Source organism: Haliotis asinina, chromosome 6, assembly GCF_037392515.1.
Source record: "Haliotis asinina isolate JCU_RB_2024 chromosome 6, JCU_Hal_asi_v2, whole genome shotgun sequence".
NCBI classification, from domain to species: domain Eukaryota; kingdom Metazoa; phylum Mollusca; class Gastropoda; order Lepetellida; family Haliotidae; genus Haliotis; species Haliotis asinina.
Genome location: NC_090285.1, coordinates 58,628,831 through 58,749,661, shown reverse-complemented (window position 1 = coordinate 58,749,661; position 120,831 = coordinate 58,628,831). Strand labels below are relative to the sequence as shown.

At 39.5% G+C, this 120,831-nt stretch overlaps 6 protein-coding genes across 8 annotated transcripts; 3 read left to right on the top strand and 3 right to left on the bottom strand.

Moving 5' to 3' along the window:
* The first annotated feature begins 260 nt into the window (after positions 1–260).
* Positions 261–7,668, top strand: LOC137288257 (baculoviral IAP repeat-containing protein 7-B-like). Its single transcript, XM_067820722.1, has 6 exons — positions 261–530; positions 4,028–4,921; positions 5,359–5,522; positions 5,965–6,013; positions 6,161–6,250; positions 6,452–7,668. Exons 2-6 carry the CDS (start codon positions 4,159–4,161, stop codon positions 6,682–6,684), a joined length of 1,299 nt encoding a protein of 432 aa, XP_067676823.1. The 5' UTR covers positions 261–530; positions 4,028–4,158; the 3' UTR covers positions 6,685–7,668.
* Positions 7,669–21,985: 14,317 nt separating this feature from the next.
* Positions 21,986–59,888, top strand: LOC137286677 (uncharacterized). The gene is made up of 13 exons (XM_067818653.1): positions 21,986–22,681; positions 42,639–44,767; positions 45,204–45,379; positions 45,548–45,593; positions 46,116–46,223; positions 46,442–47,011; positions 47,458–47,692; positions 51,920–54,138; positions 54,672–54,847; positions 55,162–55,222; positions 55,623–55,727; positions 55,995–56,339; positions 56,809–59,888. Exons 2-13 carry the CDS (start codon positions 42,706–42,708, stop codon positions 57,039–57,041), a joined length of 6,336 nt encoding a protein of 2,111 aa, XP_067674754.1. The 5' UTR covers positions 21,986–22,681; positions 42,639–42,705; the 3' UTR covers positions 57,042–59,888.
* LOC137288255 (uncharacterized) lies at positions 24,695–27,610 on the bottom strand. Its single transcript, XM_067820719.1, has 3 exons — positions 26,471–27,610; positions 26,169–26,287; positions 24,695–26,057 (listed from the first exon to the last, which is right to left on the bottom strand). Exons 1-3 carry the CDS (start codon positions 27,234–27,236, stop codon positions 25,848–25,850), a joined length of 1,095 nt encoding a protein of 364 aa, XP_067676820.1. The 5' UTR covers positions 27,237–27,610; the 3' UTR covers positions 24,695–25,847.
* LOC137286680 (baculoviral IAP repeat-containing protein 7-B-like) lies at positions 35,208–40,068 on the bottom strand. Its single transcript, XM_067818658.1, has 5 exons — positions 39,448–40,068; positions 36,983–37,128; positions 36,363–36,489; positions 35,605–35,735; positions 35,208–35,480 (listed from the first exon to the last, which is right to left on the bottom strand). The coding sequence occupies exons 1-5, from the start codon at positions 40,022–40,024 to the stop codon at positions 35,208–35,210; spliced, it is 1,254 nt and encodes a 417-aa protein (XP_067674759.1). The 5' UTR covers positions 40,025–40,068.
* A 1,308-nt stretch (positions 59,889–61,196) lies between the features above and the next one.
* LOC137288260 (inhibitor of apoptosis protein-like) lies at positions 61,197–70,178 on the top strand. Of its 3 annotated transcripts, XM_067820725.1 has the most exons (5): positions 61,197–61,315; positions 67,065–67,389; positions 67,749–67,894; positions 68,382–68,495; positions 70,101–70,178. In XM_067820725.1, the coding sequence occupies exons 1-4, from the start codon at positions 61,274–61,276 to the stop codon at positions 68,466–68,468; spliced, it is 600 nt and encodes a 199-aa protein (XP_067676826.1). In that variant the 5' UTR covers positions 61,197–61,273; the 3' UTR covers positions 68,469–68,495; positions 70,101–70,178. The 3 variants fall into 3 exon arrangements, with proteins under 3 accessions (XP_067676826.1, XP_067676825.1, XP_067676827.1); XM_067820724.1 differs by lacking the exon at positions 70,101–70,178 and having other exon boundaries at positions 68,382–68,725; XM_067820726.1 differs by lacking the exons at positions 61,197–61,315; positions 70,101–70,178 and adding an exon at positions 66,086–66,167 and having other exon boundaries at positions 68,382–69,947.
* A 14,394-nt stretch (positions 70,179–84,572) lies between these two features.
* LOC137287562 (uncharacterized) lies at positions 84,573–93,408 on the bottom strand. The gene is made up of 5 exons (XM_067819925.1): positions 92,998–93,408; positions 90,726–91,055; positions 89,632–89,748; positions 87,162–87,237; positions 84,573–86,611 (listed from the first exon to the last, which is right to left on the bottom strand). Exons 1-5 carry the CDS (start codon positions 93,077–93,079, stop codon positions 85,774–85,776), a joined length of 1,443 nt encoding a protein of 480 aa, XP_067676026.1. The 5' UTR covers positions 93,080–93,408; the 3' UTR covers positions 84,573–85,773.
* Between the last annotated feature and the right edge of the window lie 27,423 nt (positions 93,409–120,831).

Genomic DNA, 120,831 nt, shown 5'->3' with positions numbered 1-120,831 from the left:
CAATGTATAGATATTGCAGTTTGGCCCCCTATGAACACATAATGCTTTTTTCAGAGAGCATTGTCCATGTGGTAACGTTGCTAAACTATCAATAGCAGTCTGACCTCTGATCGCTGTATCTGAGATATGCACTTTGACCTATTTAAGTTGTCACGTGTAATGAGAAGTCCGCATGTGGGTATTCTCTCTGGGCCCAAATATTGCTGTGTATGTGTGTGTGATGCAATATCATGACCTCAATAGATATGTAGAGATGCTTGTCAGAGTCAAACTCGGCATCAAGCAGGAGCATCAGATTTACTGGGCGCAGTTGCCGTGCCAGTTATGAAGCCCTCCTGAAGAAAAATCTCCGTCATCTGCAATTTGGCACAAGGAGATCCAATAATAGTACAATATTTAACACAATGGCAACCCGTGAGCCTGACAAGAGATACTAAGGGTGCGTGTCACGGTCGAGTTGACCTGGGGCCAGTCGTCAGTTAAATATTGTTGATTACGTGGAAACAGCCACTAACACTGTCCTCAGTCAGGTATGTGTGTCATTGATCACTAAGCATTTATTTCATTAATTTTACTTTACCGATGCGCTTCAGCACTTCATGACCTCATAAACTCTGAATTGTGAGTAACGTTATGAAAACATTTTGGGCTACAACCAAGAGCTTCTTTGCTTCAACACGTTGAATTGCGCCGTCGTTTCTCTTAGGAGATATGGACATTCGATATGAGATGTATGGATATATCTGAAGGTGCAAAAATGTATGTTTGTACTTGCCAGATAGCTGAGGTCAGAAACCATGGATATTTGTATTGAAGGGGTCATATAGTGATAGAGAGAAAACAAAGTGTCTTTGAGGCAGCTAGGATGGATATCGGCGCTATACAAATGTGGTGGTGCAGGTGCAGGTGATGGTGGTGCAGGTGCAGGCATTGGTGTGCAGTGATACAGTGGTGCAGGTGCAGTTGTGGTGGTGCAGGTGCAGGTGATGGTGGTGCAGGTGCAGGCATTGGTGTGCAGTGGTGCAGTGGTGCAGGTGCAGTTGTGGTGGTGCAGGTGCAGGTGGTGGTGCAGGTGCAGATGGCGGGACAGGTGCAGGTGGTGGTGGTGGTGGTGGTGGTGCAGGTGCAGGCGTTGGTGTGCAGTGATACAGTGACGCAGGTGCAGTTGTGGTGGTGCAGGTGCAGGTGGTGGTGGTGCAGGTGCAGGCGTCGATGTGCAGTGATACAGTGATGCAGGTGGGGTTGTGGTGGTGCAGGTGCAGGTGGTGGTGCAGGTGCAGGTGGTGGTGCAGGTGCAGGTGATGGTGCAGGTGCAGGTGGTGGTGGTGCGGGTGCAGATGCTGGGGCAGGTGCAGGAGGTGGTGGTGCGGGTGCAGATACTGGGGCAGGTGCAGGTGGTGGTGGTGGTGGTGGTACATAGAGTTAAGAGTTTGGTAGAGACAATGGTGGTGCAGGTGCAGGTGGTAAAGGTACAGGTGTTAGTGCAGGTGCAGGTGGTGGTGGTGCAGGTGGTGCAGGTACAGGTAAACCTGGTCGTGGTGGTGGTCGTACGTACAGTTGAGAGTTTTTGAGAGACAGTGGTGGTGCAGGTGGTGGTGGTGCAGGTGGTGGTGGTGCAGGTTCAGGTACAGGTGGTGCAGGTTGTGATACAAGCGCAAGTGGTTGTAGTGCATGCACGTGTGGTGGTGGTGCAGTGATGCAGGTGAAGGCGGTGGTGGTGACGGTGCAAATGGTGGTGCAATGATGCAAGTGAAGGTGGTGGTGTGCAGGTGCAGATGGGCAGGTGCATGTGGTGGAGGTTGGGGTTCTAGATCAGGTGGTGGTGATACAGGTGCAAGTGGTTGTGGTGCAGGTGGTGCTGGTGAAGATGGTGGTATAGTGGTGCAGGTGCAGGTGGTGCGGTGATGCAGTTGAAGGTGGCGGTGGTGCAGATGGTGGTGTAGTCATGAAGGTGCAGGTGATGGTGGTGCAGGTGCAGGTGGTGATGGTACATACAGTCAAGAGTTATGGAGAGACAGTGGTAGTGCAGGTTGTGATGCAGGTGCAGGTGCAGGTGCAGGTGGTGCAGATACAGGTAAAAGGTGGTTATGGTGGTGGTACATACAGTTGAGAGTTTGTCAGAGGCAGTGGTAGCGCGGTGGTGGTGATAGTGCAGACGGTGGTGGTGGTGGTGCAGGTGGGGGTGAAGTTGTGTGGTTGTACAGGTGCAGGTGGTGGTGGTACATACAGTTGAGAGTTTCGGAGAGACGGTGTACATGGTGTCCTATAATTGTGGTGGGTAATGCAATGTGCAAGTCATCAGACCAGTGCCGAAGGCACGTCATAGAGCAGCCTTTGAGGGAAGCATTGTCACAAAGTGTTGTGAGAGTCAAATTTCAAAACATCCGATCAGTGAGCACTGTTTGTTTCATGTTCAACTCATACCTGAGAAAGTCTCTGGCAAGGTGCCAGGTATGTGTTAATCAATCATATAACCATCGAAGCACACATGAAGTTAAAAGCTTTAATGGGATGATCGGTGGATTTCAAAAAGACCCTACGTGAGTGAGTACACAGTTGTCTTTATTAGCATGTCTGACGTATTGCGCTGCATAGAAAACTTTATAGATCTAATACTACAGCTCCAAAATTGTATCAGATAACGACTTGACTCCAACTCGGCTACTGAATATAGCACAGACGGTTTCAAACCTGTAGACCTGTTCTACAAGTTGTTTATTAAGGGGAGTGGACCGTTCAATGTAAATGACTGTATCGGAATGATTAGGAAAAACAGTATTTATTGATTTGTATGTCGAATCAAAGATTTGTGAAGGATTTCCATCGTTCACATTAAGACGTTGGATCGCAAGGCCGACAAGAAATGAGATGGTTATTGCAACTAGTTATTGCAATTATCCATTTTATTGAGAACACATACACTGTGCAATATAAATGCCGATTATGAATAAATGCTGTCCTCGAATTGAAGTAATCACTGTTAATCAGTACATTTGCCTTTGTATCACTTGATTGTCTGTGGCTTTAGTATTTCTGAATATACTCCCCATCCACAGTTTAGACTCGCTTGTGTAAATGTAGCCACTTACTTCAGTCAACTGTTCCAAACCACATTTTGCACAAATACAACATACTTATACATCAAGTGATGTGTTGTAAAGCAAATTCGTTATTGTCACAAGTTCATAATAATGTTAGGTGACATAGGGCGAATTTTAATAAAACTTTATACAAAATGCAGCTGATCACAGGCACTTGATTTACACATGCTTTTCAGCAAGCTGATGCATGATTCTCGAGCTATTCATCTGCATATGATGCAAACTGATTCCCCCAAGTTACTGTAGATATTCATCTTCGATGTATCCATGCACAGAGATATAGCATATAGTGAGGGCTTTAAGTGAGTCTAATCTTTTGATGGGTTGTATATTTTCTGGCGTTACCTAAGGAAATATACAGTTAACTTTGCATGCTAAGTGTTCCACAAACTTTCTATCCCTGAGAAAAATCAAAGCTGGCTTAAAGAAAAATATAAATGTTTAATCAGTTCTTTCGCTTCCTGCTCTTTCCAATAAGCGTATATACAATATATATCCTAGTCGCCCTAGCCCATGATAGCTGTGTTCATAGCTGTGTCCATAATTCCATAACTGTGTCGACCTTTGACTAGACAATGTGTTTTAAATGAATATATTTGAGCAGCCGCACATACTTTTATCAAGAACACAATGGAATCCCAGTGATGCAAATATATTTCAAATATCAAACGTTTAATGTCTTTAAACATAAACAGATGCCCACTATTGATGAATCAGTACGCTCTTAATATAGTATGGTACGTATTGCGATTCAAGACGTTCGGTTCTGTGCGTGTCGGTTAGGTATATGCGTGTCATCATAATACAGAAAATTGACAGAGTCAAAGCTTACGTTGTTTAATTACATGGAAAAAATAACAAATAAATAAATTTTTACTGGCTTAAATGATCATGTATAAATATTTCACTTCGCTTTCTCATTTTAGGAGCTCATCAAATCCAGATTATGCAATCATCTCCTTGATGTGACTGGAATATTGTTGACTCCCTGGAACATACTCTATGTAATCGCATAAAGAAGAGAAAACACTGTGACGAACAGCAAAGACTTTCAATTATGAAGAAAACGAAGTGCACTAAGGACTTAGTCATACTATGGTATGGTACCATACTGGTGATTGAGTTTGACAGACGTACGGCAGTGAGGGCATTTTTCCTTCTGGCCATAAGAAAGCTCAAGATTCGCGCCCAAGCTGAAAGCAAACCTGCGAATGTATTTAAATATTGGAAATCTATGTTGTTTTATATCAACATATCTCTGTTTCCATCTGTACCTCTGCGTGGAGATTTTGATGCCCTTGTGCGAAGACATGGCACTCTTCTTCAAGACATCATGCGATTTGAAGCAATGCGTCTGAAGTCCTTTCATGGCATTACAATTGCAGTGTCAGCCCTGGTGTTGGCGAGACAGGGGTTCTACGCTACAGGAGATGGGGACGAGACGAGATGCTTCAGCTGCGGTATCAGACACAGACACTGGAGGCAAGGGGACAGACCTGCTGATGTTGGTCATAAGGAATGGTGTAGAGCTGCCTTTCATTGGAATATCCGATTTCAAGAAAACCCTTTGCCCACAGATTCTGAGATGCAGACTCGGAACCAGCTTGCCTTCCCTACTGATTATGATATACATCCCAGAAGACCGAACGCATCTGACACTTCACATCCATATCCAGCTTGTCAGAACAATCCTGTCGCAAGTGCTGTCGCAAATCCTATCAACTGTAACCAGGATCTCATTTCGACAAACCGACTCTTATATCATGGCAGTAATGTCACTCAACCTACAGAACGTGCAGGAGCAGGCGGTTTCTCTTCAGGTCAGTTTCAAACATAATATCATTATACTCAATATGACTTTTTTCTTGAGCTGATGTACATATACAGCCATCCCAGTTTGGAAACTTCCAGCCAGCAAACACGAACATGTACATTATCTAAACAAATATTGGTATTAACTTACTAAGGCGACCTTGAAACACAATGGGGTAAAAATAAATGCTATTTAAATATTAAAGAGAAAAACTTGAGAGCCTTCAGTTCTGTTTGTTACGGCGAATAATGAGGTCAGTGTGTATTCCTGTGTAATCCTGTTCCCAGAACGAAGAGCACATATATGTAACCTCAGGTTTTCGGTTTATAGGTAGCATCTCTCTTTCTCATTGACATTAACTCTTGATAAGCATTGAATTATATATTTGTATTAGCGGCACGAGTCGTAGGGTCGACAATAAATTTACTGATGCTTGCATCGAAGGTAACCGGGACATTGTCCAGAGTCCACCGTGTGGGACTGAATTGCGAAACCAGGATCTTGGAAATGACCAGTGGATGGAGACTCGCATCCCTAGTTGGGGTAATACAGAGTCTGTTAGAAGACGACAACTACACATACAGATCATGGTGACAATCGCCAGCCAGGTGTGTGTGCGTGCGTGCGTGCGTGGGTGGGTGCGTGGGTGGGTGCGTGGGTGGGTGCGTCCGTGTGTCCTAATCACAAAAGACATAAACTTTTGGCATTATGGAAATTCCTCTCATGTTTCATTTGCAGCATCTGTTATTTTTGTCGACATAATAGTCGACTAGAATATATGTGAAGTATGAATATTGTAGCAAAACATACCTTCCAATGTGAAGAACGACTGTTATATCTGGCAGTGGTTTCTGGCCTGACAGGGTATATAAGTGTGAACTTACGAAACTTTACTTAATTACCTTGGCGTAGGTACATAGACTACAGATGCATGTATGGATGGGTGGATGGATGTATCCATGTGTGGGGGTGTCTCTGTGTGCGTTTATGTTAGTCCAAATCAACATTTATTTGCATATGTATTAACAAAAGTTATTTCCGTTACTTTAGATAATCGTTGAAGGACAGAAAACTTTTCGCCCAAACAGCCGAGAGCACGGTGAGTCGTCATGAAACGAGCATGATTACAATCGCCTAAACATCCCCACTTGCCAACACCCTTCTACTAGTCATTCAGGGGCAAACCTCTCTATACTCTCATGTGGAAGGTTTGGGCTTAAAATAACGACTGGTTTACATTTTGCAGAAGTGGTAGAGATGTTCCACAGATGTCTAATATGTGGCTTCAAACAACGGGAAGTCGAACGTGCGGCGTTCCGAGTTTTGAATAAAACAGGTAGATTTTTTCATCTGCACATACATAGCTCTACCATTTGAAAGGGAAGCATATGGGTGGGAAAGCAAAACCCGAGGTGCACAGTCATGCAGATATTCTACACATTTCATTCATTTGAAAAGTTTTATAGTATCTTCAAATTCTTAACAGTAACCGGTTTGTAAGTGACTTCTAAATATGTATGTCAATTTATTCCTGCAGGAACACCATCGCTAACTTTAATACTTCTTCTTGACGGCTTGTTGAGGGAAAGAGGCTCTTCAGTTCAGTTTGGAGACAACGCGACATGTCAAGTGTGTCGGGAGGACGTAGTCAACACCATCTTTTTGCCTTGTGGACACAAACTAGCCTGCATCAAATGTGCCTCTGAATTGCGGAAGTGCCTGCAAACTGGCTGCGAAGAAAGGATTAGAGGTTTCGTATATTTCGACTAGGAGTAGGCATCCGCGGGCACCAGGTGTATTCCCGTCCCCACGGATCTGTTTCTTTAAGCATAAGCAAATTCAGCTTGGGATGCCAAAATCAAAATATGGTCATTTGGTTAAGACGTTATACATAAGTGAGTGAGACAGTGAGTTAATATTTAACGTGACATCGGCAATATTGCAGCCATATCGTGACGAGAACATTTTAAAATGACATTGCATACCAAAAATATCAGAAACTAAAACCCTGTTGACGAAGAACAGTAAAACCACGAGTATATGACAATTAGAATTAAAACTAGCCAGGAAAGTTAAAACTAATATTACCATTTGAACAATACAATATAAAAACAGGCTATAGATGCCCAATAACGGAATGTAGATCACCAGACTAAGGACCATAGGGAATGACAGTACCTTTGCTACCTACATGGACCCTAGTTGGATTTATACAATCCCCTCAGCCACTGGCGATTGTAGGAGATGTTAGTCACAATTAAAATACAAGAATATAACGTCTAAAAGTCCTTGTAAGTTTAAATTTACTTCAAAAGTTTTGGGACTAGCGGACCCTCTCAACCCCCGTCATGCCTAAGTTTGACGTATATCGATAATATTACATAGTTCAGTAAATATTAAGTAGTCAATTCCCTTCCACCCTTGTGCCCACCTGAACTGGAAAGGAGGCAAGTGAGACCACCTCAACTGCTTCATATTTAGATCGACCCGTGAAGGCCCGGGTTAGAACTGATTTCCAGTAATCCATATGCGTCGTAAGAGGCGACTAAAGGGATCGGCGCGCTAACTTGGGTAGGTCGAAACTCATGCTGTTGATCACTGGATTGTAGGTCCACACTCGATTATTTACATACCGTCGCCATAAAGCTGGAATATTCGCGGCGTAAAATTAAACTGACGCATTCATATTTAGACATATGCATTCACATTCAGAGTGACAAAAAAACAACAAATAAATAAAATAAAAAAAAAAAACGCTTCCACAGGACTGTGTGAAAAAAAATGCATGTTTCAGTTTCCCACTAATATTCCAACAGCACCAACCTGTCATGGTAGACATGTGGAGGATATTTCGAAATTTGATGTATCAGTGACAAAATATAGGATATATCCGATGTAATTCCCAAGTTTGACCCATACGCCCCGAACAGTTGACTAGACCGTGCATATGTCTATGACGGGTGTCATCTGTGGGGCAAGACTCGCTCACCTTTTCTCGAACACCTGGTGTCATGACTGTTCATAAACACATGCTGTGTCATCTTATGGTGTCAATCACTGGATTGCCTGGTCCAGACTGTGTTTATTTAATACAACATCGACAGTTGTAATATTTCTGAAACAAATATATGCTCTTGATATATATTTACTGAGTTCCCTGATTTCAATTCCGTGATTGTGAGTCGGAATGGGTGTATGTATCTAAAACCCTTGTGTCGTGCTGTTGGTAGTGGTGGGATGGGACGGGATAGGATGTGGAGCAGGTTAGGATCAATTTTCCTTGAGGGATCTCATGATACAGGTGTGTTTTTCGGGAGAGGGCTCTTTTCGCACTCTGCGAGTCCTCACGTAAAATGTATTATAATGCACTGTCATGCAAACCGTGTAATGCCTAGAATAAATAAACTAGTTGTAAAAAAGGTTCAAGTCAAATTGGGAAATTTCATCGGACCTACTTGTATTTTGTGTGTTCATTAGATTTACACTCTCCAAGGAATGCAGATCATTTCCATGTACAAATTGTTCCTTTCTGTACCAACATTATAGTTTACTGGATATTTCCACTCTTATTATAATCATTTATTTTCATCCATCATTGAATACATAAGGAAGCACACTATTTCCATAATCCGTGCATATAACGTCAGTGTTATGAATATGTACAAAACTCTTTCGTTGAGCTTGAATGACTGCAAGACAAATCTAAAAGATAATTATAACAACTGTTATTTGTTTACTACGACGTTTCGGGGCTAGGTATTGATCCATCCGAAGAAAGGACAAGAGCTAGATCTGGACCGTGGTGGTAAACAAATCGAAGTTGTTATCAGTGACATTTGTCTTGTATTAATACACGGATTTGCTTTTGAAGAATTTCATAAGCTGTAATTACGTTGTCACGACCTATTTAATAAACGGTTGTGTTTGGAAAATTTAAGAAACATTATTACTGGTATGGGTATTATACAATTAACTGTTAAATAATTGATTTTCTGTACCAAAGATTATATCTATGTGCCGTTGTGATGCACATGCAATGATCGAGGGAAAGAAGCGCCTTGAGCAGATGAACTAACTGAATATCGGCGCTATACAAATATCTAGGCTATATTTCAAAGCTAAGGTACTGTACAACACGTCTTGTGCCTCATCGTGATGTCACGGTAATGTCACGGTAATGTTTTCTTCCCTCATACGCAGTTAAAAAACGCGTATTGTTGTAGGGTCATAAAGAAACAGTTACTCATACATTTCCGTCTTTTCACTTGAAGACCGGGGGTGCGGTGGGCGAGCTGTCCAAGGTGCCAGTCTATTAATCTAGCGAGCTTGCAGGTGTCGGGATCGAGCCCACCTGTGACCGGGTGTAAAAACCCTTGGAGTAAACTTTGTGTGCAGACTCTTTCAGTGTTGTCACAACCCCTAGTGTGCAGTACACATCCCTGTGCACTTAAAAGAACCCACGAATTCGTTGGTAGTTGACCAGATGGTGCCACACGAATACGTGCAAACACCTAGTTGCGGGTACAGCAACGTGCAGTAAACATGGACAAATTGCTGTGACTATGTGTCCCAGTCCACCCAGCTGTGAATGGGTACCTCGTAAGGATGGGAAAGTCACATTATGTCGGTGCGCCTGGTAAGGGTGCAAGAGTTGTATGGTCCCTAGGGAGTTGAGAATGAAAATACTATGTGCCGTTGTGATGGACATGCAATGATCGAGGTAAACAAGCGCCCATAAACAGTTGAACAAATTGGATATGGACGCTAGACAAATATGTAGTTGCATTGTATTATTTTATTGAAGATGTCCAACACAGAAATTGATGTATTTCATACTAAATGATATTATCTACTGATGATACCGATACGGCAGAACATGTTTACTCTACTTGCGGACATGTACACGAGGGACAAGTAGACTGAATTTCAATGATCATCTCAAATACTGTCCAAAACTATTTCGCCTATTTTACCCAATGGACTATTTCGGGAGATAATCAATAATTGCAAAAGCTGAAGCAGTATGTATAAGCTGTATCAGACAGACATTTTATTCAGTAATAGGCCACTGCCCAAATGTTTATGTTGTATGAAATTACATGCGTTTTACAGAAGAAAACTCAGAATTTGAATTTTTTCCAACATTATGCTTGTTGAGGACTTACTGTTGACAAAACTGTGTTGTGACAGGGGATGTTTTCAATATTTATCCAGAAATTTATTCCTTATATCTAGTTAGGCTTTATAATAAAGTATAACATGCCTTTCATCTTCATTTAATTTTTTTTTGATACACGGTGTATCATATCATGTAACATAAATACCGCTCAGCTAGCACTATAGATGCTATTAAATCAGTTCTGTCAATTGGACGATCTTGCACTGAAGTAACATGGTTCATTATCCTGATTTAAACATCACTGGATTGAAAATGTTCAGTTTTCCCAATGTGACCACTTGCAGTCAACAAACTGATTTCTCTGCTACGTCAAGCAGAAGATGATTGTGTTGCAGATGTATATATGCGTATGTATATATGTGTAACTATATCTACTGTAATGTATCTGTATCCTAACATGTTCATCCGTGTGCCTATGTACCTACATACTGGTATGCAAATACGTGTGTGACTGTACAGCGGCGGTATGTTCACATTTTCACTTTCCTTTAGTACACAGAATATTTTGTAATCTAATCTTGTACAGTATTTTCCAGATACATTCATTCAGGGTTAGCCAATACACAGATTGCTTGACAGCCCATGCATATGAGGTTCACCAAATATTTTGCCCTTTGCACAAATGGAATCTGTTTCTGAAGATTTCAAAACTTCCTTTGAACTTTTTATTGGGTTAGTAATTGCAAAATACCTGAATAAAAATATTGATTATATAAAATAGCAACGCTATCTATTTTGCGTAGTTGGAACCAAATGTGAACGTCAAATTCCCATTCCATTATATCTAGTATCTTGGAAACGCTGGATATTTCATTTTATTTTTGTCAGCTCCATAGTTCTTTTAAGTAATAAAAATATGCACGATATGTCTGGTTCCCGCTTTAGTTGTTATTGCTTAGGCTGTAGTGTATCATTAGTACCACGATGCACATATGTATGTTATATGTTATAGAAATGTATTGGCAGAAATTTTATTATGTCTTTATAAAATTCGTTATATGCGTGGTTATTAGTTTTCGAACAAATTCATCTTACACCACCGTAACACAGGTACACACAGATGAAACACCGTCATGACCCAGCAACACACAGATGGACACCACCATGGCACCTACACACAGATGAACACCACAATGTCAGGTACACATGGACAATCACCACCACCATGTCACAGGTACACGCAGATGAACACTGTCATGACACAGCAACACACTGATGAACATCACCATGACACATGTACACACAAATGAACACCACAGTGTCAGGTACACATGGATGAACACCACCACCATGACACAGGTATACACAGATGAACGCCACCATGACAGGTACAAACAGATGAACACCACCATGTCACGGTTGTACAAAATTGAACGCCATTATGACACAGGCTCACACAAATGAACACCACCCAGTCATTGGTACACACAGGTGTACACCGCAATGTTTCCAGGTTGTACAGAGTTTTGCAGTAGTAGACTATGGATTCACGTCCTCCAACATAGTCCAGCATACCCGAACATTGTATTATATATAATCAATGTTGTGTAAAATTAGAATGATTTATTTCATGTAATCTTCTCACCAAGAAAACGTGTTAAGTTTATTACGGTTACTAAATAATCTGTATGTGAGATATTTGTATTAAAGCGGCCCTCGCAAGTATCAGACGAATAGCTGACACTAAGGAAAAGGATTGAAATCATAGCAGATCACAGCGAGGCGCAGCACAGCCAGCAGGTCACCGTGACTTTCTCCACAGCGTTCTAGCGGTCACACACAGGCAATACCAGTATCGTGACAGTTGACAACAGCTTGCGTCGTCTGTAAGAGAGGGAAGTTGGAAAACCCAGTCTAAATATAACGCTGACGTGGCCACTGAATATTATTCAATTCCACTCTGTAAAGGTAAATGCTCAGGAATTTCTTGCGCGTACGAACTAAGGCGTCAACATTGCAAGAACCGCAACTGCATACATCCTCCAGTGTCGATTATGAACAACAACTCAAGTACATAGATAGCAAATATATAGTTTACTCCAACGAACTATTAGTTTTTCGAAGATGAGAAACACTGAACAGGATGTTTTTCATTTAGTCTATTTTGATGGCAACAACACAACGACGATAAAACAATTACGATTACAAAACGATTTGTGGAAGGAAACTAAGAAGGAAGGTATTGATGTATGGACCGGTTTGCAGAGGTAAGCATAAATTGAGCCGATGAATGAACCACGCAAATAAACCATCATGTATCGCTGACACTCCTTGTCCATGTGGAAGTCTCGTCACAGGAGTATCTACAGGCACGAGCGAGCGAGTACGGTGTCACAGCGTTTCCAGCAATATTCCAGCAATACTGCACCGGACAACTCTGGAGATGAGCTTCACCCATAGTACCCATATGAGGATCGAACCCGTGTGTTTGTCGTGACGAGTAAAGGGTCTGACCACTGAACTATCCCACCGTCTCCCTTTGGAAGAGGACCTTGGCGACGTGTATTCGACGCCCCATACTAACTCTAGATTTCAGGACAGAAATCAGGTCCTCAATGATGCATCTGTTTTGACAGGCAAACATTTGAACTAACAGCATGTGTCTAATCAAACAGATATATAAAGATTTTAAAACAGAAACGGTACAGTGACGTTTAAGAGTGGACCACTAAAATTGTGAAGCGGCAACATTAAGAAATATCTATGCTTATAAAAGTGTTTGATGTTCACGCTCTACACTGTGAACAAAAGTCAAACTTCGAGGACGAAGGGTATGGCCACGTTTCAAACCCTGCGAAAAACAAAATGTAATCAATCGGAAAATAGAACCACAACTAAGGAAATGATGTCACCAACTAAAAATGAGAGAATGGATGTGATGTAGGATCGACTGAACAAGAATTGGGCAGAGATACTATTATATCAACAAGTTTAGAGGGCCAGTTCAGCGATCTGTTTACGCCCACTTAGAGGACATTTGACACCATCCGAGTGAAACTGACGACACAATACGTGGCCATATGGAACTGTAGAGACCCGTTAGTGGCTGATATAGTCAACACCCAACCCCCTCCTCACATACACAATAGCAAATATATCCAAACAAATGACGACACTAAAGCTTAAATGTGTCACGTACATTGACTATTTATAATGCCAGCGAAGTTGCTGTAGATTATCAACCTCCGTGGAAGCTTGTATTGCCACAATATATACTACAATGATAATGATACAATGATGACAGTTGTCGATACCTCGGGCTGGCGATCAGGACACTGAGCTACACACAGAAAGCCGCTGAGTTGGACTACCATGCTTGCCTTGACATAATTGGTAGATTTATTTAGCACTGATGTGTCATGGATAGTATATATATTTGGCGAGCTGTTAAGGAATGAATTAAGCGATGGAAGAGAGTACGCGAGCTCATATCAATTCAGGCGAATCAAAAGGGGAAGATGTAAGCTGGAAACAAATCGTTTTGTTGGAAGACCATGTCATATTTGCATTGACGTTTACTGATAAGCCTGTTCGCCTATTATAGCCTAACAATAACTGGTAGATATATTTGGCAGTGACATGTCGGTGGCGTGTATTTATATCTCCAGCTATTGATTGACAGAAAGGTGTACAAGAGAAGCGCTTATCGACAGGACACTTACTGACGCGGTTTGTGTGAACACGTGATTCCTTTTAAATCTGATCAAGTAGGTATTATCACGACAATTCTGGAACAAAGGTTTTATGTCCTATTTTTCCTGTGTGTGTTGGAGGTGCTTGTCGTTGATCTCCTTCAGATGTATGTCTAAAGTTCACGTGTGTCTAAGTATAAAGCATTTTGTTGCAAAGAATCGTTAACTTCAATATTGATTTTAAGATGGACAGTAGTAATAAGTATAGACACTTCCTAGACGACGAGTTGGTCTGCATACCTCGTGCGTTGGTCAAATGGCGAGTAAATATACATGCTCATCTAGCACGGGCTCCACGTGATCCACAACCTCTTACTCTAGAGGCGCTTACCAGAATCAGAACCACCAGACCTAGCAAGCACATGTGTCACATTCAGATGTGGAACTTCGAGAAACGTCTGAAGACCCTAAAGGATATAGCTTCATCACTGCTGCAGGGGGTCTCAGAGACCCATCTTAAGGATATAGCAAATGCCGGATTCTTTTACTCAGGTAAATGCTTTTGTGGAAAGCATTACTAGCACTTTTGAAGGCTAAAACGCTCATTGACTCTCATAAAAAAATCCGCTTGCGTTTCTTTAAAATGTTCGTATGTTTTATGGATATATTTGTATCTGCCATCTCTTTGTCAGTGTTTTTTGTTGGTTCGTTGTTTAACGCTCCACACTAAGCAATATTACAGATTTATGGAGTCAATCTGTAAATAACAGTGTATGAACCAGACAATCTAGTGATCAAGACCGTTCTACGTAATTGGGATATGATAACACGTGCCAGTGAGCCTCACAACCCGATCCTATTAGTCGTCTCTTACGGTCAGTATGGGTTGCTGAAGATCAGTTCTGACCTACACGGGTCTGGGCATAATATGAATGCCATCTCGTCTCTTTGTGTACAGGCCAGGGTAACACACTTATATGCGCCCATTGTGGTAACATTCTTCATGCCTGGGTTGTGGGTGACTGTCCCTGGAAGCGGCACGCTGAACTAAACTCCAAGTGTCCGTTACTGACAAGAGGTTGCACTTTGGACAAAGCAGGGGTCAGTCAATGCTCATATTCGTATGTTTTGTATCTGAATTAGATCTTCTTTATCTGAATTAGTGCATCGGTAACCAGAACTATCTAGTTTCGTAACGCTTCTATCGCTTAATTTAGTTGTCAACAGTATATTGACAGTTATTTATCAGTAGCCAGTTTCATTATATGCCTCTGATTTTTCAACACTATATGTTTATCTCCCAATTTGCTAGGCATTACTTGTAACGATTACATAAGATGAACACTTCACTCTAATTTCTGGGAAATGAATTTTATAAGCACAACTGCGTATTACAAGTCATACATGGAGATCATTCACAGTGCAATGAAGTCATTGTGTCCATCTTTCAGGAAGTGGCGTCTCTGCGAAAACGACACAGTTCTTGCAGTGCCTGCTGACCTAGTGACGTCAACCATTACAGCTGCCTTCATTATCTACCCATTTATGCTTCAGCTGCCTTTGGTTGTGGTATGTTAATATGTGCTAGCTAGTGTGCTTCCTAATATGTGTACAAAGCATAACGTTGAGGGAATGTAAAGATTACGTAAGTGACAAAATGAAATTCTTAGGAAAAGGTTTAGAAACGAGAAAACCATTTTCACAAAAGATCTCTGCTCAAAAGAGAGTAGCTTTCCCTTTCATCCTCTAAAATATCAACTTTTATTGTTTTGAAACTATGAAGACCGTAATTTTAAGGGAAGCTAAGAAAAACGTATGTCCTGTTGATATTTGTCAAATATAGAATATACTCTTTAGACAGATATGCCAGACATAGAAGATATGCTCTGATGATACAGATACAGAGAATGTGCCCTTGTTCTATGTCAGACATAGTGAGTATGCTCTGGTATACATGTCAGACACAGATGGTATGCTCAGACAGGGAAAGTATGCTCTGTTGAACTGAAGCTGAAAGGCCGGGCGGGACAACTTAGGAATGGCCAGCGAGTCCTAACTTGACACACAGAAGGGAGCAAGCTACAAAGACATATTTTATATCATTGGAAAGATCTCGAGGAGATGAACACGAAAACTTTATGTGCCAGTGTGTCCACGTGTTAATAAGCTCACAAATTGGCTCTGAAAATGCATTTCTGCAGAAATTTCTGGCAGAAATTTATATTTCTACAGAAAATTCTGTAGAAAATATTTTTCCTGCAGAAATTTCTGTAGAATTTTTTTTTTCCTGCAGAAATGTCTGGCAGAATTTTTTTTATTTCACTACCAGAATTATCTTAATTTTACAAAATTAGAGAGTATAAGTAATGATACTGCTGCGTGAGTGGTAGTTTCATGTTTATTCCAAGTAATAAGTGATCAACTAATCTGATATTTTGGTTTCGCTACCAGAATTATTTTAGTTGAATAAGATTAAACACCATCGTTATATAATTTAATATAGACTTTCTTTAAATGATGTCGTTTTCCCTGTTTAACGCCTATTAGTACCAGACAATTTTACAGTGTGAATTTGACCATATTTCATTCTAGCTTTTACAATTTAAAAGGCTTATACATTATTCCCATCCGCTTCATTATAACACAGTTGTAACTTCTTAGTGGATTCACGTCCTGAAAGATTAATTTAAAAGTACTGGGGTGTATTTTTCAATCCTAATAAGCCTACATTGATTTTGTATGCGATATGGGTTGAAGGCGAATAGAGGCGAAACCGGACATATACTACATACATACAATAATAACAATGTAAGACAAGTAAGCCATAATTTGAATTTATCAACATGCCCGAAAAGACCAGCGTACTAGATGAGATGATAAACAATACCTATGCGACAATGCATGAGCGTTCAAAGTGACAATACCCGCGAAAATGTAATTGCCTCGTTGAAACAATGATTTATGCCGAAGTGGCCACCGAGTATTCACACCTGTTAATTGGTGGTTTATCAGGTTGTATCTATAAGCAGTCATATAGACAATAGACGTTTTATAGAGTATATCCAGTACGTCTTGTCGGTTCAAGGTCACATGCAACACAAAACAGTTCTTTGCAGATTCTGATTCGGTTCGGTAACAAATTATCAAAAATGCAAATCAAAGTTATGAAGTTGAAAAATAACGCGATTAAAAAACGCTTCCCCGGCGCAGGGGGGAAAGTGGTTTCACCACCCATAGCACATGTGCAGTGATTGGCTTGAACCGGGAAGCCAACTCGTATAAACACAAGTGATGTGTGCAAGATTATCGTTGCGGTCGAAGCGGGAGAACAAGAGATGTTTGTTGTGGTTACAAGCATCCTGGTTCGGCAGTAATAACAATACACTGGTACAGTACCTGCATATTTGCGACCCATGTTTTAAAAAAAATGTGTAGTATTAGAAATGCTAATTTCACTGTTCAACCTGAAAACTGAAATGTTTTAAATCATGTATATGGAAACATAGAAAATATATTGATTGTGACAAGCAGTCTATATCAAAGACAAAGCGCAATGTCTGTTTATTGTCACCCGTCACTCTGCTTGTCTGCTAATGACAATATGCAATACTCAGCTTCAATCATCGACCAACTTAACACCTGTCAGGCTATACACCATAAACAAGCTACAATGATTTATGGCTCGTGCACCTGGGGTCTGTCTCTGCCACATTATGTAATTACACAGACAGGCGGGTGCGATTCCTGTACACATGACATGCTATTACGTCTGTGGGTTGCAAACAAACTACCTCCATTTTTCCCGGATGACTGGGTCGGACGGAACTGGGTGCAAACTCAGATTGTCAGTTTCAAGGTCTGTATGTACAAAACCCAACATGTCAGTATATAATAGTTATGGATAACAACTACTTCTATTGCGTATGCTTAGAAGTGGATGAATGAATCATAATGATTGGAATATTTTCAAACCGTTTAAAGCTGTATTTTGTACGAATCCACGAGTGACCAACATAATTCTTTCTATTCCTGTTTGAAAAACATGTAACTGAGAATATGCCGACGGTACATTAGAACAGTGATATAAACTGTCATCATCACAAACACATTTATGCAATTTAACATTTCAACCACTGGCCTTTGTTACGAAAACACGCCAATCAACTTTTCTCACTAGCTTCTGTCATGATGGGACGATAATTCACTCACTAGGGTCTTGGTGAAAAAAAGGTAGGAATAACAAATATAAAGGGGATATTGTACCACATTAGTCATTCTTGAATGGGATTAACAGGTGTGAAAACTCGGTGGCCACTTCGGCATAAATCATTGTTTCAACGAGGCAATTACAATTTTCGAGGGTATTGTCACTTTGAACACTCATGCATTGTCGCATAGGTATTGTTTATCATCTCATCTAGTACGCTGGTCTTGTTGATAAATTCAAATTATGGCTTACTTGTCTTACATTGTTATTATTGTATGTATGTAGTATATGTCCGGTTTCGCCTCTATTCGCCTTCAACCCATATCGCATACAAAATCAATGTAGGCTTATTAGGATTGAAAAATACACCCCAGTACTTTTAAATTAATCTTTCAGGACGTGAATCCACTAAGAAGTTACAACTGTGTTATAATGAAGCGGATGGGAATAATGTATAAGCCTTTTAAATTGTAAAAGCTAGAATGAAATATGGTCAAATTCACACTGTAAAATTGTCTGGTACTAATAGGCGTTAAACAGGGAAAACGACATCATTTAAAGAAAGTCTATATTAAATTATATAACGATGGTGTTTAATCTTATTCAACTAAAATAATTCTGGTAGCGAAACCAAAATATCAGATCAGTTGATCACGCTAAGTGCTTATTACTTGGATTAAGCATGAAACAACCACTCACGCAGCAGTATCATTACTTATACTCTCTAATTTTGTTAAATTAAGATAATTCTGGTAGTGAAATAAAAAATATAAAAAAATTCTCTGCCAGAAATTTCTGCAGGAAAAAAATTTCTACAGAAATTTCTGTAGTAAACATTTCTGCAGAAATGCATTTTCAGAGCCAATTTGTGAGCTTATTAACACGTGGACACACTGGCACATAAACTTTTCGTGTTCATATCCTCGAGATCTTTCCAATGATATAAAATATGTCTTTGTAGCTTGCTCCCGTCTGTGTGTCAAGTTAGGACTCGCTGGCCATTCCTAAGTTGTCCCGCCCGGCCTTAGCTGCATAAAGAGAATGAATGCACTGGTGATTCGCCAGACACTGAAGCTATGATTCGTCAGACACAGATAGTGTGCTCTGTTGGTTCGTCAGACACAGAAGCTGTGTTCTGTTCATTAGTCAGACACGGAACCTCTGCTCTGCTGGTATGTCAGACACGGGGAGTGTGCACTGTTGATATGTTAGACAAAAAGTGTGCTATGCTCATATCCCAGGCACAGGAAATATTGCTGTGTTCATATGTCAGGCAGCGAGAATACTGCTCTGTTCATATGTCAGACAGAAAGTATGATATGCTGATATGTCAGACACAAATAAGATGCTTTGTTGATATGTCAAACACAGGTAAATATGCTCTGCTGATATGTCAGACAGAAAGTATGCTTTGCTGACATGTCAGACACAGTGAATATTGCTCTTTTTATATGTCAGCCACAGGGAAGTATGTTCTGCTGATATGTCAGACACAGAGAATATGCTACGCTGATATGTCAGACACAGGGACTATTGCTCTGTTGATATGTCAGACAAAAAGTGTGCTATGCTGATATGTCAGGCAAAGGAAATATACCCTGTTGATATGTCAGACAAATATAATATGCTCCGTCGGTGTTTCAAACACAGGAAATGTGTTCTGCTGATATGTGAGCCACAGAGAGTAAGCTCTGTTGATATGCCAGATAAGTCAGTATGCTTTGATTATTAATGCGTTTACATACAGATATTTTAGAGAAGGAAAGTATGCTTTGTTGTTATATATGAATCTAATGCTATGCTTTGTTAATGGGATTTCTCTAGTATTATATGCCACACACAGAGTATGCTCTGTTGATATGTCAGTTTAGAAAATATGATCTCTAAGAGTTGACAGCCTATCCTTCGTAGTACTATCTTGGACATGTATCATAAAGCTCCTGCAAATAAACTCTGCGCGTTCTTCTTTTCTTGTGCTTATTTCTTTAAGAGAGGAAACCCCTAACCACCAGAAATTCATGTGACGATATGAGTTAGACTTGTTAGCCCACCGTACGTCTCAGGACGCCTCTAACGGCTCTGTGGGGCCATTCAGGCCCAGTGACTTGCCTGATGCATGTCGTGGCATACCAGCCGGGTATATCTACTTTGAAGCTCAAACGACTTCGCTACACTCTGTTTTGAGAATACCACCCCGTACAGTCAGGCAACCACAGGGTTACTAACATCCCCTCCACCCCTCACCCACCACCCAAAACAAAAAAAAATATATAACATAAAACACACCAAACAAAACATATACATAAATATACAAAAACATAAGCAAAAACAAAATTACTACTAATTTTTAAAAAATCCCACAACATGAAACAAAAACAACAAAACAAACAGAACATAACAATGACTGATCTGTTGGACACTTTATACAAGCAATGACGCAATGTGCTTCGTCAAGCGTAATGGAGTATTACAATGTGTGTGAGTTAAACGCAACCTACAAAGCAGGAAGTCAGGGCGAAATAAGAACACTGTGAGAATATAATGGATCGAGAGGTCAAGCCAGATCACTTTGTTCGTACGCTGACGGCGTAGAATGATCTCACTGCCAGTCCCTAGTATGGCTAATCCAGTCTCCATTATCAGCAGGCTGGACAACAAAATGTTTAACATATCTTTAATGAACCAACCATCTCCCTTGCATTCACTAACGAATTAGGTATAACCTGTGCCTGTAAATACAAAATCGACAGCTTGGAATAATCAAAATTATGAATCAATGAATCAATGAATCAGTGAATGTTGGTAAGTATTGCTTCTGTGCGAGCGACGAGTACCTGTAACGGGGATCGGTGACACTGTCTTAATCAGAGCAACACGACAGCCAAACTGACCCATTTTAGGTCACCATGACACAGAACAGTTTGATCTGTGAAAAGGAAAACGAAACATGTGAAAATAATCCTACAGATTATTTGAATTCTTACCTGACCCAAAGTATTCCTCTTGGATTCCATATATTCTTTGTGCCTCGGAAAGAAACGATCAAATGTTATATAAATTTAAAGTACAAACAAACAAGGAGTAAATATGTTTCATCCCGCCTGGAAATGATGTGGTTGGATGAACAGTGGCAGTTGGTAATTGTGACCGTGAAGATACAAAGACGCTTCATTTTGAAAGTCAAATTTATGTATTGTTATGTTTCAGGTGGTTGTACAAGTATAACGATTAGGTGTGTGGTATGAGATGGACAGGGTACTAATGATATGGAACAAATATGCGATGGTACAGTTTTCCACTGGCGCGTATTAATACATATAGGCCAGGTGTTTTAGCCCCGAGAAGATGTATCTTGACAGTGGTGGTATTTGTGTGGGTGTATGAGGCATGGTTTTTGTATTCTTCAATATTTTGAGTGAGTGATTGCGTCAAATATGCAGGTCTTTCAGACATAAAATGCAATGTTTTGGAATTCAATACCACTGTATACATTGACAATCTGCCCAAGAATCCATATATTTCCTGCAATACCAGCATTCTACTTTGTGCAGGACAATCATCTCAAACCAGTCAACCTTTTACTATGCAGTTTTCGTAAAGGGCATTTAATGAGGATTCATAAACGTGCCTATATCAAAGGAGGCTTATTTTCAAAGAAACTGATATATTTTGACTTCAGATCAGCTTCCATAAGGCAGCTGTGTTTGTATTAGTAACACATAGCATGCAGAATTAGCGAAAACATATTCTTTACACTGAATTGTTAACTTTTGATTTTATATATTTAAATGAAGTAGAAATGTCTTTTGATAATGCAAACAATAGACTTCGGCTTTAGATTTTTTAAATTCCGGTTTTATGGAGCGACAAGAGTTGACTATCTTAAAAAGATATTGTTTAACTCCCAAATGACCTGCTTTCAGGTGCAAACGAGATCAAGTTTCAGCCTGTCACAGTTTACAGGACACAATGATAACACACACCACCATATCTCGTCGGGTGAATAGGGAGATCTGCGACCTTTGATTATGTGCACACGGTGTAAGATGCAGCATAGTTTTGCGCAAGACGGAAGCCAGTAGAGGTTTAGAGAAGTCTGGTTTGCATATGATCGATCAACAGCTGTGGGAAAACGCAACTGAATGCAGGCTCGTTCTATCTTTACTGACAGCACAGTTATTAGAGCTGTTGAAGCATCGATTGGTGTACACAGCCATGGTTTCGGGAAGTTGAATTATAGGTTGTACCACCCACTGGTGGATCCGGTGACGCGTTCACAGTTATAGCCTCGTCCATACCTTGTCGTAGATAGCTTGGTGTTTTTGGCTGTGACTTGCCTCTGAAAGCTGTTTGATACCGAATTAGTCGCAGTGCACTCGTACTGACTGGCAGAACGATGTAACCTTCAGGCGACTCATTCCAAGGAAAAGCTTTCGTTGACAATGATCGGGGAAACCTGTACTGATTTCCAAGAAGTAGCCGTCGTGTTGGCCACAACAACCTTTGAACTACTTGTTACACATTAACAGTTAATGTCCTGAAAATAACTTAATTATTTTCGTTTTTAAAAGACACACGGACTCTATCAATACGGTCACTTACATGGATATTTTTATCCCGTGTTGGTTTTGTCATGTGATAAATAACAAGACTTAATTGGCCAGGGTGTCTAACCACAAGATCAGGTAGGATACCGCAGTCACGCCACATACGAGGATCTTGGCGGCCCTTCACGTTGGACTCGATAAGGTGAGTCATTATTGTGCATGCACTGTGATGTAGTGTATGACGTAATGGTATTTTTACCTAATGACATGGAGTTATTTATACCACAGTGAATTCAAAGGGAGCTTCAGGTAAACGTTCTTTGTGCGTCACATGGTTGCCTTATATGGAAGCAATACTGAGAGCAGGGGGATGCATGCATGCCAGTGACAGAGATACATATCCATGCATACACACCTAAAGAGCTTCAAATTCAACTTGTTTATTATATTTATACTCACGCGCGCCTGTATGTACTGTCTGTGGGTCTGTGTCTATATTCTTGCAAAAATATTTCATCATATGCTATTATATTTCTGCTTACTGTCATTACTTTGTAATGATCTAAATGGTTAAAACTGTGTGTATTATACAGGCGGACACCGGAGATTTGTCTAAACCTTTTGGCAATAATATCAGGTCTGAATTTAAAGCCATAGATCTCTGAAACGTTTAATAGCTTGTAAGGACTGTAACATATGCAATGTCTTAGAGCACTGAGCCAGTCTAAATAATCTTCCACATTCTCATTTTGTCTGAGGCCAGGCAAGGTAAGCCTTCTTGGATACTTGCTGTAGCAGACAAAAAACGACATAAATGGTAAATGTAAAAGGAATAATAAGTTTAATACCGTCACCAATACAGTCAAACAATATTAGAGAAAAACAATAATCATTGCTCATTATTAAGTATTATATAATTATAAGCAGACACAAATACCGAGCATATAACGCACCTGATTTTGAATACCAGATATATCAAGGGAAATTCGTGAGTAAATAGTCCTTTTACGTTTTTCTCAGGACAAAAAAAATGTTTAAAGGTGTTTGTTTCCTGGAACTAATACTACGCTTTTTTTAGATTAATTCAAATATATGCACATTGTCCAAAAGGAAATTTAACATTTATGACTTTCAATCAAAGGTTATCTGGGTCATCATTACCAAACAGAATAACGACAAGCTACGAATTACACGTATTTTACACAATAGAGCTAAAAAGGTACACGCAAAAAAACCCTGAAACGTCTTAACGATGTTCTAAATCTAAACATACATTATTTGAAAGTACTTATCAGAATGCTGAATTTAACATGAACAGATACACACATTTAATTACAGACACTAACATGAGTGCAAAATTTGGGATCTTGAGCAGTATCAAGGCAGAGGATTGCTTGAGTGTCATTACTAGTTTAACCCACTATTCTACGAAAATGAAAATAAAACAGATTGTACAAATTTCCGCCATATGACGGGGGTCTGTAAATATTTCAGTCTGGGTGAGATGAACTTGTGATTGAAATCATGCTGATGGAATCTTCACAACTTGAACACAATGGCAGTTTGATGTTAAATATTCAATCAAGGGTGAGACTGTACTAGACGGCTACATACGTAGAGTGAAAGGGGGAATGGAGTCATAATCTTGCATATATAATAACCTCCTTGTTAAATCATATAAATCGAATACGAAAGTTTCGAAAGACACAAGGAAATTGATGTATCTGATGTCATGTTGCAGGCACTGCTCATTACCCAGCTGGTTGTACCGGATATATACACACACACACACACACACACACACACACACACACACACACATATATATATATATATATATATATATCCGTATAAGTGATAACGGATGGTGAGCTTATTACTTAAGGAATATTGTCAACTTTTATTAATGAAATCGTTAAGTGTATGCCTTCTCAATAGATCTTTAAAAAGCAGTGGGGCTTTCATATAGGTATGGTTCAGCAGTCATGGCGCGATCTAGTAACCTCAGCACGTCAAAGAATAGGGTATTCTGCTTTAGATGAGCAGTATGATACACGTACATAAGTTGTAAAACATGTTAGTCTGTAGAAAGAATCGCTATGGAGAATATTAGGCACTAATTACGGAGCAAGTATACAACGGACTTGCGGAGTTCAGACTATTGTTCCCTGGAATCTTGATGTTACATTATTATCTCATCGTATCGATGCAACTATTTATTTTTGAAAAGGAAACTTTAATTGTCAATTAAATTTTATGGGAAATATATTTGTGAATAACAATATTCGATAAAACTGCTAAATGTATAAAAATGATGATTTTCTGAAATGTATTGAAATTTGATTTTTGAAAAATAAATTTGTATGGCCAATTAACCGAGAAAATGCATTTCATCCAAAGTATGCACGTGAATAGTAATATTCGCTAAAACCATTGTTTGGATCACAGTGATGGTTTTCTGAAGGGTATTGAAACTAGATTTTTCAAAGGTAAATTCTTATGGCCAATTAACCGAGAAAATACGTTTCATTGAACGTACGCATACATGCATATATGTGAATAGTAATATTCGATATAACTATTCACTGTATCACAATGATAATGTTATGAAGGATATTGAAATTTGATTTTTGAAAGGTACTTTTTTATGGCCATTTAACCGAGAAAATATATTTTCTTGTCAAGTATACTTGTGAATAACATTGTTCGAAAAAACAACTATTGTATCAACATGAGGATTTTCTGAGGTATGTTGTAATTGGATTTTTGGAAGATAAATTTGTATGGCCAGTTATTTAAGAAAATACATTTCACGGAAAGGTAAACTGTTAGGCTAAATAACCGAAAAATACACTTCATCGAACATACTTATATAGATGAATAACGATAATCGATAAAAAAATTCGACGTATTGTAATGATGATTTTCTGAACTTTAAACATGTTACAATAAGATTTTTGTAAAGTTTTTTTTTATCGCCAATAAATAAATAAATAAATAAATGAATGAATGAATGAATGAATGAATGAATGAATGAATAAATATCATCGATTGTATACATGTGAATAGTAATATTTGATAAAACTATTCACTGTATCATAATGATGACTTGCGTAACTTCAAGGATAATGAAATTGGACCTTAGAACCTTAACAGAGAGTTAACAGAGAAAATACATTTAATCGAACGTGCGTTTACATGTGAATAATAATGTTCGATAAACTATTAGCTATATCATAATGATGGTTTGCTGAAGGATATTGAAATGAGATTTGAAAAGTAAACTTCTTTCATTATCAATTAACTGATAAATATGACAATTTATTGAACATATACATATAAATGAAAATAGTTTTATTTAATCATCATTATGAGAAGTGTTGCCTGCAGAGTGGGCAACGTTCTGAAGGTGGACATAATGTACGTGCCACTACATGACCGCAGAGATGGAAGTGGATGCTGTCAGGATTATACCGACAGATCCTACACAAGCTGGATGCCATAAACCGATGGCGTTCCAGGCCATGTCCACTATAGATATTGCGGCCAGCCCCCATGATGCTTCTCTGCTGCTCCACCTGCAAAATAAATTTCGAAAAATATCATATAGTTAGCTCCATACCCAATTCTCTCGTGAGGATAAGTTGCAGTCAATGCGATTTCCTTCAGTTAAGTCCATGTTAATTTACCTGTAAAGGGGCGGAAGCGCCAGATCTGTCACCGACGGGAAAGTCATCTCCCTTAATATCCCTTAACAATCTGTCCTGATCTTCACCCAACTCTCGGGACCCAACTGAGCCGGGTGGCCCTGCAACAGATTCACGCATTATCATTAAACGTATCGCAATCAAAGCAGTTGCGTTTTGCCACAAAATTATTACCACTTGTCTTTCTGATGTTTTGTTCATCTTCGACTAGAAACGATGTTTATCGAAATCATTTACGAAAATATGTCTTACAGCGGATTATATCGATCACGTACAAATTGTACCTTCTCGTCTGGGAACCTCTCCAGGGGGTCTTTGCGGAGCCTGGTGTACATGACTCTCTCTCAACCTTACTCCGAGCGCTGTCGGATTAGCTTCTGTAGGGTGATCGGGCATGCGCACTGCATGGTTAGCTTGGTTGATCCGTGGTTGATGAAGATCGTTATCTGTGGTCGGGTATCTGGGTAGGTTTCGTATGATATTAAACTCTGATGCCAGGGGACAATCAGCAAAGGTTTGATTTCCACAAGGTAAACCATTTATGTGTCGACAATCAGTTTGGTGACGACGTGTGGCCTGTGGTCCTATCCTTTGTCGAACGCCACAGCTGAAGCACCTGATCTCTCCCGACTGTTCGGTTGCATAAAACCCTGCAGCCGCCAGACGTATAGTGGATACATTTGCCGTATCTACTCCATGGAAGGATTTCAATCTAAGAGCTTCATAAACCATGACTTCCTGCAGGGTGGCGCCACGTCTTGCAACTAGAGCTTCAAAATTCCCTTTTAGTGATATCGATGGGTTTGTATATACTATGATACTAATATGCACACGCGGCTTTTGCTCCGGCCTAGTAAAAATCGGAAGTGATTTTGTGAAATAACGTGAGCGATTATCCAAACAAGTGACATTAACAACTATGTCACTCAAGTGTCCACCGCTCACTTTCTTGGCGATAATATGCCCATACTTTAACTCAAAAACAAATTTTCTTTTTTGTAGCGTTACACATATGCATCGGATAAAAATATTCTGAAGTTTGATCCTCATCGTTTTTCCCTGTAAGAGAAAACTAATTCAGTAAATGTATGTATGTGAGGGTTTATGCAGACATTATAGTCTGTCCCTAAGAAGCTATAAAATAGAAATACTGTAAATACATAAGAGATGGAACATTGAAGAGCAACCGGTGTCGTACATTGTCAAACCATTATATCGTACTCAGACGCTAAGCTAGAGGTAAATAATTTCTCGTCGTAAATAAATAGTGCGAATAGAGCTATTAGTTCTGGCAGAAATGTTTCAACACCTGTTGCAGACCATACTATAAGCAGTTTGTTTTGCGTGTGTGTCAAGGCAGAACCCAGTAACTTTAGACTGACATTACGAATCAAACACACAGCCTTACCTTTGGCCGTCAGACACCGAATGAGTCACGTCTCCCGAAGCTCGTGGCCATACGAGCCAAGATCACCTGATTGGTTCAATATAATAGGTGTGCGGGAGTTCCCCACAATGTGATATTTTAAGAAGGGAAATCCCAGATACATCGAAATATAATCCCGAGTATTTAAATCATTTAGACCATTCTATCATCGTTTAAATACACACACGATGAGAGGTTCACATCTATGCACATGCGTTTGTTTAGAAAACGGCTCTCATGGTTCAAACTGAGTGTATTTCTGACCATCTTGCTGACTTCTTTTGGAGATAGTACGTGCGCCCTCGAACATTGTTTAGGAAATATAGTAATAAATCGCTTCGAGTTTCAAAACAATAATATCATATTTATATATAACCAACGAACATGAATCCTTGATATTGGACTTAACTTACATATCTTTTGGGGGATCATTAGTGCGTTTTCAGCAAAGTTATTTTGATATTCCAACAAGGGGTTGGCAACAAGGTCACATGAATGTCACCTTCTTTGATAATTCAGTGGCTACGTTTGGATATAACATTCCCATACGAATGTCAACGTTGTCACTCGCGCGGTATACCAATTCCAAATGTAATTGTCCCCTAACCATTACCAGGATTTAAGTAGGCATAAAAGGTTACATTAAAAGAAAGGGGGGAAATTATTGTCAAGTCCGTATGTGGTGACTGAGGGTTTAAGACGACCATTTCAAATATATAATTATTAATGCCTGTACCCTGGGTTTTGCTCGATTTCCCACTTCTCTCAGCTAATTTCGGATGGTACAGTCGTTTTTCACAGACCATTGCCTGTCCGCCAGTGTCCGTTGCTGTTGGAAATCGGTGACGTAGGTGAAACACTCGAATGAATCGGTCACTCCCAATCAATCTTCCATGTCAAAGGCAGTACTGAAAATGAGTGTACGTTTCTTGTCTTGAAGAGTATACAATGCGTCGATAATGCTAGTAACTGGAACAGTTAATTTAACTAAATGTATTTTGTCATTAGTAACTACTTGTAAATTGTTTTTTTGTATGAACACTTTTCCTTTCTTTCTTGGGATGGTTATAGATATGTCGAATGACGACGGTTTATCATTTAAGGAAATTAAAGCAACTCACCCCCCAACCCCAACCCCACCCCCACCCCACCCTAACTCCATTGTGGTCCCGCTACCTAAGAGACACTTACTCTGTGATTAACTCAGTCGCTTTCGGTGTAGAAAATGTTTTTATTACTCGCCCGTTGAAGATACTGCAGTGTAATATTTTTACGGCAATATTGCACTTGTGTAATACCGCTTGACGTATGACGTCAAAATGGTTCAAAGTTGTGACGTTACAATGCTAATGCCGATGTCGCAATTTTACTAGACCTTGCTTGACTCGCAGAAAGCTGAGAGGCCTCACACTGTAGGGAATTGCAGTTTCTGTCAATTTATGTTGGCGAGTAATAAAAAGAATACTAAATTCGCTTCCGTGAAATATTATTTTCATTAAACTCGTTAAAGATTTCGGATCCAACTCGCTTTCGCTCGTTCGATACCAAATCATTAACTCGTTTAATAAAAATGGTATTACATGGAAGGTCGTTTAGTATCCTCTATGCTCTAAGCCTAGGATCCACTTTCAGCCCATACTGAGATAAAAGATGTCACGACTTAGGCGACTTTGTGTGTGAGGAAACTTATAGCAACACGTTAAGCAACACTTGTTTTGTCTTCAAGTTTCTATTTTCAATGCCATCACATTATCATATCAATGTATCTCTACGAGGACGGTTGACATGGGAACCGTGAACCTAGTCGACAGTTTTGTGGGACGATCATGTTTCCAGGGCATTGATTCACGCCTTTGTCCTATGATAAACAACCACTACATTTAACCAGCATTGGGATATATGCTACTCATAACAGCCTAACCCCGCCTGGTCATATATTATTGACCAGATTAGAATTATAAACTATTCTGTTATTGAAAAAAACGATTCTCGGACACATGCCTTGGGAACGGGCCTGTCCACATCAGTGTTCTTAATAAGCAAATGAACTATGTTTCGAGGAAATAATTAATCAAATCAAATTAACTGAAGAATAAAATCAACAACAGCACTCATAAAAATTGTCAAATGAACATTATAACTTAATATTTTCGGTTAGTTGTATATAAAATATGTAACAAGCTCTATTTCTCAGCGTCAACAAAGACATGCCTAATCGTCATATGCTGCCAGGTGTCGGGAGATGGTGTCAGGATGCACAGATTTCCATGGGACCTCCCAGTTCGTGCTTAATATGCGAGCGAGCGTTGTGAGGGCCTGTACGTATCAAATCAGGTGGTTGGACACCTCACTTCCAAGATAGAAGATGATATTTAGATCTAGATCTCTTTCCATCGAGTTAAAAAAAAACCTCAAAACGTCTTACTAGTAATGATTAATAACCAAAAGGATTTTGCGTGACACAGCTTATAACATAAGGATTTCTTCCTCCAAAGCGATCGAGGTTCAGGTCGAAGTGACAGTAATATTGTAAGTAGTAATATATTGACACCCACCTCGCTCCCAAGAGTGAAATCGTTATGTTATAAGCAATGTCATGCAAAATCCTATTGTCTATCACTCAAATACATATTTTATTACCAGTAGAAAGTAGTTTATATTTTGTAACTCTGTGTAAACAATCCTGAAAAGTATTTATTCTCAGACTGGCGGATGTTCACGACAGGGCGCCGCTATTCCTTAAACTCGTGGCGTCACGGTCTAAAGTCAGTTTGAGAATCAATTACATGATGGTTCGTTTTCATCAAGTTAAAAGGCAAACTTCCAACTAGTAGTTAAATGTGTTTTTGAACCATAACCAGAAAGATTTTGCATGACACCGGTTGTAACAGAACGCTTTATATCCATTATAGCAACAAGCGATTTTGATAGAATCGGCTATGAAAATCTCGGAATATATGCGAGTAGGTGACAAAATTAAATGGCAGTAGATTGTGCAAACATAAAGCTTTCATTTTTCAAAACAATAGAGTCACAATTGCAGGCTTAGACAAACCTATAACAAAGATACCAACAGCAACCAACATAGGTATACCTCACATTACGTCACAGAGACGCAACCCTCTCGTTGAAATTTTGTTCGTGGGAGAGGATTGTGCACTGGAGACAATAAAAGGTCAATTTATGCTATTCAAATGTCGAAATTAGTAGTTTTAATGACGGGGTTTGATTTATAACGATGTCAATAAATGATTTATGCATTTGTACCCCTCCTTGAGTATATGTGATCTTTAATATTTCTGTGGTTCGTTCATAGTGCAATGATGCCATTGTCAGTAAGGAACTGCGTCATTTTTCAGAAAGTGTCCCCGAGAACACCAGTTCTTGCAGTCCTAGGTGTTGGCCAAGCCAACCATTCCGAATGACATCCGCTGTCATTTCCTTTCGTGGAAACTTGTTAGTTGCTATGTGACGTGTGAATAATTATTAATATTTGTCTCCGGCACAACACAACGAAATTCCTTTCTGTGTACGTGGTGTGTCTCACGACTTTCATTCAGAGTTCAGATTTTCATTTCATTTTTGTTTATTCGAAAGTGAATAAGGCCACCGGCTCATCTTACATGTGAGGGTATGAAAACAATCATGTTCCCTTTAGAGCGCCAGTTGAATTGAGCATGTATAGTTATAATGAATACATACATAAGTACAGTTTACTAACTCCACTTCAGTAAATAAGTGAAGTAATGTATGAGGAAAAACGTATTTCACAGGACAGTCAGTATTAGCTAATGAAATTAGAAAGTGGAACGGTTTCATGTACGGACATTAAGGCATGGTAATTCATGGATGAATGCACCATAAACCGATGCAACAATAACATTAACATGGAACACCACATGTAAAGGATATGCAAAGTAATGATAATAACATATGAGTAAATACATTATGTTAACTTTAACTTTAAAGACTTGCCCATCATTTAATGGAAAAGGAATACCATACAGGACAGTCTATGGTGTCCTTTTCAATTTTGCTCAACAAAAATATTTTATACTGAAGGTAATAGTACACAGATAGTGAGCACCTAGAGTCTAAGTATAAATAGCATTGAAACCAAAGGTATGTATATACTTCAGTCACTGTCAACTTATTATCAGATTTGTACAGCAGATAAATTATATAAGGGCAAAGCATTACCTTGCAGAGCACCAGTATAGTAAATACATGTAAGTATTTGATGCTTGGCATTGATATATAATATAATAATATAATATATGATACAATAAAAAATATAAGCTTTGTACCACATACCTTACCAGGCCAACAGTTATGTTCTTTTAATACCATATTTCTACAGCAGGTATATGTTCACAAAGGCAACAGAACACTATAGTATTGGAGTGGAGGGCTTCCAAAGTCTAAGGAAAAGTGACATTCCTACAAACAATAAACCACGGGTGTACCACAAGACCGTCTTACGTATATGAGCAACATAATAAATGTTTTTACTTCATGAAGCACCAATGTTGTAAATACATGTAGATATAGTAAATACATAAGAAAATAGGAAAATACATACTACTATGTTTTTCTATACTTTTCCAGACAGTAAAATACTTGTTATCAAATTAACAAAGCGAATGCATTATTACACAAGATAACAAGAGCACGGTAGTATGAGAAGGAAGTGGAATTTCTGACAAGGCAACATAAGCTGTAATATCAGCCGAATTTATATAGAGAGGCTATACGATAGCGTTAATTTATGAAGCGCCAAGTTTAGAGTACCAAGAGCTATAATGAATGTATATAGAGTACGCATTATCATTATATTAATTTCAAAAACGTTGCACGTTTTTTGTGATATGCCAGATTCAGAAGGTATGCCCTGTTGATATGCGAGATACAGCATGAACTGCTGGTACCCCAAACACAAAATGTATTATATGCCCTGACATATTTTGCAAGAGAGTTAACCAAGTATTTATTATCAGATTTACAAAGTTGATACATTTTTTGTGAGTTTCTTGAACAATGACAGTACAAAGGGAACATAATCTTTCTTCTGGTGGAATGTTGCATCTTCTGCCAACCTTAATCGTTAGACTGTGATTTGAACAGCGGAAGTTACAAAGTGCTATACGGTAGACACGTATGTGTACAAAAGATAGGTAGTCTTCTAACATGTGATTCACTTTGATTTGCCTGTAAAAGCTTAACTTGGAGTAATGGGCTAGATTACTAAATCATGATTGTTTATCAATGTCCACACATCTTAGTTTAAACACACTAAGAAAATTATTAGCATTTTCGACACCCTGTTCAATCCAAGAAAAACCAAGCCCTAAACAAAATATTTTTTTACCTTAAGTGCCAAACAATCACTTCCATTTTCTACCAGTTTATATTGGTAGAAGTAGATATGCTTTAATATTGCAATGTCTGGTTGGAATACTAGTTCTAGCCAATAACTAATTATCCTGACATATTGATTCACCTTCACACAATAGCGTCCTCCATTCCACAATATTTGGTACCGCCCTACCTAGGCGTAGAAGTCCTTTAAAACTTATCATGCATTCAAATTATACTGGGTGAGGGGTGAAAACCCCTGACTTCACTACCATACCATAAGATAGGCATAATATTAACATCAAAATATGTAACAAAACATTTGATGAAAGATTCATTAAATTTGGGATTCAAGACTTCAGTAACAACAGAAACTTAGTTGCCTGCTCTGACAATGTCTTTTGTGTGATATACCATGATCCAGAAGAAGAGAAGTGGACTCTGAGATACTTATAGGATGGGACTATATTCAGAGTGAATGAGTAAGTATGGTTTTACACAGGTTTTGAAACGTGTGACTGTTGACAGCATGACACTGTGAACGAAAACATGAAGTAATCCATGTCTATGACCCAAATAATATTTTGCAATATAGATGTACTGTTGTATCGAGAAACAATAAATACACTCTTAACTGCAGGTTTGCAAAACATCTGAGCAGAAAAAGATTAATTCTTTCATTAATGAACACCCCTTTACCATCTCTTTGATCACTGATTAGTATTGCAAAATGACCGTTATCATATGAAGTCATTTGCCTCTTATCATGGTCACACTGACTGAGAGCATCAGAACCTGACATGCTACCCGCAATAACAATGCTATGAAGATACCAGTTGGGATGATAGGTGTTGTGTCACATTGATGAGATACAGACAGTAGAGCTCTGTTTTTATGCCCCGACACAGAAAGTGTGCTCCTCTGATATGCCAGACGTATAAAGTATGCTCTGCTAATATGCCAGACACTGTAAAAATGCCCTGGTGGTAGCGTTTGAAATAAGCACTGGCCCGGTAACCCGATGCCAGATAAAACTTCCCCGGGATAGCGACAATAGAATGACAGTAGTCCGGTTTGCTAGTGTAAATTTCCAGTCTGTAAAAAGGCTCTTTATGGCCTTTTGCCATGGTTAAAAATTTGAATGCCCTGTTCATATGTCAGACCCTGAAAGAATGCCCCGTTTAGATGCCAGACACAGAAAGTATGCGCTGTTGATGTTCCAAATACTGAAAGTATGTCCTGTTGATATGCCAGATGCTGAAAGAATGCCCTGTTCATATGCCAGATACTGAAACTATGTCTTGCTGATATGCCAGATTTAGAAGGTACGCCCTGTTGATACGCCAGATACAGCTTGAACTGCTGGTACGCCAAACACAAAATGTACATATGCTCAGTTGATGTCAGACAAAAACAGTATGCCCTGTTGATATGCCATACATGGCATGCACAGTCGTTATTCCGCTGAAATTGATATGTGATCCTTTGGTGACAGTCATTTAGTCATTTTGTAGCTTTGGCAAATAAAACTTTCAGAAAATGCATCTGGAGTCCTTTCTTTTTCTGACGTCAATATTCTTAGACGGAAGGATGGATAAACCTGTTCTAACATAACATGATAGCACGTGACGAGACCAGTAAGAAATTCTCTTCAGTGAGAGACAGTATCGTCTGTTACATGTGTGTCTGTCTAGTTTTATGACGCTTTTAGGAACATTCCAGCAATGTCATGGCGAGAAACACTCGCCCTGTGGGAAATACAACCCGGTTTTTAGGCGTGACAAGCGAGCGCTTTAACTGTCATGCTACCCCGCCCCTAAAATAAATCTGGGTGATTCTGTTCATGAAACCAATATGATTTACTTCTGCGCCAACACTATTGGACATTTTAATTCATACATATGTATACATGCATTTTCTAGGTAGACTAGTATGGCAGTTGTAACAACAATGTAAATGAAAAAGCGTTGTCTAGAATCTCTTAACTTATTGTCCTCTATCACTTCAACATCGAATCCTAAAGTGTAACTTGTGACGTTACCGCCATTTCTAATACATGTACATATGTTACATTAACTATCGTGACATATTCTCCATCAGTGTATCTCCAATCTGGACCACATCTAACTTGATAACGATGTAAGAATCCACATCGAAACGTCGCTCAACGTAATCCATAAAGCTGTGTGTTTCATTTTTGACTCACCAACTCCTAGTATGCTCATTAAACAAGTACAGCATCATTTATTATCAGTACGTTTCTGTCGAGACCTCACATCGGTTTTATAGACACGGACAGTTCCCAAAATGTGTTTCAGGCAGACTGGACAACGTTCAAGGGCTGAGGCACACTCATCACAGACCACCACGTGTCCACAGGGGAGGATGATAATGCTTGCGGGGTCCTCCAGGCAGATCTTACACAATCTGGACTCTCTTTTGTCCTGAGATTCTGTGTTGCGTTTCGCAGTTGCTCTTTGAGGATACATCTCGTTAGAACTCGTTCCAGTAACCTAAAGATACATTTTTAGGTGTACATTTTGAGCTTTCAACAAACATTTACTGTTCAATAACGTATACAACTTCATTAAAAATAATTCTTTGGGTTGCATGAACATGAATGAATTATGGTATAACCTGTGGCGTAGTATCTGCCAAAAAACTGCAGTTTGGTCTAAAGCGAGCATGTTCCTGCCTCGGGTCGTCTTCTTCATCCACTTTCCTCAGAATAACTCCACAGGAGAAACATCTGACTATGTCCATGACACCTGCGGGTAGGTGCCAAGATATCGGTAACAAATATAAATCAACATTACTGCATTGTTGTGATGGTTAATTCATCATGAATGGGGGACAATGATGTTGCCGTTTAAGACAATACAAGTTGCTTCACAGAGTTTTATGGTAATTTGGTAATTACATGTAATGTCACATCTTGTTTCTGGATTATCCTATCTCTTCTACAATCCACAACTCTTCACCACAGGTGAACTCTTCACTACATCCTAACCCAAAAGATCAGGTAATATTGTAATGTAGAAAATCATTGGTGCCATTCTGTCAGTGACAGGAATAAACACTATGATGGCGTTTTGACGATAGATGTTATCACATTTTGATATTCAAAAGTTTCTGAAAATATCACACGAAAATGCCTAAGATCTGGAAAACGTTCAGCTCCCATAGTGATATGTTATCCCAATTCTTTCAAGGTGACGTTAATTCTGCTCCAGCAACTTTTTATACAGATGCTATAAAATCATAGTACTTGTAATATTGTTACACTTTATTACCGTAGCTCTTATAAATGAGCATTCTACAAAACACGTTTCCTATTGAAAAGTTAGACTTTTTGGCTTGGCATTTTGAACAGTGAAACACGTGTTTAACAGTACCTGTATAGTAAAACCCAGCTGTAGCAAGTTGCTGCGGTGTCGGTCTCCTCTTGCTCGGCCAGCCTTGAAACGACGTTAGTCTGTCACTTTCTCGGCAGTAATCAGGTGCGTGGTAATTTGTTCCAGTCTGGGGGTTAGAAGCTGACGACATTAGACATGTAGGACAGTGATTTGGAGGCATTATGGGTATCGTAGGGATCTCTGGGAATTGATCACGATGAGTGAAATCCGAGGACGGAAGTCTCGAACTTTGATGACTCATTTGATGGACGCGAACGCATCCCCGGATACTGATGCTGCAAACTGGGCAACGTTGTATAACGTGTTTGCACATGACGCAAACTACCAGGTGTCCACATGGGAGGAACACTATGCTGGCAGGGAGAACCACACATAGTTTGCACCGATTTGACTGTCCTCTGTCCTGGAATTCATTTTTGAGCTTCATGGCTGCTCTTCGGGGCTGATTCGCATTGGAACTTGATCCAGTAACCTAAAGATAGATTTGGATATTTTTGCCAAATAATTTATTTAAAACATTTGAAATTTATATAACATCTCTAGCTTTGTGAAAAGATGTTTGGGTTTCAGTATTTCCTTAACACGCGTCTCGGTATTACCTGTGGCGAAGTATCTGCAGGATATCTTTCTGCCAAAAATCGGCAGTTTGGTCTAAAGCGAACATGTTCCTGCCACGGCTCATCTTCTTTATCCCATTTCCACAGCCCAACTCCACAGCAGAAGCATCGAACCTTGTCCTGGAAACCTGCATGGAGTGATGATAATGTGGCAAGATCCTCGTAATAATAAATATGAATGAGCATTACTACGTTGTAGTGGGTTGTGATGGTTAATTCCTATCTTTGCTGTCATGACTTGGAAGAGGAAAGGAATAATCGAGCTATCCTAACCTTGTTACTTGTGAAATTACACTGTCGTGACTGCAAGTTTATTTAAATTTATTACGTTTTACAGATTAAGATAGATATGCAGCAGAGAGGGTTCAGGTGATCCTGGCACAGTCAGGCGGGTAAAGCTCATCAAGCGCGCAGGGCCCTCGCCCCCTCTACACGCAGCCCAGACAGCGATTAGGACTTCTCCCAGGAAACACTGCCCAGTCGAACCCACCAAGAACTTTCCGAAGAATATGGAGGCTCCCCAACACTGTAGCCTTCTTCATTACCCAGATTGTCAGAAGAGCTGTGATCCCTGTGGTGAACCCGGGTACTCTCCTGATCTGCGCCAAGAGATCAGGAGGTACCAAACCAAGGGCACCGAGAACAATGGGGAGCCTGACGACAGTGTACTTGGGATGCAAGCGAGGCGTTTCAAAGGCGAGGTCCGCATATTTATCATGCTTTTCCTGAATCTTGCCAATCACATTGCTGTCAAAAGGGACAGAAAATGCTATGATATAAATAATTTCATTGGCTTTATCCAAAGGAACAAGATCAGGTTTGTTGGCTGGAATTCGTCTCAGGCTGTATATTGGCCTATTCCAGGGGAGTTTATAGCTGTCATTTTCCAGGACGCCCTGGACATGTTCAGGGTCGTACCATGGATGGACCTCGGGGTCAAAGGCATAGGCTTGGCAAAGACGACAACAGAAGCAGCGAGCCATGCCATCATGTCTTGTAAGATATGCTGTTTGTGCCAAGGAAGGGCATTCACTGATAAGGTGTTGGGCAGTCTCTGTAAATTCATTGCAAAGATGACATTTCATATTGATATTTTCTTTAAGAATAACATTCTGGCGATTGCGAGTTATTATTATTATTAGGTGTTATTGATAAAACATTACATACTTTTCAGGTTGATGTTTAAAAAACGAAGATTAAATGCAATGTGATATGTGAAATTACAGATTCAGAAGATATAATTTTGTATCAGGTTTAACACAGGACAATCCAAATATATAGAATAGAGCAGATTATACAAAAAGCAGTTAGAGATATTCAAACGGTACACATAGTTTAATTGCTATGAGAAGGACTAAACAAAAGAAGTAAGCAATATACTAGTACGGAAAGGGACAAGAAATCAATGGTTTCAAAATAATCTTCTATTAAAAAAAGAAGTTATTTGAGAAGTTACATTCAGTAAGTGCATTGATGGGGAAAACTTGGAACTATTAATGGAACCACTTTACGAAAATAGAGGTAACTTCCAGCTAAATGAGTGTGTGAACATAGGCTTAAGCCGCTTTAACAGTATTTCAGGAAGATCACGGGAACGGGGTGAGCTGTATGGGACCAGAAATGGTCTTCACACGTTGTTCCTTTGTGGGGAATCAAACCCGGGTCTTCAGTGTGACGAGCGAACGCTTTTAACCACTAGGCTACCTCCCACCTCAGGTGGTCAGGCTCGCTGACTTGGTTGACACAATCATGTCATCCGTTCCCAATTGCGCAGATCAATGCTTATGTTGATCAATGGTTTATCTGTCCAGACTCCATTATTTACAGACCGCCGCCATACAGCTGGAATATTGCTGAGTGCGGCATAAAACTAAACTCGCTCACTCCATACATTAAACATTAATAACAAGACGACAAAGTTTAAGAAATGACCGAAATATGAACGATGCATATGAAGACACAGAGTTAAAAAAATGACACTATGAATCGTAAGTAAATTTGCTCACCTAGGAATGTACAATTCGGTACAAACAAATAGAGATACTGAAATGACTTAGACTGACTTTATAAGATTCAACACACAAAATATTACAGCAATGTTCACACTAGGTTAATTGATTTACTTTCTGTCGACAGAGAGAAGATATAACTCAGAAACAGAACAGTTCTTGCTACGATTTCATAACCCTTTCGTAATACGTACTGCGACAAACTATAAACCCTAAATTACATTGCACAGACAGGACTATGTTCAGTAAAGTTGTATTCATGTGGAAAGAAATACGACGTTTTGGAATGTTCCAAATTACAACTGATTCACAATTCGCAGACGTTTATAACACAACTGTTATTATTTATCACTGTAAATATCACACTATCAGCAAGCATTTTTCTATAGCTTGTCATTATAAATATTCTGAGACATGAGACACTTTTTGAAAAAATACCTGTATAGTAAAATCCAGCTGCAGCAAGTTGACGCGGAGTTGGACCACTCTCATTTGGCCATCCTCTGAACGATGCAAGTCTATCAGTCTCCTGGGTGTAATCAGGTGTATGGTAATCACTCCCGGACCATGATCCGAGAGCTGAGGAAGTTAGAGGTCTTGGACGACCATTTGAAGGAGCTGTGTATGGTGGATGGATTTCCGGTTGTGCATCGTGGATCTCTGGTTGTGGATCATGGAGATCGTAGTCCGATGTTGGATACCACAGGCGTGATGAAGTAATGTCAGTAGTTAAGGGTAGTGGATTTTCGGCAAAGGGCACGTTACCTCTATGTGAACTGTGACTATGTTGACAGTTATGCTTATGAGTCACATGGTCAGGTCTGTCCCCCTCTCTCCAGTTCTTGTACCTCACACCACAGCTGAAGCACCTCGTCTCGTCACCATCTCCTGTTGCATAGAACCCAGCCTTTGCAAGCTTGATCCGGGATACAGCTATGTCCAGTCCAAAGAATGATGTCAGTCTCAGAGCTTCAAATACCATCAAGTACTCCAGCGGTACTCCATTCCTTGTCATGAGGGCTTCAAAATTCCCCCTCAAAGAAATGGATGGGTACAAGCAAATATGGGTACAAGGAAACATGTGTAGCTTTCGCATAAAATCCTTTTGTTGGGCTAAATTTCCCAGCAATGCATCATAATCATATGATAGTAGATGACAGTAGATGCACAGCTTGTCGCTGTACACCAATACGAAAACAATTTGATGTTTTCTCATGGTCGTGAGGTCTAGTATAATGTGTGAATACGTTTGGAGGGTTTATTCCACGCCTTCTGGAACACAAACCACAAACAATTAATAACAAAATACATGGCAAGCACTTAATCACAAGCAGACAGCCACCACTGCTACTTACACACAAATGGAAGTCGAACAACCAGTGGTACAAATAACATACGTCGTAAACCCTCCGACGAGTGTTGAGGCAGGATCATAACTTAAGCAGGTCTGTGAGTCTCACACATCTGCTCAGCAATGGACATGCTGACACGGTGGACCTATAAATAGACAAGCACTTACCTTCCCCATCATGTCTAGAAATCAATGTTCAAGTTATTACCTCAATCAATATTTGTTCCACAAACATATCTTATCCCCCTCTAATGAATATCCACCAGTACATAAGTTATTATAAGATTATTAGAGTGTATGTACCTCACAGCATCGCCTCAACATTGCCTTCAGCAATGACACTTGGTTTCCTGACCTGTTTCTGTTTGTACGATGAGTTCAAACACACGTTTCGTGTACTATTTTTAGCTGGCTATTTCAAGATTAAATAAACACAACAGGTAATCATGGACCGCTAACGTCTCATTCGGTTGAATATCGCCATTGATATCTTGCTAATACAAACACACTGTGACATACATCAAGTGACAAAGATGGCTGCTTTTAACGCACATTGTACTGTATACAGTTGCTGCAAACTCACCCCCATTTGGCATGAACGCATCATAAAGAATTACCTGGATCGAAACCAAGCTGTCGTCTCTGTTTCAACCGATATGTGTAGGTATTGCAGAACTTCCTTTCTGACTTTTACGTCACTGGTATAGAACGTCAAGGCCACTCATAGGGCAATGGTGTTACACATAATAACTGTTTCTGGAGAATCCCAACGAAAATAGCCATGAGTTGGGAGTGATTATCATTCATGTACTCTTTACTCCCATCTAGAAACTATACTTTCTCTCGAGGAGAAACAACGGTTCTGGATATCTGCGTCATTCATACCTATCGGGTAAGTTGTGTTTTAGGCTATGGTCGTGGTGTATGTCATAGATTTGTCATTACGTTCACTGTTGGCAGCCTGGTTGGTAGTCGTATCGTCTAACACCTAGTCTCTGAGTTTATCATGATTTTAATAGCAAGAAATAAACTGAAAAAAAACACAGACACAGGGCAACGTATTGGTTAAATTACATTCTGTAGTGACTTGGCACAACATGCTTGAATGTACTAGGATTCCCTTTATGAAAACAACCCTTGCTACCCTCTGTCAAGGTTAAAGCCCATTCAACAATTTCGGGCGGTTTGCTGAAATCTGATATACCTATTCATATATTTAGGTTATAGCAGTATTTGGGTATCGATATTATACACAGTATAAATAATTATGTCGGCAATTCGTGGAAATGTCTCAGTAGAAGTGTGACAGGAGTCAAGTTTACAACTACCCACAGTCATGGTTCATGTTGCAAATATTATCTGATAATTATGTCAAATGTAATATAGCGCTAATGATAATAATTTCCAAAATAGCCTCGGCATGGCAAACTATTGCATCATAAACTTCTACGAATATTACTTTCTAGTACATTCTATTTCGTGGTTTGTCCTTTTCCGACCTGAAAAAGTCTTTGACCGAAGTAACTACAAGTATATTTCATTGTCAACAAACTACAATTAATAGAATTAATAGAACGTATAAGCTAAGTCGAACGTATATCAACAGCTTTCATATGGGGACCAAGGTACATTGTGAAGTTTTTATTGTTTTGCTGTCTCTTGCGTTGGACCCATGCTTGCCATAAAAGGCAATATGCTTGTCGTAACACGCGACAAACGGGATTGGGTGGTGAAGCTCGCTGACTTGGTTGACACATGTCATCGGTTCCCATTTGCGCAGATCGATGCTCATGTTGTTGATCACTTATATTATCTAATCCAGACTCGATTATATACAGGCCGCCGCCATATAGCCGGAATATTGCTGAGTGCGGCGTAAAACTTAACTCACTCACTCATGAGTTGGACCGTTGTATTCATAATGGGAGTATCCTGTGTTAAAGTCCACTTCGAACATTACTCAAGTTAAATCACACTGTGATGCTGACAAACCTAGAAATATAATGGGACATGTTGATCCTGTCTATCCTTTAAGAGAATGCGGCATTTACGCCCGCGAGTTTAGGTTAAGTGGTACTTATGTCATCCATGTTTACGGAAATTTCATGACTTGTCAGAGGAACGGTCACAGCCGTTATCGAGCGTAGCTAACTATTGTCCACAATAAAAGAACGACCGCTTCAAGTGATTAGATACTGAAATGTCAGTCGGGTACACAAAAGAGAGGCACTATATATACGAATTATAATGTATATGTGTTTTTTTTTCTAAATTACAGTATGAACCTTCAACAACAGCACTGAGGTGGATGTTTTCGAGCTGAATCGATCAAGTGACTAGCTAAAATGACCATCAGTTTTGATCAACGGCCTCATGGTCCGTGCACTGTCATGTCTGGGATAAAGTCGAATGGAACGTGTTCAGATTCTCAATTGCAACTGTTACAGCAGTTTCATAAAACAACAATAACTGACTTTGGAATTGTCCATAGCAGATCTTCTTTTATAAATACGATGAAGGGCACTGAATATGATATAAGTGATTCAAAACATCTAAAAATACCACCCAATCGGGAACGAGAGCAAAGTGGAACAGCAATCCACCAAGAAAGAACTGCTTGTCTTCAATATCAACCAAAGAAATTTACGTTGTTAAACAACCAGCGGTCAACCAAGAAATACATTAACAGCACTATCATATATTACAACACTCCGGATTCCAAATCAGGAAGTAAAATCAATGACGTAGAGACTACCAAATGCACGGTACTACTGTACTGTGGTGTTGGCGAATCATATACCACTGGCGATGAAAGTCCTGCTAAATGGGAATCTCCAGTATGTACTGGGAGCAGGACGGTGAAAGTACAGGAATGTTTACAACAAGGAAGATATCTGAAACAAGAAGACAGTGAATTTCACAACGGAATGTATTTTTCAAAACCAGAAATACTTAGTTTTAGTGATAATATGATATATTTTCACATATCTCTCTTTCTTACATTTCAAAACGGGACAGAATTTGAACATAATAATGACAGAGACGATGAGGATTATCAGTATGTGAATACTGGGAAAGACAAGACTAATATGACCATGGGGGCTGAAAGTGTATGTACATGTTGGAAGCGACACCCAAGAGGTACCATGTGCGAAAAGAAAATCAACTCAAACAAACCAACGTTGTCCAGTGACCTGGGGCATGGACAGACCCAGGGAATGACTGATTCGCACACCACTAACCCAAGGCTATCAATTCAAAAGGAACCAAGTTGTGAGTTAGACTTTGGGATCGTGTCTAGTGGACAGCTCCCTGTTACCCGACGGGCATCTGTTACAGAGGAACATAGGCCAGCCGCCCTTGTATGTGATATAAAAGTGACTTTACAAAGAGTCAATGAATTGTGTGCACTCTACGAAATGACTGGAATTCACCAAAAACATGAAGAATATGGGGGTGCAAAGACTATCTATTCTGATGGAAATACATACCTTTACCATCAAAGCAGCTCCTCTCCAACGAAAGGAACCGAAACAGTGGAGTCTAAATTGACTTCCAAAGACATGTTTCGTCATTTTGATATAGAAAGTTATATTCAGTCCTTACCAATACCAACTGTTGCACCTTTTGTTTCTTTACAAGGCTACTTTCTGAAGATTGCTAATCACGATCATGTTTCAAATGAGGAAAAAATGGTACATGAGGCTTTGAGACTTAGTTCCTTTTCGGATATTAATGTAAGCGCGTCTTGCATCCGTCTCGCATCAGCAGGGTTCTATGCTACAGGATGTGGTGATGAGACTAGATGCTTTAGCTGCGGTGTCAGACACACAGGCTGGCGAGAAGGGGACAACATCTCCTTCATCCACAAACACAAATCCCCAACCTGTCTTCATGCCCTAGGAACTGACCAAAGGAATATACCGATTCACCCTCCTACTGCGACACGACCATTTGTGTTAGATACTTCAGACGATGCTGCTGGTATGGCACCGGTCATGCACAAAGATCAAAACGTAATAACCAATTCCGATGACACACAAACGGCGTTGCAGGTAAATTCAGCAAATGGCGCCTGTTTCGAATCAAGAACCCGAAGTGTTTTGGGAGAGACACCATTTCAAACAGATCCTGAATCTGTCAATGAAGATGGCAATGATACAACGGATCTGGCTATGGCGAGTGGAGGAGCAGTAATCAGTTCATTCGTATCAGTGGAGCCTACTGTTCAATCTGATTCAGCAACAAGGTCACAAAATAACCTAGAAATGAATTCGCTACGATTTGAAAACGCAGCCTATCCAATCTACCTGGACACATCAAGGAGACTTGCATCCTTCCTACTGTGGCCCAGCGATCACTGTAAGAAACCTGCAGAACTTGTCGAAGCTGGTTTCTTCTATGCAGGTGAAACAAATTTAAAATATATCATTTTGTTAAATGGTCAGCTGAATTCAAATTAGTGCCAGTAAAAATTGAAAATAAAGTTAGAGAGTGAGTGACCAGATCAAGAGAATGAGCATCGATCTGCACAATTGGGAACCCATGACATGTGTCAACCAAGTCAGCGAGCCTGACCACCCAATCCCGTTAGTCGCCTCTTAAGTCAAGCGTGTGTTACTGAAGGTTATTTTATGACCGGAACCTTCACGGGTTCTAAAAATTATAGAGAAAAGAGATATAACTGATACTTCAAGGAATGACATGATATCATCAGATTATTAACCCTGCTGTTAGTTAGTTAGTTAGTTAGTTAGTTAGTTAGTTAGTTAGTTAGTTAGTTAGTTAGTTAGTTAGTTAGTTAGTTAGTTATAATACTTAAAACAAGGACTCCTCCCCTCAGGCTTCTCTGACTGTGTGCGATGTTTCGCGTGCGGTATTGGTCTGAAGACTTGGGAGAAGGACGACGATCCTTGGGTGGAACACGTACGTCGGAGGGCATCATGTGCCTATGTCAGAGTCACCAAAGGAGAGGCATTTATCACACACACTCTTGGAATGGAAGGACAGAGAGGGATGGTATGTCAGATTACACATCCTTCTTAACAGCAACTAATGTTTTGATATGCTCGACTCTTGGTGCTTCTTGAATTATTTCCTACATTTGCATCACTTTAGCTATTTCTCCAGCATTAAACTAGTGTTATCTATCTCATTCATTAACTCTTATTCTATATCTTCTTTCAGGAACATGAAATACCGGGAATTGTAGATCACGCTGGAAACATGGCTGGTAACGTAAAATGGTTCCATAATTACTATCTTAAAGTTTGAACGCAGCCCTGTGCTGTGAACTAGTGTAAAAGGATTTAACACACTGTATGAAATATAGACAACACAGAGAACACGTACATATAGTTGTATCGCAGTGACGTCACATGATATGATTTTACTGAACGTTATAATAATTGTGCTTAGCATCTCGTGGATTTCAAAATGGAAAAAAAGTATATTTCACAATATGGTAAATATAAACATAATACACATTGGTCATTCAATGGGTAGGTTTATTTACAATCACCAAGAATCAAAACAGTCAACAGTTTAGAAGACCTGATAGGTCGGTCATCTGTAACTGCCGTCATATAGCTGGGTTATTGATGAGTGGGGCGTCAACATTTATCTCGACATCTCCTTTTAACAGACTCGCTTTGGTTCATCGCCTCATCACATAATGCAATATGCTTTATGTACTAAATATTAATGCACATGTAATATAGGTAGTATTTTTATGCCAATTGTATCACTTCTTCAGGAGACGTTGGAGGTCTTCTGGAACGCGAGGCGTGTCAGCGGGCCCTTGAAATGGGATTTAACAGAAACTGTGTCAGCAAACATGCTCTGGACATACTCATGAACGAGAGTAAATATACTGATTTTTAGCTCTCTCTCTCTCTCTCTCTCTCTCTCTCTCTCTCTATATATATATATATATATATATATATATATATATATATATATATATATATATATATATATATATATATATATATATATATGGACAAGTATAAGTGTCAGTGTGTACAGATCGTGTCACTGGACATGTCTGGAAAATCCAACAATACCATTTATTCCTTCCAGATCATACCTTTACACTGGAGGTCCTGCTCGTGCACATATTGGCAGAAGGAAATCTGGAAATGCCTGGGTCTACTGAATTTAACTACAATGAGCCAACAGCAGATTCTGGATCGAGTGACACGATTACCTCAGTCTCAAGACCCACACTGCAGGGACATAATCAGTCAATGATCGGTGAAACTGTTGTGGGTAGACTTCTGACACAGTCTGATAGTGGGCATACACATACACATACAGATACACCTGCCACAGCTGCAGCCGTCGGATCGAAGATTCCGGTAATACCTGCCCTGGGAACAGAGCAGAAACATAAACAGAACAAAGAAGAAACTCAGACAGATCCTGAAACTGGAACAGCGATTGCAGAACAACCAAGAGGACATGCTGATGAACCTCTCACATACCCAAGGCAGAAACACAACAGACAAGCATATGAAAACACAGTGTCTGATGAGGATGAGGGGTACGGTGATTCGTCTGAAATGTCGGAAGAAATGATGTTCCAAAGTCTGCCTGTAATCTCATCTAGAAATAAATCCCCTCACAAGCCCAAAAAGCTGAAGAAGAGAAGTAAGTACGAAGGTGACATGGGTTACGATGTGCTTAAATGTCGAAGTAAAGGAAAGAGATGAATTTTCGGCTGCATGTGTTATCACTGTAAAAGATATCATGGGGCAAATCATGCATGACCTCATATATATGTGAGGAGAAGGAAAATGACGTGACGAGAAATAGGTTTAACCAATAGATTCCCCCCTGCTCCTCTTAAATATTCCTTCTTAAATAGAAAACAGTACTTATATAGCAGCATCTTGAATTTACAGAATGAATGTTTGCTCTGTGAGTACTTGTTTTAACCAGCTAGTATTAGACTGTCAGTTATTGTATATGAATGCGTTTCATAGCTGTATCTATAATAATGAATATTTCTTTATTGAATGTTTGTGTTTGTGTAAAATACCGAATTCATGTGTTGCCACGGGTCTCAAACTGATGGGTTACGTGTCTTTTGGCAGAAAGCACAAAGGAACAGCGAAAGGCTGCAGAGGAAGAGACACAGCAATTGAAAGAGTCCAGCGTATGCAAGATATGTCTGGAGGACCCGGCCAACATCGTCTTCCTCCCCTGTGGACATCTGGTAGCCTGTGCCATGTGTGCCCCAGCTCTTGAGCGTTGCCCGGTCTGCAGGAAACACAACAGGGGATCTGTCCGCGTCTATCTTGCGAATCACCTCAAGAACAATATTCCACAGTCTTAGACCCAGCAGTCTCAACACTACGGGGCTAGTATCGTAATCTACACACATGTTCTTGACGTATATTTTACTACAGTCATGTACAGAGATTACTGCATTAATGATATGTATAATCTTTTATAGACAACGCTTTATCATGGATATTCTTTAATTGTCCGACACAAAGAACTTCTGTTGATATGGTTTGTTTACAACACGGAGAACTTGTTATGAAATGAGATGTAATGAAAAGCTTAAGTGTGGCTTATTCAGGTTAGGACTGAACCATGAAATGTCTTATTTGTAAAACATATCATGATTAATAACCATGCACTAGTAACGAGATGAATGTACCTTTTAACACTCAAGGGTCTCTTAAAGGAAAACAGACTGCCTGTCTTAGTGTTAGGAATATGAAGAAAACTTTGTCATTGAATATTCGCATATGGCGTTATGATACTGACGTCTGGGTGAACTACGAATTCCAAATACAGCATAGTTCTAAAATGTGACTAGTATCCATGATATGCTATTGAATTAACGACGAGTGAGAGATTAACAGACTAAGGATATGCATAAATCATGCATTAATCAAGGGACAAGTGTTTGGATATAGAAAATGAATAAGGACAGTTTCGAGGTTGTACATAATGTCAATGCACCACTTTCCCACTAAGAAGAAACTAGATTGCCTAACAATTTCGAGTCATAGAAAGCAAAATTTGGGAATACCTCAGGTACACAAGTTCGTGGTATTAAAGATAAATGTAAAATTGCAATTGATGGTTATTCTCAAACTGACCACAGTATGTATAGTTATATGTACATATTTGTTTTTACAAAGGATGTGTTCGTAGTTCCTAGAGCTTATTCTGAAAACAAATGCACAAATTTTTGTTACATACAAACGATGTGTAAATAGTTTACGCTTGTTAGAATATTCTGAACAAATAGCATGCAGACATGTAGAATTTGATGTCATACGATAGATGTGTACGTAGTTGGTCATTGTAAATGAGATTGACAGCTATGGCTTTTATATATATGAACATCATTTTGGACAAGGGACTGAACTTATGTGCTCGATTTTGTGAGCAAACGTGAATGTAGATTATGTTTTTCATGACAAGAATATCACAATGACAATGCCTGGTGACGGAGTGAATTAGAAGCCTCATTTCCTGTTTTTCTCTCTGAACATATTCCTCAACTTTCTCTTGCTGCTTGGAATTATTACGGTGAGAGCCAATTATTATCTCAAATATGTTGAAGATGCACAAATCGATCTTAGTGTTGTCATTGTTGTGTGTGTGTGTGTGTGTGTGTGTGTGTGTGTGTGTGTGTGTGTGTGTGTGTGATTATTGGTAACTATTATATTAAGTATGTTATGTACATATAGAATAGTGTAGTCAGTATTTCAAAATGTACAGGTTTATTTTTATAACCAGATATGGATTTATTAGTATTTCAAATACAGAAAGTTCAGCTCTGATTTGTTTTAACGGGTCTCACTACTCGTGTATGGTCAGATATGGTGATATTGACGATGTTTTTTCAGCCACCTGTTGATGTTAAATTTACAGCTCATCTTTGCAATACATTAGGATTGGTTTTCTGGAGACATAGATCATCGGTCCACTGATATCCGCTGTGTTAACGCTTTGAAATCCACTAAAAACAGATCCACAAAATGATTAATGTTTCAAATATGATTGTCATTTATTGTTAGGGTGTGTTTTAATCAGGTATAATGTTACCGAAGTATTCTCTTGTCAGTTCTTGTCATCATATTTTATATATTTCTGGTGGGAACACTCTATATGATACTTGTTGAAGTGGTTGTGTTGTGTACACGTGGAGGTGTGTCAGTGTCTTGTTCCTGTCCAGATACTTCCTCAGCACTATGGTTGTGGTTGATACGGTTTCTTCTCTACCCGACTAATCTCTATTCATATACATTAGTAAAACAACACATCATGGTCTGTTGACAGATGAAACAATGATACACGAGCGTCACCCTATGATCTGAAAGTGGACTCTTCTTTTTGAAGGTACACAGAGGTGTAATATGACTCTTTTTCTTGATATTAAAGATATCTAAAGCCTTTAAAGTCTTATTTCTACCACATTGTACACTGAAAATCAACATGCATTAAACACAAGTCAATAATATCAGATATATAATTCAACTTGATGAGGTTGCCAGCCGTGTCGTTGAACTGAAGGGGTGATTTTCCTCCAGTGGCAACTTGCTCACGCAGTCTCTGTAGACGGTTATCGGTAACAATTTTATTACAAAGGAACCACCAAATGGTGGCACATGCGTTACACATAGTTATGTAGGAAGACCTGATCATCAAGTGACCAACAACATGAGCATCGATCTGCGCAAATGGGAACAGATTACATGTGTCAACCAAGTCAACGAGCTTGGCCACCCGATCCCGTTAGTCGCCTCTTACGACAAGCAGTTTGGAAAGTGCTCAACAGCATGAGCATCGATCTATACAACTGGGATAAGGAGATACGTGTCTGCCAGCTCAGCAAACCTTACCAATCCGTTAGTTTTTTCTTTCGACAAGGAAAGGTTGCTGAAGATTAATTCTAGCCCTGATTTTCACTGGTCTATGTGGTATTACAAACATGTCAGAGGAGCAGAATGACCAACAGAGGGTAACCGTCCGGTGGTTGGTCTCCAACGGGCACGAATATTCCGATGAACAACCTTGGGACACAAACAGGGGAATATTACTTACAATCTTGTGTGTCGGAAACACCGTAATGACGGTTAATGATCTCTTCAAAGTTTGCAAGAATATTATACATCCTTCACGGAGGAAAGCATGTCATTATACTGTGTATATTCTTAATATTTTTGCTATGTCTCATTAAGTGTGACAGACAATTTACATACAATAATGTCAATGTAGAAAATGTTGTCCTTGTTAGTAAAAGTTATGATAGTGAATAGAAAGTCTCAGGTTCTAACAATATTCACTTCAGGAAGATGCACATGTCATTGTTAATGCACATAATTTAAAGATGAAATATGTTTGTTACTCACGGCATGAAATACTTTTAAAACACAGGTATTGCCTGAGGTGACGAACGAACACTCGATATACCAGCCACGCTATCCATATACATGTACGCTTGCTCTCAATCTGTGGCTCGGTTTATGCGTGATGCAGGTCAATGTGTCCTGGTCGACGGCCTACAGTCGACTCGGTGTATATTTAGAAAATCGGGAATTCCAGTGATATCTATGAGTAGAACTGACGTGTAAAGCTTGTTCAGTCTGCAAGGTACTGTAAATGATGTGCTGGTTTGACTATCACACGAACTGAGGAGTGACTTCCTCTTATGGACCTTCTCCGCATCTTCCTGTGTTTGAAACAGCCTATATGTAAGTTTTTATGCTTTAATATCAATATCCATAACCATCGTGTTGGTACATACATACATTCCTGATCTGTGTAAACACTGTACAGAAAGTATTTTAGTGTTTGTTGTTCTGTAGGCAACTTAATATCTCTGTGTTGTGACTCAGGGTTAATGCAACAGCCTGGCATATTTCATATGACTGTTATCGTGAGTCACTCTATAGCACAGAGGTCAAAACTTCAAATTTGTTTAGTTAGGGTGGTAGCTCTTCACGCAGAAGACCCAGGTTCGAATCCCCACATGATTACAGTGTGTGAAGCCAATTTCTGGTGTGCCACGCCCTGATATTGTTGTATTATTGATAAAAGCGGCGTAAAATTAAATTTTCTCATCACTCAAATACACTGTTATCTCTCGTAAATTGTCATATACAACCATATCATCAGTAGATCTCTGTAAGTTCTGCTGTATATAGTACACGTGTAAGTATTTCTCAGTTTACGCCTTATTCACATTTTATTAGTTTAACATCCACTGGATGTATATTCATCTGTTAAAGTCATGAATGAGTTAAATTATCCGTCGTACTCAGCTATATGACGGTGGTCTGTTATTAATTGAGCCTGGACCAGACAAACCATGGATCAACAGCATGAACAGCGATCTACGCAAGCCTGACCGCCCGTTCCTGTTAGTCGCTTCTGAGGGAAAATATTATGGGTTACTGAAAATCAGTTCTAACCCGGATCTCCACAGGTCTGTTTCTATGTAAGATGAAAGATATTTAAGAAATGATTCACCTCTGCTTGAATGCATGCTAATCATACGGCCTACACATGTACAACTTCCTGTTTCCACAGACGATTATTGTGCGAAAAGACCAATGGGATTTTAACCGACTACAGGCTGATCAGGTCTAATCTACCAGTTTCAATGGCGGCGCAACCAAACAAAGAAGATATCTGTATTGTGGACGCAGGGAATGAAGATAGTTACACCACGTTCCTTTTGAAAACGGTATCTCATCTCATGATACGGTCTGATAACTACTCAAGGGAATTGTCAAGCCTAAACATATTTGTGTTAAGTGAAACAGATTGGCCGGACAGAGTGAATGAATTATGGGTTTCAAATGCATGTGAATATTTATCACAAATACCACTTGGTGGTGTGTGCCAACGCAAATTCAGTCATGTGGTCGTTGCACAACAATTACTTAACCTCCACATATCCCGTACTGGTATTCTAAGTAAGCTGCTGACTGACATGAACACGTCCTCACCATCTGTAAATGTGCCTGAAACAGTAAAATGTATTCACATTACAAGTGACCGTGAGGGTCTTGAACAGTTTGACCAGGCTGGTAAATCAAACTGTGTTATCAGTTTGAACAGTCCAGTGTCACAATGTAACGCTGAATTAAATGAAGTGAAGTGTGTCAACGTGACTCATATTTCCGTATATATGCATAAACTATGTATGTTGCGTGACTTGTGGAAGGACGTATTGCAAATGATCAGTTTGTCTGACATCACTCTTGTCCTTTGCTTGACACACACATACGGCAACATTAATAGAACTGACGGTACCATTACCAATTATGACCATCAAAAAGATAGAGCAATTCAGAAACCATGTGTTGACAGCAATACTATCCAGCTGCTATGGTCAGATACTCCCATTGCGTTTAGGTGTGTTGGCAATATGGACTGGACGTTCATGGTACGCCATGTATTCAGGTATTCGTGGCCCTTGACAGAACTGACTCTAAAACTATCTGCCACTGTAAACCTTGTAGAAGGCCATTGTGTTACCGGTGTTCTCAAGAGGATACTGGAGTATACTCAGAGCTCACAAATACTGATCAAACATGAATATGGACTGAAGGTACATGTTCCTGGAATTTCAAATGATTCTTCTGAAGGTCTACCTCGTGGGTCGTTGATACAGATACTTTTGCCCTTTACTGAAATATCATATATGACTGAACGTCTTGTAGGTAATATTTTGCGAAAAATGATGACAACTGACAGCATAGCATTCAATGGTGACAAAGGCGAAGGCGAAGGTGAAGGTGAAATTGTGCAACATGATCATTTGTCTACAGCAGATGTAAGTGAACAAAAAACAGCTGTACACACTATGGATCAACTACATGCCTTGTATATATATGATGATATCAGCCAATACCTGCCTGAAACTCATCAAGATGATATTCACTCGACGTTTGACAAAAGGGAGGCGTATAATCTTTTGACAAAAAGCCTTGAATATACCTTTCCCACATTTCAAAAGAACGCAGTTGAAGAGTTGAAATGCGTCGATAAAGATTCACTGTACGATGATGAATTCACAAGATATGTGAATTCCTGGAAAGAAGTAACAGTTGCACCATTCTATTCTTTGCGACACTACTTCAGGAAGGTAGAAACCGGAGAACACGATGAAAAGATGAGGTATGAAGCATTGCGACTGGGGTCATTCTGTGGTATAAACATAAATGTATTTTGCATCCGTCTGGCTGAAGCCGGTTTCTATGCTACAGGAGACAGGGATGAGACCAGATGCTTCAGCTGCGGTGTCAAGCACAGGGGCTGGCAAAGGAAGGATAATCCGTTCTTAATCCACAGACAGCTATCTCCTTCGTGTCCCCTTATCACCGGAGATGACATGAGGAATGTACCCATCAACCCAAACGCTGAGCCATCTCCGTTTTCAGTCTTATCGGCGGAAGTTAATCCTAGTGCTGCAGGTGATGCAGGATTTGCATCTGGCACCAACGATGTCCTTAGTAACCAGCCGCAGATATCAGTAACATACCCATCCATATCACCAATCAGCTATGTAAGCTGTGACGGTGGGGATAAGGGTGCATCGGCATCACCGGAACTCCAACATCCTTCTGACAGAGCAGCTGCAGATGCAGGACAGGATCCCACGAACTGCATCCAGACATTCGAAGATGCCGTGTATCCAAACTACAGCGACATCAAGGTCCGGATGGCATCGTTCAAGATGTGGCCACAACATCACTGTAAAAGACCAGAAGAACTTGTACCAGTTGGTTTCTTTTACGCAGGCAAGTAAACCTTAATTCGGAATCATAAATGGTGAAATGTGCAGCGCAAGAACAATGTGGTTATATTGCTCAGTATGGCAAGAAAGCAAAATATTAATTCAAATATTTGTCGTATTCTGTCAAATTATGCAGGATGCTAGCGAAGTAGATGAGAATAGTACTAGTTGGCTTGCAGACTAATGATACTGGTTAGGTTACAACAGTGTTGACTGTGTAGCATTAAACATTAATAACGGATGACACCTTTGAACATGTTATTCCAGCATTAAAGACTATTAACGTATACTTTTGAGAAGCTTACTGCAGTAAGCAAAAGTAACTTATGATAACTTTGAATAGGTTATTTCAACATTATAATGAACAACGAATGATACTTTGAATAGTTTTTTCCAGCATTAAACATTAATAAAATATGATAACTGTGAATAGGTTATTTCAGCATTAAACATTAAGAACATATGATAACTTTGAATAGGTTATTTCAGCTTTAAACACTAATAACAACGTTAAGAAAGTATGATGCCTTTGAACAGGTTATTCCGACTGTGTGCGCTGTTTTGTCTGCGGCGTTGGTCTGAAGACCTGGGAAGAGGGGGATGACCCCTGGGTGGAGCACGTGCGCTGGAGGTCATCTTGTAACTTCGTGAAGGCCATCAAAGGAGATTTGTTTATTACGCAGACACTAGCAGTTGTTGGAAAGAAGCTTCGGGTATGTTTCAATATTTATTAGGGGAAGTGGGGTAGTGGCTAAATCCGTCGCTCGTCACACCGAAGACCCGGATTCGATTCCCCATATGGGTACAATGTGTGAAGCCCATTTCTGATGTCGTGGCGTTGCTGGAATATTGCTAAAAGCAGTGTAAAACCATACTCACTCACTATCAGTAGTTATTTTGGACAAACATGAAAACGTGAAATGAATGGAAGTAACACTTGTTTGGCATATATTCCCTTGGTTTTACTTTTCACAAGATTTTGGCGCCCAAAGACCTGATGGATGACGATTTCACATAATTATTTCAGACTGAGCAGACGAACACCAATACTGAAAGCAGACGTCCCGAGACTGTTTCATCCTGGAAAAGTGAGCAATATCTACATTATCGTAATGCCACAGACACAGTGAGAGATTTAACACGATATGATTCAATAATTGTTTGCCTGAAGCAGAACTGCAGTTAACTTCCAGGCGAGTTATTTTAAGAGTGTCAGAGCACCAGCCCATTTCAACTATTTCTCTAAACTTGTAAATCACGAGTATTTTCTCGTCACCCTGTCCCTTCACTTTCTAAAGCTGTTAGACAGCTCAGATATTACATATATTATATATTTCATTGGAATTTCGAGAAAATAAATAATTGAACATACAAAAATCTAAAATGACACACTCCCTTGAAAGGTACTGGTAAGTAATACAAAGTGTAAGCTCTACAAATTTCCAAAATAATGTCAATATAATGATGTGTTCTAATCAATTTGTTTAGACCCAGATGATATCCTGGAACGTGAGACGTGTCAGCATGCCCTGGAGATGGGATACAGCAGAGACTGTGTCCGCAAACATGCTTTATATATACTCAGGAACTACGGTATTGTCTGCAAATCGATTATTTCAAGTGATAATATCTCATAGGAGTGTTGTCAACTTTATGACTAGCATATAAAAGTTAGACTTTAAGCTGATGAATTATAGGGGAATATCGGTATAATTTGTGAATAGTTTATTTTCAACATTCAAATTCATACATGTTCTCATTCGTTCTGCCCAGAGGGAGCAAATGTGATCGAAGTTCGAAGTTTGCCCTCTTCTGAGTTGGCTTTGTTGCTTTTACTGGTATTAACAAGTTGTGTTCCAGGCAGCGATTCCTTGAAGTTACATCTCCTGGTAGAGCGGATTCTGCAGGATGATGTCACGGAGATGCCAGAACCAGCAGCTGCCACCATACAAACCTCAGCAGCGAGTCTGCCACCGACAAAGGCACACGTCCTGCCAGCACCTGGAGGAGAGACTGACACACCACCTCCACAGTCACAGTCCCCACCTGAACAGCAGGAGGGTCAGGATGAGTCGGGTGGAGAGGGCCACGGACAGAGGAATATAGATGAACAACCGACCTTCTCGTTTGGAAACAAGTACCAGAGTATGCCGATACTGAGTTCAGACAGAAGCAGAAATCTCAAGGCAAAGGCTAAAGCCCAAAGTGAGTACATCTTATGTTATCTGCACTATAGTCTACATGCTGCTTACACGCTAAAAGTATGCATGAGATGTGGCTCAGTACTTTGTACCAGTTGTGTTATGGCATGCCGCGTCACCATCTGTCTCATGTTCATTCTCTGCTGTAGTCGTGTAGCCGTGATGTCTGACCCGTGAAGGTCCGGGTTAGAATAGGCCATCAGCAACCCATGCTTTCTATAAAAGGCGACTAGCCTTGGAATGGGATCGGCCGGTCAGCCTTGGTTGACACATTTCATCGGTTTCCAGTTGCTCACATCGATGCTCATGCTGTTGTTCACTGGATTGTCTGGTCCAGACTTGATTATTTACAGACCGCCGCCATATAGCTGGAATATTGCGAAATGCGGCGTAAATCTAAACTCACTCACTCTTGATGTCTTCGAAATTAAAGATATTTATATTTAATATATGGTTGCTTCGTATCTTTACAGGTAGAACCACGGAAGACCTGGAGGCCACAGTGGAAGAGACACAACAACTGAGACAGTCAAGTGCATGTAAGATCTGTCTGGAAGATCCTGCCAACATCGTCTTCCTCCCCTGTGGACACCTGGTGGCCTGTGCCGTGTGTGCCCCAGCTCTAGAACGTTGCCCAGTCTGCAGAAAACACATCCTGGGATCAGTTCGTATCCACCTTGCAGACATGACGTCTGTCACCTCGTAACATACCTCACAATGCAGTTTAATCGCTGTGCTTTGTTTGGTGTTAAACTGGTTCAATCTAGTCAGAGTAAGTATATTTGTATATAACTATCAGTGATGGAAGAATTTAGCTTTTGCGATATGGCATCTCAGGAACGGAAATCGTATTTAGATGTTTTCCAGTTGTCTTGAAGTAGAACTCAACTCAAAATAATATAGATTCCAATCACTCAAACCAACCTTATGCCCTCACTACATGAATGCATGAATGAATGCTGTATTATGATCTATCTTCAGTTACCTATGTAAATACTTATTTAGCATATAGATGGTTTCGGTGGGTTGTATGATGCATTTGCTCTATTTCTTAATATTGCGTATCTTATTGATATGGCCCTACAACAATCTAAGCGTTGTATAAACTGTACTTGTTTTGGATATATGTTTCCCAGAGTATAATGGTATCTGTACCATGCACATCGGCTTGACCAGATCGATGACAGGCAGTGACAACATATATAGTGATACTAGCTGTGGCGACAAATACCTCGACCAGTAGAGCTTACATATGGATGGCAGACTGATTTGCTTTAACGTAACGTCCTTTTAGTAATAAGATGGGGCTGTACAGTCAGCCTGTTTAAGCCAGCATTCTTCGTGTCCGGTGGGACAAATAGATAAAGGGTGATTTGTCAAGGGAGGCAACTTGAACGTCAACGGAAATCAGCGGTAGCATATGCCAGTCTGCTGCCAGTGTACATATACAATGTGTAATTTGACAAGGTGAAGGATGCATCTTTTAGTGACTATTTGTGTCCTACCTGCTATTATAAACAATGGACTCAGGACAAGGGAAATCAAACCTAGAGTTTCTAAGCTCTCTTAGCGTTAAGATAGTCACAAGTGCCACACACGAACATTAACTTTGGACTATCTAGAGAGCTTAAAACATATAGTCCCTGGACCTTAAATTCCTACTATTGTCACTCAACAGTTAGCAATACTGACATGTGAACTAATATGGTAACTTAATGTGGTGTATGGGTAGTGAAATAGGTTCCAATTCCTTACCGAACATTACCAATAAAACATCATTGGGATATATCGAACAGGTAAAACAAGAGCTATAATGAAGTTGATATATCTAAAAATACATTATGCTCACATGGTGACATACCTACATATGCATTATGATCTCACGGTAATATATCTAATTATACAATATACTCAAATGGGGGATAGCAGTTTTGTACACGTTCCAACTAACTATCACCAATAGTGAACATAATATTCTGGACAAATATTTTGATTTTTTTAAATGCCTCAGGAAAAACATCCCTATAAAATATTAATACCTACATACAATATATTAATATATAGTTTGTAGAAATACTTTTTTAGCAGGATAATATAATGACGTATGTTTTTCAAAGTTTCTGGGAACATATGTCGTGTTAAAGTCATAAATTACACCTGAAAGATAATTTGGTATATACCTAGGACTACAACGTAGAGCAATAACAAATTTCAGGTACAATGTACATGATGTTAATATTATAACATGCAGACAATCAAAAAGCTTATAATTAGAAATAGAGACTTGTAATTATTGCCATGGTGATTTTGAGGCTGAATACTATGCACTACTGATTTGCCCATGCTATGAAAAGGTATAAATATGTACCTGCCTACTGCCTGTATAGTACAAACCCTATTAATCAGACATTTATCAACCTTATATCAATGGCAATGATGATATTCTTTAATTCAGTCTGCGAAAATCGCTCTGACCTGCTGCCATTATCTGCGTACATATATCATGAGGTTGTGCTCAAACAACATGCATACATCTTGTACGATTATCCTTTTGGCCACCTATACGAATAAACGAATTATGTATGATATATATGTTATTGTCGACTCGTCTATAGTGTTATATCATGCATCACGAATGATCTTTCGCCACTGTCCATTTTGGGAAACTGATTTGATAATGCATTGTGTGATCAAAGTTCAAATTTCCGTTGATGCAGCATAAGTATATTTCAGACATAAAGGATTACACTCAGACATGCCATCTGTGTTGGTATTGTCTTGCCAACTGAGCGTGGTGCTAATTCCCACCGCTTACCATGTTTTTAAGTGTAGATGAATGAATTGGATAATAAAGAAATAGTTTTTCTCGAGCAAGAGTGCCATACGATATATACCGAACTCGTGCAAAATTATGTATTGCTCTCGCTCTCGCTTGAACGATACACAGTTTAGCAATCAGTGCTTATAGGCCGCGTGGCTCACTTGTTCGTGTAATAATTTCTGTAGACCAAACACTGTTATCTCGAACTTATGGTTGTCTCGAAATTAACACTTGGTCGTTCGCATGCTATAATTCATTAATTTTCGTTTGTGTCGAATGTTGGATGACACGAAGTATTTATTGATCCCTTCAACTTGGACACAACAGTGTTTGAGTACAGATGATAAACACAATATCTGAGATAGCTTTTGTGGCCAACGTTTGAAGAAACAGATAGTATCTCAGCAGAAATGTATATGGTGATTAGATACATTAGATTAGATCGAGTCTTGGATATACAGATATGGGCATTAGACTTTATCCTTAGACTTATCACTTTGAAGTAAGTGAGTTTAGTTTTACGACGCATACAGCAGTATTCAAGCTTCATAGAGGCGGTTTGCAAATAGTCGAGTCTGGATCAGACTATCCCGTGATCAGCAGCATGAGCGTCGATGTGCGCAACGGGGACACGAAGACATGTGTCAGCCAAATCAGAGAGTCTGACCACCAGATCTCGAATTTTAATAATGACTCATATATATGATACACAGAATACATTCATTAATTCTATCACTGAGTTTTGTCATTATTTTACTCCGACATGGTAAACCCCCTCTGATCACAATATATGGACTCTCCCATACCCACTTAACCTAGTCCATGGTAATCAACCAGGCATATCGGTGACGGGTAAAAAGTTGGTGAAGTGGGCGGACACCCCTCTTACAAGACGTTTTTAAGTATTAACCGTGTAGCTCATTAGTGTGGATCGGCTGGTCAGACATCGGCTGACTTTGTCGTTCGACCTTGACGTGGATCATAATCACTGGTTTGCTTGGTCTATACTCCAGCTACAACGCCACCATCTAGATGGGATCTTACTGACGGGATCTCAGTCTCTCACTTGAGCGAATGTTACTGACATGACCGTAAAATTCGGCGTTAGTCTTCCGTCGGAAATGCCAGCGACGTCATATACTTCCTGCATGATGTGGTTAATGTGACTTTGTGGTTATAATAAGAAACTCACCTTTGTATTCTCACAATGGACGTCTTGCTGGTATACACTCAACAAACATATATGCTTTGCTGCATTGTAATGTCAAATGTATTTCATGAATAAAACTATAGTTTAATTCCCAAATTATTGGACCAGTTTGTTTATTTTGAAAATATAGTATTATATCCCTTATGTGTATTTTATGCAATATTTTCTCAAGCAAAACTTTCACCAAAATTGGTATAGTTTATGTGTTCAGGGATTTCATAAGTGTGATAAACGCAAATGCATTTGCTCAAGATTCAAGAGTATTTCAATGGAAATGGACATCATTTACGTGCGTTGTATGTTTTAAATAGTATCGCCCCTTTAGCAAACCGTTCAGAAAGGGAACCGTTTACTTGGAACGGTGCGTTTATTCTCTTTCATTAAAAAAGACGGGAACAACCACAGCGATATTTTTTCCGATTGTAGGTACCTTTCGACGATAAAAGACATGAGACCGTAAACAGTGAAGCGGGATATCTACTGCTTCAGTTATCATGGTTTGACATGTCGTCATGTCCATGTAGATGACAGACGAAAGAGGAATAGCAAAGACACTACACATTGATTGTCAAACCAGAAGAATCTGTACACGGCATAGTGAATAGCATTGAATCTGGGCGTACGTGGTCGCTTGCTTTCTCTATGAAAACAGCGAAACAGTTTTATGAGGAAAATGATTTTACATGTGTCTATATGAAACTATAGAGGTCCATGGCGACTGTACCATGACCCAATAATATGATTTTACATGAAAAAGATAGATGATGATATTTGTTGTTTAATGCCACATTCAGCAGTTTTTCATTTATACAAACCAAAACCTCATTAACCTATTCAGACATTTATCTACTTTTCAGACGATCCGAATTTTCTCGCGTGAAAGTGAAAAGAGACACAACAAACAGCCATGTGTATACTAACTTCCAATTCCTTGTTTAGTGAGAAAAAGGTAATTACTTCATTATTTTTTTAAAAAAAAAAAAAGAAGAAAAAATGAAAAAAAGTCGTATTTCTATATTTTGTATCGAGGCATTTCGTTAACTAAGACGTCACAGACTGCCTCTGTTTGAAGACTATGTAAAATGATTCATAATTCACCCGGCTCACCGTTACACCTGTTATGTGTTCATTGCGCTTACGAGCAGAGAATCGTTTGAAATTTCCACAATTTCCAGGTCTCCGTTTGTCAGAACTCGTTGTACGACAGAGCACGCTGTACGACGTGTTTGCAAGGATTAGAAGGACCATAGTGTTGCAATATACACGTGATTAGATGTATCAAATAACACTGATTAATATTTATATATCCAGTTGAATGAGTCGGTCCCAAAATGCTGGACTGACGGAACCCAGTCAGCAGGAAACGAGACTGTAGTGTAATCAATGGTTTGACTTGCACAGTGGTCTGTAAATAATCGAGCCTGGACCAGACAATCAAGCGACTGACATTATACTATCTCGCAAGAAGTAATATTAGGGAAACCTAACGAAAAATAGTTGTGAGTGATTGTGATATACTTCCATTTAGCGTTCATATTCAAACTAAACTTTATGTTACCGATGTACGAGGAGACACAGCGATTCTGGATATCTGTTTAGCGGTAAGTTGTTTTGTAAACTAAACGCGGTGTCTGATACGGGTCTAGTGTAGATAGTCAGAACGTTCACTCATGTGATGTCAGCCTTGTTGGCAACTGTACAGCCTGTTTCTTCCCTATCTTCACAAACTGATTCGATTGAAACAGGGAAATGATTGTAACTGCTGGTATTAACCGCATGAGACAATCGCAGGAATATTTGCCGACTTTACGGTATGTATGAGGCTGATATCACATTGTTGCGACGTTATTTACAGTGCTGAAAATGAAAACGTTACACAATATAAATTTATAGACACGAAACATTACACTGGTTACATTAAAATTATATAGTAACTTGACACAATATGTTCGAATCTAGTAACGTACATTGTTTGAACACAACTACTGCTATCCCGTTTAGGTAACGTTAAAGTATGTTGTTCGGCGTCAAACGCCATTCGACTATTTCGGGGAGTTAAATAAAATAGTTTCATTGGTTATTTGTTGCTTACACTCATCACTACTCCAACAACTTGGTGGCGGTTTGTAAATGATCGAGTCTTGACCAGACAATCCAGTGATCAACAGCATAAGAATCGATCTATGAAAATGGGATACGATGACATGTGTCAACCAAATCAGTGAGTCTGACCACCCGATTCCATCAGTCACCTCTAACATGTATGGGTAACTGAAGATCAATTCTAACCCTGACTTTCCTGTGTAAAATGACAGACAGACAGACAGACATGTTTTATTCTGTATAAAGGCCACAGGCCCAAAATACAAACATAATTCAATTACAGTCGCTGAGCATATTTTAAATGGATCCTCTTTTCAGCATGAAAGAGGAAATGTCCAACATTATGGAGAGTATTTGTGTTGGGATCTTTAAAAATGTTAACAACAGACATGAGGTTGTGTGGTTTCTTTAGCGTATTACTAAGGTATTTCGTTCTAATATCTGCATATAGTGGGCATTCCAATAAAATATGGAATTCATCCTCAATGACATTTACATTATTATTTTTGCAGTGGCTACACAGTCTTAGATGTCTATCAGTATTAGTGTATCTTCCAGTTTCTATGGCAATTTTGAAGTTTGAACATCTAAATCTAGAAATAGCAGTTCTTACATAAAGAGGTAAATCACATCGTAGGTACTTTTCAACATCCAACAAAGATTTGTACGATTTGTAGAGGTAACATTTGGGTGAAGACTCTAGAGAGGAGTACCATGTCTGCTGTAAATTATCACATAACCGCTGTTTGAACATAGATATGAAAACCTTTTAATCTCCAACATTGTGACTTAACCAGGCATAACCAAAACCAAACTGGAATAGTAAATGTTTAACCTTACTAGCCCATGTAATTCTCCCACCCTCATCAAGTGCCTTAAGCATCATGTAGGACTGGTATGGTATTCTATCTTTGGGTAGCTGCAATAAGTGACACCAATACTTAATAACCTTTGTTGTGTACACACGCTGTAGTGGATACCTACCACATTCTCCTAAAACCATATTTGATGAAGTGGATTTGTTGACTTTAAGAAAATATTTGCAGAAAGCAAGATGAACAGACTCGACAGTTTTACAATAGGATAATCCCCAGACTTCTGAACCATAACATAAAATAGGGGTAATCATTGAATCGAATATCTTAAAGAGGTCTGGACAGGAAATATTACCAACTTTCCTCTGGAAACCATTAATTGCTAATATTGCCTTGTTTGCCTGGGATGCTAGTATTGTTTGCGCCTTACTCCATACAAGTTTCGGAGTAAATGTTAAACCTAAGTAACGGTAGGATGAAACTACTTCAATAGGATCTCCCTTGTAGTACCATTTCTCATAAGACCTAAGTGGACCCCCCCCAGTCTAAACACAACTACCTTAGTTTTCTTCAAATTTACACACATACCTGTATTATTACAAAATAGTTCTAGTGCATTTATCTTTAACTGCAACTGGTTACAACTATCTGCCAGAGCAGAAACATCATCTGCAAAGATTAGGGCATACAAGTCATCTACATTGTGTGAAATAAACACCCCTCTGCCACCTACATCCTCCAATAATGTATACAAATGGTTAATGAATATGATAAATATCTGAGGACTTAAGATACAACCCTGTCGAGTACCGATATTACATGCAAATGATTGAGACAAACCAGTGCTTGTTCTCACACAGGCAGACAGACTGTTGTACATGGATGATACAATGTTGAAAAATTTGCCTGACACACCAACATCTTTCAATGCATTTAAGAGAATATTGTGGTTTAAAGTGTCAAATGCTTTACTAAAGTCAATATACAAACAGTAAAATCTTCCATTTCTTTTGCATGAATATTTTGTTGCAATAGCATTAAGGGTAAATATATGGTCTACTGTAGAATAGCCAGGTCTAAAACCTGCTTGAAAGTCACCTAACACATTATTTTCATCACACCATGTCTGCAGCCTACTGTTCAGTAATGAAGTAAATACTTTACACAGTGAGTCAATGAGGGAAATGCCCCTGTAGTTGTTGGTATCTGATTTGTTACCTGACTTAAATAATGGACATATGATGCTGTGTCCACATGCACTTGGAAAGTGACCGGTATTGAGTATACGATTATATAATCTTGTAAGAATAGGTGTAATATAGTCTTTAGAGACTTTAAGAAATTCATTTCCAATACCGTCTGGTCCGGGTGACTTATTGTTTGCTAACAGTTTAATGTGAGACATAACTTCTTCCTGGGTTATAGGCTGGTTGAGTGTACCTGTAGAGGATTGAGTATCAGTAGACTGTTCAGTGTGTTGGAGCTGATTCGTGTTGTCTGCAGAGAGTAGTGTTTGGAAGTGAACGTACCATTGTTTACAGGTTATTTGTTGGGAAGTACAACTGGACATTCTGTTCATTTTAATAAGTTTCCAAAATTGTCTAGGATCAGATCTAGCTGAAATTAATTTATCTTTCTGTGTTTGTAAATATTTCCTTTTCTTCTTCTTAAATAGCTGCTTGAAAGTGTTACGGTATTGTTTGTAAATGTTAATGTCATGGTTATGGTCCCTGTGTGCACGTAGTGCTGCATATTTATCATGCTTAATTCTTTCTAATTCCTCATCCCACCATGGTGGCTGTGTAAGATATTTCTGTGTGGTAATACCTTTATAGACTTGCTTTGTATGATTTGCTGCATCTTGTATAACATTCACTAAAAAGGATAGCTGTGTTAGTGGTTATAAGATCACTTAGTGTATTGAGAGATGCATTGAGATTACTTAATAATTTATGTAGGAAATTATTGTCTGAATCTCTGTGCCATAAGTATTTGTACCATGTTACACTTTCATCATTTTGGGTGTCATTCTGTGGTGAAGATTGCTGCTTGACTGGTTCAGACAAAAAACCAATATCAAGATCCAGTGTACAGTAAAGAGGAAAATGGCATGATTTATCCTCAGTTCCAACTCCAAAATCAGTAATATGGGGAAAAAGGGTTGTTGATGCCAGCATGTAGTCAACAAGACTGGTACCATTATGGGTTACACAAGTAAATTCACCACTGGTGTCATTAAACAGGCGACCATTTAAAGCATGAATACTATATGTGCGGCATAATTCTGCTAGCTTAATACCATAATTATTATGAACATGAATATCTTTAGTTGATCTTGGGGTATCAAAAGTATCACATGGATAATCATCAGAGTCATATACAAGAGATAGATTGTCATCAGGAATGTAGTCAATAAAGTCCTTCATGCGAGCATTCAAGTCGCCAGCTAGGAATATCTCCTTGTCAGGATGATCACAAACAATAGTAAAAAGATAATCACTCAGTTCTGTCATACCATCATAGTCACCATGATTACTGTAGATGGGGGAGTTTTCTGGAGACAAATAAAATGAAAGACATTAAAGAAGTGAACACACGGAACACACAGGCGATCTTTGTATAGTGTCAGATTGATTCTAGTCACATTGCTCGCGACACGGAGCTACAGGAAAATTTTTATACGTTACAAGTTTCTGGTTAGTGTCGAGTCATCGGAAGGTTCTATACATATCGCCAGATCAGTATAGTGTTGGTGTTATATTTAACAAGCTATATTTTCCATGACATTCGTCAGATACAAAAATAGCGTAATGGCGAAGCTCCTTTGCGTGCAGTGCCTTGTAACGACAGTTAACCACATACTGGGATAGCCCTTACCTACAGGTGAGGATTCTTTCTTACATATATATTTGTGCATTAAATACGTGTTATTGTGCATTAGATACACGTTATTGTGCTCTAATAGTGCCATTGTGTATTAAATACGTGTTATTATGCATTAAATACGTGTTAAGTTAACATTAAGTAATGACGTCACGCTCATCATCTCATTTCAAGATCTCATTTGTTGATCACCCTTAACAAACTGACATTTAAGCTCATGAATTAATCAAGCACGTGATTCCCGCGTTTCAACATAAGTTCAATCATTTATCTATGCTGAGTCAGGCACAACAGAGATGTTTGATCCGAAACATTCAAATCGATACTCACTGTGTTGTTAAACTACTCTAAATCTGTTACCAAAACACATTTCTTCCCTCGATAACAGCGGAGTCCCTGAACTTCTACTCAACAGTCGTGACTGTAATTTCTGGTTAATCGATAACATGATTGTCTGGGCTGTAAATGGGTTCTTTACACTATAGGACGGTGGGGTAGTTTACTGGTTAAAGCGTTCGCTCGTCACACCAAAGACCTTTGGTTCGATTCCGCACATGAGTACATTGTGTGAAGCCTATTTCTTGTGACCCCCGACGTGATATTGCCGGAATATTGCTAAATGCGGCGCAAAATAACACCCATTCATTCATTCTTTACATTATGCCCGAGTAACTGCATTTTTCTTTTCAAAATAACGACCGCCGGGTCTTACAATATTTGAAACAAATGACGTTGAATACCAATTACGATGTGCACCAATGGAACAAAACCAATTCGAGAAGCTGTATTCTGATGTGAAGTGTCTCACAGCATGGAGGCCTTAGAGTCGGAGAACGCCGCAACGTGTTATCCCTATGCTGTAAAGAGAACTCGGCTTCGTGGTTTATCATCTTTCAGGTTCCGGTGATTCTCCATCTGAACATGAAGTTTTTCACTACCAGGCGTCAATGTTATGAATGTGAAGACGCCGGGGGGATTCTCGGGGACTTCGTGAACCAAACACTACGGAAGTCTCCCAGCCTTAGGAACGTGGCCTGTGTCGAACTGACGTTGAAACAGAAGATGAGACTGCTGCAGCAACTACCTCCCTCCACACCACAACATGGCCGAATGTGGAATTCCGATGACAGACTTCAAACTCTGCGGGCCGCTACAGACAAGATGGCGAACATACCTGATGCTGTTCGTGTTACCATCGCTCGGGCAGGGTTTTATCATTCAGGTAGTCTGTGAGATCTATCATAAAGTAGAGAGTACGTATCAATACGTAATACGTTTGCTATGAGGCATTAATACGTAATACGTTTGTTATGAGACATGGAGTCATTATGAGAGAGAGAGAGAATCTTTGAGCGGCGTGTCAAAGAATAGCCTTATTCTTCCATTAGATGAATGAATGAATGACAACATACTCCTCAAGCCCTCGTTTCTCATACTAAACACGTTATCCATACATTTTCACCTTATTATATGTGTATTGCAGGGGCGGAGCCATGATTTCGGAGAAGGGGGTGCACATAAAAACTAGATCTCTGTATGGACTCTTGGAAGACAAACCTATGCTGGTTTTCTATTTTATAGGCAGTGACAACACCTTGACGTGTTTTTTCTGTGGCTGCAACGCCCACAGTTGGAGCGCTGACGACGATCCTTGGAGGCGACATGCGGAATTGCAGATGACGTGCCCGGTGCTGCGCAGGAACGTCTACACGCGGATCAAGAACGGGGTAAATGACTAATAAAAAAGCATGGTATTAGCCAACTCTATACCGTGTAAATAAATAGAACACCCAGGGGTATTTTGTTTACATATTTCAAACATAATTATCATAATTATATAGTCATCAGTAAATTTACATGTAGACGAGGTACCTTCGGTCCAATCTAATATCATTTTTTACGGTCTGATCTTCACGAGGTTTTTCTTCTTTCATGGGTTCAATTTAAATTTCAGTTGGTATCTCGTATCGTCACAGCTTGACAGGTAGAAAAACCCAAAACAAAATGTGTTATTGAAGTGATAACAGAACTGATTTGGTCTTTCCACTTTTCCTACTGGCCAGCTAGTGTTCTAGATATCCACACAATCAGCCATGACGTTAGTGAAATGGATCGTAACAAGTGTCCAGAACCCTAATTGGTTGTTTCTGTCCTCAGCACTGAATCATTACAAATATTTCTGGTACGTCCTCATCATGTTAACCTGTCTTGTAGAACATCGCCTTCAGGCCAAGGAGACGCTATTTCTCGGAGTGTGATACCAGTCCTCAACCCACCAGCTATGCCTCAACAATTCATTAATCTACGGCTGGAACATAACCAACAACGGTCTGTGTAAAAGTCCTTCTACCATATTATTTTCCCTGCAGCCTATCCCTCCATGAAGTGATAAAGCCCTGAATAAAATAAGTCTCGATATACCCCAGGAATCTCAGGTCTCTCTTGGGCCCGTTTCAATGTAAATGACTTTATTGTTAGTACATTAGAATAAACCAACAATTGCGAATTACAGTCTATGTTATTAAACGTGTCCCAAAACCCGATCCAAAGAAAAAAAATGCAGACACAACAATTATATTTAGAACAAGACATTTTGGATTTCCACCCATAGTGATGAATAGTTTGGAGTTATCGGATTCTGTCAGAATACTGACAGGTATTTCTCAGTCCTCTAGGATTGTCTTATTCACTGTAGAATATGTTTCGGGAGTATCAGTGATGCACATGGTGACAGAGAAGGTCTGCAAAGCATCTGAATACTAAATGAAATACAAGAAGCAATAGGTTTAAATGATTAGTTTTGAGATGTTGCTGTCACTTCCCTGGTTCCAAGTGTATCTGTGTGATGACTGACGTAATGAACACGATACTCCCTCACATGTTCTCCGTGTAATGTCAGGGAATGACGACCAACACGAGCAGTCGAGAAGCCGGACCATTTCAAGATATATAGAGGATACTAAGAGAAATTCCGTGTAATACCATTTAACGAGTGAATGACTTGGTATCAAACGCCCTTTCACGAGTTTAATGAAAATGGTATTTCACGGAAGTGGGTTTAGTATTCTGTTTATTACTTCCAACACAAATTGATAAAAACTGCGGCTACATTGTGAGGACTCCCAGTTTTCCTAGAGTCAAACAAGGTCCAGTACCACTGCGACGGCGACCTTAGCACTGTGACGTCATGACTCTGACCCCTTAAGACGTCATAAATCTAGCGGTAAAAACTAGTGTAATATTGCCGTAAAAATATTAGATTGCACTAATTAACATATTTTTCAGCCTTAATGAGATCTGAAGTTAAATTCGTGTCGCGTCAAGCGATAATCATTCATTCAGACAACTGTCAAAATACATTTTCGATGTATTACCAAAAAATATGTTTCACACAAGTTTTGGATTTTGTACTCTTTATGGAGCTAGAGTAATTATAATGCAACCTTTTATATGATATACACAAGATGGTAGGCAGGCGGTTGTTCATTTTGAACCAGGATTAGATTCGACATTGCCCGGTTGGTTCTGATCCATGTAATGACAGGGGCAGTTCATCAGGACATGTGAATATGCAATTTCTTAACATTCCCGTCATTACTTGCAAAACTGTCATTTTACTGCACTGTCAATACTGAACTAGTGTATGATTCAGTCTTACATTTATTGCAGATCATGTTTATATCTTCATAAATAGATTGCTTTTTTCGTCTGAATAACAATATCAAAATATGTTGGCAAATTCAAAAGTGTTTCTTACGTAATAAATGAATATTCATTTAATTGGTGTTCTTGTTTCCTTCTGACACATGCACAATAGTCACATAAAAGTCAGAGACGTCAGATTCTATAGTTATCACATACGTGGCAAGTAGAAAGTAGATTCCGTGTTGGTAAAAATGTGACGTGTCTCTATACATGCCTACACCATACTAGGAGTGCTGGGGAATATCACATCGGCCAACCACTCACGCCGTCAAGATGTTGTCCATGCTGCTGTTAGCTACCCTCGGGGTGTACACAGGTGAGGTTCGTCAATAGTGAGTGAGTTTAGTTTTATGCCGCTTTCATTGGTATTTCAGGAATACCACGACGGGGGGCGTCCTAACAGTCACATGCATATATTGTACAATTCTAGTCGGTTTTGTAAAGTCACTGAAACCTGAAGTGAAGCCTTCCTTCAAGCTTTAGTGTGGATACACGGGCAAGAAACGCATGTGAGCGATGTCACTGCTGCGTGATATCTTTGGGAACTAGCTACTTTCATTGAAGATATTTTGCAGATACTTGTCTTATATATCACTCAGATAATACTGAGATATACTCCTCGAACGTTTTGCTCTACGACCATAAGCACACGCACACGCACACGCACACGCACACGCATGTCCCAATCCAGCAAAGCATGTACAAACTTATTCGAAAAAGTAATCTTACCTCATAAGGTCTAATTTATTGAGCAAAATGCACTATGGCAGTTTTACAAAGCAAGTGATGTTTGTTGTGACATTTGAGTTCCAAATTAACTTCATATTTGGTAGATGACCAAACAATTGCTGGATTTTACAGCCGCTGTGTATGTGCTTATGCCAATAGAGAGTAACCAGAAAAAAATATTATACATAAATTAAAAAGAGAACACGTTTTCATAAAACATTCGTAATGTAACTGGAAAGTATGTGGCATAGGTTGTGCTTGTTAAAATGTAGATTACGAAGAAACGAATGCAAGGATGAGTTTTTCTGCAAGGAGATATTGGATAGCCTTGAGGGTAGGAAATAGCTTTGGCCCTGACCCAGGTTCGATTCCCCTTTTGGACCATACAATTCATGAACTGAATATCTGATCATGAGTGACTATGTTGTTGGGATTTTAAAAACACAAAGTCATCCATCGCACTTATTGCTTATAAGAATACTCTTTTTAATGAGCAATACACATATTTTGATTTGTGGATCTCACAATATGTGAAAGACTAAAATAATATATTATAACACTGGACCAAGGATCACGTGCAAAAATACAGAATATCAACTAAACTAAACCATGTATCACTCTCACGCATAGGGGACCAGTGATTTGGAAACTGACGTAACATTCGTCTCAGGCGCCACCATTAGATGTGCAAAACCATATATACTCGTGGGATAAAATCCCGGTTCACCTGGAAAATTATTCAAACTTTAAATTTGACATTTATTTATGACCAGCATTACATAAAACCTTTCTTTCCCCCTTTACGCTGTAGCAAAGACTTTTTGCCCATATAATCGGAAAGAAACTAAATCATGTTTTGAGTAAAGAGTTGGTTAGAGCATTTGTGTTTCGCTGTAATTTTGCATTACTGTCACAGGTTTGGTGGCAGGTCAGCAACCCTACACGGGACGACAGAGGTCACGCTCAAGGCGGAAGTGTACACGTTGCAAAGTCCGCACTGTCAACACTGTGTTCCTGCCGTGCGGTCACGTGGTGTGTTGTGCCGAGTGCGGCGTCGTCTCCCGGACGTGCGACTTATGCCACGCCCCCATCAGAGGCAGCCTCAGAACTGACGCATCTAAATGGGATTTACATAACATTTAAGACGAACATGTTGCTGCAGTATTCACTGTGACTGCTTCTCCAATATGTTATATATATTATATATTCATACAACCATGCCTAGAACGCACTTGTACGACGTACGTGAACAGTTTAAAGTTCAGTGTCTTCTATATATTTGGTGATATCATTTGAGTGGAAATATATGTTGTTACATATTGACAATAAAATTATGTGCAAGTTAATAAATAATTGTTTTTGTTGAAAGTAAACATACCACACCATGGATACAGCGCAGGTAACATACATGTAGGTCGATATTTTCATGAAGCTTTGTTGCTAATTACCTGAGAGAATAAAACATAACAAAATCGAATAGGAATGTCGAATTTGTAAGATAAACAGTTTTCGTTGATAATGGTGTTATTACCAAACAGACCTTTAACGGCATATAGATATACTCATTCATGTCACATGTAGAACAAAATGGTAAACACTGAGGGTTTATAATCGATTTTAGGTCTTCAACAGAAATTACTACAGAAATTACTACAGGATTACGTTAACTTCTTCATGTTATTTCAACTAGTCTCAACAACTATCTCACTTTTGGTGAATATATAGTTCTTTTGTATATAGAATGACAGTATCACATCATTCCTGGTGGTCTACTTCACCCCCAGTCCTGCTTCAAGTCTCCATTGCCCTTGTAGATGTGGATATGAAGTGATTACACAATGCCATTTCAGCCGCGGTGGCTGAGGGGGCTAGACGGCTGACTTTGTGTGCTGTCGATTAGGTGCCTGACTCTGAGGGTGCGAATCCCGGATAGGGCTCAAAAGTACTAGAATTTGTACTTTAATAAGAAAGTGAAATCTCAAATATGACATGTCGGATAAGAAGTATTGCGAATCCTCACCCAGGACTATCGTGGTATTTGCCTGGTTATTTTACACAGAATGTCGTCCACACAGCTTTAATGCGGATACTAGTAAGCGTATCTGTGTGTCGGGTATATCAGCTACTTGAATGTAATCCCAACACTATACTCATCTGGCGATAGATATGGAACATTCTTGTAGTTCGCCGTTAGGCAACAAAGTGTCAACAAACCTTGATCAACACCAGTGAATTCCGGGTTAGAATTGATCTTCAATGTATGAGTGAGTTTTTCTTACGCCGCACTCAGCAATATTCCACCTCTATGGCGGTGGTCTGTAAATAATCCAGTGAACAACATCATGAGCATAGATCTTTGCAAATGGGAGGCGATGTCATGTGTCAACCAAGTCAGTAAGCCTGACCATCCGATCCGGTCAGTCGCCTATTACGACAAGCATGTGTTATTGAAGATCAGGCCCTTGAAGATCCGGGGTAGCATAGGTCTTCAGCAACCCATGCTTGCCACAAATGTTGGTCATGCTCGCTGACTTGGTTGACACATGTTATTGCTGTTGATCAGTGGATTGTCTGGACCATCCTTGATTTGCAGACCACCGTCATTGAGATGGAATATTGCTCAGTGCGGCGTTAAACAACAAACATCTAACCCACTGCTAAGAGTGCACATTCGCATGGGTTTGCATAAAGTGATCATACTCCAGAATGTTTTGTATAAAAGTTGGATTCAAGGGTGGAAGGTAATATTCCTTACAGTTACTGGGTGGATTATGAAAGGGTATCATTTAGATGAATCGGATTCATGAATTACTTCTCTTTATTGCAAAACATTCTAATTATACTGATGACGTTGGGTTAAAAATAGCGCTTCGTTTCTGGTAATACTGCAGTGCGAGGTTCGTTAGTCACACATTTCAAGCAGATTGCACAGTTAACGACGAGTGATCTCCCTTAGGTAAGCATTCGTTTCGGTTCCAGGAAAACTCTTTAGTACAAACATTTCTTTTTAAGCTGAAAATGAGGCCCAGTGAAATGGGAGCTGAGGAAATCTAGACTCCTTCAGTAAGGGTTAAGACATTGTAGAAAGGTCAGGGTGGAAGAGGAAACAATGTGGCTGAGGGGCTGCGAAACAGACTACCTCAGTCGTCCATGTATGTAATTCTCAGCAGTGGATCTATGCGAAATGAGTACATCGAACACCTACTTAGAGTGAGTGAGTGAGTTTAGTTTTAAGCCGCATTCAGCAATATTCCAGCCATCGAGTCGGGACCAGACGCTTCCTTCATAGAATATGTCAAAATCCCACGTAGCGTTCTGTTGACTATATTATATGATGTATGAAATATGATATTATTGTGCAGAGAGGGCATGTTAATGCATGTATGTTTGCTGACGCTAGGTACACCTCGAGGAATGTCAGCTGATCCAGTCAAACATGGACACTGTAAAAGAACCCATCATGCATCTCCCCGGAAGTATGGGAAGTGTCGGTCATGTGGGCAGAGGGACATTTGTATGGTGTTTCTTCCCTGTGGTCACGTGGTGTGCTGTGATGACTGTGGGGCATCCGTGATCGCCTGTGTGGTGTGTGACCGGCCCATTAGAGGGAGTATCAGGGCCTACTGACATCACTGACCCCCAAACCCCGAACATGGACGCAACTACTACCATCTAAACTTGTGTGTTGTGTAGCTAGATCTCACTGACCACTCGTTATCACGTTCATTCTGATGTGCATCATACACAATTTGATGCTGTTGTTTTAGTTCTTTTCTGAAATGAACTTTGACTAACGTGTAATTTGCGGAAACAATTGCGTTTCAATGAGGACACTGTAGATAATACTATAGAAATATGTACTAAATGTCATTTACAGGTCATAGAAGACGAATTCCACTTTCTATTAGTATGTCCATACTACCATCCAAGTAGGGTGCAGTTAACACCTGGGTATTATCATACAAATCCATCTGTTCTTTAGTTTAAGCATCTGTTATGCGCAAATGACATGAATGTTATTGAAAGCCTAGCAATCTATTTGAAGAGAAGCCTACATGTTTGACTGCTGTATGTTGGTGTACTTTAGATATTCATATGTATTGAATATATGTATATGTAAGCAACTGTGTATTTTTTTTACTGTGGGCCATAAGGTTTTGCCCTCAAAACGGTTTCGAACAGCCTTGTCATGTTCTGCAATCTTTCTTTCTGGTAGAAAACCATCTTCCTACCTCGGCATTAAATATAATTTTGTTCGTACGTTACGTCTTATTTTACTATTTATTAATATTACTCATGTTGTCCGATATGAGAGGTATATATTCTTGTTTGATGATACATGTACAAAGCAAGAACAAAGCTGTACCCTCCAGTAATGACTCTGAATAAACCACCATGTGTCACTGCAACATTGTTCGCTTTATAAGTGTTTGAGTAAGGTGATTGGCAAGATTCAGGAAACCCATACTAAATATGCTGTCCTCGCCCTCGAAGTGTCTCGCTTGTATCGCAAGTACACAGTCACCAGGCTCCCCATTGTTCTGTCTGCCCTTGGTCTGGTACCTCCTGATCTCTTGGCGCACAGTCCTTCTGATACTTTAGGTAATGCAAAAGACTGCATTTTTCGGGAAGTCTTGGTGGGTACAATGAGGCAACTGTCATATTTTGTCTAAATCTGACCACCTTTACTACTGTTGTGACTGTATCAACTGTACTGAATCACTGCTCATATCCCGTTTGAATGAACCTGTTCAGATGTCATATGTGAAGAGATTCCGTCAAAAGTAGACACTATCTGGATTCTTATGAACCATCACTGAACTGTTACTAATATTTATCTGCAGTCAAGAAACTAGATACATTACACCATCCATATATTTAAACATATCCATTTGGAGATCCACGTCAAGTGTGCACTTTTGACTTGTGCTGATGTTAGAACTGTATATAGCACATAGAGTTCAATGGGGATTCAGTACACTACACACACGCAGAACAGTGCACATAACCCTCTGCTGGAGACTACCTGGGGAGATGTTGACTGCATTTATCACTGGTTACGAGGGGACATTGGGTGATGAACCCTCAGTGCGTGTTCATGTTCCCTGAGGGCGACAGGAACATAAACATCGAGGGCACATAAGCCATCAGCCCATGGACCCCGAGGGACCAATGAACAACATATTTGTCTTACCGAACACTTCAATGTTAATTTTGAACTGCTTGAAGCATGGGTATCGGATCGTACACTTCAGCCAACCTGTGTGAATCAAATGAATCGAGTCTTGCATCTTGCTGTCTTTTCCCGAATGCATTGTCTTAGTAAAATAGCCGCGCTGTCATTCCCCTTCTTGATATTCACAGGGACTACATTTGAAAATTTTTGAAAAAATGTTCATTGGAATGCGATGCAAATCTTTTGGAAGCCATTGCAAAAGGAAACAAATTTAGAGTTATCTCCCTTCCACTGATTTGCATTCGCAAAACATAGGTACTTCCGTGCATCTTACATGATTCATTGTTATTCGAGATGAAAAATTACTACCACGACGTACCGAATGAGCTGTCATTGGCAGCAGGGTACATTGCGATGAACCTCGCCTGATAGTGCGGTACACTGAAAATGATAGAAGAGCGCTGAGCCAGTCAGAATATGACATTTATCATATGCATTTTAAACTCTATAGAACCATTCTACACGTGGAATGGGTGCAAATACTGGTTGATAATTACTATGTTTTGGTGACTGATATTGCTACGTGTAGGCAGAAAAATTTTAGATGTTCCTAAACACTTTTTCACAAGATCAAAGACAGGTTTTACTTGTTTTCACTTATGTTAATCATTAGAGAAAAAAGTTATAAATGGCTCAAATTATTGGAATGATTCTTACCTGAAAACAGGTTTCGACGAGAAGATACAAATTAAAATCAGAAAAATCACGTTCGCATTCAAAATATTAAAATTATAGATGATCCTGAATAATGATGCAGAACCGAAAAGTGAAATATGTGAATAGCTCTCCTGTCTCCCTCCTATTGCCACCTGTCCCATTACGACTGGAATTGGGTCTATAAGTGATTGTGACAAGGAATAGTGTTGTTATTAAATTACAAACGTTAGCGATGCCAAAACTGCAATATTACGTTATAAGTGTAAACGATCGGAATCGCCACTGCAAGAATAATCCGAACACAAATGCAAACTGTATCTCCGCTGGGATATCATCACTGCATCTGGGTCCCTCTGGGTAATGTACTGTGATATAGACTGTGATGCTTGAATGCAGTGTACCCCGCTGCCAATGGCAACTCCACGGACTACGTGTAATGTAGTTCTGTTCTGCCCTGACATGTTTTCCGTCTAACTTTTCTTTGTGCCTTGTTTTGCAGATGTATGTAAATCAGCAGCGACGAGGCGTGTCCCTGGAAAAAACATCTCCGAAGCCGTCAACATCAATTTCCTCCAAGCAAATCACAAAGATGCCCATATAATTTCACATTCGTTCTATTTGCGATTACAGTGCAAGGACGAATTGCAGTACCTGATTTAGAGTAGTCCAAGGACGTCAGCGATCTAACCGAATCAGTCTCGAGGGCGTCTGCAGTTTAAATATTTAAAACAGCTTAATAGGTACTTTTTACGTCAGAGACGTTATATGTGATGGTGACGTCATACAGAGTGGATACATATAGGTAATAACATGTATAAATTCATTCATTCATGCATTCAGGCATTCAGGCATTCATTCAGTTTCGTTGGTTTAGTGCCGGAAGCGTAGCGGCAAAGAGCACAGGGTGTCATTGTCATGGACTAATCATTAAGTACATCCTCCCGAATATGGAAATGGTTTTACGTAATTTACTTTTCTTCCTTTCACACCATGCGTGACTCAGAGTAAGAACATTAAAGTCGTCGCACCGTCCATGTCAATTGTCCCGGTTAGAGCTCCAAATTGGCCCAGAAAGTAGAATCATGAAAAGGAATAAAGCGTGTGACCGTATGAGAGGGAAACAATTAAGGTAGATGCTGTAGATCCCCATGCAAAACTGAACAGGTATGTGTACTTCATATTAAATGCAGCGTGGCTTGGCTTGGGCGGGTCTAGACACGATGAAAATAAACATAACAAATATACTTTACCTCCCATCGCTACGTTAATAATATAGTGTGAATCAACCAGGCGTATCAGGCCTATCATTTACTTGTGGCTGAAAATACACCAGGAGTCACAATTATAGAGTAACAGGTGCTGAAACGCCTTCAGGGATGTAAGTAGTTATATGTGATCCTTTTATCAACAGCGGGGAGTATGGTCATTGTGCTTTTGGCAGTTTCAATATTTTCCAAAACTTCTGTCATCCTTATTAATAAACAATAAATAAAATTCCTAAAACCCTTTCCATGGTCATAATAAACCTCGAAAGTAGTGTCTGCTGTGCGATTCTCATAACAGTACAAGCAGGTGTTTATGAATTATGAATCACTATCAAAGACTAATTCCCTTTAGATCAGGGAGGAGTTATTTTCTAATTACTCATTTACCGCAAATCACAATGCACCAGCAGCTGGCACGTAGAATGTAGAGGAGAATGTCCCTTATAACGAGTGTAGCAATGACCGAACCAACAACAAAACACCTGTACACAGTACAGTATAGAATGAGGAACATTATTAGTTGTACTTGGATAATATTTCATTCAGACAAATCGGATACAAACCCTTCCCCGAATATCGTTCTTGATAGAGTCAATACCCAATAGAAGCCCAGACTAAATCATTTACTGTTTATATGCGACGAATGTCCAACTGATCAATACAAATGAACAGGAGACCATGTTGCACGCTTTGTCAGGGTCATCTTTACTGGGAATCGCTCGTAAAAGAAATCAGTTCTGCAAATTATTTACGTTTGAAGGATTAAAGTTCGGCAAAGTATTTGAGATCCTTCCACTATCACTCAAATTTATTCGAAATCGGATCACTCTCGATTGAAAAAAATAATCGGAAAAGAAGTGTCATCTGATTCACTACTCTGGCTAAACGAGTTTGCCCCCAATCACTAAACGCTAAATAAAACAAAAATATTCAAAATTACCTTGAAGACCGATGCGCACGTAAAAGCAAATGGATTACTCGACAAACATTTTCAACTGTCCAGAAGCACATAACAAACACGGCCACACAACATGAAAAAACTACAGCCATTCAAACCTGGACAACCGTATTTTCCTTCTTCTTCGTAATTTCATTTTTCTTAGTAATGTCTTCTGAAATCACAGAAAATTAGTGATAACCCTCATTACTGAATTGTAAATTTGTAGGATTTGTAAATCCTAGATATGTTTAAGCTCTAAAGGAAATCTATGAACAATATATTTATATGGCGTCTAGGATCGGTCATTGGATTGTAATTACATGAGTCCAGTTGATTCTTCTGACTGTCATTGCTGACTTTAACTGCTAGTGTATGCCCTGTTTCAACTTCTGCTTGCGAGTATTTCTTCGGTAATGTCACCAGGATGGGTAAACGTATTGTTGGTAGATATGTGTAAGTAAAGAACCCCAGGGCGGCGCCATAAAGGCATGGTGCGTCATCCGTCAGAAAGGTGAACAACTGTTTTGCTTTTCCTACACAATAAGGGTGTTAGTCACTGAATTCTTGATGAAGCGTGATCAAGAGATAGTTTTGAGTTCTGAAATAACGGAGCGCTTACTGAGATACGAAAGGGAAATGTCATCAAACAAGGTTTGATGGATCCCTTTATCCACTGGTGGCCTCGGTTGAATAGGGGAGAGAAGGTGGTTCGTTAAGCAAATACATGGGAGGACACCCCTTTACTTTCCCATACACAACTTTATCGGTGTCTGAGAGTCTTTAGAAGGTACATACTAGTTCAGCCTTTAAGAAGCAGCGTATAGCTGTCTTTGCGATTACAAATATCGTGGAAAACCTGCACTGAAAACATATCTTTGAAAAATGCAGTTACAGTTTTGAGTATTAAGTTAAAGTAAGATTGTAGTATTGTTAAAAGAAGCAGTATGTATCCGTTTTTAATTCAAAATGGCTCATTATTATGTGTTGTCCAGCGCACTTCATCTTATATTCTACTCCTAACAATTCAAGACGGGTGAAGTTTAGAAAGAAATATAATACACAAAATGTATTTTTACAGTATCAGAATGTAACCATTATGCAAACATGCCCTACTGGGTTGCGCTCTTGACTGCTGTAAGATATCACTCGCGACATGTGCACGTTGTGGCATTCCATTGAAGACTGGTGTTCAGAAGATGGTGGGTGGCATGGTTCACCTAGATGCCAGTGATATAGTGTTGTCCATCCACATATGGTCTCATCGGTAGTTTTACAGACATGTGGGAAGTGTCCCACACTATCAATAACAACAGCAAGATTGTACTTGCTTCAAGCTATTTTGTCGAGCGTATTCAGTGTTGAAATTCGGTCATCAGAACTATACAAAAAAAATCGAATTTCATCCGACAGAGAGGCCTTTCCCTGTGACGATCAAAATGATATGAAACATTCTCATAAAATCATTCAAAACGTCTGTTTTTTTCCCTTACAAATTTAGCCTACACTCACAGTATGTGATGAGGTGCAATCAATCTGTAATAGACATAAGCCGTTGTTGGAAACACTAAAATGCTTTCCTCGCCTAGCCGTTCTATTTATCACCCCTCTAGCTGAGAAACGTCCTTTGTGGGAAGGAACCTGTGACGAGATTTCATTCTACCCAATTCAATGAGTCGGTATAACCTGGGTGTGAGCAGGTCTCCTGTCAACACAGCTGCAGATAACGACGTGGTATAGATATTGTAACTTTACTATCGGTATGCTATAAGTACATAAATACTGTATTGCTTATAAATAAATATTATATACTTGTTGCATTTATGGTATATGTAAATTGGGGTGATACAAGACCAGAAGTAAGTATATTTATCTTACTTCACACATGAATGTCGTTTTCTGATTGGCTAAGCACATTTCTATTATTTTCAATGTACCCCACTTACAATCGAGGTACATTTCATGCCAATGGCAACTCATTCGGTACGCCGTGGTAGTAATGCTTTATCTCGATTAACATTGAATCACGTATGATGCACGGAAAGTACCGATGTTTTGCAAATGCAAATCGATGAAAGGGACATAAATCTAAATCTGTTTTTCTCGTCTGCAAAATCTATCGATGGCTACAAAAAGTTTTGTACCCGTGCTTCAGACAATTCAAAATTAACATTGAGGTGGTCGGTAAGATATATACGTTATTCGCCGGTCACGAGGGGAATTTGTGTTGGTTCACTAGTTGTCTACTGACTGGATTCGAACAGGTACACACAATTAGATTTTAGTGCAGTCGACGTGATTCTTTACCTTTTAGGAACATGCTGCAAATATTCAACACGTTAACACTTATTTGCCCATATTATTACGTTATTGCACGTGTATGAAGGATATGGAGGGTGCAAATGTCATGATGAGTTTTACCATCGGTTTGTCTAAAAAACTAAGCTTTTCGTATACCTCTCTTTCAGTGTATGTGACTTTGTGATGTGCGCACTGAGTAATGTCTGGTGGGTATGTGCGTGCGTGCATGCGTGCGTGTTTTTGGTGATCGGACACACAGGGACGTATGTGTGTTTCCATGACAGCTGATAACACTCTACATATATAAGGATATATACATGAACGTTACAGATGTACCAACACGTGGTGTTCTATTAACTGCGTACATTCATATCGGTTTCCTCTCTGTCTGACCACTTGTTGACCAATGGAACATGTTCCGACGTATGATCGAGACTTGTTATTCACTGGTGATTCAGTGAGCATTCAGTATTTGTTTTTCCGTAACACAACCTACACTACTTTGGTTAAAAAGTATCCAGTTTTAAAATTTCAAATCCAACGTTTTATCATTCTTTTCAAAAGCATTAATGACACTGAATAAAAGTGACACATGTAATGTACGTTTTACGCCGACTTCAGCAATATTCCAGCAATATCACGACAGGGTCATCAAAAACGGGCTTCACATTCTGAACCAATGAGCGAGATCCAAACTTTGGTCCTCAGTGTGACGTGAGAACACTTAACCCACTGGGCTACCCCACTGTCTCTGCGCTCAGAGACATGTGAACACGAATTTCAAAATGTCGTCAGATTACTTAATATCTTTGCTAGTATATATGATCAGTACTCATTGCTTCGACATGTCTCCAGTCGAATGTAGGAGTGTTTCTATGTAATATGCTATGTATTTCCATTCACACAATACGCTGATAGTATGTCGCAAAGTCACAGTTGATGTCATAGGGAAAGAATGCATCACTCAATAAAGCCTTACGTACCTGTTACTTCACATTACATGACTACGCCTAATGGGCCTGTGCGACTATAGGGTTATACAACGTCCAGAGAATGGAGGCCATATTACCTCCTTTACTTGTATGTATGTGGACAATACCAGTCCTGTGACTAGTGTATGTGTGACGGGATACATTACAGTAGATAGCTCCATGTCTGAATTGTTTTGTGACAAAATATTAAGCACCCTAGTTTCGATGTCTTCTATTGAATATTGGATATGTGGGAAGAGGGGTGCGGGTGGGTGTTTAGTCGAGCGGGGCGATTGTTGGCCTCTCGAGAACTACTACATGCATTTTTAAATCAACACTGATGATATTCCCAACACCAGAATATCAATAATTTGTTTAACGTCTTTAACGACACGATTCTGCACAGGCACAAGGTCTCTGCAGCTGGTTGTATCACAAACGTTTTCCCAAGAAGCGGGAGGCTTCTGGTTACGTAAAGTCGGTTATCTTCAGCACGAGTAATGACTGGAGCATATAGAGTCAGTCATTGGTAACATCTATTTAACCGTGTTTCGAAACAGGCCACTATTTCACATTTCCTCAGTACATGTATTGACTAAATCCGGCTGCGACACATCATCTGTAATATAGGCCAGAAAAATACTTCTGTAATCTTACTAGTTTTATGCTCAAAGCAGAATCCACTACACGATTCCGACTTTACCATTCCGAGAATACGTTATGAATCACTGTCAAATAGTGGTGATTTCAGGTGTTCGCTAACTTGTGAACGTAGTCTGTATACTTGAAAACTTGAATCACATTTCACAAAGTTACTCTTGCATAAGCACCTTGTGACAATTACGATATTAAGTCACGCCCCTGTATGTGGCTACAACGTTGATACCTTTGAATGATTACTTGTATACACAACAAAACACACTGTACTATATAACATTGTATATTGTAGAAAAATAGAATGACACAATTATCAAACAGTGGTTATAATCTAGGCACAAATTTCCAAGAAAGTCTAACGTAAAAATGCCATGATTCAAGACCATCAGCATATTGCATACGAGTCTGTCAGCCCAGTTCTTCATCAATGCACACACATATACTAGCATACATCATGCAAGGTACAAGCAATGTTCCCTTAATAAAGACAGTTTTACATAATTACACAGTTATGGTATGTACAAAAAAGATTGCAGTTGCCACTGTTGAGATCAAACACGCTCCATTGCACGCGAGAGCTTCTGCAAACTGGACAGGGGTAAAGTCTTTTGAAAATGTTTCTGTGGTCACATTGTGGCAAGTATTGTAAAGAGACAAACCAAAAGAGAAGCATGGTACATAAACGAACGAATTTTGGTATTTTGTTTTGCTGACAAAACACAGTCGGAACGAATATTGGATTCGAACCCCAGACTATCGGCTGAAAGGTTTAAGAGTTCACCGTAATCACAGTTATGAGCGTATGTCCTGAGGCAGAATAATTTGGATTCGTTATGAGAAAACCTGTGGTGTTTTACCATTTGTTCAGATGTATTCTGCTGTTACGTAAATTCCTTGTCTTCGTAGTTTGCTGTTACCGCAAATGAACTGATAATCGTCACATTGTCTGATTATGTTTTGACTTGACATAGGATCATTGTACATAAAATTTGCAACTCTATTTCAAACATAATCATGCATGCAAAATTGGTATAACTTTTAAAAACATGAATACTTGTACTTGAATACCATATATAAACTGTATCACAACTATGTCTACGTCACAATCAAGTAACAACCGACCCGCAGTTATAAAGTCCGTTCTGACGGGGCTAATCACAGCAAGGGACAGTTAAACAGCACTATGAAATGTACACATATGTACATCCCTCTGGGATAGGGGCAGTCCCTAAACAGCGCACTGAATATCAAAGAACAATATATCACATGAGATATTTTTGATCTGAATTGAACATGAACACGTCTGTTTTCACAAGCATTTACAATGAAGGTGCATGTGTCCTGTAACTGAAGAACAGACGATGTAATTGTATAAGGCAATGGTACAATATAACGCAAGACATATATAATGCAATTCTGAATCCTGAAAGACAAATGAATATCACCTGTGCACATTAACGTTATTAACCTAGTTTTATCAATCATATGTCAAGCGTGTAAGTCTTACACTGGCATCTACCCCCCCTGTATTTTATATTGATCAAATATGTTCAGCAAGCTATCCATGCTCTGCTACACGATTACACATATAGAATTAATATCATGCAACGATGGTTCGGGCAAATTATTTTCCAATCAGGATCATTTCTACCGTACCCAGATGCACAAGTTAGCGTCATTGATTGTCTCATCGATTTGACCGTCTCCATGGCAGTCTGGTTCACATTAAGACCTCCGTGCTTTTGTTGCAAAACAAATGTGTAATACTTTGATCGTGGTGAACTTTAAGCTGTTGGCCATGACAAAACTATATATAACCTTAGGAAGTAATGAATAAGGAACAATTTTCACCGAGCGCGTATATTAATACTTCTGAGTAGATTTTTCATCATTTTCAATGGAATATGAACTAAAATATCTCGATTGATTGGGTCATATTCATTTTCCTTTTTCACATTAATATCTGGAAGATATGACTTAGGGAGAGAGAGATACACACATTTTGCCAAAAAAAAAAACAGCTAAAAATGTTTGCTGTTTGACTGTAAATATGAACGTAGGTAAACATTTTGCATTTGATGATACAAACGTCCATGCACGCGTGTTTCTTAAGTTCGTGAGCAAGGAGCTGTTCCCACGACATGGCGTTCTCTCGTATTGAAATGTTAGCATAGTGCAGGGGCAAAATATATGCATGAATTGTACTCCAAACATAATCACGGCCATACAAAATACTTGTCAGACTGGTTTACCTACCCTGTGTCCACAAACATTGGACACACATATGCGTGCCGATAATAACAGAACTGTGTGTTCATAGAAGGTTTGAATAAATGTAAAGACCATATAAAATATTTCAATACAGTGGGCCCACGCACACAGACAACATGCCAAGACCCACTCGGGGATCGTGACGCAGTCAGGTTTTACATTGGTCAATACAAAGTACACCGGGTATATACACAGTCATTCATCCGCGGGACCCGTTTCACAAAGCAGTCGCTGAGCCTATGTTACATTAAAGGAGGCACGACAGCTTTGCGAAAAGGGGCAGGAGCCCATAAACCCTCCAGCACACTTGTCCCCGAAAGGGACACAATTACTGGGTTTATTTTGTATAATAAAAACACTTTCATAAATTTCATTGTTGTCAAATTGTGTGAGTTAGAATAGACAATGTGCATGGGTGAACCAGGCATGCGTGATACAAAGACCGGAGCGGTAGTGTATCACTGATGTTTCCTGTTTGAAGAGAGGATATTTTCCCAGACAGTAACACAAAATCACACTCTCCTTCTTATATGAATATGTGATGAAAATGATAGTCTCGACTATATGCCGAAACAGACTCTATTCCACTGCAAGTTCGTGATGCGTCTACAACTATAATAGCATTGTCCATCTCCTGTTCACTAACTTCCTATTCTCCTGTATTATGTAAGCGTCATCACCGGCAGCTGACGATGTAGTTAATGTATTACACATCTTGATTACATCATCTTGAAGTTTAATACCTGTAGTTAACGCAGGTACAACGTGGTATCTATAGGTATCAAAGTCGATTGTTTTGGCGTTGTTTGTTTGCACCAAACATATTCAACACATACACCTTACTGAGATAAAATCCAAGGAAAGTGCAATCCATCCGTTACATTCTAAATGCTGAGGTACCATTTGCCTTTTTAGGTGACTTGACAGGCTCTAAATATGTATCATCTGAATTTACATAGTCACCAGGATATCCATTGGCTAATATCCCTGGCAGGGTCTTTGTGTCCTGAATGACCTCAGAATCGGGAACAACGTTCACTTGTTCGTCAGACACTAGATATTTCTTTTGTGTCTCAGTGAGACCATTATTGTTTTCAGCTGAAGCTTCGTCTTGCACTTTCGGCTCCTCGTTATTAGAAAGGTATTCGTTATCCTCACCAACACCAGAGAACAAGGAATTAACATATTCCCCTTCCACTGTTTCGTCACTCACATCAAGATGATTATCTTCATCAGATTGTTTGTTTGGCACGGCAGAATCGCAATGGACATCCACGTGTGTGGATGATTCTTCAGGAACGTTCATCAGCTCTTCGTTGAAACTACGCTGATCCATGAAAATCCCACCTCCTCTCCGGGGACTCACGACATCAAAGACTTCGTCATTATCTTCTTCATTTAAAACTTCAGGAACATTGCTGTCTGGACCTGGACTTGCGCTTAAACTGTTGGTGCTTGTCGAACTAGGGGATCCCTTCCTACTAGCAAACAGTTTTCGAAACCTTCTTCCTGCCTGAGAACCAGTTGGTTGACGCCTCCGGTGTCGCGACCTTCCTTGTCTTGGCTCTCCGTAGTAAAGTCGTTTTATCCTAATGGTTAGAGTTTTAAACCATGAGTATTTTAGCATCTCGGGGTCCCTGTTTTCTCTCACTACGGCTTGCACGGATTGTTCAGCATTGGCCTTCTTTGCGTTGTGCTTCTCTCTCCTTCTTTCTCTGCAAAACGTTTATGGGGAATACGTTAGCCATGATTACACAGTGCCATTTGGAAAGTGGTCAAATGCAACGTATGTCATATTTGGGATTTCACTTTCTTAGTAAAGTAGAAATTCTAGAACTTTTTTGGTTGAGTCCCATCCGGGATTCGAACCCGCACCCTGAGAGTCAGGCACCTAATCGCCAGCACACAAAGTCAGCCACCTAGCCCGCTGGAAGTCGCGGTGGCTGAGCGCGCTACTCATCCAAAAATGTACTAGAATTTGTACTTTACTAAGAAAGTGAAATCCCAAATATGGCATATGTTGCAGGTTAACCATTGTTCTGATCTGAAGACTGGGGAATGACAGAAACACATTCTAAACAGTTTGGCACACAAAGACCATCCAACCACAATTACTACTGTCGATTTTATGTGGAATGAATGATTTCATTGATCAACAATAAATTGCATTTTCTGTCCGAACTATTTAAACTGTACGAAGGTTTCCTTGTTTAACAACATTAAGAAGACGAATGTAGAGTTGAAACAACCCAAATATCTGCATACCTGTATCTCACACAGAGAAACACTGGTGTGAGCAGGATGACGAATCCACCAAACACACCGAACGAAGTAGCAAGAACTGAAAATACAATCATAAGTCTGTATTGACATTATCCATGTGAGAGAATAATGAGACAGGTTAGTGGTACATCATGAGTATGGCATCCAGCCAAGACGAGCCCCCTTTAAATGTGGCTCACTCATGATGTGCCCTCGTTGCGAGTTAAACTGAGAGCAGCTGTGCCTTGAAGTACCACTAGGCCACCTACACATAAAGGTAAGAGCAGAGATATGTTCCAGAAAATGTTTTAACGTCGCATGCAAACGTCTAGTTTTATATCACACTGACCTGTATATGTGTCTATAGTCTCGCTCTAGATGTAAAAATCCGTAGAGCATAACAAATGTTATCGATTGTCCATTGATTTATCTGCTCATCACAATTCTGGAATCCTCAGCTTATACCAGAAATGTTTACGCTGAAAAAAAACACTCATCACCATTTATTTTTACTTTAACCTAGTGGTGTTTAATCATGAAGATTAGTGTGGTTTTGTACTAAAACATCATTCTACCTGAGTTATGTTTGAGGCATTTTAGTCAAAAGCGTACTATTTAATGTAGGTTTTCATCAACATATATGTACTCTCTCACATAAACTACATCCTCATAACTGTCAAAGCTGTTCATAGAACTATTGTACTTAAACACCAGACCCGTGAAGGTCCCGAGGTAGAACAGGCCTTCAGCAACCCATGCTTGCCATAACAGGTGACTATGCTTGTCGTAAGAAGCAACTAACGGGATCGGGTGGTCAGGCTCGCTGACTTGGTTGTCTTGGTTGACACATATCAGCGGTTCCCAATTACGCAGATCGATGCTCATGCTGTTGGTGACTGGATTGTCTGGTCCAGACACGATTATTTACAGACCTACAAACTAAACTCACTCACTAACTCACTCACTTAAACACCAATTTGACCATACTGGTATATTTAGTTTATCACAGCTAACAGCGCATTCAAGTAGCACCATATCTGTTTATATGACAAGACGTCAACCAGTGATATGGATTCAGTACTTAACATTTCAGTATTTCTAGGGTACCGACGCCTTCGCAAATTTCATAACACTTTCAAACACCTTTATGAAGCATGTGTTTCAGCGTGTGTCCCCTGCAACAGATGACACTGGCAGTGTGTATTCGTATCGCAGATGGGACTCAGCCTTACAAGTGTAGTAGATTCTGAACTTTACTTAGAAAATATAATCCCAAATATAACTTTGTAACTGACATTGTGTGTCTATAGATTTCAGCCGTGGGAGCTGTGACAACTACACTTGCAGGACGAGTTCCTTTGTAGTGAAAGTGTAAAGCTTTGGTTTGAGTGAGTCAAGCAGCTTTTTGTGCTAGCAACCAGGTTCCTTACTCTCAGAATTTGAATTTGATTTGAATCCCAAATTCGACTTCGAAAGTTCTAAAATCTGTGCTTTACTGAGAAAGCAAAATGCCATATACAGCGTAGGTTAAATTTGACCACTTCTTATGGCAATGTGTATTCAACCAATAATTAGTAGTATCATCAATTATAGTGTATAGGATTCCTGGTGCCTTGTCATCTTTCTATTTTTCAAAAAAAGATCGGAGAACTAATGACACATTATTAACCGTGAGCTGAATCCTCAGAATAGTTTGATGCTTCTAAACTAATGACTTTTACTCCTTTTAAAGTAAAAATTTCCAAAATGATCATCATTGTTTTTCGAGATGTTATTGTGGATAAACTAATAATAGGTATTCATGTTCGAAAAAAGATTAAATGTTATGAAAAGCAAAATAGTAAAATATATGATAGTTGTGTTCTTCTTTACTACAGCATAAGTTATTCATGTTCGAAAAGAGACGGAATGTAATCAAAAGCAAAAGACTTTTATAACAAAACAATACAATATTTGACCAGTTATGTTCTTTGCTACAACGTCCCCACGACACTATGTTTACTGATAAGCGGGACAGCATGCACTGAATGAGGGCGGGGCAGCTGAAAATGTCAGAGTGTTTACCCACATGTTGTATGTTCTCGGGTGATAGCATTTTCAGTAAAAATAGCCTCCCAGTAAACGCTAAACAATATTGTAATGTATTTATGATTTTGTAAGTGTGGAGATCACCGGTGCAGGTGTGACATGACTTCCGTACTTTGGGGTACCTAAGACCACATCGCATGGCTGACAAACCAAAGAAGATTGCCAGTGAGCTACCAGTTAGAACATGTATGTCAGATAATAGACTTAGCACAAACTGTGAACTTAGTTTGTACGAAGGTATAGTCATGTTAAATTTTATTATTAATTTTCAATTTTACAAACTAACGGGTTTAAAATGATAACGGCAAAGGTTAACGCATTAGGTTGATAACGTCTTTGGGTGCATTTCCAGAATTTTTACAGTTTCATATTTATTTGAGCTTACGTGTTCCTTCAATTGGACCTTCCGTTGTTGTTGTCGTAATGGGTGTCGTCGTTATTGTCGGCGTCGTTGTTTCCGGTATGATCACAATGGCCGGAAAACATACAAGACTTATGGTATCTGCAAATGGAAATCGTGAAATCTTATATAGTGTATTCTGAAATACAATGTACTTTCATGCAATGACATTATCCTTTTTGTTAAGAAAATCAAAGTTAAACCCCTAAGAAATATTTCGAAATTTTGCATAACGTGGTTTGATAGCACTTGACTAAGACGCGAGGTACCACGTATTAAGGAACGCTCAAGCAGGTTCTTTATACTAAGATGTCAAAGTGATACGACTCTTGAGGAGATAAATCTGATGATGAGAAACTTACACAATTTTATCGTGGATACGTAGAAGCCACTCTAAATGTGACAACTAGCTAATATATTGATAGCAAAAGAAACGCATTAAAAATAGAAATCTCATAAAACTAAGTGTTCATGTGTATGTCTTCTATTTTAAATCATGACAAAAATCCAGAAATGCGTTTCTTTTGCTGTTCAGGAGACGATGAGCAATGCAATAGCTTGATTTAACGTTTCGAGTCTTTTTATGTGACCTTTGCCTTTCGTAAGTGTTTGGGACGAGTTGCGATTTTTCACGAAGACATGTTTACGTGTCTGTTTGTTTACTATTTCATCGCAATGAAAAAATACATGCTCATGATGCTTGAATGGAACAATGGACTTCAAGTAAAGATTTCAAAAGAGTATGGAACATGTCTACACATCAGTATTATCATGACGTACACCATAAAATATTATCATCTGTAGACCCGTGAATACCCGGGGTAGCATAGGTCTTCAGCAGCCTAACGGGATCGGGTGGTCAGGCTCACTGACTTGTTGACACATCGGTTCCCAACCGTGTAGATCGATGCTCATGCTGTTGATGACTGGATTGTCTGATCCAGACTCGATTGTTTACAAACCGCAGCCATATAGCTAGAATATTGCTGAGTGAGGCGTAAAACTAAAGTCACTCATTCACTTATCATCTGTAATTTACATTAGGCAAAACAGGCTTCGAAAATAATGATGTAACTTACTTTGAGATGTAAAGTCGATGACTCCCCCAACAGACTGGTTTTTGTTGTCGGTCACGTTGAGAAAGACATTCTCTAAACCAGTCAATGATATAGTCCATGTTGGCTCATTCCTGTTCACTTGGTCACACACATTCCTGTCTGATATAGACAGTTCACCAACTCCACACATATCGGTTACATTTTCCACCTTAATTGTCACATTAGTAACGACATTGATCTTTTGTAAAGAACAGGAACAGTTTCCGTTGTGTCCATTAAGCGTGTCTATGAAGATTTCCAGATTTAGACTCGAACCCGTTTCTGTGCCCGTATTCAGACACGTCTTCGCACCTGTTAAAATGACATAAAAAGAATGGAATTCAATGTTGCATGTCCATGTACGTTTGAATTGGTAAAATCTTGCAGATTGAAATACATCATAAGTTGTTCACTATTCACTTGGGTGGGATGGGGTGTGGGGGAAGAAGACCAGGGTCGAGCTCATGGGACATAAACAAACATCGAGGGTACATCAACCCACGGGCCCCAAGGGACCAGTGAACAATGTACCTAACTTACCGAACTCATCATTGTCAATTTTGAATTGTTTGAAGCCTGGGTACTTTTTGCAGCCCTCGCTTGGTTTTACAGACAAGTAAAACATAATCTAGAATTATCGCCCTTCCATCAACTTGCATTCGCAAACGATCGGTATTTTCTGTACATCATACGTGAATGTTATTCGAGATAAAGAATTACTACCACGAAGTACCAAATGTGTTCAGCATTCCCAGCGGAGTATGCAGAAATTGTTGTCCGCGTGTAAGCGAAGCTTGTTTGCAAATAACAGAAGAGAGTTCATACAATCAGAAAGCGACATTTATGTGTGAGGTTAGAAAAAGTCGTATAGCCAGTGTATAATATCTGCATAATAAATACAAAGTAGATAGATAAGTACAATGTACTAAATAGATAAGTACTAAGTGGGGGGTGAGGTAGACTAGTGGTTAAAGCGTTGGCTCGTAACGCCGAAGACCCAGGTTTGATTACCTTCACGGGTACTGTGTATGAAACCCATTTCTGGTGTTTGCCAACGTGATATGGCTGGACTATAACGAAAGATGACGTACAACCACACTCACCCGTAGTAAGTACCATCGTCCTTCTTGCCAACGTGGCTTCATTTTGTGTTCGGTTGAAATGTGTCGAGGCTGTTAAAGTCTCATATATTTATCATATATTTTATTCTTTCATGTTCGAAAACGGGGTGATATTGCCATTGCTCTTCGTTTCTGAAAGGTGGCGGCTATATACATCTTGGTGCCTGGTGACGTTGGAAGCCATCACCAGTACCAGGCATACGATGTATATAAGCTGAGGTAGGTTAAAAAGATCGGTAATCGGAAATATCATCGACAAGAACAACCGTTAATGATTGTCGGTATGAAAAAATTGCCATCGACAATATCGTACATAAATCTTTTGTCATTGAATAGAGATTTTTATCTATTCACACACAATTCACAACAACAGGTATTTATTAATGGACTGCTTCTAAATTATGTTCAGGATGTGGTTTTGATTTTAACCCGTCCATATATATGTCATGTACATATTTATCCTTTTTATCATTTTCGCTCAGATCTATTTCTCCGATATTTATTGTCAATCGTTATTATTGATCTCTATGATGTATTAATTTGTGAGTAACTGTGTAACTCACGCCCTCTCTGTTTTGAATCTGGAATGCCAATGTATAAAATGAGAATCGAACCCAGCACCATGGTGTGACAAGCTGACGCAATAGAATACCACTAACGAGTTTCTGTACTGGATGATTTGTACACAAATTAATGCAGGGGTATGACATGTGATAAGGTCATCAACGACCATGACTTCAAAGCATGTGAAGCTTGGAAACGATAATGGTTGTCAAAGGTGTTTCTTCTGTTTAATATATTATTAACAAGGGCATCCTACTGACAACCGATTGAGTGCAATAACTCAGCATCTTGTGTTAGGTGCCTTGGGTAAGAAAAGATGACGTTTATGTTTATGAGATTAAGAGTTCATAATAACAAACATAGGTGAATAATATGGAGCTATTGTTAGGACCAAGTAGAATTGCGTTCACGGTGAGAGTGCATCTAGAGAAAGCGCGTCGCCTTTTATGAGTCACTTCGCTGGTATGTAAAGCACAATGAGAAGGAATTAAATGGTATGTATCAAAACAGGACCCATTAACTTGTACGTCAAAACACGAAAGCAAAAATTCATCACGCAAGACACCAACCTTCCACCATGTCGATCACTGTTACAACCACAACAATAACCCAAGGGAAAACCAACATGGCGACACATTTTCTCCTCTTCATTGTATTTAAACCTCCGTCAGCTGGAATCAACGTGTTGTCTAGATCAAATCACATATTCCCATCCTTAGGTAAATGGAACCAGTAACACACAAATGGAGCAAACTGGAGCGGCATTGGGATACCGCTCAGTCGTGTACCCAGCCGAGATATTTTCATTCTTTTCTGTCGAGGGACGAAACAGGTTTGTGACTGGTAGATCGGGTATATCGTCACGTCAGTATGTATGTGGTGTGGCTGTGGTGTAACTCTGTTCCTCAAAGTTCCTTTATGAAAGAATGTTCAGCTATTTATATTCATCCCCGGTGCGTCCCGTATATCGCAAGCTATTTGTTGGTATAACAGGCAAGGGACTGATATGTCATCTGACGGGTTTCTTCAAGATATCAGTCAAGCGGAACCATCCATAAAAGCTCGGTCTGTTTAACCTGTAAGCTGATGTATTAATTATACTAAGTCTTGGAAAGGAGAATACGGTCAATTTAGGGATCTGTAAACATAGGTAAACTGGGACATTTAACTCAATTTTGCCGGACTAGCACAATTCATTCCTGCAATGTTTGAACTGGTTAAACGAGATCCTCTTTGTATTGGCTGGACCAAAAATACCCGTGTTAGACTCGAGGTGGGATAGTGTTAAAATCCACTGTCAACTTGACTGTTATAAATGCTTTGTCAATACAATGCCAATTTGCATATCACATTCAATATTGCCAATATTGGGCCGGTAAAATGATGTTATTTGGGACATTGGTAGAGTGTAGCATGTGTTCTGGCTTGTCGTGTCCATGAGTAATTTTCCTGTTTCGACAACAACTACCTGCCTTCTGTCTCCGTCACGACCCAGTGCACCGACATGTTGTCGGTCTACTTCATTCGCCGTAAGACGAATGGCCTGTACTGAAACATTGCACATCTAGCCTTCATCTGATAAGGGACTAAGAAAATATTGACATAACTGATGTACAGCGTTACATAAAGTCATTAATATTCCAATTTCAATGTAAACAGTGCTTTCTGTGCGATAGTAATGAAAATTATTATCTCATATTCCCACACAACTACCACCCACCCACCTTCACCCCCACACGCACAGACACAAACACGCACACACACACACACACATAAGCATCCACATCCATATCCACGCCCACGCCCACGCCCACGCCCACGCCCACGCCCACGCCCACGCCCACGCCCACGCTCACATATAGAACGACACTAATGCAAAAGGCATTATGCAGATGATAAAGAAAATATATGAAAGTGTAAGGACCAAAATTTAGTATTGTAGGTATTTTAGTAAGTGCATATTTTCTATTTTCTATTATTATTTAGTTATGGTCGACTTTACCTACCCTTTATATGTCGGCCAATACAACAACGGTTTAACATGTAGTTGAAACAAATCATTGTCAACCTGTGTTGTGCCTTACATGTTTGGAATCGATCTGGTATCGATCGGAAAATATTCAGGCGACATAAAAGCCGTGCGTTGAATTTGTCAGCAGTGCATGTGTAGAATATGTTGAATAGAACGTTGAATTGTCCAACAGTGCATAAAAAATCTGTCGAATCTGTACATTTAATTAGTCAACTGTGCAAGGGCAAAACAACTTAATGGGGAATTTGTCACTCGTATTTTCATATCACGATCAGTCAGGTAGTGGTTTTTGAGGTTGTTGAGTCAGTTAGTAGGGCTTTACTTTACAGCAACATCATGGTGATCGCCACGGACACCAGAAGCGGGCTCCTCACATTTGCACCCATGTGGGAAATCGAATCCGAGCCTAAAGAGTGAGAAGCGATCACTGTAACAACCAGGCTTTTCACCCTCCCCTCGCTAATAATGTGTTGAAAAGGCACTTTTTAAGATTCGTATTTTTCCTTTCTTTACATTTCAGGGGTTGTCTGTGTTTTATTGATTTATCTCCATTGAAACATTTCTTTTGTTAACAGCAAGTTCAACAACAGTTACAATTAATCACCTATGTTCATGTTTTACACACATTGGGTAGCAACTGTGACATTGTGACTTGAAGCCTACACTAGGATGTATCAAGGTGAAAGTTGACACAGTGACTGGAAGCTTATACTAAGATGCATAAAGATAAGGCTGACACTGACTGAAAGCTATGCTAAGATGTATCGAGGTGCAGGTTGACACTGACTGAAAGCTTACACTAAGATGTATCGAGGTGTAGTAGGTTGACACTGACTGAAAGCCTACACTAAGATGTATCGAGGTGTAGGTTGACACTGACTGAAAGCTTACACTAAGATGTATCGAGGTGTAGTAGGTTGACACTGACTGAAAGCTTACACTAAGATGTATCGAGGTGTAGGTTGACACTGACTGAAAGCTTACACTAAGATGTATCGATGTGTAGGTTGACACTGACTGAAAGTTTACACTAAGATGTATCGAGGTGTAGGTTGACACTGACTGAAAGCTTACACTAAGATGTATCGAGGTGTAGTAGGTTGACACTGACTGAAAGCTTACACTAAGATGTATCGAGGTGTAGGTTGACACTGACTGAAAGCTTACACTAAGATGTATCGAGGTGTAGTAGGTTGACACTGACTGAAAGCTTACACTAAGATGTATCGAGGTGTAGGTTGACACTGACTGAAAGCTTACACTAAGATGTATCGATGTGTAGGTTGACACTGACTGAAAGTTTACACTAAGATGTATCGATGTGTAGGTTGACACTGACTGAAAGCTTACACTAAGATGTATCGATGTGTAGGTTGACACTGACTGAAAGCTTACACTAAGATGTATCGAGGTGTAGGTTGACACTGACTGAAAGCTTACACTAAGATGAATCGATGTGTAGGTTGACACTGACTGAAAGTTTACACTAAGATGTATCGATGTGTAGGTTGACACTGACTGAAAGTTTACACTAAGATGTATCGAGGTGTAGGTTGACACTGACTGAAAGTTTACACTAAGATGTATCGAGGTGTAGGTTGACACTGACTGAAAGCTTACACTAAGATGTATCGAGGCGTAGGTTGACACTGACTGAAAGGTTGCACTAAGGTGTATCGATGTGTAGGTTGACATTGAGAAAGGAAGCTCATACTAAGATGTATCAAGGTGTTTGCTGACACCGAAATATATACTAAGATGTATCAAGGCAAAGAGTAACACTGTGACTTGAAGCTTGTACTAAGATGTATCAAAGTTAGGGCTGACATTGTATGATGACGCGTATGCTTAGATGTATCAAGCTGAGGTTGCTACTATGACGTGATGCTTACACTAAGGTGTAACAATGTCTAAGCTAACGTTATGACTTGAAACTTATGCTAAGATGTGTCAAGATGGAGGCTGTACTAAGCTTGTACTAAGATGTATCACAGTTAGGGCTGACATTGTATGATGACGCGTATGCTTAGATGTATCAAGCTGAGGATGCTACTATGACGTGATGCTTACACTAAGGTGTAACAATGTCTAAGCTAACGTTATGACTTGAAACTTAAGCTAAGATGTGTCAAGATGGAGGCTGATACTGTACGGTGAAGAATATATTTACATGATACAGATTATAGGTTATAGGTTTCTAAACCGGTATGAAGTAAACATGCCTTTAAGCTGCATTTGTATTTGTAACGAAGTGACTATTGTGAGACTGGTATACCAAGGTTGACAAATGAACTGTTTGTTCTGCCAACCACGTGTAATTGACATCCGTTTGCTATCACTGAATTTTGGTCATTGCTGCAATCAAACAATCAAAGACCATAGTAGATTAATACGCATTTACTAATGCATTTACGCATTTCACTAATGTTCATAAAAGACGTTGACGAAAAGTGATTGTAACCTGTATCAAGTTAAACTGTCGTCTATAACATGAAGTCTCATTCACTGACAATGCATAATTTGGTTTCAGCTTTTTATTCTGTGTGCGTCCATGAACAGGCAGTTGCCACTGCTTTGTTATATTTAACGTCCTGCAGAATCTGTAAAAACAGATTACTCCCTTGTGTTACCTTTTATTTCAGTTGTACTTTTTCTTAAATAGAGATGATAGTGATAATGAAAAACAGCTTCTTTGACATTCTTCACATACCTAGAATGTCGGTAGCGTTCTGCATAGAAACAGCTGAATATCAGTCGCTAGAGGTATTTCAACATGTTCAGTCAAGAGTGACTCATTATACTACCGAATGTATTGGTCTGTACATTCGATAATAGCCATGACAAAAAATAGCTTTATTTCATTTTTTCGAAAAAATAAAAATATACAGACTCGAGATGCCAACGTCTGAACTCAATTTTGTTTATGGAATCAACTCAACGGACTTATCTAAGCGCAGACATTGTGCGGAGAATATACACGTTGTTTGAACACTGTCGGTGTAAAAACACTTAACCAGTTGTACCGGTTCTACAGGTAAATGATAAACTTGTTTGTTTAAATGCTAACATCAGAAACTCGATGCTGCTGAAAAGCAAAACAGCTATGGCAGTCTGAAATACCCTGTCTACTGTGCCTTGTCATCGACACTATTTTTATCGACCATTTTAGGGTAATCTTCTTTTTGTTGACTAAGATCAACAGGGTACGATGTGAATGGTATCGTGACTTAATGTTGAGTTTAAAGAGGACCAGTCTGATAACAAATGCCAGTCAAGCGATATGAGTCAAGTGTTTCAGATCCTACTTAGCGATATCGAGAATTCAAATTATCTCAGTTTCATCTACAACGCCAACACATCGTCAGAAAATAGAGGGTGGGGTACATGAGCCCTTTTGAGGGGTTTACTTACGAAATAACACAAACAGTGTAATTGATAACTGTATGGGTGTCTATGAAATATAACACGTCACAACAACGAGAAAAGGCAAACAATGGTAAATATCGTGTGAAGAAATCACTGAAAATCAGTGTTGACACCCGGTGTTTTAAAATAGTTAAGCAAAACTTTTACTAGAAATGAATCTTATGGACAGCGGTAAAACATATCCGTCTCCTAACTAAATGCGAATTCTAAACATTTTTTCTTATGGTTGCATTACCGCTTATTGTGTACTCTGCATATTCTAAACCATTCCTATGCATGCATCAAAGAACACCTGTTATGCAGACATGTAGACACGTTCATATCTCAAGTTTGGTTAGCCTAGTGGTTAAAGTGTTCGCTCGTTGCTGAACCCCCAGGTTCAATTCCCCACATGGGTATTACGTGTGAAGCCAATATCTGATACCCCTGGTAGTGATATAGCTGGAATATTGCTAAATGGGACGTAAAACTATATTCCCCATATCCCAAGACATGTTAACGCTCGGAGAACGCATACCTGATTTCTCTGTGACAAAACAGAACCATAAAAACTCATCTTCAAATAATGGTATATTTCCAACATGGCGGATGGTGAGTCCATATTCACAAGTCAAAACAATGAGTACACTACAGTCTCGTTTTCTCTTTACTGAGTTCGGTGCTAAGGTGCAAATTAGTGCGGTAACCAGTTCAGAATTTTTAGAATAATTCATTTGAATGGATATATAAATATTAATGACTATGATTTGATACGTCTAAACACACGTATATTGCAACACTACGCTCCTTCTAATCCTTGCGAACACGTCGTACAGCGTGCTCGTCGTAAAGCGAGCTCTAACGAACGGAAACCTGGAAATCGTGGAAAACCCAAAACAAGGCTTTGCCACTACAAAAGTCTGGCGGTCTGGTAAGGAATTGACATTATATCAGTCTCATTGTGCGTTGCAGAACTGCACTGAACAAGTGCAAAAAAAATAGGGTAACCAGTGAGCCACATGCGTTGTGAATCATTTTACGACTGCATCAAACAGGGGCAGTGTGTGATTTCTTAGTTAGTGTATGCTGCCTAAACCTCGACATAAAATATACAAATACAGTGTTATTTAAGAAATACAGTTCGTTCTACCACCATGTATAGTGTAATAAAGCACACTTTCGCTATGACCTATTATATCGCTAAAGCACTCGGATGCTTGCGCCCTGACCTGTTACATCGTTCAAGCACTCGGATGCTTGCGTAGGTCAGGGCGAAAGTGTGCTTTATTACACTATACATGGTGATAGAACGAACTGTATTTCCTTTCTAAGATGCCGTATTTAATAATTTCTAAGCCTAATTTCGATTATTCTATGGCAGAAAACAAACGACGGTGTCTGTGACCTAAATTAGAATCCTCGCACAGGGCAAACTGACGCGCTGTTCTTTTGACGTGTCCGCCCCTTACGTTAAGACAAACGTTAATAGAAAAACAAATGATGAACAGTTTGGCAAAGGTATATGTTCGGGTTAAATATCTTCTCTAGATCATTTTAACTACATCTGTGATTCTCTTAAACCATACAAGGCAAAATGACCGTCTCATTTCTACTACAACGAAAGTTTAGATCAGGGGCCCCTTTCACAAAACTCACGTAAGCCTATGGTCTCGTAACTTTTCTCGTAGCATTCGTACCTCCTATACTGTAACATAGGAAGTAGGAATGTTACGAGAAAAGTTACGAGACCTTAGGCTTACGAGAGTTTTGTGAAACGGGGCCCAAAACATTCAGCTGAAGCTGACTAGTCATGCGACATTCCACGATTGCATTGTGGGAATGTAAACATTGCAAACATTACAGTGTCTCTGTAAAGTTTTGAGTCAAACTATGAGGCATTTTATCCGTCGGAAAACATAAACGTAATGTTTCCACAGTGATGTTGGCTGTGGTGCAACTGCAAACCAAGAAACGGGATGCGACGAAGTAGTTTACTGTGGGAGGCTGTACGAGGCGATGGCAACTGACATCCATCGTGACGTCGGTTACATTGTGACGTAATGCAAAAAATTTCGATTACGAGGGGGCAGACTGGAGTGGCGCAGCGACGTCAACACATCGTGACGTAATGCAAAAAGTGCAAATAATCCTGAAAATTGATAATCGAAAACTATTTGACCTCACTTCACATCATATTACGCGCGATTTGACTGGTTTGCCACCATTCTTGGCAATAATGGCTGACGTGCTATCCAGGTACGAGTCGTCTTTCAGGTCGCGAAAAGAGGCGAGTATTTATGAATGCAAAATAACCATCTACTTATGTCGATTCGAATGAGTGTTTCTGACTGTGTCATGTTTAAGGATCTCTGTTAAAAAGCTATAACACGAAGTATTAACGATTCTCGACTGGTGTTACCTGTCACAAACAAATGCAAAGGAGAGTCCAACGATCAGAGTGGGATTGTTGTAAACATTTTGTTGGCATGAATATTATTCATAACAGTATATATCAATGTAGCCTAGGGGATATCGACTTACAGGAGAACGGCTGGTCCGTGGGTCCATCCCCGTTTGATTAGAACCCAAATACGTTAAAATCTGCTACTCGTTGTTTCCTCTCTCTTGCGTTCAACAATGAAAGAAAGAAACATGGACTGTGAGTCTGCATTGTGTGTATGTTAAATGCGGCATGGTATCTCAGTACCGAGAACACGCACACACGTGCACGCAAGCGCAAACATAACATATCTTCATATATTAACACATGGAAGTGTAGACATCTCCATACTAAACACAATATAGAAACACTTATATCTCTGAATGGTGAGCTATGGATTAAAACATTGTCTGCTGTACCAACACACGGAGGTAGCAGATAAGACTAAATAAAAATGGTTTCACGCCGCTTTTAGTAAATATGATATTGATATATTGATATGGCGATATCATGACGACAGACACTAGAAATGGAATTTTGAAACTATGAAAGTACTTCCAGTGAAGTGTTTCCGAGTTAGAGTGAATACATGGTTCCCCTTGAGTGATTCCAAAACGTGCACTTGTTTGTAACATATTATTATGTGATAGGATGTATGTTGTGTGTTGTATTTTGTGCTTTACTTTTCAACCGAAGAAAATCGTATCTGCGCATGTAGTCTCCCAGGAGTGGTCCCCCTTCGATGAATTTAGGTCTCACCCTCTCGTGGATGTCTGGCACATTTTGTCCTCATCATTACATTATCCCAAAGCAGTCTTCCCCATATCTATATAATTTATGATGATAGGACTTACTTAAACATCGATTTAGTAATATGTTACCGGCATATGACTGATATGTTACCAGCATGACAGCAATATTTCACCAGCATATGACTGATATGTTACCAGCATGACAGCAATATTTCACCAGCATATGATTGATGTGTTACAATGTATGACTGATATGGTACCGGCTTTTGATTAATGTGGATCATATATACTCATGGAAACAAATAAGGGAACACATGAAAGTACAACGTGTTCCTTTTCTCTTTTCCATGTTTCGTCAGGAAGAATGTGTTTGCACTCTGGGCGAAACTTTGGGAATAAATGAAGGTGGTAAAACAGTGACGGCTGGTCAGAATTATGACTGTGTGGTGTCATCGTTGAGTTAGTTCCACCAGTTCTGCCTTTTGCTTCGAATGGCGATGACGATTATATAGTGCGACAGCACGGAAGATATTGGGGCCACACTTCGCTACTTGGAAAGAGGGACACTTAGTATTTAAGAAGGTTAAAAGCAGAGGCATTTGTGCAATTCGGACTGGGTGTATGACATTACGACCAACTATGGCCGGGGTTTTGAAAAACGGTCACGTATCCTGAACGGATGGTGGTACCTTGTCACAAACACCCAACCACAAGCCAACTGGAAAAACATTTTCTGTTACATATGGTTGATCTTATGAGCCAGCTCACGTCAGTTTGCCTTCAGGTTCTCTTTTGTAGAGTATTCGGTAGAAAGGTTGTCGAGGAATGAATTATAATCACTGTATATAATTTCGCTCACCACTGGATACACTTAGTTAAACTGAAGAGGGACGTGATCTTCTGGGACATTATGCGACAAATTCCAAAGACTAGGGACGCCCAAACAGACATGCTTAGACAACAAACGTTTTTTCAATGAATTTCCAATTCCCTGTTCTCAGATTGCGCAGATGAAGAATGTTTGGATGATGGTCATTTTGCTGAATGGGGGAGGGGAGCACTCTAAGTCTCACATGTAAGGGACTGTCAAATGATGCGTCTTATTCGTCTGATCATGGACTACCTTGTACAGACGACCATGATCAGACTAATGAGACGCATCATTATTCACCTGGGGATAGTGAATAGGAAATTCACACACACGCGCACACACAATGCTCTTGGTTTCTGAACGATTTCACAAATGCTGAACACAAACACTCCGTGTCTAAACATTTTTTCGAATGCTGAGCACTTCTACACACACCTCGTGTGAAAACAATTTCACAAATGCTGAACACTACCGGTTAGATCTTTTCTGCACAAAGTTTTCTGCACAGTGAATGAATAACCTCAGCCTGACTTGGCCTCAGCTGATACCTCTTGTGCCAACCGAACAGCCGGTGTTATCTGTTAACACGTCGATTCGAAAGTAATAGGAAGACAATTTGATCTGAAATTAATTTTTAGTCTGTTTCTAGTCAACACACCTTTGGCCATCAATTTATACAGTACAGAAGACGAACTCATTTTTAAACAAACAAATATATTTATAAAATCGAACATGTTCATGATTATTTCAGGTTACTCTGTCAGTTTATTTGTTTACTTTAGGAAATGGGGATGTTAGATGCACTTTTATGTGACATGTGCACCATTTTTATGACCCTGTTACCTCCCACCAAAAGACCCAAGCCAGATTCAGCATTCATCAAGATTCCCATATCACATTCCATACATTCGTAAACCGTCACATCAAATCAATCGACTCCTCAAGCAGGAACAGACACCAACATTTCTCCGCGTCCTTAAGCCTCAACAACCTTCTCCATGCTAACGAACGAAAACCAGCCACCGTCACCAACAGTAAACCGGAATGTGTCAACTACAAAATAAACTGTGATTGTGGACAGAGTTGCAAAGCGGAAACTTGTCGATCTCTCACAACCCGAGGAAAAGAACACCAGACTTCCGTCACCAATTCCGCCAGTAGACTGCATTGATTCAGTTATCTGCCTTCAGCTGTACGACTAATCGGCTGTGCTCATGAAACTGTACATACTTGGTACAATGTGCATGCATGTGGAGAACATACACACACATTTTAGAATATGTTTAGTCTTACCTCTGAAGCCTTGAATAGGAAAACAACAATCTTTGTAATCTGAGTGCTCACTTACATTCTCCCATTTCCTAGAGTATGTTGATAGGGTATTAAGCATCTGTTGGAGACCATAAAACAGGATCGTCAGTGTACACCAACAAGAAGAAACTGAGAGTTATGCTTTTACACGGAACACAATTATCTTGCAGAAAAGCCCCTTCAAAGTAAAAGAGAATAAAATACTTCCCCTTGCATTAAACCTAAAGTATTTTCAAAATATCGACTACAGAAACCACTGACACTGACAGTGACACACTGAGTGAATAACTGATAGGAGCTTACCTCTGATTCCAAGTTGAGATTATTCAAATCACAACTTATATCTATCTACAGAGTCAAATGCCCTTCTAAAGTCAATGGAGGCGCAATATAAACGTTTCTTATCACCCAAAGATATACTGTTGAATGAAAGAGTGTTGCAAACACATATGGTGTCCACTGCAGCCAAATTTGATCGGTATCCAAACTGAACATCTGTAAAAGCACTGTTTTACACAGGCTTTTCACACGTTTGGTTATCACAAGATGTGGGTGATTCTGTCATGTTTACAAATATATTCAAACAACGGTTGAAAGATGTTGATTGCCAAAATCGGCATAGTTTTATATCATCTTCACACTATTTAAGTAATTATAGTAGCATTAAGTCCTTCTTGCAGCCTGAAAAATATTTAATGTGTCTTTCTGATAGGTCTTTGCTAAGAGCCTTATGTAAATTTAGAATATCTCTTTATGATTTTATATTAACAACATACGTAGAAACAAAAATGAGCAGGTATATAAATCACTCTGTGTGGTCTCAACGTTATGGAGGACAAGTTTCACGTCCTGTTTATTTGTGAAAAGTATCATGATCTGAGATTAAAATATCTCCCAAGTCTATCCGATGTAAAGCACATTGAAACTCTTGTGTAATACATTAAATACAAATAATGAGGATGCCTTACGAGCTCTCGCCATTTTGCTTAACAATGTATTTCTATTGAGGTATCAGTGGAAATAGAAATATTGCTGTACTGTTCACCACGTGACATGTGGTCTGTCAAATATAATTGTATTCTGGGCTATGACGCCGAATTACTGAATAAATGTATGTCAGATATCATATTCAAGAAAGTATTCATCTAACATATTATCAGGTCCATGAGATTTCTGTTGCTGTAGAGAAAAAAATATAACATCAGCTGAACCTGCGAGATTTCTTAAATGTTCATCAAAGTCATTAACTGAGACATCATGTTTGACATCACCGTTTGTTAAACTTCGAGCGAATCTATTTAGGATTCATTTTTTTTCAGCCGGGACAGTCTGTTCCTTTCAGATTAGTGTGGAGATTCCCATGATCCTCTGAAGTCTTATTTCTTCTAAAAGCCCGTGAGACATTAATATAGTCAATATACTGTAACATTAACTTATCACTGAACCAACTTATCGTCTGCTCTTGCTCGTGGAAGGCGAGTGCGACGGTTTGCATTTTGCTCAGCAGTAATACCAGGTTCCTTACACCCAGCTTTCAAGAATGGCATCATAATATCATTTTAGCGGGCTATAAAATTATCAATACAGTAGGCCATGGAGTCTTGTTAATCAAGGCCTGCTTACCTTCAAACACATAGTCAGCGTTCCACAGAACAGAATCATGGACCTTACCTTACACGTGGCACGTGGCACGTGCACTTGCAGCTATTGTCAATTTCACGTGACATTTGTACAGTCAAACCCTCATAGTAGATGGATCGAACATCACGCTGACACGTGCCGTTGTCGATTTCAGGGGTGGGGCGGCTTCTGGTCGACATATCAACAAGGAGAGGAACATGATCAGAAAACTCATTAAATCACCTACAATAAATGTTGGGAATTGTTCAAACATATCCATTACACTCATTACACCTTTGAATCTCTGAAAGAATAATCATTAGACATGCAATCTTTGTATCTTCCATTTAATATATTTATATAAACTCTACGTCCTGTAGATCTACACAGCTGCAATAGCTTATTGTCAAATCATTGTCCATATCATTGTTCACGCGGACAGGAAGCTGAGCGTCTTCTTCATATGGTACTTCTCTTTTAGGTGTTCAACGAAGTGGCTGGGCAGCTTATTTTCAATATAATCATTCATGTGTCTTGTACTCCTATTACAATCTCCAAATAAACACACTTTTCCCAGAGACTACACATTCTAACCTGCTTTTCAAGCTCTTTGAACAGCTCACAGTCATATAGGTTATAAAATGGAGAATTGTGTGGTGGCATGTAGACCAAAGCACAGTACATATCCTGATCACAGACGGTAACAAGACTGCCAAATTTCATCTAAATAATGGAGACAAAATATACATCAGTTATTGAGACAAGAGAGGTATGGATGTCCCTTATCATTACAATAGCACCCCCACTATGACTGGACTCAGATTTTCTTCTAGGTATGTTTGGAATCCTGGATCTTCCAGTTCTTATGCGTTCAATCCGATACTCAAACAAACATATGTCATAGGACGTACGAAACTGTCTGAATGACTGATCTGACCATTTTCAAATGAATCTTCCTTTTATGTTCCATGATATGATATTGATACTATTAAGCAGTACATCCTCCGAACTGTACTTGTGAGGGTGACAGAGTCTGGTCCAATGTAAAGTTTCCCTTCAATGTATAGTTTATCCCTCACAATTGACACTTTTATGTTCTCATTTCTAGTCTTCTTGTTTACTGAGAGTAAGTGCTAACTTTTTTCTTGAATCTCTTAGGATATTTTTCGGATATGGAGAATTTTGTGGATTTGAGGTTTTTGCTGCTTTTTCTCACAAATATGGAAATATGTATCTAAATTCTGACTAAACTCTCATAATTTAGCTAGAGAAACTGATAGATACGGTAATGTTGAAGTAACAGAAAGAGGATTCGCTTTTTGGTGAAGACGACGTTGAAGACGAGTTCCATTTTATATTAATACGTCCCTATCATATTAATTACAGAACATTGTACATAAAACCATATTACTACAGATGTCCATCAATGCATAAACTAATGCAACATTTAAGTGTTAGAAATGTAAAACAGTTGTGTAACTTAGGTAAATATCTGAATAAAGCCTGTTGTCTCAGAAATGATGAAATGATGCTTAATAATAGGTAATTCCTGTACATTCTCAATAATAATCAATGTTTAGTCATCCAACTGTGCCAGCTGTTTGTAAGCACCACTGATTGTCTGTAAACAAAGACTCGGAATCTGAAGTGAAGTGGTCTGTCATCAGCATTCTTGCTAACAGCAAACGGACTTCACAAAACGCAAGCTCACCGAAGCCATCCACATCAAACGCCAAAAGCCCCGCATCAAACGAGACCAAGGATACATGATTCCATCCGCTAATGATGCGTTCCTCCAAAAGGCCAAGCTTCTGTATAAACATCTCATTATTTGTACATATCTGGTTTCCACGCCTTTCCTTTATCAACTTACAACTTGGCTTCAACAGACTACCGTCCACCCAATTATATATGTTGTTTTCTTACAGTTTGTTACATTCAGTGCATATGCATCCCTTCTAGAGTTGCATTCAATCTCTCATGTAAACAATTCAGTTCGACCTCATCCGCCAAAAGGTCAAGGCCAGACACCTCTCCATCTATGCATCACTGTCTTCATTACTTTATTACATTTATTTCAAAATTCAGGTAAGTTAACGATCATTTATAAATATTTGTTGGGGTATGGTAGTTTATCCCTATTATTAACTTACTGACTGTTGTATTAGCTCCCATCTACCACGTCGGCGACATCGGACATTGACTACAGCCAGAGATCGACATTAAACAGCTAATAATAATAATTAATGATGGATCGATCCAAGAATACAAGGGGGAGGAGTTATTGAGCATCTTGTGGAAGATCAGGCCTACACCTATCTTTGGAATGCAAGTTCGAGACAAGCTCCTAAATGCCCAAATTCAGGATAAACTTCGGGCCGAGTATAAATCTCGTTTAAAGAAAATCTGGAGTTCAGCGCTAAATGCTTGAAACAAAGTCAAAGCCACCAATACTTTTGCTGTGCCAGTCCTCTCCTATTCCTTTGGAGTAGTTGATTGGACAAAACAAGACATCCAGAGTCTTGACCGCCTGACCAGAAGGATCATGTCTGATAACAGAGCAGACCACCCTCGTTCCTCTCTTAATCGTTTATACATGCCAATCAATTCAGGAGGTCGGGGTTTGATTAATGTGGAAGCTCTTCATGACAGAATTTTATTGTGTACTTTTGCACATATTTATTTGTCAGATGATCATGATGAAAGCAAGGAATTCCACAGCTATTTTAAGCGTGCCAAGGTTGATGGACACAATCTGAAATTTGAAGTTGATTTTGTTGATGGTGATGTACTGCTGGACGGTACAGTGATGGGAATAAACCAGGTGAAGTCCTTCACCAAGTCTGCTCAGAGTCGGTCCTTTGTGGAGAAGCTGTCTGAGAAGCCAGTGCACCGAGTGTACATGCAGTGTGTGGAACAGAACAGCAATCCAACCGACTCCTTCGCCTGGATGAAGTCGGCTGGTCTCAAATGTGAAACTGAGGGCTTCCTTATTGCTGCTCAGAACCAGTCACTTCCCACTCGCAATCGCCAGAATGTTATTCTTAAAGAAAATATCAATATGAAATGTCGTCTTTGCAATGAATTCACAGAGACTGTCCAACACCTTGTCAGTGGATACCCTTCCTTGGCACAAACAACATATCTTATAAGACATGATGGCATGGCTCGCTGTCTTTCCTATCGTCTCTGCCATGCCTGTGGGTTTGACCCCGAGGTCCATCCATGGTACGACCCTGACCCTGAACATGTCCAGGGCGTCCTGGAAAATGTTGCTTTTAAACTTCTCTGGAATAGGTCAATATACAGCCTGAGACGAATTCCAGCCGACAAACCTGATCTTGTTCCTTTTGATAAAACTATTGAAATTATTCATATCATAGAATTTTCTGTCCCTTTTGACAGCAATGTGATTGGCAAGATTCAGGAAAAGCATGATAAATATGCGGACCTCACCTTTGAAATGTCTCGCCTGCATCCCAAGTACACTGTCATCAGGCTCCCCATTGTTCTCGGTGACCTCCAGAAGGCTGCAGTGTTGGGGAGCCTTCATATTGTCCGGAAAGTTCTTGGTGGGTTCGACTAGGCAGTGTTTTCTGGGAGAAGTCCCATTCGCTGTCTCGGTTGCGTGTAGAGGGGGTGAGGACCCTGAGCTGATGATGAGCTTTACCAGCCTGACTGTGCCAGGATCACCCAAACCCTCTCTGCTGCATTTCATTTCTAATCTGTAAAACATATCCATCATCATCATCATCATCATCATCATATTACATTCTGTCGACGACACTGAACCAGAAGCCGATATGAAACACTAAATCATCAGCATGTTAAGGTACTGCTTGACTGACAACGGTACAAGAATCTGTATAGAAACCTCGCACTCACGAAATAAATGGAGTTGTTATCCCAAATGTTTGTAAATATGCAATTATATTATGACTGTTTGTTTAATATCTTTATAGCAGTTGGTGTTAATATTTGGTTGTATGTGTTAGCATTTCTGACGGCAGTGGAGAGAGTGAGTTTAGTTTTACGCCGTCGGTTTTGGACCACACAATTCAGTGATCAACAGCGTGAACACTTAGAAATCATTTTTGAAATCATTTTGGCAAATGATTTTCTATCAGTTAACGTTTTTATTATACAGAGTTTCATTAACTGATTATATATATATAATGATATGATGAAATCAAGCTTCTTTCCACGTCAACCCGTGAGGATCCGGGGTTGAATAGGTCTTCAGCAATTCATGCTTGCCACAAAAGACGATTATGTTTGTAGTAAGACTAACAGGATCGGGGGATCAGGCTTTCCGACTTAGTTAACGCATGCTCATGTTGTTGATCACTGGATTGTATGGTCCAGGCTCGATTATTTACAGACCGCCGCCTTATCTCTGGAATGTTGCTGACTTGGCGTAAACCCAAACTCACTCACTCACTCACTCACTCACTCACTCACTCACTCACTCATTCTTCCCATGTCTGTCGGGGGTTCGTCTTAATAATCGTGAAGATTATCTCATTTGTAATCAGTATCATGGTCTCAAACCAGAATACGACAATGATCAGTACCCGGTTGTATCAACGCGTGATCATGTAATCATTAATTAAACACTAATCAGTGATTAAATTCTTAATCTTTGATTAGTTATATGAAGTGTTTAAATACGGTTGTATAAACTCTCATTTAAACACCCATTAACTAAGTATGCCTCTAATAAACATCTCGTCGTTAAACCATGATTAACTTAGGGGAATCCCCTCATTATTATCCATGATGCATTGCGGGTAAACTCTAATCTATGGTGTGCATGATGGCTGTCGTCAGAAATCGAAGTAAACATTTTGAAAATTGTGAAGTACAACTTCTAACTTCTAACTTCTAACCTAGTTGAAGATCACATCGAGGTATTAAACAGCAAACTTACTAACTCAAACACTAATGACAAAAAGAAGCAAATATGGGACAAAATAACCGCCGACATCAATAGCCTCGTGGTGAGCAACAGAACGCCCAAAGAAATCCAGACAAAATTGAAGAATATGTTTCAAAATGCCAAAAAAGAGTTTCCACATAGAAAACTTCAAACGAAGAAAACAGGTGGCGGTTCATGTCCCAAGCCTTTTTCCTCCTCTATCGAGAAAATCTGGGATACTGGGTGTGGAATCGCCTGTTCCCTTACAAGGTAAATAATTCTACGAATATGATTTTTTAACTCATGAAAAAGATCATCCATGTTAACTTTAGTTATTGTGGTGTTGTTCATATTGTGGTTGGTAACTTTAACCTTAGTGGATTATCTCCCTTGTACTTGGGCGCTATGTCATCAGTTCTGGGCTGGGCGCCATCTTGCTTTTGTTCTTAGTTGCATGTGCTCACTATTAAAGTTGTTAGCAAACAACTCCCAATCTCGGTCGTTTCCACAGACAAAACAGTTATGTCGATAAATAGCAAGTAGACAAAGACATTGAAGAAGGCACGCTTTGGTCTTCTAAACATAATGTCGAAACTGTGGACAGGTTTCATTCTAGATTCTTACCTTATGTAGAGCTTTATTCAATCACGTCACTTGTACGTAACGTGCGTCCTCTTTCAACGAATATCCAAATCAATGTGAAGGTCGTTCACTCTTTTCTCACAAGAGTGAAGTCCCCCTGTTACTATTTTGGTACATGGAACCCACCCCCGTTACATTTTACAGACGCTTGCTTTAATTTCTCTCATAACGTAAATATAGATCGATATGAGAAAACATGTTAAAAGTTTTTTTCATAGAAAAGTTCTAATGAAAATATGAAGTCAAAATCGCTTGAACATGTACAGAGCCATATCAAAAGTACTCGTGCTGTGATGTAATTTCCATAAATTTAGATGTCAATGTCGTGTATCATAAATGTTTGTTCATGAATATAATATTCGTTGTATCCTAAAAGACCGTTCATACTTCATTGCTGGGTGGGCTGGTGATGAATTTAAAGGGGGGGGGGGGAGGGGGTCACCCATTTAGCATGTTATGAATAATTCACAAGAAATAATAATAAAAACCCCATCTATTTCAGAAGGTCAAACCGTCGAGATCCAAGGCTCTCCAAAAGCATTGGACTTGTTGAGTCGTGTGTTGCAGGAGCAACAGGAAAGTGATGTCGTCCCCTCCCTTGATGCAGATTTACACGGCTGATATTGCAGCTGGAGACAGTTTCGAGTCTTCCGTGGAGAGCAAGAGTGTAAGCGAGGACACGTATGTTGATATATAAGTATAATAGTACCCATATTAAAGTTGAAAAAAATGCCAGTTATACCATGTATAGCATATATTAACAGCTACTGTGAGCAAGAGCAGCTGAACCTTTATTTAAAAACACAAGAGTAAGAATTACTCTCTGTTTTATTGTTTAGCATGACATATTTTTATCAGTAGGTTAAATGATACGGTGCACATGTCGTCAGTTGGTATAAATCAGTAAATACAAAGCACCTACTGACAACGTGAGTCACGGCGTTAACTAAGGGAAAGGGGCCGAGGATTTCCAAGCGGAAAGTGAAGCCTGATGACGTCACACAGCTCCAGTTTGAGGTCCTCCTGGGGCAGAAGAGGAAACTCATCGCTGAAACCACCTATTATGAGCTGATGAATAAGACGTTGCGGATGGAGTTAGGCGAATGTTAACGATCACTATGTGACTGCACTATTTCAACGTCATTATTATAAATGCGAGCCACCATACATGTCAGTGCTAGGAGATATGGGAAATTGAACAGTTTAGATTAATTAAAGTTTCGCCGCACTGAAGAAGTTTCTTGTTAGATATTCCCTTATGTTCCGTCCGTCTTCTCGGCCAGCACAGTCACCGCCGAGGTCGCCTTCTCCTTCCTCCCCATCTTCCCTTTCGCTCATGGGTTCCCGGAAATCGGTGGCGGTGTTGTGCCAAAGAGCACAATCACCTAAATATGCGAAATTAGGAAAATGGGATTTAGTTTTGATATTTTTTAACACTATTTAGTACACATATTTATTCTTTACAAGGAATGACATATATAAGTCTCGAACACACTAAGTTAGGACCCAGACAACATTCAATTAAGGAAAATTGTTCAACATCCTTTGTTAATGGAATAAGCCGTCGATTTGGGAAATGAAGATACGAGGAAGTACTCGCATCTTACTGTTGACTTAGGTCATACTGCTACTCTCCACATTGTAGAGAATATGAACAGGTGAAAATATACAATCTATTCATTCACACAATGATTACTTCCCTTTGCAATTTCACGTTATATATCGAATCTGATTACTCGGCTGCCACAGATTAGAGTCAAGGAAATGAATTAGGATTTGTGAAAACAAGCCGTCAAGGTTGTATTAACATCACTGCCATGCATCCTAGGTCATATATTTTATATATTTATTGAAAGTGCTAAATTGTATATGTCAGAGTGTGTACCTTGATGGTTGCAAACAGCTTGAACGTTTATAGAATGAAATACTTTTCTGTTTACGTAAGCTGGTTCGTCTGTTGAGGGGCCCTGTATTCTTACGTGGTAGGAGTCGTGCTAACGCTACACCAACTTTTCGAACAGCCCTTGACACACTCCAAACGTATCACCAATCACTTGCAAGAAGCTGCCAGTCGCAGAGAAGCGTAGTGCTATTAGCACCTGGAATAAATTGAAACGCAGCGCTTTTATGCGTTTAATATATGCATGTAGGTTGAAATTTAAAAAATATTATTTTCAAGTCTTCAGTATAATGAAACAAAATCCGCAGAGTAGGTACTACGTATTTTACGCTTACAATAGCTATTGATTTATTTCATTACTGAAAATCACTTTTCAGGTGAAGGATTTGACTGTGAAATATATGTTTTCCCTTTTAGCCATTTCGTATTTATGAAGATCAATAATTTCTGGATATATTACTTATATTATTATTGAGATAGAAATGCAGCAGAGAGGGTTCGGGTGATCCTGGCACAGTCAGGCTGGTCAAGCTCATCATCAGCTCAGGGCCCTCGCCCCCTCTACACGCAGCCCAGACAGCGAATGGGACTTCTCCCAAGAAACACTGCCCAGTCGAACCCACCAAGAACTTTTTCGGAGAATATGGAGGCTTCCCAACACTGCCACCTTCTGCATTACCCAGATTGTCAGAAGGGCTGTGCTCCCGGTGGAGAACCCGGGCACTCTCCTCATCTGCGCCCAGAGATCAGGAGGTACCAAACCAAGGGCACCGAGAACAATGGGGAGCCTGACGACAGTGTACTTGGGATGCAAGCGAGACATTTCAAAGGCGAGGTCCGCATATTTATCATGCTTTTCCTGAATCTTGCCAATCACATTGCTGTCAAAAGGGACAGAAAATTCAATAATATAAATAATTTCATTGGTTTTATCAAAAAGGACAAGATCAGGTTTGTTGGCTGGAATTCGTCTCAGGCTGTATATTGGCCTATTCCAGAGAAGCTTAAAAGCATCATTTTCCAGGACGCCCTGGACATGTTCAGGGTCGTACCATGGATGGACCTCGGAGTCAAAGCCACAGGCATGGCGGACACGATAATAAAAGCAGCGAGCCATGCCATCATGTCTTTTAAGATATGCAGTTTGTGCCAAGGAAGGGCATCCACTGACAAGGTGTTGGACAGTCTCTGTGAATTTATTGCAAAGACGACATTTCATATTGATATTTTCTTTAAGAATCACATTCTGGTGATTGCGAGTGGGAAGTGACTGGTCCTGAGCAGCAAAAAGGAAGCCCTCAGTTTCACATTTGAGACCAGCCGACTTCATCCAGGCGAAGGAGTCGGTTGGATTGCTGTTCTGTTCCACACACTGCATATACACACGATGCAGTGGCTTCTCAGAAGCTTCTCCACAAAGGACCGACTCTGGGCAGACTTGGTGAAAGACTTCACCTGGTTTACTCCCATCACTGTACCGTCCAGCAGTACATCGCCATCAACAAAATCAACTTCAAATTTCAAATTGTGTCCAACAACCTTGGCACGCTTAAAGTAGCTGTGGAATTCCTTGCTTTCATCATGAATCTTGACGTGCATCACCAGAGGATCATCTGACAAATAAATATGTGCAAAAGTACACAATAAAATTCTGTCATGAAGAGCTTCCACATTAATCAAACCCCGTCCTCCTGAATTGATTGGCATATATAAACGATTAAGAGAGGAACGAGGGTGGTGTGCTCTGTTATCAGACATGATCCTTCTGGTCAGGCGGTCAAGACCCTGGATGTCTTGTTTTGTCCAATCAACTACTCCAAAGGAATAGGAGAGGACTGGCACAGCAAAAGTATTGGTGGCTTTGACCTTGTTTCGAGCATTTAGCTGTGAACTCCACATTTTCTTTAAACGAGATTTATACTCGGTCCGAAGTTTATCTTGAATCTGGGCATTCTGGAGCTTGTCTCGAACTTGCACTCCAAGATAGGTGTAGGCCTGATCTTCCACAAGATTCTCAATAACTCCTCCCCCTTGTAACCTGACCGATCCATCATTAGTTACCTTGCCACGTTTCAAATGAAGAGTATTACATTTGTCGAGTCCAAATGTCATGCCTATATCATTAGAGAAGAACTCGACAAGGAGAACCTGTTCTTTCAAATTGGTCTCTCCCTTGGCAAGGAGCTCGATGTCATCCATGTACAGGAGATGAGTAAGAGGTGTTGGGGATCTGTGCTGAGGAGGCCCGGGATGGTAACCTTCCTCCCTATTGAGCAGGAAACTCAAAGGATTTAGAGACAGACAAAAAGGCAAGATTGCCTAGATGGCGCCCTCGCGTTCTTGCCAAGCTACGATGTGGTACACATAGAAATAGAACGTGCTTGATTTTCATGTCCCTAAGACGACACTGGTAGACCGGCTTTGTCGTCACTGTAGTTGTCAGGCTGTCGAAGACGAAGTCCATTTCTTAGTTAAATGTCCTTATTATTCTGATCTTCGGTACTATTTGATTAAAAAAGCTAGTATTTTAGGCCCAAACTGAGCTAAGTTGGAACGAGCTGTATTCCTTTTACAAACAGAACAAATCCACTGGCCGCTTTTGTTATGTGTTATGTTTCAGCATAACATATCATCACAAAAACATCTTGATCAAACAATTTCCCTTAGATCTTTCGTATGTGTGATACGCCGTTATACATTTTATGCACATATTGTCCAGTAAGTCATCATTGGTCATCTGACCTGGTGTTTGTATATTCTATGTTTTACCGCAACTTTTAGTGCTGACCGTACCTTTTAAGGTGTTCGAGCCTGCTCCAACCTTGTCACATGACCCTATACATTCCCTCCGATTCGTTAGACGTTACGTCATTCCCTGGTCTCTTGTCGTACCTCATGATTGTGAATATCCATTAACTCTGATCAGTGAATCAGCATTAATTGCTACTTGACGAATATATTCTGTTCTGTTGGTTGACGGTTATTTCCTTTTTCCCTCCCTTAATATATTACGCAGCAGTAACAGCACTGGTGCTATGCCTGACTAACCGAAAGTCTCAATAACGGATGTGTAATATGTTTCTTGTATTCGGATACAGTTTCAGCCTTATAACATGTCTTTGTCGGTGTTGATAAGGGTCTTCATCCCTTACATCGTCTTTAGATAGATTTTGCTGGTAGTGTTATGCCGTGAACAAACCGTTAAGCGCCACCCAGTATATTTTGCAAAAATATAGGTTGGCACATAAGCAATCTTTCAGAAAATACGAGGTATCATTATATGGTTTAGTAATTTTAGTTCAAAAACAAAACCATAATGAAAGTTATCTTTTGCTTTAAACAGGATGCATGCGCTTCTGGAAAACATGCATTTGGTTTCCTCAAAAACGTTACCTTTCGTGAAAAGTGAAAAACAGAAATGACTGTTATATGGTCACATGATTGTCAAATTTAACATGTGAAACCTAAATTTAATAGTGTTGTATAAGCACAAACGGAATAGTCATTTTAAAAAGCAGTGTCAACATATCTGTAACAATATTTCCGTAATTGTAAATACACATAATTATGACATCCCTAAGTCAGTTACCAGATGAACAGTCTCTAAATGTGGATTGGTCTTCCCAATTAAATCAGCCTAACTTTTCCACAGCTTCACATCTCAGTTTTGAAATAGGCTGGCGCTTAACTTTTCATTCTCGGTATATAACACAGCCAACTTTCACTATGTTTGCTGGTATTACATACTTTTTATTCAATAACACATTCATCTCTGGGGTACAGATCCGTGAGTTCTGTTCATGTGAATATAGTTCGCGGACGTTCCGTGGTGTGCAGAAGCCGAATCGCTAGGACACTCATACAGGGTGCATGGATTCAAATAAATCACGTCTATAATCCTCAACAAGTGACTCAGCCAACTTCTACACATTCACGGCACATCAGGGCATGATGAGTAAGGGTCTATTGTAGTGAGTGAGTGAGTGAGCGAGTGAGTGAGTTTAGTTTTACGTCTCTTTTAGCAATATTCCAGCAATATCATGGCCATTGGACACAAGAAATGGACTTCCGACATTTTTCCCAGATATATTGTAAACAGCGAATACATGCCCAAAACATATTTCACGGATAACGGTCAAGGTCAAGAGGTCAGGTGTCCACCAATAGCGGCATAAACAAAGTGCCGTTGAGTGTTTGTTAGTTTCACACGCAGCAATAGTCCAGTTATGTACAAATAGTCGAGTCTGGACCAGACAGTCGAGTGATCAACAACATCATCATCGAATTATGCAACTGAGGTACAATGGCATGGGTCTACCATGTCAGCGAGCCTGACCCACCGATCTTATTTGTCCCCTCTTCCGACAAGCTTGGGTTGCTGAGGACCAATTCCGACCCGGATATATTTTACCACTAGCACGTAGTACAGTGACTGCATTAGTCAGTCTCACAGTCCCTGAATCTCGTTATTTTCCTTACTTCCAAGCTCTTTTGTTCTCTGCAGTGCTAAAGCCTTAAATGAAGCAAGTCTAGATTGCATCACGTTCTGAATGTCACGTCTCGTTGGGGCGTCTTTTAAATTTATATGGGTTAGTTTGTTAGAATTTGTCAAAACTATATGCATGACTGTATATTCAGAGAATATGCATTAGTCTGTGATTGCATATATGTTTAGCAGTTCATAATTTGATCAAGGTAGGATGGTATATGTACACCAATAGTTTTTAATAGTAGAATATTTAGATGTTGATTCGGTTTATATATGTTTATACTCTACAAGAAAACATGCCTGTCTTGTAAGATGTGTCTAAGATGACGGGTGGTTGATGCATGTCATCATATCAAAACTGCGTGGATCGACGCTCGTTACGTCTGACACTGGATTATCTGGTCCAGACACGATTATTTAAACATATATAGAAAGAAAGTTACAGAGTTAAAATGTTGACAGAACGACAGAAACGTTAATTACTGATGGCTCCGCGTGTTAACATGTATTATTAATGATAGTGATAGAGCCATGCGATGATTCCTAATTACCTGTACATGTATCCGACTGAATCGTTGAATTAATGGCTTCATTAACCTGGAATCACGTGGAAGCGGATGTGACAAATGAGCGTCTTCTTGACAGCGTTTCGCCAGGTCGACGTTCGTCAAGAAGTAAATAATGGTATTTCCTCTCCAGTTCACATTTCCTGACATTAGAAAGGCCAATGACTGATTAGAGACACGCCGTCGCTAATCATTTTGACTCAGGGGACTCGTGGAAAGGTCTCTTCAGACAAAATATTATTTAGTAACTTGTTAGAGCGAGAGTAGTAAGTCAACACGTCAGAAATTTATCGATTTAAGAAGTACCCTGCCTACCTTCCGCACCCAAAGATACATTATCTAGCTGCTGTGAGAATATACATATTACAACACTATCATTCGAGGCATGGTGAAGGAACTTTGATACAGTTGAATACTCCACAGTTGTATAACGTGTATGCATACCATGGCTAGAAACGACTCCTCCAGGACCCTCTCCTTACCTATGACGTCGTTAACGCTATCCTTCAACATATGGAGCATACTGTGCAACGTAGTCATCATTGTAACCACCATGAAAACTAAAGCTCTGCGGGGATATTCAGGAAAGCTGCTCATAAACCAGGCGGTGGCGGATATCTGTTTAGAGCTAAGTACTGTTTTAATCTATATTCATATACCCTTGCAAGCTATGATCATATCACCAGAGATTATCCGTATTATGGTTTCTCTTGGGATAGCTTTCAATGGCATCGTTGCTTACAGTATAATGACTTTCGGCTGGAATCTCTACCTTGCAACATGTGAACATTTGACTTATCGATTTGATATGTCATGGAGAAAATTGGGCACAATCATCCTGTTTTCATGGCTGTTGAACCTTGTATTATCCTTCCTTCATTACACAACAAATGACTTTTACGTTTGGGACGAAGGACTCCGCAGATGGTTTCCAACTTACACAAGCAGAAATTGGTGGTTTGGTGCGATTTGTATTACAAATGTTACATTAGTGCCAGTATGTGTCACTGTCGGACTCTTTTACAGCGTCAAGAAGTACGCGAGAAGCCTCCCTCCTATCTTCACAAACGGGGAATTTAGTCCCATTTCCAGAAAGATTAAGCTTGCTTTGATGAATATTGTCATTATGATTTTTCATATTACATCCTTTCTGCCATTGCACCTTGTCCAAGCGTGCAGGGTCACCACTCCTGGTGTGTCCAGCTTTGTTTCTATCTGTTACTTTTCATATCACGTGTTCAAGATATTTCTTTTCATGAAATTTTTTAAACCTTTTCGGAAAACTATCCGATCCTATTGTAGCAGGAACGCTTCCCATGTTACCCCAAGACCGACAAACTTAGAGAAAGTAACACAAGTGAGCTCAATAATTTCTGAAGTGGGACAAATGTCTCAGAGGAGACCGCCAACAAGTCATCTAAGGACGCACAGCCTGGGGCAGAACACCATCAGCATTACTGTGGTGTAGAATGACATTGTGAGTTTATTAGAAATCTGATACAAAAACAGAGGGAGTGCTATACTGGTATCATAGAGCACTATACACTGACTACTTCCTTTACATCACAGCCAGAGACAACACCTACAAAATCATTTCTTACACATGAGGTCTGAAGTTGTTCTGTCACCTTTTAATCCTGTGCCACGTGATCATTTCTGTGACTGTCCCTGTAACGAAAACTCTGTAGCAATTCCAGACTGTTCAGATATGTTCGATCGTTACTTTGGACCTTCATTAATATATGACTATCAACAATTCTAAACCACAGGCGGCTCTCACTACAGTGTGCACTTGAATTGTTAGCTAATAAGATTACACAAATCTGTGCAGTAGCGTGCAGTTCTTTATAACCGTTAAGTCGCCTTTTCATTTGTTAATGGTGGACACCGCCATTGGAGAAGGGTACGCTCACCTTTTCGTACCATTTGTTATTGATAAGTAAATACATATGTTGCTTTGAGTAGATATTTCATATCGACTTGGACGGGGTTTTGTTGTTATGCCCAACAGTGACAACACAAACTGACCCAAGTAGCCAAGTTTACAGTCAGCCCTCGACGGGCCCTTGAGACTGAAATTATGACCTGTCTTCGTCTAGACTTAACTACTTCACAACACAGTTCTCTTTCTACACACAATATCAGTGATATATATGCCATATTCATCCAGAAATTGATCCTTGTGATGATCCTTCGATGGTGCCTGAAACTCTTAAACACTTTTATGTTGTTACGGATATCAGTTGTGAAATATGTTATCTGACCCGTTATGCTGACGACCTGTGTGAGGTAAAGAGGATGGGGAGAAGCTGAAGGAGGAGGTGGAGGAGGAGAATTATTCGATGAAAGTTTTCTGATGATCCTTGTGATGATGCCTGAAACTCTTAAACACTTTTATGTTGTTACGGATATCAGTTGTGAAATATGTTATCTGACCCGTTATACTGATGAGCAGTGTGAGGTAAAGAGGATGGGGAGGAAGAGGCGAAGAATTATTCGATCAAGGTTTTCTGTGTTGCGGAAAACAACCTGTGAAGGGGATCGGAAAACGAACATATCAATTATTGGACACCATATACATTGGACGGGTGAGGTTTTCTCATATAACTAAAACGTATAATGTTTGACTCTCAGAGAATAATTGAGAAAGCAAATGTTTCATTTCGTGTGCAAAACAGTAAAATGTTGAAGATATGTAATTATCTCAACAAGCAATTCCACTTTGAGACAAACGGAGCTGCTTTGTCGATGACTCTTACATTATAGTGTCCTTACAGTCATTTTTGAAAAAAGTAAACACATCAAATCTTTAGAGGGCTGTCCTATCCACTTCTTATATACTTGAGTAATTTGTGTTATCAATATTGAGTACTGATTCACAAGCACATCCCAGCGAAACAGTCGAATTCGAACAATAGAGCTGCGTTATGTATGTTCTGGAAATGTATTTTTTTTCTTTATTTTGAAATTAACAAAGCTGTGTAACAGAAAGAAACGTAATTTTAATTTCAAGATCAAAACAGCAAGGAGAGCGGCGACAAGAGGATCGAAAGAGGAAACTGAAGCCAGTGCCGCCCTCTGATTCGTCCTCAGGAAAAGTGACCAACAGACGCGAACAGTTACGGTTAGTTCCGCCCCCGGATTCGATCTTTACCGAAAGGTCCCAATGGTCGCTTTTGGTTATTTATTGTTTTTTGGGTTTTTTAGGTTTTTTGTTTTCTTTTTTGTTTTGTTTTTGTTTTAGGGGTTTATTTTCTGTTTGTTTGGGGTTTTTTTGTTGTTTTTTGTTTGTAAATTATTGACACTACTGTGAAGCGGATAGGGAACCATTTTGGGACAATTATAATTATATGCGTCGTCATAAACCACACCCTTATGTCTGTTTAAACTGCTGCGTGTGTTGACAGTGTGCTCACGGTGGTTGTGAACTAAACAAGTGGGCAAAAGAAAGTGAACA

Coding starts and splice junctions, on each gene's coding strand:
- LOC137288257 (XM_067820722.1), top strand. CDS start 4,159: ATGAAGAAAACGAAGTGCACTAAGGACTTAGTCATACTATGGTATGGT. Junction 4,922..5,358: donor AGCAGGCGGTTTCTCTTCAG/GTCAGTTTCAAA, acceptor CTTGCATCGAAG/GTAACCGGGACATTGTCCAG. Junction 5,523..5,964: donor TGGTGACAATCGCCAGCCAG/GTGTGTGTGCGT, acceptor CCGTTACTTTAG/ATAATCGTTGAAGGACAGAA.
- LOC137288255 (XM_067820719.1), bottom strand. CDS start 27,236: ATGAGGATCAAACTTCAGAATATTTTTATCCGATGCATATGTGTAACG. Junction 26,288..26,470: donor AGAGGTTCCCAGACGAGAAG/GTACAATTTGTA, acceptor AATCTGTTGCAG/GGCCACCCGGCTCAGTTGGG. Junction 26,058..26,168: donor GCGCTTCCGCCCCTTTACAG/GTAAATTAACAT, acceptor TTTATTTTGCAG/GTGGAGCAGCAGAGAAGCAT.
- LOC137286680 (XM_067818658.1), bottom strand. CDS start 40,024: ATGACAAGGAATGGAGTACCGCTGGAGTACTTGATGGTATTTGAAGCT. Junction 35,736..36,362: donor AGCTGGGTTTTACTATACAG/GTACTGTTAAAC, acceptor ACCTACCCGCAG/GTGTCATGGACATAGTCAGA. Junction 35,481..35,604: donor TGGCAGATACTACGCCACAG/GTTATACCATAA, acceptor ATGTATCTTTAG/GTTACTGGAACGAGTTCTAA.
- LOC137286677 (XM_067818653.1), top strand. CDS start 42,706: ATGACCATCAGTTTTGATCAACGGCCTCATGGTCCGTGCACTGTCATG. Junction 54,848..55,161: donor TTGTTGGAAAGAAGCTTCGG/GTATGTTTCAAT, acceptor TAATTATTTCAG/ACTGAGCAGACGAACACCAA. Junction 55,728..55,994: donor ATATATACTCAGGAACTACG/GTATTGTCTGCA, acceptor GTTGTGTTCCAG/GCAGCGATTCCTTGAAGTTA.
- LOC137288260 (XM_067820725.1), top strand. CDS start 61,274: ATGTGTATACTAACTTCCAATTCCTTGTTTAGTGAGAAAAAG. Junction 61,316..67,064: donor CCTTGTTTAGTGAGAAAAAG/GTAATTACTTCA, acceptor ATCATCTTTCAG/GTTCCGGTGATTCTCCATCT. Junction 67,390..67,748: donor GGCAGGGTTTTATCATTCAG/GTAGTCTGTGAG, acceptor TCTATTTTATAG/GCAGTGACAACACCTTGACG.
- LOC137287562 (XM_067819925.1), bottom strand. CDS start 93,079: ATGAAGAGGAGAAAATGTGTCGCCATGTTGGTTTTCCCTTGGGTTATT. Junction 91,056..92,997: donor AGTGATCGACATGGTGGAAG/GTTGGTGTCTTG, acceptor TCATTTTAACAG/GTGCGAAGACGTGTCTGAAT. Junction 89,749..90,725: donor CATCGACTTTACATCTCAAA/GTAAGTTACATC, acceptor TTCCATTTGCAG/ATACCATAAGTCTTGTATGT.